This window comes from Gobius niger, assembly GCF_951799975.1.
Source record: "Gobius niger genome assembly, chromosome: 5".
Classification (NCBI taxonomy): domain Eukaryota; kingdom Metazoa; phylum Chordata; class Actinopteri; order Gobiiformes; family Gobiidae; genus Gobius; species Gobius niger.
Genome location: NC_136856.1, coordinates 24,229,228 through 24,369,226, shown reverse-complemented (window position 1 = coordinate 24,369,226; position 139,999 = coordinate 24,229,228). Strand labels below are relative to the sequence as shown.

At 41.4% G+C, this 139,999-nt stretch overlaps 12 protein-coding genes across 18 annotated transcripts; 5 read left to right on the top strand and 7 right to left on the bottom strand.

Annotated features, from left to right (window-relative positions):
- The first annotated feature begins 53,956 nt into the window (after window positions 1–53,956).
- Window positions 53,957–58,130, top strand: nkx1.2lb (NK1 transcription factor related 2-like,b). The gene is made up of 3 exons (XM_079557289.1): window positions 53,957–54,641; window positions 55,811–56,039; window positions 57,256–58,130. The coding sequence occupies exons 1-3, from the start codon at window positions 54,360–54,362 to the stop codon at window positions 57,987–57,989; spliced, it is 1,245 nt and encodes a 414-aa protein (XP_079413415.1). The 5' UTR covers window positions 53,957–54,359; the 3' UTR covers window positions 57,990–58,130.
- Window positions 58,131–59,061: 931 nt separating this feature from the next.
- uvssa (UV-stimulated scaffold protein A) lies at window positions 59,062–89,535 on the bottom strand. Of its 2 annotated transcripts, none has more exons than XM_079556463.1 (15): window positions 89,379–89,535; window positions 89,040–89,161; window positions 88,809–88,962; window positions 88,469–88,645; window positions 88,249–88,369; window positions 87,808–88,185; window positions 87,631–87,740; window positions 87,424–87,552; window positions 69,809–69,923; window positions 65,582–65,804; window positions 65,388–65,519; window positions 65,121–65,304; window positions 64,923–65,034; window positions 59,761–59,941; window positions 59,062–59,197 (listed from the first exon to the last, which is right to left on the bottom strand). In XM_079556463.1, exons 2-15 carry the CDS (start codon window positions 89,147–89,149, stop codon window positions 59,104–59,106), a joined length of 2,220 nt encoding a protein of 739 aa, XP_079412589.1. In that variant the 5' UTR covers window positions 89,150–89,161; window positions 89,379–89,535; the 3' UTR covers window positions 59,062–59,103. The 2 variants fall into 2 exon arrangements, with proteins under 2 accessions (XP_079412589.1, XP_079412590.1); XM_079556464.1 differs by having other exon boundaries at window positions 65,388–65,516.
- A 744-nt stretch (window positions 89,536–90,279) lies between these two features.
- sil1 (SIL1 nucleotide exchange factor) lies at window positions 90,280–94,196 on the bottom strand. The gene is made up of 11 exons (XM_079556425.1): window positions 94,106–94,196; window positions 93,882–93,973; window positions 93,361–93,508; window positions 93,161–93,266; window positions 92,820–93,081; window positions 92,619–92,711; window positions 92,424–92,545; window positions 92,228–92,324; window positions 91,980–92,144; window positions 91,626–91,790; window positions 90,280–90,538 (listed from the first exon to the last, which is right to left on the bottom strand). Exons 1-11 carry the CDS (start codon window positions 94,167–94,169, stop codon window positions 90,341–90,343), a joined length of 1,512 nt encoding a protein of 503 aa, XP_079412551.1. The 5' UTR covers window positions 94,170–94,196; the 3' UTR covers window positions 90,280–90,340.
- A 562-nt stretch (window positions 94,197–94,758) lies between these two features.
- spdl1 (spindle apparatus coiled-coil protein 1) lies at window positions 94,759–99,277 on the bottom strand. The gene is made up of 14 exons (XM_079557204.1): window positions 99,230–99,277; window positions 98,623–98,793; window positions 98,380–98,556; window positions 98,099–98,287; window positions 97,277–97,426; window positions 97,052–97,150; window positions 96,849–96,959; window positions 96,640–96,780; window positions 96,422–96,528; window positions 96,231–96,351; window positions 95,788–95,854; window positions 95,552–95,704; window positions 95,394–95,469; window positions 94,759–94,925 (listed from the first exon to the last, which is right to left on the bottom strand). Exons 2-14 carry the CDS (start codon window positions 98,791–98,793, stop codon window positions 94,805–94,807), a joined length of 1,683 nt encoding a protein of 560 aa, XP_079413330.1. The 5' UTR covers window positions 99,230–99,277; the 3' UTR covers window positions 94,759–94,804.
- Window positions 99,278–99,806: 529 nt separating this feature from the next.
- On the bottom strand, window positions 99,807–106,187 carry trappc11 (trafficking protein particle complex subunit 11). The gene is made up of 29 exons (XM_079557245.1): window positions 105,969–106,187; window positions 105,667–105,836; window positions 105,515–105,585; window positions 105,298–105,412; window positions 105,129–105,228; window positions 104,982–105,055; window positions 104,795–104,891; window positions 104,579–104,712; window positions 104,360–104,501; window positions 104,206–104,290; window positions 104,055–104,134; window positions 103,852–103,930; window positions 103,712–103,766; window positions 103,458–103,603; window positions 103,295–103,356; window positions 103,085–103,217; window positions 102,870–103,000; window positions 102,647–102,772; window positions 102,302–102,495; window positions 102,078–102,226; window positions 101,867–101,988; window positions 101,646–101,765; window positions 101,503–101,568; window positions 101,151–101,307; window positions 100,964–101,075; window positions 100,790–100,881; window positions 100,577–100,710; window positions 100,210–100,377; window positions 99,807–100,137 (listed from the first exon to the last, which is right to left on the bottom strand). Exons 1-29 carry the CDS (start codon window positions 106,170–106,172, stop codon window positions 100,093–100,095), a joined length of 3,363 nt encoding a protein of 1,120 aa, XP_079413371.1. The 5' UTR covers window positions 106,173–106,187; the 3' UTR covers window positions 99,807–100,092.
- Window positions 106,188–107,655: 1,468 nt separating this feature from the next.
- LOC306963347 (protein eva-1 homolog C) lies at window positions 107,656–110,528 on the bottom strand. The gene is made up of 7 exons (XM_079556893.1): window positions 110,335–110,528; window positions 109,251–109,453; window positions 108,862–108,985; window positions 108,564–108,716; window positions 108,287–108,430; window positions 108,150–108,221; window positions 107,656–108,042 (listed from the first exon to the last, which is right to left on the bottom strand). The coding sequence occupies exons 1-7, from the start codon at window positions 110,432–110,434 to the stop codon at window positions 107,669–107,671; spliced, it is 1,170 nt and encodes a 389-aa protein (XP_079413019.1). The 5' UTR covers window positions 110,435–110,528; the 3' UTR covers window positions 107,656–107,668.
- Window positions 110,529–113,108: 2,580 nt separating this feature from the next.
- Window positions 113,109–117,049, top strand: clic2 (chloride intracellular channel 2). Of its 2 annotated transcripts, XM_079556418.1 has the most exons (7): window positions 113,109–113,209; window positions 113,338–113,397; window positions 114,392–114,501; window positions 114,947–115,072; window positions 115,178–115,278; window positions 115,515–115,696; window positions 116,643–117,049. In XM_079556418.1, exons 2-7 carry the CDS (start codon window positions 113,344–113,346, stop codon window positions 116,799–116,801), a joined length of 732 nt encoding a protein of 243 aa, XP_079412544.1. In that variant the 5' UTR covers window positions 113,109–113,209; window positions 113,338–113,343; the 3' UTR covers window positions 116,802–117,049. The 2 variants fall into 2 exon arrangements, with proteins under 2 accessions (XP_079412544.1, XP_079412543.1); XM_079556417.1 differs by having other exon boundaries at window positions 113,111–113,397.
- A 110-nt stretch (window positions 117,050–117,159) lies between these two features.
- On the bottom strand, window positions 117,160–118,711 carry urp1 (urotensin-related peptide 1). Its single transcript, XM_079556419.1, has 5 exons — window positions 118,584–118,711; window positions 117,697–117,825; window positions 117,598–117,626; window positions 117,423–117,528; window positions 117,160–117,341 (listed from the first exon to the last, which is right to left on the bottom strand). The coding sequence occupies exons 1-5, from the start codon at window positions 118,684–118,686 to the stop codon at window positions 117,310–117,312; spliced, it is 399 nt and encodes a 132-aa protein (XP_079412545.1). The 5' UTR covers window positions 118,687–118,711; the 3' UTR covers window positions 117,160–117,309.
- A 2,149-nt stretch (window positions 118,712–120,860) lies between these two features.
- c1galt1c1 (C1GALT1-specific chaperone 1) lies at window positions 120,861–122,373 on the top strand. Of its 2 annotated transcripts, none has more exons than XM_079557197.1 (2): window positions 120,861–120,990; window positions 121,349–122,373. In XM_079557197.1, exon 2 carries the CDS (start codon window positions 121,363–121,365, stop codon window positions 122,311–122,313), a length of 951 nt encoding a protein of 316 aa, XP_079413323.1. In that variant the 5' UTR covers window positions 120,861–120,990; window positions 121,349–121,362; the 3' UTR covers window positions 122,314–122,373. The 2 variants fall into 2 exon arrangements, with proteins under 2 accessions (XP_079413323.1, XP_079413322.1); XM_079557196.1 differs by having other exon boundaries at window positions 120,861–121,120.
- A 782-nt stretch (window positions 122,374–123,155) lies between these two features.
- On the bottom strand, window positions 123,156–124,937 carry mcts1 (MCTS1 re-initiation and release factor). Its single transcript, XM_079556991.1, has 6 exons — window positions 124,767–124,937; window positions 124,340–124,492; window positions 124,124–124,221; window positions 123,919–124,052; window positions 123,494–123,561; window positions 123,156–123,418 (listed from the first exon to the last, which is right to left on the bottom strand). The coding sequence occupies exons 1-6, from the start codon at window positions 124,775–124,777 to the stop codon at window positions 123,337–123,339; spliced, it is 546 nt and encodes a 181-aa protein (XP_079413117.1). The 5' UTR covers window positions 124,778–124,937; the 3' UTR covers window positions 123,156–123,336.
- A 401-nt stretch (window positions 124,938–125,338) lies between these two features.
- Window positions 125,339–133,661, top strand: cul4b (cullin 4B). Of its 2 annotated transcripts, none has more exons than XM_079556904.1 (20): window positions 125,339–126,214; window positions 126,430–126,545; window positions 126,693–126,796; window positions 126,904–126,973; window positions 127,053–127,126; window positions 127,206–127,368; window positions 127,455–127,544; window positions 128,883–128,965; window positions 129,038–129,105; window positions 130,370–130,488; window positions 130,570–130,762; window positions 130,848–130,952; window positions 131,027–131,137; window positions 131,237–131,307; window positions 131,422–131,529; window positions 131,603–131,716; window positions 131,790–131,895; window positions 131,978–132,150; window positions 132,224–132,376; window positions 132,713–133,661. In XM_079556904.1, exons 1-20 carry the CDS (start codon window positions 125,782–125,784, stop codon window positions 132,806–132,808), a joined length of 2,550 nt encoding a protein of 849 aa, XP_079413030.1. In that variant the 5' UTR covers window positions 125,339–125,781; the 3' UTR covers window positions 132,809–133,661. The 2 variants fall into 2 exon arrangements, with proteins under 2 accessions (XP_079413030.1, XP_079413029.1); XM_079556903.1 differs by having other exon boundaries at window positions 131,237–131,322.
- Window positions 133,662–134,517: 856 nt separating this feature from the next.
- Window positions 134,518–139,745, top strand: lamp2 (lysosomal-associated membrane protein 2). Of its 3 annotated transcripts, none has more exons than XM_079556357.1 (6): window positions 134,518–134,662; window positions 135,816–136,363; window positions 136,442–136,564; window positions 136,684–136,738; window positions 136,829–136,999; window positions 139,097–139,482. In XM_079556357.1, the coding sequence occupies exons 1-6, from the start codon at window positions 134,617–134,619 to the stop codon at window positions 139,237–139,239; spliced, it is 1,086 nt and encodes a 361-aa protein (XP_079412483.1). In that variant the 5' UTR covers window positions 134,518–134,616; the 3' UTR covers window positions 139,240–139,482. The 3 variants fall into 3 exon arrangements, with proteins under 3 accessions (XP_079412483.1, XP_079412482.1, XP_079412484.1); XM_079556356.1 differs by lacking the exon at window positions 139,097–139,482 and adding an exon at window positions 139,489–139,745 and having other exon boundaries at window positions 134,521–134,662; XM_079556358.1 differs by lacking the exon at window positions 139,097–139,482 and adding an exon at window positions 137,158–139,066 and having other exon boundaries at window positions 134,521–134,662.
- The last annotated feature ends 254 nt before the right edge of the window (window positions 139,746–139,999 follow it).

The window sequence follows — 139,999 nt, the reverse complement described above, 5'->3', positions numbered from 1 at the left end:
GAGTGGACATGATGTGGGAGAACACAAGTTTTTATGAAGCAAGGTTCAAATGAGATGATAGCATTAAATGGATTTGTGTCATTTTTGGTGTCCCGAGGGTGGAAAGCAATTACTAATGGAGTTTTAGAAGGAGCAGGGAATTTGGAGACAGAAGCTGCTGAATGCAATTACAAATACAAGAACCCATGTTTTCAGTACATGTGTTCAGAATTAGGGCAATAGGAATGACTAATGAATTAAGTTGTTAGTTGCTGCCTGATGATGGTGCAGCAGTTTGCACTTCTACGTCACAGCAGGAAAGTCCTGCAAAGTGAAATGTAGAATGTGCATTTACACTTAAATTGATTTGAGTGTGGATCAGGTTTTACACTGTGGTCAAACCAACTCTACTTAGAGTACAGACAACTCTGGGTTCAGTGTTAAACAGAAATTACACACATTTTAGTTACACTACTTTAAACTTTAAAAAATAAAGTATAATACCAGTGTGTGTCTGACCTGTGTGTGGTATGAATGATTTGGGAGACATTCATGAGTTGTGCTCTTCAGTCCAACAGCTGGATTTAAGGCTGAGTGGGCTGCATGTTCTTAATACTTGACGGTCTGAAAGTACAACATAATATAACAACATTAAACATAAAATAACATTGTATGATATTATATTAATGAGGACTCCCTCATATACAGTATGTATACGTACTTATTCTTTAGTCTGTTAACTCTCAAGAATCATCTGTCACATCCTGTGACTATAACTTACAACAACGTAAAACAACATATTGCAAAGTTTTGATATTTACCTTATCTGCCTGCAGCAGCGTTTCAACTCAATTTAACTTGCAAATCGAAGACCCCCGTTTCTCTAAATAGAGGTTAACAGTGGCTGTTTTTTTTTTTTTTTTCAGCAACTAAATATTAAACTACATAGCATTTAATTTGTTTAATTTAAAATGTTCTAAAGTATGAATTTGTTCTCATCCCAAGCTCAAATGCATAATGAAGAAAAGACGACTGTCCAGTGTCCTGGGCGGAGCTACAGAGAACTCTCTGAGAGTCAAATGAACTCTGCATGAGTGACACAGCTGACTCTGTGTATGTGCAGATTTACTATGTTTATTTGACACTGTGCATTAACTCTGTTTATTAACACCAACACTGAGAGGGACTGAACACTGATAATGCTCTATTGGTTGAGTAGTCTCTGCATGCGAGATACTCACGTACCAAAAACATCTGCAATAGGATCCCCTCTGGGGCCATGTCTCCTCTGAAGATCAGATTTTGAAATCTCAGAGAGAAATAAAGGTTGAATAAAAGCAAAACGAAATAAAAATGTTGCCTATTTTCTCCCCTCACACATCGCCTTTTCGTGAAGTTTCTTCTTCTTCCCCCTGGAGCTGAGGAGTGCACCACATAAACACGTCTCCATCTTCTGTCATGAGAGATTGTGTCAGAGAGCACACAGTAGATCATAGCAGTTCATTGCACTTGTTTCTGAAGAAGGCCTTTTAAATTGGACTGAGGTGGGCTTTGGCTCTTGGAATGGCGCACCCCGAGCTTAACGGGTCATGAACCAGACTGTATGTGCCGGCCGCCTGATCCGAGGAGCACCGTTTAATCCCATCTTTTTTATCTGCCCCCCCTCTCACACACACACCGGGCTATAATTCCTGTATTAGAGTGGTATTAGCCAGAGTGGGGCAGGTACTTAACACTGAAAGAGCCAAAATCACTTCCCGGGGGAGCTTTTACAACAATGCGCGTGTGTATGAGTGCGCGCGCGGGCCAGATAGCTCTCATTGTGGGCTCCTGGCTTAAAGCTGGAGGAAGTGCGTCGCTGCGTGGCGGTGGTGGTGGGTGCCCAGGCCCCCCTCCACTCTACTCCACCCACCCTCCCGTTGATTTAATGTGGAGAATTGGCTGGGGCTGCATTGAATCCGACTCACGGGGGCCCATATTGTTCGGGTGCGGGGGATTACACGTTTAGCGGCGCGAGTGATCCAGCTTGGGTTATATACGTCGGCGGGAGGAGAAGCAGCTCTTATCTGGCGCTGGGAGGCCGCTGTGTGCCACATTCACAAGCCGGCAATACACTTTAATTGAATTTCTTTTTAGAGACAGAGCGGCTCAGACGGCTCACGGCATTCAATTTAGCCGCTCCCCTGTCAACGTTTAGATCCCTCGCACAAAAACGGCAGCGCCTCCTCTCGACAAAAGGGAACTTGCAAATGCTGTATTTATCTCTGTAGGCTCTCGCCGCCGCTCTCCTCCGCCGCGCAGCTATCCATGTCAGTTATTATATCATTTCAATGAATACTCGCCAGGAAATGGGCTTATCGCGCGGGCAAAATATCTATTTCTTTCAGGCCCTTGATTTAGTGTGTTTAAAGCTCGCGGCGAAGACAGACAGACTGTCAGAGCAAGAGCTGCGCTAAAGCAAACGATGGTATCAGAGGCAGGGCCCGAGCGGAAATACTGATGAATGGAGAGAGTCAGAGAGACCGGTGAGCAGAGGAGGGGATGAGGGGGTCCGAAGTGAGAGAAGAGCTGTGTCTTCACCTTTGTTGAGACAAATCTAGTGGTGGTTTTTGCTCAGGTCCTGGGTTCCATTGCCGGACCTTTGTGGGTCTCTCTGTGTGGAGCTTACATGATTCACCTGTGTCTGGGTGGCTTTACTGTAGGCCCGGATGCTCTGGTTTCCCCCATCAAATCAGAAGCATCCAGCCATGTTGCCCCAGTGGCATTGAAGGACGGATCAAATACAGAAGAAAATTTCACTCCAGGAAGCACAAGTGTTTTTAAAAGGAAATTGGGCAAATTGAGAAGTTCTTAAGTCATCACTCCACTGGTTACAATCAGTTCAGAATGAATCATCCCGTCTTCTCACTGGTTCATCCAGACACAGCCACATCACTCCCGTCCTTTCCTCCCTGCACTGACTTTCAAAATGTTAGTGTTTGTATTTAAAGCTCTCCGCGGTCTCACTCCGTTATATTCAACAGAGATTTTGACTCTACATAGCCTCAGCAGAGCTCACTGGTCCACTGATCAAACTGTTCTGGACGTGCCCAGGTCCCGGTGCAAACAGTGGGGCGATCGTTCCTTTGCGGTTGCCTAACCTGTGGAACAGCTGCCCCTCAGTCTGCGTGTTCTCACAAATCAGTCCCTTTTTAAATCCAGATTAAAGACTCATCTCTTCAAATTGGCTTTACATACCAAACACACTGAAATATATATGCATATGTCTAGGACGCAATAATGTTGTGTTTTTAAACAGTTTTATCGGGTCTTGTTGTGAAGTGATGCCTGCAAATATAAGCTACGGTATTCACACAGTCAGGCTTCAGGGGCATGTGTCTTTATCCAGCCGATCGGCGTCAAATTATTAGTGTGAAATGGCCTGATGTTGAGTGACTGGTTCCTCTTATACTCCTCGTTTGGTGTTGTGTCCACAGACAGAGCTTGTTGTTTGTGTCTTGTCCACACCGCTCTCCATCTCCATAATCAGCCGCTCCTCACATGTCAGCTGGAGAAATGCCTTCATTTGAAATAAGTGGCACACTCCACACAATTGTTGGCTGCGCGGGCAGCTGATTGACAGAGAGCCTCAGTGGCCAGAGCTCCGCACCAAACGCTCCCATAATAGATTTTCCCAGCAGCAATTAGAGGAGTGGCAAAAGAAATTTAGTTCCTAATCCCACAGGAAAGAGCCTGAATGTTATCTGTGCGCAGCTGCACGTCAGGATTTTACACTTGATGGATCTGAGACGAATCTCGGCCAGAAACTATTACGGACATAGAACTGATCATTGATTTCTCTGTGTTAGGACTCTTTTTGCGATGAAGGCCATTTCGTGTGAGATATGACACAACACCTTATAGTGATACATCAAAGATCTAAACATTCTTTACACACTTTTCTACATTTTTGCAACATGCTGTCACCCTCCAACACCACTGCAGCTGCCAGACCTCCTCAACCTGTAATGGCCTGAACTACAAGAAAAGCAAGTGTGTGAAAACTATGGTCGTCCTTTTATCTAATACATGCAAGGTTTGTGTCAGTCTGGTTATTCTTAGAGCTGATGTAAAGTGTGGGTCATGCTTAATTACTTTGTGTGCCAGATTAAAAGGCTGACATTTGCTCACCTCTGGATTTCGGCACAAAATGATACTTATTTTAGTCTAACGTCCATCATTAATGAACTAGAATTAGCAGCAAATCTTTGACGTATTTTACTTTTTAGCACCTGAGTTTATTTCCAAACTTGTTTTAGTGGCCAAATATCATTACTACCTGGGTGACGAGGAGCAACAACCACCAAAACACAGGAAGTCAGAGGTGAATACACAGGAAATGCTACTGATCAGTTGACGGCCGGTGCACTGCAAAAAGTAAATATCAAGCATTGGCCTAAATTACTTGAATTGAGGAAGTGTATCTTGTTTTGAGCGGTGTTCACTCATTTAGACGCTTTTCCTGATTGGACCAAGTTTACTTTGCTTGTTTGAGGACATTTCAGACCAGTTCTAATGTAAATCTCGCTTGAAATAAGAAAGTAAAATTGCCAATGAGATAAGACCAATTTTCTTACCCCATTGGCTAAGAAAATTACCTGAAATATGGATGAAGTGTATTGAAACGAGTCAGAAACATCTCAGAACAAGTGAAATAATCGAGGACAAATCCCCAACAACATCTTAACTCGTCAAAACAACACCATTTTTGATTATTATGCTCAAATTGAGATGTTTATACTAATCTAGTGCATTACTTTTTTCAGTGTGCGCACAGCCCATCCCCATCAAAAACACACTGCCACATATAGTAAATACAATTGAAAAAGGTTCATTTTCCCTTTGCAAAACATCAGACGGACTTTGTAAATAAAGCAATAAACCATTTCGGGAAACACACTGAGGCAGGCGACGAATCATTCGACCTTACTGTAACTTGTCGAGTTTTACAGTGTGCACACATGCAACAGTGAATCTGCTTTTTTGGTTTGGCTTAGGCGGGCGAGTACTGACCTCTCCGACCTGACGAGCCTGACGTGTAACATGCTCTACCTGTGTCAGAGTGTCAGGCGTGTGTGTGTGTGTGTGTGTGTGTGTGTGTGTGTGTGTGTGTGTGTGTGTGTGTGTGTGTGTGTGGGGGGGGGGGGGGGGGGTTATGAACTCTCTCACACCCACCACAAACACACACATATGCAGCAGCAGCCTTCTCATCGGAGCAGCGCCGTAATTCCATTTGTCTGGTCCAGCAGGCAGCGGGCTAACTCCTTGAATTATTACGATCCCATAAGGCATCACAGGGAAGGGGGGGCTTGCTGTGTGTGCCCCCCACTCCCATCCATACCACCAAAGTTAGCTACACACACACACACACACACACACACACACACACACCCTTCCTCTCCCTTATCACCGTATCTTCTATCTTCAAATAATGTTTTGTCTCTTTCCTTTGTGCTATCATGCTGCTACAAATGGAAAAACGGGCTCCCATTCCTCTCTCTGGGGTTTTTTAGCAGCTCATTTTTCCTGGGGGGGGTCACATGTGTGTGTGTGGGGTGTGTGTGTGTGTGCGTGTGTATACGGTGGCCGCGGGTGGCACAGTCGCAATGGCAGACAGATGGTCAAACCCCCCCCCCCCCCTTTACACTCTCCGCCGCTCCCTGACCATGTTGAACACTGCCTAGAAAGATCATCGGAGCAAAAAATGGATTTCATTTCGCTCTGTATTACAGGATTTAAAGTACAGCCGGCCCAATGTAATCTGAGAGCGCTTTGTATTATTCGCCGCTGATTGAAGTGGACTTTTTTGAAGTGGAGGGAGAGTTTTTTTTTCTTTCTTCTTCTTTTTTTAGATAGAGCCGGCGAGGCCGTACAAGAGGACTTTGTGTAAGTGAGAAGCAGCCTTGAGAGAGAGACGGAGGGGAGTTTTCAAATGAACTCGAGTGATTGCGCAGAGTTGTCTTGACAGAGAGAGCAGAGAGGAGCAGATATAGCGGTGTTCTCAGTCCATTGGGCCAACACTGTGGTTACAGCAGCGGGGATTGATTGGTCAAATGAAGCATTTACGGAGTGTGTCATTGTGCCGGGGGGCATGTTCACCGTGGAGGCCGGCAGGGTCCAATATGGGCTTGCAAGGGCCTTATTTTAGTGGGTAATATCACGACTTGAATTAAAATGATTCCCAATCTTCCTATCTATCGACGCTTTTTTTTTTAGCTTGATGCCAATATATCGCCATTTTACTAAATTCTAAACAACGTCGTCAATTACCAGTTAAAGAGGCCGCGGTGCCGCCTCGTGTTGGAATGACCTGGTTATTACCCATCCGCAGATTGTATAATAGGCATTCTGAGCCTGTTACCGCGGAAGGGAACATGCGCCCCACACATTCTTCATAGGCACTAATCTCAAATTGGATCTCCTGGCTGCGTTCTTTAATTATGCTGTGATCCATGAGAGAACTAGCGCGAGGTGAGGAGGGGACACCGGGCCGACCCATGGAGGCTACGCACACGGCTTTGATTGATTTTATGTTTTACAAAATGATTACCGAGAGCTTTGTCGTCGTACAGGTGTGTTGTTTTTTGGATATCTGTCTGTACTGCATGTTGTGGTCTTTTAGCAGAAGGCTGGACTCTTGACTTTTTTAGGATGGGTGAGTTTAACTTTGTCATAGGCTCCACCTATTTTCATCCTAAAAAAAAAAGCTGGTTCAATGGCTATTTTGTCCCTGGGCAACATCTATGTTTCTCCTCACTCGGTGACAGTGCCCTTGATGTCTTGTCTTGGTGTGGTCTTGACTTTTGTTACAGAAGGCTATAGTACAGGGCAAGTTATATCTTAAACATAAAAATTACCTCCTTAAAGTGCATATGACAGGTTTTAATGCTTAATATGACTTATTTAGAAGGATAACATCTGTTGCATAACTATAATTTCATTTCAGTGAAGCAGCAATTTTAATGGACAAATGTTGGGAAGAAAAGTTATTTCTATTTGATTTTTTACGCTGCTGACAGGAAGTGACATAGAAGAAGGTAACAATCAACCGAGTTAAACCAGGCTCATTTATACTTCATGGAAAACGTTTTGTAGCTGACGACAGTTCCATGGCGACAAGACAAAAGTGACTTCATTTTGTTCTGCAAGCTCAGGGTGCAAGAACAAGAGGTTCTTGCGTCTTGTGAAGTATGAATGAGCCTTGCCACGCCCCCCCAGGAATTCTGATTGGATGGCATTCCAAGGCAGCTTTTTCAGTTGGCTTTATTAAGCTAATATTGTCGTTTTAAAAATGTTTACGGTAAGGGTTACGTTTAGGGTTAGGAAGAAGGATTTGGTTAGAGTTGGAACAATGTGGGGGTGGGATCATGATGGGTTGGAAAGCAGAAAGACGCGACTCACTCATTTCCCATTGACTTAATATGGTTGCACAGGAACAGTTTAAAATCGTTTACCTTCATCTATGTCACTTCCTGTCTGTGTCCAATAAGGAAGTGAAACTATAAGCATCACAAAAATGACCAAACTAAAGAAAACTGGGTATAATCTGTAAAATCTTAGATATAATCATGTTAACTATAGTTTAGCAAAAATTGTGTCTAATGTGTCATATGCACTTTATCTCCTCTTCTAAACCATCTTTTCTCCTCGCCGTCATCAAAGGTGTGATCGCAGATGATGGCTTGAAAAAAAAATTCTCTACCACAACTCCCGTCCCAGTCTTTATACCAACCATGCAGTTCGCTCTTTAGTCATCGTGGTTAGTTATTCTGCTATAAGAGACTTTCCTACAACAGATCATTTTTCAAACTTGCGCATTAAGTAAAAGTTTAAAAGCTGCTGATTATGGCTAATGATATTGCTGATATGATCACGCATTACGGGGACCTTTAGAGGCTCATACAGTCTGAATGGAGCATTAACTGTTAAGTGAACTTAATAAGTCCACCTAAGCACTGCGTTAATGGGACGCCCCTTAACGACGAGGGAGTGAGGGAGGGAGAGATGGACAGAAATCAAAGCAAATGTACAGAGGAGCGTGGAACGGGCCGAGTGTGCGGATAACCATCGTTAAGTTTTTATATCATTAGAAGCTGCAAAGGCTATTTCCACATACACAGCACACGATTAAGCTCTGCGCCACAATTAAGGCCTAAAGGTAGTGAGAGCGTTAGATGGAGAGGACAGTTTAAGTTAAAGCTCCCAGCGTTTAACTGATAAGCGCTAATGGCGTGTTCAACTTGGGGGCGCAATCCTGAGGCGATAGTGCAGGCGCTACTGATGCTAATGCTAATGGTCACCTCACATTAGGTCACGCTTAAAATCTCGTCACGTGACGTTCATGACCGAGCGGCTCTTTTGAACGGCTCTTCAAGGTGAAAAGAGCCAGATCTTTTTTTTTTTTCAATCGATTTGACCCAGAACTTCCCCCGAACAAACACAAGTATCAGCCCAACAATGGAGCAACAGGCGAGTGAAGACTTTTTGCACTAAAGTAAGAGCTAAACGCACTGAGACTCTTTTAATTAATTTGTGACACAAGACTGTATTCACAAACACGTTTTTTCAAAGTGTAAATATCAGCTCCATTGTAATTTTAGATGATTTAAACAAAAAAGTGCACCTTTTATTGATCGTGCCTGGCTGGAGGTATAAAAATGTTGCATTAAAAAGTCTTTTGAAGTCTCTTTGAAATGAACGGATCCCAAAGACTCCCAGTAAAGAGGCATAAATCCCATCACTATTAAAACGATTAATTGTTTTTTTCTATAGTATTGGGAAAAAATTGTTTGTAACAGCACAGATTTGTTTGTTATAAATATATTAGAAATGTTAGGCATGAGTTTGGACTATTATATTGAACAATTTTAAGTTTTTCCTTTTACACACTTTTCACTTTTCACTGTAAAAAGAAAAAAAAAGTTATATTCAATGATATTGAAGTAACTTGCGATATGTGATCCCCCCGTGCAATATCGCGATAACATTATTGCGATTTTTCACTAAACCTTTTCAACACGACATGTTCCGTCCAGTTAAACTCAAGCAAGACTAAAATTGAACTAATTAAAACTTTAACCAGAACAATTTACACATTTATAACTTCTATTGGCTGAGTTTGCACAAAAATGTGTCGATACTCAGTCTGATGAAGACTTGAATGATCACCTAAAATCACGATGTACTGTGCAGCCGTCATTGTCAGCAAGATTTGCACTGATTGTAGATTTATTTAGAACTAAGTGAGGGCAATATTGGTTAATCAGTTCCATCAAATGAAACAATCAAGGGCCATTTTTGAATTTTGTAGAACTCCTCAGTAAAGGATCCCTGTTAAGTGTCAGATCAAAGTGAGATGCAGTCAAATATAAGAGGAGCTGTTTCATATTAAACACGTCCACATAAAGCTTTACTTTTTTTTGCTGTTTTCTAAATACCTGATCAGTCTTTTCCTCTCACACTTTTGTCTCCAACACTATTTTCTCCCTCATCTTTTCCTTCATTGTCCCTCTACATCTCCTTCCTCGCCCCCCCTTTCCTCCTAATGGCGCACTGACAGAGCTGGTGTTTCTAATCAGAGGTGAGGAGAGCCAATGAGCAGCCGTCCGATCCTCTCTGCTCTCTCATCAATCGGCTCTAACTGAATGGGAGCAAATCTCAGCCGGGGACAAAATTAATATGTAGGAGATCTGCGGCGGCGCTCGGCCTGGAATTGGAAATGGCTTTGGCGCTGGCTGACCCGTATCCGTCCGCGGTGCGTGTGCGGGGCTGGGAGTTCTTGTGCCGCAGATTATTGAAGAGACAATTGGCTGTACGGCAGTAATCAGGAGGACACTGAGGTGTGTCTATCTTATGACAAGCCTCCAGACACACACATACACACATATATGCCCCATCCAATTCAATCATGCAGTCCATCCGCCCTGCAGAGCAATGTGGCACTGCCCCCGTGCATGACAGTATCAATTCAATTACCCAGGAAATGGATCCATATTCAACCCATATAAACTCATACACGGGGCCAGGAGGGGCTGCCGCTGCTGCGAGACAAAGAAATGCGCATTTACCCTGTAATAACTTTCATTTGGACTGGCTTTGAAAACCATTCTCAGCCAGGCATTTGTCGCTGTCACATCGCGTTATCCACAAATCAGGTTTACAAAATATCAATTCAATTTCTGGCGTAGCGCGAAAGGCACGGCGAGGAGAGGAGAAACGCCGCGTGCTGAGGGGCCCCTTGTGGCTCGGCCCGATTTCCAGTCACAACTAATCAAAAGCAGAGCAGACCATGCTAATCTCTTCAATTTCATCCTTTAGACTGCTGTCTTTGCCCGGGCGTAAACACACACACACACACACACCCATACAGCGAGCGCAGAGTCCAGGAGGCAGCGCGGGTCAGATAAAAACATGGACACACAAGCAGAACATATATAAGGCAGACATGGAGCCATTCATAACAGGGACGTGCGGCGTACGGGCCGTATATATCATCCACACAGACACAGCGCCTGAGGCCGGTGTATCAGAGAGACTCATCTCTGTTCAGTCTGCGCACCGTCTGCAGGTGACCACTGCTCTGTCCACTGCATGTGCAGTAAACTATCATTTACCGCGGCTCACAGAGTGTGTTTGGTGCAATGGGAACAGATGTTACAGTTGTTTATGTGTACTGTACAGATCAGTTCAGGTTAGTGCAAGTACTGTGTTTTCTCTTTAACTGAAAGCTCTTGAGTTCAAACTATATTCATCAGGATTAACAATCTATATTTGGAATTCATTTAAAATTCATATGTTTGAAGATTCATCAAAATGTGAAGATTATCAAGATTTGTGAAAATGTATGTGAATCTTAACACGTGGTTTGAGTAAAACCGCCAACCCCAGGGAAGGAAACATTTGCAACACGCATTATACACAGCCAAAATAATGATTTTATACATTTTATTTGTCTATATACACACAGCTATTTACAAAAGAATTCATCTTTAAAATAATGCCATGGAATTTTCAAACACAATTATTAATGGCATGACCATAACGACGTGACACATTTGTCCGTAACAGTTACAGATCAAGTTCCCTCTAGTGGACAGGTGAGATACGGCACCAAGAATGTGTTGTGTTTTCTGGGGGCCGATTTTGTGCCTATGGATCAGATGTGGCATGAAAACCTCCCACACTGAGACGCCGGTGTGTTGGTGAAAGAGGAGTCTGGGGCAGAGCGCGGTGGAGCTGAGGTCGATTCCTAATGAAACGCTCTTTTCTCCGATAATCAGACACATGCAGCTTCCTTCATCTGGAAACTGTTAGCCGCCGTATGAAATTATCCACAGACACACTCCCATCCAGCACAGTAATTACAGAGCGGCGCGGAGCGGGCGCCTCAAAACGCTGTTTAACAAATCAATTTGAGAATGCTTACCTTGTAGAGCCGTGTGCCGGGGCGGTGTGTTCCCGCGCCTGTGTGCTTGTGTGCGGACACTTCCCCAGCTGATCCATTAAGTGTTAACAAAGCGCTGCTGCTGGAAATGTGTAATTGGAAGGATGGCTAAGGGCCGACACACACTAACACAGCTTATTGATCCAGTGCAGCTCCCGTACACAGCCCGGAGCGAACCCACGCGCTAACACAGCACGGGGCCGCATTCTGTTACCTTCACCGCCACTTCATCAAACAATCAATAGTCTTTTATTCTCTCATATCTTTAAATGGACGAATATCCTGAATATGATTTTTACAACAGCAGGGAAGAGATGTGGTGATGGAAAAGGGAGGAGGGGAGAGGCCATGGGGACAAAAGAGGAGGCTGAGTGGTTGGAAATCCTCTCTCACTAGAGGGTCCCAGGTTTGATTCCCAGGTGGGACTGTGTCTGTGTGGGATTTGCATGTTTTCCCCCAGTCTGAGTGGGTTATTTGTTTGTATTAGTACAGTAGAGAAATGTATCCATTGCATTTGACCCATGCTTCATCCTTTCGTTACCAGAGACCACACTTTCACCATCAATGTTAAAGTTTTGACATCTTTTAAAAGATAGTAACGATAAAAAGGTTTTACAAATTAATTTTTAGCATGGCATCAACGTAGTAGTAAAAACAAAGAAAGTGTCAACTTTCAATTGTTATTTGTTTGTTTTTATGGCACCCTGAAGTATTCAGGATTCAGTATAAGAGGAAAAGAACGTGTGTGCATAAAGCCTGTATATGCACATTACTGCAACCTTACACTGTTCTGCCCAAATCCGCCCATACTCCACTGATCACGTGACATAAGCCACCTGTATTTCTGAATACCTGAATACTGAATAATAGCCTTAAAATGTATTTTGTAATGTATTTTGTTACTTTGTCTAATCAGAGTAGTGTATTCTGAATACTTTTAGAATACTTTCACATTGATTGTCATCATATTTATGTATAAATATGGAGTATAATTACAAAAATGAAGAGTGTGACTGTTGGAACACCTGTTGTAAACTCAGTTACCATTAATGAGGAACTCTTTAACTCTCTTGGCAAATGCACAGGAACAGCAGATACAGCATCATGTGACACATGTGCAGTGTTTCTGAACTGTGGCATAAGGCATTTTAAATCTTAATTGTATTCTAAGAGGAAAAACAGGTCAACATTAAAAGTTCTTCCTTAATAGCTAAAATGTAATGATTGAGTACTGTGATGTTTTCCCTTGATATTTGGAAAGGAACTGTATTCCAAATACTTCATACGCCAAATGAAAGTGTAACTTTACCAGAATACAATTATTCAAAATGAGTATTCTAAATACAGTGAGTATTCAACATGAATTTAGTTACTGCCTAACACTGCATGAGAGTGACCCATCTCTGATCTTGGCATCATGGTCAGGACTATTTCCAGGTTCTATGTTTAGCCATATTCTTTAGCAAGGTCTTGCTTCGGTCCGGCTCAAGACCTGGAGTAGGAGTTGCACCATTGCTCCGGTGACATTCAAGGACTGGGTCAAAAGCAGAAGACATTTTTCCCCAATGGAAAACTTTAACCTCAAGAAACAAAAGAGCAACAAAAGTGAATGAGGAGGTGACATTATAGACAATCATGTGGAGGCACATGGACCCAGAGGTAACAGGTGGGACAGAACAGAAGGCGGTGGATATTGGACCACCGCCAGCGGGCAGGAAGCCGCTGCCTGACCCCAGCACCATTTGCATGTTAAGTGGTGTCAATCTGCATTGATTGTGGGCCAAATGAAATGCAGTGGCTTCAATAGAGCCTGTGCTTTACAAGGGCCTTGTAGCTGCTACATTCAGCCTATTGGATTCAGATTAACAGGCTCAGTACAGCTGCACACTGAGCAACTTATCTTTAATTAAAATCACTTCCTGCACAGCATCCCCCGGACTGGATCCGGCTGCACTGGACCGGACTGCTCTCACATAGGCTGGTTTATACAGGATGCATCACAATTTTATATTATTTATGACAACAGGCTATTCACTATATGGGTTAAAGATCATCTATAGTTCATTTATAGTAATGTCCTTGTCAAGACAGAGCAAATAATCTATTTTTGGTATTTTAAGAAAATATGCTTAGCGCTTTAGTTACATCCTTCATCTGAAAAGTACAGTTGTTAAACTTCTGAGTCAGCTGTGTTGCCGTTGCCCAGTTGTTAAAGAGTATTTTACCAGCTCTAATCTCACATAAATCCTTCAGTGTGGACATGTCCCTTTTCAATCACTAGAAATGGCAAGCTTCCATTGTCGGCTCCAAAATCCATTCACCTAAGGTGGTCTGTCAAAGCAACTTCTGCAAAGGTTTGACAAAACTCAAAGTTGTTGTTGGTTCTGCACAGAGCCATTTCGTCACGTTGGTTCCCTGTGTATTTTCAATGCTCTGTTGTAAATCAGCCTTAAAGGCCTGATTGTTGTGGTTGTTGCCTGTGACCAGGAGGTTAAACAGTAACTGAGATGAGAGAAAATCATTGCATGTATAAATACATTTGGCACATGAAATGGTTAACAGTCCCGTAGGATTCTAAAGCTGTACTTGGCTGTTCTTGTGATCCTTTTGACGGGACTTTCAAACAATAAATTGGAGTCCAAGATTAGGCACAGACATTGAACTTCCTTGACCTGGGTGATGTCTTGACAATTAATTGTCAGATGCAGTTCTTCCAGGGGATATAATCTGGAAGCAAAACAAACTGACACTGCTTTACTCACATTTAGTCCTGAGTTTTGAAACTATACTGACACTGATTTTTTTTTTCTTTTTGTAAGGTAAAATTATTTTTGCCCCATAAAAGTATGTTGTAAAAGCAGTAAATATGTGAAGAAAAGGGGTTTAACTTTTTCGGGTGAAAAATCGTGTTTTCAATAGTGACGCCGAAGGGCGGCCATGACAGCAAAAATACCCATTTCGTCACATTTTCGCAACAAAGGTTCAATATTAGGTATAGTCCCTTTAAGGTGTTGCTACAGCTGTGCAGTAAAGGTTTCAATACTTTTTCACTTACCAGCGCCCCAGACAGATGTCAGATAAATCATTAATGTACAGTGTAAAAAGGAGAAGCCAAAGTATTGACCCCTGTGGGACACCTGTGGGACTACAGTTATGTGGTTTATTTGGTATGGTTACAAATATTGACAAATAATAAAAAATAAAAAAAGATTTTAATAATTTAATTGGAACTGATCATGTAAATGTCATTGAATTCATCTGTGTTCATGTCAGGGCTGGACTGGCCTTTGGGAGTTTTCCCTGCAGGCCGAAGCACTTTGAGGATGTGAGGTCAGGCCCACTTTGAACCAAGAAAACCCAGAAAAAAAAGACAACACTACCTGTAGCAGCATAGATGATTATTTGGATGTAACTGCACCATATACCTCCACAGCCATCATCTGGCACATGTCTACACCCCTCTGTGCCTCCTTGAGTTATGGTTCCCAGATATTCCGTTTTAATGAGCAGTGGGGAGCATTCATAAATATATCTCTTGGATATGTTTATAAATCATTTGCCAATATAACAGAAAAAAAGTTCATTGTAGTACACGTCATGAAACAAAGAACCTCAGCCCTCTGTTCTGTGAGAAACTGAAGCTTTTGGTTTCCATTGAAAGGAAGGATTTCCACCTGCCATGGTCTATATTCTCACTCGTAACTGTGTGGTGAGTTTTGCCATTTCACAAATCAAATCTGCAGTGTGATCATTTGTCTGGTTTTGTGCAGATGCATGTGGAAGCTCCTTCACGGACCACAGTAGTGTCATGAGGCGTTAGCTTGAATTTGACAGAAATGTCATATCTCGTCCTGTATTGTTCACTGGCCTATTGTTCTTTTTTTTTGCTCCAAGGCTATTATTGCAATGTTAGTGACTGATGTTTTCTGGAATGATACAGAAGTACAGTAGTCCTAAAGCACTGATTTATGAAGGAATTAATGGTGGTATATTTCTAATCAAGCCACAGTGTTGTGTACAGGTTGCTCCATTCTAAAATACTGGGATAATACTAACAGCAGTATGTATTACTGTATTGAGTGTGCCTAGACGACTGAATGAGTTTGTAACATGTAGCACATACACACAGACGCACAGGGGCTGTCACTTGTGCGGTGGAGCATTAGACGATGTAATGAGCAGCATCTGATTACTGCCACTAATTAACAGCACATTTGCTTTGGACGGACTTTCAGCGTTCTGTCCTCACTGCAAAAGTCCATCATCCCAAAGGTTAATGGCTCCCCCCAAACCAAACTTCTCTTTAGGGAGTATTTCATGCACCACGTCAACACCCCAGTGACAGAAATGAGATGTCGACTTGAAAACCAGTAGCAACTTTGATGAGCCAAGACTCTTTACTGTCTAGTGCAATGAATGTTTATGCGGCTCCAGCAAGACGGTTATTAGCAGTGATGTGCAAATAGACACCAACAAATTGATGCTTTTGACACCAATGACTGCTTTTTCAGAATCAACATCGAACGGAAACTTTTTCATTTTCAGTTTGGGTGTTTTTTTTGTTTGTTTTTCTCCTGAACGGGCCTCCTGTAGGTGCTGTGAATTCCCAATCTTTGTCCATCATGCAGAATAGGTTAATCCCCCCGCTAGCCAAAGTCCTATAGATCAAGATCTGGTAGAAGAGTCCTCAGGCTACAAATCGGAATCGCCAGTGATTCTGACGGACGTTTCAAATTCAAAGGACACTTATATGTTTTGCATGTGTTGCTTTTGAAGTACATACTTAATTCCCTTACTTATGAATCAGTGGTTTATACACCATCTCTATCACCGTCTTCATCTGATTAGAGATATGCCACATGTGTCTGAAACATGTGAATTCACAAGTCCTATAGCTAATTTTTTGTCTGTATGAAAGAAACACAAACTCTATTAAATCCATTTACATATTATTGATTCCTTTACCTTTTAATAGCAGTATTTACATGTGTTTTTGCAGGACTGTGTATCGCCTCAGTGTGTGTGTGTGTGTGTGTGTGTGTGTATGTCCTCTCTATAATAGCCAGCCTGCTATCTGCCATAGGCTCTTGCAGCTAGTGGGGGGACAACCAATTCCCTTTATCAGCCCCCGATAACGGCTTTAGCTGTGCTCTGCCATCCCACATGTACACACTATCACACACAGCTACTAAATAACTAATTAGCTTCTCTCTGGGGGGGGGGGGGGGTTGACTAGAGTGGGGGGGGGGTGACCCAGTGCTCTGACAAAGGCATGCGGCGGTTTTAATGTAAAAAAAATGAAATCAATAAAGGCGTGGGGCGTCGGGCAACTAGCGCGCGGCCCCCTCTTAACATTAACAATTATAGTGATTAACAGTGATACCCGGAGCTCATTATTCAAAGGCCGCGCCACCGAGGAGGGAGATAAGCTTGTTTATTGGAGAGGGCCCTTTTCACGAGGTGCAGTCGTTCATCATTTGGCGCCAGAGCTGGATGGGTGTGGGCTGAGGGGGGGGGCGCGCGGAGGTTGAGGGGCACCACAATTAAAAACATGGCGTGACCTTGTGGCTGGAAGAAGGACCCGCGGAGGGAGCGGCGTTTCGGACGGGAGGAGCATCATCAAAGTGGAGGGTCCGGCGGCACGGGCCATTATCACACGGACAGAAGTTCTACCGTCCGCTGTGAAGAGGATCTCACTGCAAATGGGAGGATGTTGATCATTCAAGATGTTATGGAGGTGCTTGGTTTCTTCAGGCGGCAGGAGAGCAGTGATGTTTCTGTGGGATACATCTATGGTTCTCAACTGGTGGGTCGCAGAACCACTTTCAGGTTGTTTTAGACTTGGCTATGATAAAGTTTAAAACGTGAAAACATAGTTGTCTCAGAACAACATTGTGCAGCTCCATAGGATTGTGCCACAAACCTTCAGAGTTTGTGGCACAATCTCTTCTACCAAAAATTAAGCTCAAAGGTTGGATCAGAGTCAGAGAGATCTTTTCTGTGATGCAACAGCAAATAAATAAATATCATACGAGTCTCTTTTTCAGTCAGTCCAATTACACATAAAATGTCCTCGGAAAGTTGGCCTAGTCAATAAAGTTTTGACTTTGAATCATTCCTTTACATTAAAAATACATTTTCTAAACCGTGAAGTCAAATACAGTACAACTTGTCTTAACCTATAGTTCATATTTGTTTGTGTCTGGCTAGCAGTGTTACATTGCCAGTGCGTGAGTCGCTCCTTTAACTGGATAAATGTATCGTGCAGGCAGCAGATTTTTTATCCAGATGATAGAAAAACAAAGACCCCAAGAAACTACTGTTCCAAAAGTGAGAGACAAAAGTAACAGAATGAGAGTGCTCTGAATAAACAAGCCGAGGTCAGTGTGTGGTGGACAACAGTGTCATCAGAGGCTCGCCTCAGATCCTCGTCCTTTACACGACATCAACTGAGAGGATGTATGCCTGTTTTATTTTACTACAAAACTGTCTAAAATTATAGGGCTTGTATCAACAGAAAAATATCTTGTTTTGATAGTATAAGTATTAATATTGGGAGTTTTTCCCATGAAGACCAGCGAGGCATTGCCTCCCCTGACCACACGTTACTGATCAAGGCTGAGGTTTAAAGGGCCTCACCGGAGGAGAGTTGTGGAGACATTACGGAGACTGAGAGTCGCAGCAATGCCGGCAGCACATCGTTTGAATTATGAAATGTCGTCTTCTCAGTTGCAGAAATGTCTCCGTGGCTTCACTGCATCGTCACCGTTACGTCTCGTTGAGACTCTTTGGTATCCCACAAACATTGCAGGGACGTCACAGAAACGTCTCACATGTCGAGGACAACAAATAGAGTTTGCAACGTCGCCACAACTGCTTGAGACCACGCGGAGACTTGAACAATTCGTCATTTAGTCTCCACTGAAATCAAAATTGTTCGCTTTCACTGAGACAAACTCGCCTTATTTCCAGAAACATCTCCGTGACCAGCGGTGACTCTAAGGCAAGGTAAGGAACTGTATACTTTATTTGTCCTCTGCATTTGACCCATCCGTCGATGCCACTGGAGCAGATCACCAGATGTGGAGCTAGGTTGAATCACCTGGCTGGAGGATTCACCTATTGTACATGTTTTTAGTGGTAGGGGAAACCAGAGTACCCGGAGGAAACCTACGCAGACACGGGGAGAATATGCAAACTCCACATAGAAAGGCCCCGTCCAGGAATCGAACTCGGGATCTTCTTGCTGTGAGGCAGTTTCCAGGCTGGTGAGATAAACTCTTAAGTGTTTAAGAAAACTGACTAATGTGTAAGAACTTTTACAGAAACTTAAAGTAGAGCTTTATGTTTTCAAACCCCAGGTGAAAGAACTGTCCGCTCAGACTTCAAAGATGAGTTGGCCTATGGCTCACCTCCCTTGAGTCTTTGTCACTGTGCTGAATGTGGCCTGTGTGGCCTGCAGCCGTGTGCAGTGAGTGTGTTAATTGGTGTTAATCAGCTCCATCTTTTCATTAGTGTAAATACAGTATGTTCTCAGGAGGAGGTCTCACCTCCCTCAGACCCACTTCATATTTCTCCTGTGCTTTCATCAATCCTCCTCCTCCCCTCCGCTTTCCCTCCTCTCTGCAGCACTATAGAGGCTTAATGAGGCGTAAAATATAATTCAGAAATGATAGTGGCTCAAAGACACGCTGAGAGGGAGAGATGGAGAGATGGCAGGACAAAGACAGTTTAGTGTCAACACTTCTCTCATCGGGCGCCTTTCTCTGATTTTACTCTCACAGAAAAGACCCAGGACTGTTGTTTGGGCTAAAGTTTGATTTAGAATTGAAAGGTCTCCTGAATCCATTTAATTCAACGCTCATTCAAAATCCCCTCTGCACACATTCATACACAGTAGGGATGCACCGATACCACTTTTTCTAAAACCGATACGAGTACGAGTACTTTGATTTAAGTTCTCGCCGATACCGAATACCGATACGAGTACAAGGCATTTTCGTTCTCACTTTTTTCACAGCAGATTGGTTTGTAATTAGTAAATTTACTCATGTACATTTCCTTAAGTAAAGTAGGCGACACATTTAAGAGCAGTTATATTAGAATTGTGCTGATGCTATTTATTTATTTTATTTTCATTCAATATAATTTTTAATTTTTATTGCACTGTTTATCATAGACAGAAAAGCCCATGTCCCAAAGCTCCCCAATGCCTGTGCTTTATTCATTTATGTGTTTTCATTTAACAATAGTATTGAGATGTTACTTAAATGGTCTCTTTTCGTCTTTACTTCAACTTTGTAGATTTTCTCGTGTGTTTGTAGCAACTTAGCGAGAAGCTACAGCGTTTTCATTGTTCTGCTGCAGCTCATTTTCGCTCAATATAAACATGCTGTGTCTCTTTAATTTGGATTTTCTGAGGACTTTTTAGTCACTGGGTTAGTTTTTCAGATGAATAAACCCCTGGGCATAAAACGGCATCAGAATGGCCAAAACTGCGCTAGCCGCGAGTTAGCAACGTTAGCCTGTATGTTGTAAACCCTGCAGACGCTGCAGCACTAACAACATTAAGCTCTGGTTAAATCCAGCACAGACTCTGATTTAGAGAGCGCAGTCTGTAGTAAAGTCAGCTCTATGTGGGTCATTGTATTTCCACTAAAGAATTCTCCAGTTTGTTGCTATTTTCTCTCCTCAGCTGAGAGGTGCGCCTCGTACGTGCGCTGGCCGTACATCAAATGGTATTTGTTTCTGATATCGGGACCTCATGAATGAGTACGAGTATGAGTACAAGCATGTGGTATCGGCCCGATACCCGATACTGGTATCGGTGCATCCCTAACACACAGGCAAGGCAACAACAAAAAAACATACATGAAAGGCAGTGAGTACTCTCCTAAAGCCTTCTGTACCCATTCAGTGACCATTATTACATGTGTGCCTGTCAAACCCACGGCAGCACGCTGAATGTGTTGTAAACGTACTAAAGGATGGGCTTGTCCTGTCCTATTCTCTCTGCATAAGGTAGCCAGGATTATGCATGTGGTTTCTACAATCTACCATAATTCAATGAATAAAAAGAAGGAAGAAAAAGAAGACTTCATTAGTAAAAGCTCAGGATAAGAACGGTAGTCATTCAAATCAAAAGTTGGTGTTGAACCTCAACACTGCCCATCATGTGAAATTAAAAGAATCTCAGTTTACTTTCTGTATTTTTCATTATATTTATTTATTTTGGTCAGGACAGTTCATATGAATGAACACATACCACAGGCCATGCCAGATTAAAGCTTACTTTAGTGGTAAGAGAAAAACTATGCAGGCAGAGGGAGAACATGCAAACACAGAAAGCCCTCTGGGGATTGAGCCTGTGACCTTTTTCGCTGAGTGGCAAGAGTGCTCCGCTGTGCCGCAATGCCTACACGCAGAGCATGATCTTTTTCATTCTTTGCCAAACATCTCAGGATTAACACATGTAGTACAGACTTACCTGTATCCATCACACTTTAACGTGTGACAATGAGAGGTACACATCCACCGAAGGGACAAACGCAGAGACAAAGCCTGGCAGTTGTACTAATATCCCGATCTGCTCAGTGGCTCTCAATGGCTCACATTATGCAGCTTAATCCACTGATGTATTCTACACTTTAACTGCCTCGTTCTGACAATAGCGCGCCTTTTCTTCCCCCAGCTCCTATTGAAGCCTGGCCTTCATATACCAGTCAATGATGGGTGAAACCGATCTTATTACACTACGGCGGGAAGTCATACTTTAAATGTAGCGAGGCTGCGCTGGCTGCCCATTGTGTGAAGAGCACTTCAGGAGAAATGAAGAGCGTCTGGGTGGTGCTCTCAGTTGGGCTGTATAGCATAGAGAGGGTGGAGGGTTACAATCACACTTCCCTCTGGGTCACTGCACTCGGATAAAAGAGGCACTCGCTTCCTGAAAAATGTATTTAAAAACTATCATCTAAAAGAATCTATTGACACTGAAAGGCAACAGTAAAACTACCAAGAGCTTGCATTGCAAATGAAGAATGTTTCTGGTATGTGCTTTTGCCAGAAGGTTTGCCAGGACGTTTGGGATCAGCTTTCCTTCTCTAGCATTCGTCTCCATTTTGGGTATGTGTACTAGCAGCTGACCAGGTAACTGAACTCACTCCAACTCGCCTCAGAACTCAAGTTTGTTAACTGTATTATATATTATTGCAGACGATTGCTCCATGAAGAACAGTCAGGGGAGCATGTCTCCCTTTCTCCCCTCTCTGGTCGCTCCTATCTATCCTGGCGTGTGAAAGCCCGCTGCGAGCACAAAGGCCTGATGTGGTAGGTAGTTACCGAGCCCCATTGTCACACAGCCTCTCTCTATCTGCCCCATCTTAATAAGTGCAGTCATCATTGGGAGTCTAAGTCGCTCTCAGCCTCGGCGCTTTAATTATGACGTATCGATTGTCTCGTTAAGTCTAGTTTGGCTTAATGAAATCTATTGTTACCTCTAATTCTGTCTTCCATTGTCCCGCCCTGGAGCAGCGTGTGCGATGTGGAGCCGGGCTCTTTTGTGCTATCTAATCTGCCTGTGTGCGCCGCTTTATCGCACTTTGCTGTGTTCTTGCGCCTTTCTTTGTGTGCGCACGGCTGCGTATGTATGTGGCCTCCGAGCCGGTGTGTGTTTCTTAAAGCCGGGTGTTTGTGTGGCTCCCGCGCCGTCGATGGGTGCCCCGCTCTAAAAGGCGCTGCTGTCACCGTTTATCTGCAGCTTCCTGATTCCCTTCCATCGACTCTCAGCCAATCAATTCACTAAATGATGCAATTATCCGCCCTCCCTCTCCCCCCTACATTTAAAGTTGAGAGGTTTATTTTGGATCAATCCGGACCACTTTGTGTGCAAATTACACAATTGCATTGCCTTCAGATTTCTTAGGCAGCCCAATTGGAGCGGGGTCCTGGGTGTGAATGCTTAATGAGAGCGGCTGTCCTTCAGCGAGGGCCTGTCGAACACAGGCGCAGACAATTAGAGCAGCGGCGGCAACAGAAGCAGCCACAGACCATTCTGTGGAGAGGCCCGCTCACAGTATCGGATCGGCGGCTGCAGCTCCCATGACAAAATCCATTGGTTTAAACAGGCCGCCAAGTGCCTGTAGCCTGTACCGAATTACACCTACCAGAAGTCACCTATTAGGCACAATCTTTCTAAAGGACATTAATAAACTCCCACAGCATTCAAGTGTGTGCATGCAGGTAGGCTTAAATGGGAGAAGACAGGCTTTGGGTGAGCATACATATAAAAGACAAACAAAAAAACACAATTAGACTGCGGAGTGAAAACAGCACCAGATCAGAACAGAACAATGTACAGCCCTCCTGAGAATGGTTTACGTTATCCCACTGGGTTTCGATGTCTGGAAAAATCTTTTTCAAACATCAGCTACTGTATGTGGTCATGTTTGCACTTAAAGTAATAGTCCGTAAGTTTGCAAAGTGAGGAGAGAAATGTCACGTCTTTTGGTGTGAGTAAAATTAAACTTGGGAGTTGTGCAGCTGTGCGGATTTATTGCTGAAATTTTAAAGTAAACAATCAAATTCCTCCTCTATTTAAGCAGAAAGTCCTTCTCATGGTGCGTTCCACTGGTAAATTTACCACTTCTCGCTTGGAAAAATGCCTTGGAACGCCGCTCGAACTGGTAATTACAACTTGTAAACTCGGAAACCTCAAGACTGCAACGAGTTTGTATATAAGATGAAGACAGTAATGGCGGCCCCCAGTGGTGCCGCGTCGCTAAGGTCACAGCTTTCAACATAACGTTAAGTCGCATGTTTGTAATTATATCTGGTTTGAAGAAACGTTCATATAACATTAGCATCGTATGAGCTAACTGTTGTAGCATTAGCAGTTTTGTTTACATACATTCATTCACCTGGAACGCACTGAAGTCGTAACTGGTAAATTTCATGTGGGATAAATACCAGTTACCATTTGTCTGGACCATAAAAGTGAGCAGAGCCGGAACAGAGTTTTCAAAAGTAAATGATCAGGCTCCTCCCCCTCCTGATTGGACCTGGCAGGCTGGTTCACAGGAAAAGCTCATCTCATTGGTCAACGCATGAGCATACTAGACTAGTTTTTGAGATCCGGGAAGGTGGGACTACATAAAATTATATATTTATATTATTACTTACTTACTTAACATAAAAATGCAAGACCAGGTGGTTGAGTTTGCCCATTTTATAACATTTGTAAAACATTTATGCCCTGTCCACATGTACTCATAAACACAGATATGTGTCTGCGTTTGGGCCTTCTGGCCACGCGCATCCAGATGAATGACATCACTACTTATATATATTTGTAAAAAGTGCAAAGTGGAGACTTTTGTAAACGCTATATAAACGGAGATGTGTGGACAGAATATCTGGTGATTTATTTCTCCAACCTGCGCATATCCATGGCAACGTTATTAGCTTGACCAACAAATGAGCTTATTGAGATGGAACGTTGCGTCATCAGTTCTGCAAAAAAGTCTGCGTTTGTGGAGATGTACGTGTGGACATGTCCTTCCAAACTATCACTTTAATCAGCCAGGAACTGAAGGTCGATAACATGGGCTTTTGAGTCTTTTCAGAGGCTTCTTGAATTTGTTCATGTGATCACACTTTAACGCTGGTTCTTTAGCTCTCACACATATACTGTTCACAAAACATTGCATTAATCTGAACATTTATATCAAGATTGTCTGTATTACGTGTTTTAAGTGAATATTACAACTTTATTATAACTTTTAAACCTTTGATTGAGGACTATCTGCGACTCCAAGAATGGCTTAGTAATAATTAATAATTAATCAGAGGGTTGGCACTTACATTCACACTCAAATCTAATTATTATTGTTTGTGTGGCTGGTGTCTTTAGGTTTCTTTTCACTGGTCGCTTTCTTCTTCTCAAGGCAACCACCATGGAAGGAGCTTTAAGAAGTCACTCACCCTCATCCCTGTCTGCCTTGTGGCTTGTGTGCTCTCTCCTAGTTTAGGTTCTAGCACCGTTCAAGTAGAAAACCTTCTGATCCCTCCATGACCAAGTCCCCAGCGTGAGAGGGGTGGGGGCTGGACAAATCTCCCCCCATCTACACCGCAGCGGCCTGGGCACTCAGACATGGAGCTGACTGTAGGGATGATGGATGGAGGCGAGGTTAGCTCTGCATCATGTACTAGGCATAAGGAGTGCACTTGGCAGGCCGCGAAGTACACTGCTGCAGGTTCCGACTCCCCGAGGCCTCCAGAGGTGAGGAGGGAGCAAGTGACCCCGGGAATATAGGCCCAGGAACAAATAAGGTTGTGTAGGGAGCTCCCGCCGGACAGAAGGAAAGGGTGCAGGAGCATGCACTGGACAAATCCCACTGCACTCTGATACGCTGTGGGGCAGTAGATCATATCCCATATTTGTTTTAAAGAGTAAGGGAATTGAGAATTGAGAAGTTCTGGCTCACAATCCAGTCCAGTATGAAGTCAGTCTTATATATGGACATCTAAAGTGAGACTAGAAATGTGAAAATGGGTCATGCTATCCATTGAATGAGTATGGATGTGGTGAAACAAAAAGAAAAAGCAAAGAAAGAATCATTTGAATTATATATATATATTAAAAAAATATTATAATAATACAAAATAGAAAACTTTGTGAAGACATTTCTTGCAGTCTGATGAATAAGAAATCTTTATCTAAGAACATGGTTCGAAATGCTCAATGTAAACTGAATTAGCTATTAGTGAGTGATAAAAGTAGCCAGTCTCGACGGGGACATTCGCGGAGCCCGCCTGAGAGCGGCGGCGGCGGGGTAAGAGGAGGGTGGAAGGGGAGGAGGGGGCGGTAGGCCCAGTAAATCAGCCAGCCTCTTGTCAACACCTCCCAGCAGCTCCCCCCGAGGGCCCGCTCAAGCCACTGAGCTGAGAATAACAAATGGCCGTCATTGGCCAGGCAAAAAGCTGTGATTATAATTATCACATCCCACACTGACCTTGCATAAACCTTAATCCTTCTCCAATGGAGCATTTAAATAGGCTGCCAAAAGCGACAGAGATGAGGGGAGCGGGACCACAGGGAGGAGGGGGGCGAGAGGAGGGAGTGTGTTGGTGTGTGTGCGTGTGTGTGTAGAGGGGGGGGGGGCAAATGTAAAGAGCAGGAGGCCACAGAGAGGGAGAGAGAAGACAGAGAGGAAGAGGAGAGGATGGAGGGATGAAGAGGAAAAGCAGTCGTCTGGACATACAGCAAAAGTTCACTCATTTAACCAAACAGGGAACTATTACAGGGAAAACCGGAGTTACACAAAAAACAATTTGTTCCAATGGGATTTTGGTTCACACATCAATTAATTTATATATGATGAAGAACAAGAAGAACAAGAACAGGAAGGAAGAGGAGGAAGAACAACAACAAGAAAAAGACGAAAAAGAAGGAAAGAAGAAGAAAAAGAAAAGAGAAGAGGAAAAAGATGAAGAAGAAAAAAAAGATGAAGAAGAAAAAGAAGAAGAAGAAGACAAATACTGATGTTGAGTCCTGTAGGAGAGGAGGCCAGCAAAAGAATTTATGTTAAAAGTCCTAAGTTATACCTAAGAGCAATACCTCTTGTCATCACTAGATGGCCTTTACAGCGCCGGTGTACATATGTTTGTTTGTTTGAAAAGGTTGAGCTCCTCCACCGGACAGGCCGCCTCCTCTCCTCTGCCCCGATCGACTGGTGCTGGGAGAGCCGCGCAGAGGTCAGAGTTCAAGTGGTTTGACCCCGGGGTCAATTGAGTGGCGCTGCCCTCAGTCACACAGCGTTTTCCCCACACACACACACACACACACACACAAACATCGGGGGGAGCAGACACATCAGCGTAATAGGATATGAAGAGCTGAAAATGTGTGGAGCGGAGCAAAGAGGTCTAATCGACTCTCCATCAGCTGAGGACCCGGACGACAAAGATCACAGCGCACTGGAGAGGACTTTGTGCAACACTGAGCTAATAACTGACCGATCCCTGGTCAAATCTACTAAAACACATGCACTTCTACAATCACAAAATGTACTGCTGCCTCTGTTGTTTTGAGTCAAAGCGCTGGACGGGCCCGATGTACCCGAATAGTTTCACAGTGAAAATTGTTTTGTGCTTTGTCCATTTGTCCATTTTTGGGGACAAAGACCACTGTGTCCTGAGCAAAAAGAATTGTATCCATAGTGAACCATAGCTTTGCTCTCTGAAAGCTGTGGCAGGTGCAAAGTCCAAAACACATTTTAATCTCTTAACCCCCACCTGAACCGACCTACATTTTGGGCTGTTCGGCTGGCATTACCCAAATCTAAAAGTTTCTTGACTAGAGCTAGTTGAGTGCGATAGGCGAGTGTAACGTCTCATTTGAAAACTAAGGCCAACAAAACTGATCTAAACTGATCTTTTTCCTTGCGTCTGTGTGGTCACTTTTTTATGTGTTTCCGTTGCGCTTTCATCCTAATTTCCGTCTCGTTTTTTGTCACTATTTTGACGCTTTTTCTCAAAAATAATGGGTTATGACAAGCTGGAGCAAATGTGCTGGGTTCAAGTAAGGGTTAAGAGTAGGGGTGTAACAATGCACTGTGCCACGGTGTACCGGCGGTGCAAAAATCTGACGATATGAACCTTACGAAAGTGTCAGTGCAGGTTTGAGTAAGCGAGGTGGGGCCAGTCATGTGAGTATGCGCGCGCCTAATCACAGAGTACATGTGTGTCATCATCACTTACCGCTAAACTGAAGGCTGTAGACACTCCACACCTGTATTGTTACGTCCTCCAAAAACAAATCTGCGTGGCTTTGTTTTCTCCGAGTCCTGCAGATGACCAGGCTGCACGAGTGAAGATCCAGTGCCCCAGACAAATGCGAAAGATCCAATCTCGGTCCATAATCCGCCTCAAAAGCTTTGTTTCCAATAAAGTTCAAGTGTAATATTGTCCACGAACCTCCCAAACACGAGCCTCACATCAAATGCGCTGCTGTGAGTGTTTTAGCTGCGGTGTATGGAAAGCGAAACCGAAACTTATTACTTAACGAGCTTTTAACTGTGGCACACTACAGTTTTGTTTTCTATTTTGTTTTGTGAGCTTTAATTAAAAATCAGCTTTGAAACATTAGAAATCATTGCCTATTTTATTCTTTAATTTCAAACCAACTTTTTTTTAATATTGTACTTGCACCGTGATGCACCGAAAACCGTGGGTCCTGCACCGTGAACCGTATCCGAACCGTGAGACAGCTGAACCGTTACACCCCTAGTTAAGAGGTTAACCTCTTCACCCCGCCTTAAACAAGCGCATTTTCTCCAGTTAAACTTTACCCAAATCTAAAGGTTTACAGCCAATACACCAGTGTAGCGCCTCATTTGAAAGCTAACAACTGCAAAACTCATCTAAGATTTTTCCTTGAGTTGTCGTCACTTTTCGTTTTATTTTTTTGTGCTATTTTGTCACTTTTTTGTTGTTGTTTTTGGAGCCCTTTTGTAAATTGTGTTATTGTTCCTTCTCCGGCTCGTTTTCGTCACTCTTTTTTTGCGTTTTTGTCACTTTTTTGTTGCATTTTAATCCTCGTTTTTGTAGCTATTTTGATGCTTTTTTTTTTTTCAAGAAGCATTTAGATTTGGGTAAAGCCAAACTGGAAAAATTGCTGCTTGGTTCAGGTGGGGATTAAGAGGTTAGAGTATTAAATAACAAAGCATTTGGATCAACTTTTTATTTCTTTTAGATAGCCACAAAGCCCACCTCTTCTATCTAGTATGAAGTGAATCTATGCAGTCATAAACAAAAGCAACAACCTATTTGTATTTACTGTTTATTACCCATCGCCCTCATTGTAATCCCTCTCATTATTATTTGTTCCACGGCAGATAAAACAGTATGACCTTTTAATGAACATTCTTTATTGGCTGATCCCATAAACAATAAACCCAATTTGATATCACTTTCATTTGCAGTCGCGTGTAAACCTGCATGTAATTAACCCCATATCCCGCATTACACCCTCGCAACACAATAGACTCTCGATTACAAAGTGCTTGCGGTGTGGACGCACATGCATTATCCCATAAGCACCCCTTCACCACCCCAGCTCCCGGACCACCAGCTCTTACCAGCCCCCCCCCCCCTCCCCAATCCATAAATCATAATGTTTCAGCAAAAGCACAATTTCATTCCCCTGCCGGCTTCTTATCAGGCAGAAGCGCGGATATACAGCGCATCACCGTAGTCGTTTATTATCGCCGTGAATGGGGCTGTGGCAGGGATAAGGCTATAACCTGGCCACAGCAGCCACGGGACTGGATTAGACTATTAACTGGAATAGCGTATCAGGGCTAAGTCTATTACCTAAAGCGGCAGTATCGCGCTTCGCCACCGCTGATATTCCCTATCCCTATGCAGCCATCGCCGACGCCGGGGAAGTCCGTTTCATTTGCACCGTTATTATCTATTCTCTGCTATTGATTTGCACAGCTGAGTGGATGTGAAGGGGGAGACGGTGGCCCTGACCTGGAGATGTGCCTTGTTACTGTGCTACAGTATAACAGGCCGGACATGCTTCGGCAGACCAAGTCGAAGTGGCTATACACGCAAGGTCGCCCAATACAGGCTGCCGGCTACATGCCCTTAAGTTTAGCAGGAAGTTGGTCAGAGCGGAAATAACAGGCAGGTATTGTGTCTAGAATCCGGTACAAAAAGCATTATAGTTACTTTAAAGGGGCTGTACTTTTTGTGTGTGCCTGTGTGATCAATGACAAACACATTGAGGCGAGGAAAGCGCTTCTCTTTGGCCGTCAAGGCAGGGAGCTGACTTTGTGACGATACCGCCCCCTAGTGGCTACGGTAAACTCCAAAAGGCTCACTGTTATATGGAATCCTGTGGGGACTTTACACGTGTCAAAAACAACTTTAACCTCTTAACCCACACCTGAACCGAGCAGAGTTTTCTCCAGTTTGGTTTTACCCAAATCTAAAAGCGACAAAATAGCGACATAAACGAGGCAGACGCAACAAAAAAGCATTAAAGAGTGACCAAAAAAAGCAATGAAGGTGCAACTAAAATGTGAACCGAAAAAAGTAACTAAACTGTGGGAAAAATCGTGATGAAAGTGCAGCAAAAAAAGTAACAAAAAAGCCACAAAAGAGCAACAAAAGTTTCAAGTTTAAGTTAATTTAAAGTACAGGGTACCAAAAGCAATGAAAGAGTTCTCTCTGAACAAGAAACTAGTCTACATATAAAAACATCAATACCACACAACACAACACAACATCGAGCAATAAAATACATAGAAACCTCAGCTCTCCTTAAGGCTGATGTTCATGAGCCAAAATTCCAACAGAGCGACAGACTAAGTGACAAAAATGCAACAAAAAAGAGACAAAGGAGCAATAAAAGAGCTTTTAGATTTGGGTAAAACTGAACTGGAGAAAATGCGCTTGGTTAAAGGGGCTAGATGCAAGTTCAGATCATACATGTAACTGCAGCTTCTATATTAAGCTCGTGCAGGACGGCACTTCGGACCCGAATTAACACCTTTTTGAGTGACAGTCCATGATTTTAGAGGCAGTTGTGGTGAATATGTCTGGGCTTATTCTACACATTGGGACATGGCTGGAACATGTAGAGGGAGGAAAATACATTATTTTAACATTTTTAAACTCTGTATAGTCCCTTCAAAGGAACAGGCCACCGTTTTTCCATACTGAGATATGTTCTTACCTTAGCTTAGACGAGTTGATACGTAACTGTCTGGTCTTTGTGCGTGCCCGTGGAAGAGCGTGGTTGCTTCCAAGTTCACCCCCGTCTGGAGCTATAGAAATATGTTGGGAGAAGCCAAATGCTAACAACATCTTTGGTCGTTTCGCGTGACTGAGGGCTCACACAAAGACCAGACAGGTACGCATCAACTCGTCTAAGCTCAGGTAAGAACATATCTCAGTATGGAAAAGCTGAGGCCTGTTCCTTTAAGGCGGGGGTTAAGAGGTTAAAGGCCTGTCTCCTATAGTTGTATTGTTTCTAAAAATAGAACAGGGCAGTATCATATTTTTAACCACACTGCTTTCAAAGTTTTAGCTTAGGGCTTTGATCGACAGGCCCTGGAGAAGTGTGGAGGCTTGTTGCTGGTCTGTTTCCCACCGTTTTGCCCCTTTTTAGGGACATCACGGATTCTCTCTTGAATTATGTTATTAATATGAATGAGGAGGAGTGAAGAATGACCAGGAAAAAGTCGTTTATTTTCTGTTTTTTCTGAAAGATCTTGTACTAACCAGCTCTGGAGAAACCTATAAGTGTCACTTTAGCCTTTACAAATGAATGACGAGCACCAGCCAATTTATCCTTTTTAAATTACAGTTTGTGAAATACCAGTTCCCAAAATACTGAAAGTCACTTGATACTAAAAGTTCCAAAAACATCCAAAGGTATCCGTTGTTTTTTTCTGGTGGATGGACCCAGATACAAGGCACTTTACAAGCTGTTTAGAAACATGCTCAAACCACATTAGACATTCCAGACCGACCCTCTAAACAGTTTCACTCAGCGCTCGATCGAAAGCCGAGAGATTTCACAGTTTGAGTAAATCCCTGTGATAAATGGGCTACATTGACACAGTTAAAATAAATGCATGTTAAATCTCAAAGCACAACAGTCTCATTTCTTTATGGTTCTGTGTCGGGCAAACAGAATCGAGTGTTCAGCAAACATGCAAAATCTACAAATCAATTCTCCAAAGAGTCTGAAGATGCGCGGGGCGCCGGCGGACCACCTCCTGCCGCAATCGGCCACGCTGAAATGAATTAGAATCACAGCAATTTGTTAATCTCTCCCCGACCTGGGCGCCCGCTGAGTCAGACATTAGTTCAACATCAGAGTGTGGAGATGGAAGTCAGCGGGCAGCTAATGGCACATCTCACACACTTTACCTGCAAATCATAATTATTTTAGTCGTTTCTTCAATTTCTATTACGGCCAAAGCACAGAAAATACCCTCCTGACACGTGTGACATTCTTTCATTAGATTTTATTTCATACTGTCTGCTGTTTAACTGTGCTTTGATGGGAAATCCATATCATGCTGTAGGAGGTTTGGCAGTAAAAAGATTCATTTCAGCGTACTTTTCACCGCTGCTCCTTTTTATGTGTATGACTAAAATGTTATTGTGCGTTGGATTTCTGTTCAGCTCATGGTTTGTTTGTGAAATAGCAACTTCTTCCCTGTGTTTTCAAAACCTTCCAAATTCAAAGTACTTTTTCACTATAACCAATTGATAAGCAACAAAGCGGTTTAAGAACAATCGCTATTCTTGTTGTTCGTGTCACTTTTAGTCAGTGCATGCCTGTACTATTCTGGATGGGTTGCCACTTACGCTCTTGTGACCGTGCCTATATGATACAATTCACTTTTAAAGCAGTACTAAGTAACTTGTTTACCTTTATCTATTTTTGTAGTCCCTCTGGGGGTAATACAAGTGTTAATGGAATGATTGGGGGTCTTTCATCTCCCCCTGGTGTCTCTGGCCAGAAAATCACAATTGCAACTGCTGCCTATGGGTCCAAGTCACCAAAGAAGAAGCTAACAGGCTAATGGGCAAAGCTGGCTGCAGACTAGCATCGCTATAGCAGTATTTACAGCCAAGTTTGGGTGAAATAAATTATCTTCATTGTGTAATTGGACATACAATATCCCTCTCTCCCGTTGTCTTTTCTGTCAGGGCAGTATTTACTCTCACGGACAATTGAGTAAAAAAAAACGTAACATGCTACGACACCTGCAGTAGCGCTTATGGCCTCTAGGGGTATGAGTTACTTAGTACTGCTTTAACCTGTTACCTGCCATCCCCCCATGATTTGGGTTATGAACGGCAAATGTCATGTAAGATGTTTTTCACTCACGCATATTTTAAGAAACTAGAAGGTCTTGGCTTTCAAATGAGGTATCACACTGGCATATAGGCTGTAAGCTCCCCTGTCAATACACTTTGAGATTTGGATATGCATAATAGCTAACTCTAACCCTAGACCTAACCCTCACCCTAAGCTGGCAGATAACTGGTTAAACATGTTCCATTGGTAAAATAAAGGACTTTTGTTTGTTTTTTTGAGTCGCCTCCTATCCTTAGTTATTTTTAGTGGCCACCTGGTTATGGTCTGGTCTAGGTTCAACAACACCATGTGCCCAAAGAATGAGACCAGCTGACCTGAACATCCTGAATGACCAGGTTGTTCCATCAATGGATTTCCTCTTTCCTATTGGCACGAGCATATTCCAAGATGACACACCAGGACATCGGGCTTACATTGTGAGCATGACACATCATTTTCACACAGGGTCCTCATTTATTAAAGGCTTTGAGCAGTGGTCACACTCTCCCATCATCTATACAAGATCTTGGTGAAAAAAGAATGTGACACTGGACCTTTCGACATGGCAGAAGATTATTAAAACAATGCCACAGCGAATGTTCAGTAATCCAAGTTAAAGGCGATCCGACAAATTAGCATGATGGCATGAGTGTCAGATAGTGTAGTTGTAAGTAGCAGTTGTAATGTGCCCAGAAAGTTGTGGAGTACTGAAACATGCTTATTAACCTCTTAACCCCATGTGAACCTCCAGTTTATCTTTACTCAAATCTTAATGCTTCTTGAAGGAAAAAGTGTCAAAATAGCAACAAAAATGAGACAAAAACAAGGATGAAAATGCAACAAAAAAGACACAAAAGAGCAACGAAAATGTGAAAAAAAAACATCCGTTAAGATGAGTTTTGTAGCTGAATTGGAGAAAATGTACTTGGTTAAGGTGGAGGTTAAGAGGTTAATTCCTCCCTGTGAAAAAATGTGATGTTACAAGTGTTTTAGGAAACAGGGCGTTTACCTTTGGAATACTTTGTACACACATCAATTTTCTTATTGTCGCAATATGCTGAAGCAACCCAGCCCTGGTACTCTGGGCCTATGGTACAGCTCAAACAACGGTCAATTAGATGGACTAATATTCAACCTTCACGTTCAGCATACACTTTAGATTTATCATTGTGAGTTGTTCTGGGGAAATTCAAAATTCAATACATAATCAAAATCACTAAAAGATTAACATTGAGAAATTGGATTTGTCGAAGCAAAAGGCTTATAAATAAATGAAACCCCTGACACACGAGGTGGAATCCCAATTTATATTGTCATTAACTGTCCATCAGTTTCAAATTGATTTATGCAACTCACAGACACTGGCTATAAAACTCCTTTACAAATGAATGCCTGGCCAAAATATTAAACTGAATACCTCAACACAAATGTGGACAAAAATCCATGCGTCTATAGTCATTTCAAGCCTAAAATCAGTCGGGGCAGCTCCTAGTGTAATGATCAAAGCCCGGGGTCTGTATTCAAGAACTTAACTTCTCTGATCTATTTAGGTTTATGACTTCGCCAAGACCCTACAATGACATCACCCTAAATAGAGACCTTCTTCTACATTACCATATACAAACCCCATCTACACATTTTTATGACAGGTTGGCCCCTGAGCTTACGAGTGAGTAGCTCTTAAAGAGGAGGAGACATCTTCATCCCTGACAGCTGATTGGCCGTGGCTGGCTCCTGCGGACTCAGCCATGCGTTGGATTGGCTGCACGCCTCTCAGTCAAAGTGTCATTGAAGTAGACGGTGATAATGTCATCCCAGGTGGGTAATGTGTTTTGACGAGGCGGAGATAGCGCGGTTATTGGTGCACACATAATGAATCAGGACAATGAAGCCGTTCTTAAGGGAGATGATCAACTCTGACAACTCGCCGATGAATAACTGTTATTTTGGGGCCTAATTTAACACTTTAATGTGTCTCCTCTAATCTCACGGGGCTAAGCGGGCGGACGTTTAGAAGGAAGTTGTGATTCAGGGTGACAGCCGGGACCGGGTATCATCACAGACCATCACGGCAGCTGGAATTATGTCTTTATGATATGGAAAAGAGGCGTGATGGGCAATGTCATTGTGTCTTATTGAGGAAGGGTTTATGAAATAGTCTTTGTGAAGCAGATTATATTTACTGGGCTTTTGTTTCAATCACATGTGTTTAAGTGATCCTCCCTCTTTCGCGCTCAAAACGCCAGCCAGACGTGTATCGAAAACTCTCCGATACACGTCACACAGAGTTTTCCATGAAGTTTCTCTGAGGTTTTGAAGCCTAAACTCCTTCACCAAACTCTGTGTCCATCTACAGATTTGCTCGCGGTTTCAGTTTCTTCTCATTTTATCATCGCAGAGGGAGTGGGTTTTTGCGCACTCTTCTGGCAGTTTGTATGAAAACATTTTGTAGCATCAAAACTTTCAGGGGGATTTTCCTGACAACAAAATGTGAAGACTCAGGAGGCCTCAAGGAGATTCAAATTCTGATTAAGGAGCGACACTACAGGCAAAATTCTATTTGTCTCTTAACATATCAACTTTCAACTGGAAGCAAAAAACAAAACAAATCTTCAAAAAGGGCATGTTTAATTATTGCACTGATTCAATGTTTCTCCATTGATTTGTATGGAAAATTTCAAGAGCCATCTTCTCAAAATATACTTTCACCACATTGGTGCAACAAACCAACAAACTTTAAAGGAAAGACCTCAGTTTTTCCATGCTGAGATATGTTCTTAACTGAGTTTAGACAAGTTGAAGCGTACCTGTCTGGTCTTTGCGTGTGCGCTCAGTCCCACAAAAAGACCAAAGATGCTGTTAGCATTTAGCCTCTCCTCCTCTCCTCTTTGGGGCCAACAGGGGTGAAGTTAGAAGCGACCAAGCTCTTCCACGTTTTCCCTATTTAAATACAGTCACAACATCTTTGTGACTGAGGGCACGCAGAAAGACCAGACAGGTACCCTTCAACTCGTCTAAGCTCAGGTAAGAACATGTCTTAATATGGAAAAACGGTGACTGTTCCTTTAAACTTTACAGTCTTGGACAAAGCAATATTTGTTTTAAATGTCAAAAAACAAAAACATTTAGCTTTTTAGTCGCTTATTATATGTCTTGCCTAAACTCCTGATCAATACAATTGTCGCCAAAAATTCCTCATCTGTGATGACAAAGTAAAACCTCCTTGCTTCCCGTGTCAGATAAATCATATCAGGATAGTGTCATAATGTAACCCCCGGAGATCACCAGGTGAGTTTTCATTCCAGCAAAACCAGTTCCTCTCAAGACCTTGCAGCTCACTGTTTTCTGAAACTTGCTGCTCCGCTTATGTGCTGATTCAGTTGCAGACATTGTCCTCGCAGCCTCTTGCGTCTTGCGTGTGTGTGTTTTTCAGGGCCGTGCAAGTTCACCCCAACACCGTCCTCCCCATTGAGATGCAGATATTGCTAATTAATTCTCATGTTTAAGGGAATTAAACATTACCTCGTAAGAAAAGAGAAGCCTCGCTCGCAAACCCCATGCTTTCTAATGCGTCCCTTAGATAAAAGCCTATAGTTTATTCCTCTGACTTTTACATTTATTCACAAACCCCCCCCCCCCTCTTGCCCCAAACACCCAATTTCATTTCAATGTACAATGAGGAAGCGAGCGGCGGGTCGGCTAATAGAAAACAATGAGCGCTGTTTTATTCTCTGGAGGCTATTCTGCCGGTGTCAGCGCTTACGTGGCCGGCCGCGCGACACTCGTAGACAAAAGGGGGAGAGAAAGAGAGCGGGCGCAGGGGCCAAGTGCCTCTTCTGGGGAACACACTGCAGCTTATTAACCCCAACACAGCTCAGAGGGGGCCCCGGCGTACCCATATCGGCCCCTAATATATTGGGGTTATATGCGGCTTGTAATGGTGTTATTAAAGCAACAAGCTCGGGCTGAATAGAGAGAAAATCCTATTAAAATAATTATAGTGTGGAGATGTGTGTGTGGATGGCTGGGTTTTAAAGGGGGATTGGGTATACATATACAATAGTGCTCCCTTGTGTGTCCTTGGTGCACTAATGTGTGGTAATTGACTCTGCTAATAGTGATTGCCAGCTAATTTTATTGCCGCTTTTGGTCGGGCCCGCACTTAATTAGAATGTATTACGGCTACACTGGGGCTCGTGCCGGCGCCGCTTAAGAAATAATTATTGTTACATGTAATTATGCGCTTATATAATGGGCAAAAGGAGCGGTGTTTGAATAGAAAAAAGTCTTAAATAAGTGTATAATAAGGGTGGTTAATCCACGTAGTTATTTGATTGAAATTAAGATGAATAAAGGGGCGTAGAATTGAACGGTAAATGTTTGATCAAGTCAGGATTTACAAGTAAAAATAACTATATATCAGGACTCTGTGGATTTGATCTGTTCTTGTAAAATATATGACACCATATTGGTATAATTAGAAGCTTCTTATTCCAGCCAGATGGACTGATTAAACCTGTTAAAGCTGTTATCCCCATTATGTTTAACTAATACAATTTATGGCCTTGTTATTTGTGTCAACAAAAAAACAAACCTAAGTAAATCAATTACATTTATTGCTATTAAATTAATTTAAAACGCCACATTGTGAGTCTATCCTGATTAATTTCATGTAGTTTAGTTGAGAGCATGACATAAGTGTTCTGTTTTGTTGAAGCTGACAGTATCAATCTATTAGTTAAATCTCATGGGTTCTCAAATCCATTATACAATGTCATATCTATCTGCATGATGGTATTGTAGTACTGCACACTGGTACTTGCTTTACAACTATTGTCTTGTCCTAGCTCCAGAGAGTTGCCAAGAAGTTATGTCATTATTTTTGATTGCTTACAAAGACATTAAAGCAGTATTAGGTAACTTGTTTACCTTAATAAATCCTTTCCGCAGTCCCTCTGGGGGCAATACAAGTGTTAATGGGATGATTGGGGGGTCTTTCATCTTCCCTTGGTTTCTCGGGTCAGAAAACCACATTTGGAACTTTGCTGCCTCCAGATCGGAGCCACTAATACACACTAATGGAATCACAAAGAAGAGGCTAACAGGCAAAGCTAACTGTGGGCTAGCGCCACTTAAACAGTATTTACAGCCAAGTTTGAGTGACTAAAAATACTGTATCTCCACTGTGTAACTGAGTAGTGGCACAATGTATAATATCCCTCTCTCCCTTTGTCTTTTCTGTCAGCGTAGTATTTACTCTCAAGGACAATTAATGAGTAAAGAAAAATGCAACATGCTATGACACCTGCAGTGGCGTTTATGGCCTCTGTGGGCATGAGTTACAGCTTTGTGTACCTGACAATTGATTAGAATATATAAGATATTCATCAAATATACTCAAAAGGTTCTCAAACTGGTGCAGGTTACTATCTGAGGCAAATGTATCTATCAAATGAATCTAATCCAGCCCATATTGGCTTATTGAGCGGATTTAGTTTTATTTTAGCCTTGGCTTAAACCTGGTTTGTATTTAGGCTAAACCATTTAAACACTTCTTTTTATGGTGGTACAATGTTTGAGAATCACTCATCCTAAATGTAAATCTATTGCCACTGAAATACTGTACTTTCCATTATAGTATAGTCCAGCTTTGTTTTGCTTTGTTTTCTGCAGGACATTGTGATACTGTCGCACTCCATTTGGAAAGTTTGCCGTGTGGAAAAGACTAAATGCATTAAAGCGGTAATAATATAGGCGCGAGCACGGGTAATGGTTGCACGTGCACGCTGATAGACATCACAGGAGGCCAGATATGGCCGAAAGCTGGAGGCATTAAGAGGAGAGGAGCACATTAATCTAAAGAAAATTAAAATCTGGAGTGGTGCGTTTAGGATGGAGAGCGACCGCCAGTTCTGATAAGGAGAGCCCACATTTAGATAAACGGGGGAGAGAGAGGGGAGAAAGGTGAATGGAGGACTCGAAGATGGAGATGAAGATGTGAGAAGAACAAAACAATATGGAGCTCAGTATCCTGTTTGCTCCTTCACTGACTTTTCAAGATTTGTTACTTTTGTTCTCACCACTATGTGCCACTCTTCTAGATTAAAATAAGTAGTAATAGTAGTAATAGCAACCTTTATTACCTGCAATGAGTATACTAAACAAAAGCCCACGGTTTTATTGGTGAAAAGGTGGTGCTCTCTGACCTCCATGATATATTCATTTATTTACATATGGGTAGCACTTTGCATAATACGTGCACCTTTAAGAGTTGTCCTTTCAATTGGAGAATGAAGAGTGGACCCAAGATACAATGACCCTTCATGTTCCAATGACTATTCCGGCCTGTGGAGGACCAGTGTATGCAGCTCATGTAGATAGCAGCGCTCTGTGGTCCCATAGCATCAATAACATCGGGTTATCTGCGGCCTGGTCTCCACACTCACACACACTAACACACATATGTGCCGTGAGTGATAGTGGTGCCACAGAGGGGCCTGTCCTGGGTTAGCACAGCTCTGCTCCGCACCATTGAGGAGATTTAGGACTGCAGTCGGTGGACAAGAGGTGGAGCAGATTCAGCTACAGCCTCACACTGCACCACCGGGACTTTATACCAGCACTGTTTTTCCAAAGCTGACTTACTTACGTTCATCTGATTCATACATGTTAGGATTTTAAATAATGTCTACGTAAGAGACTGGGCAGGTCAGGATTCCAAATTGGATCACCAGTAGTAGTGGGAACAACATAATAAGACACTGAAAACAAGCTTTCACTTTCAGCTGGAAATGCTATCATCACAGTGCCAGCTGTAGAAGAAGTAAAAACCAGAGTGGAGGAAAAACTGACTTCAAATGACTTGAGCTTGTACATTTTTCCTTCTTATACAAAGATGTTTCACTTAAGCACCTTCCTTTGAGATCTCCTTGATCTCCTTGATCTCCCAGAGCCTCGGTACGTGGGCGCAGTCTTACGCAGCCTGTGATCCTCCGGAGGCTGATGGAGAGGCTGCAAGGGTTGAATGAGCGGCTTGACACCTCTTTAGCACACAGTGGATGTTTGGAGCATTGTATTGAGCAGGAAGCCCTCCATAATGTAGTGAGACATCAGTCAGGTGTGAATGCAGGGAGTGGACTGACAGCTCTAGCCCACACGTGCACGCTCGCTGAGGCAGCGCATGGACCGTCAATCACTCCACACAGAGCGCTGAGGCACAGTCAGGCCCGGCGGAGCATGAGAGCTTCAGGAGAATGAGCATTGAGCCGACTGTCAGAGCTGTAGAAACATGAGGGGAGGAGTGTGCACACTTCAGGACAAACAACAAGATACTCAGCACACTCAAGGTTAGCCACTGATCATCAGCTGTTCAGTCCAGTGTCTACAGGGGAGATAAAAGTTCAGTCCAGTGTCTACGGGTGAGAAAAATGTTCAGTCCAGTGTCTACAGGTGAGATAAATGTTCAGTCCAGTGTCTACTGGTGAGATGAATGTTCAGTCCAGTGTCTTCAGGTGAGATGAATGTTCAGTCCAATGTCTACGGGTGAGATAAATGTTCAGTCCAGTGTCTACGGGTGAGATGAATGTTCAGTCCAGTGTCTACGGGTGAGATGAATGTTCAGTCCAGTGTCTACTGGTGAGATGAATGTTCAGTCCAGTGTCTTCAGGTGAGATGAATGTTCAGTCCAATGTCTACAGGTGAGATGAATGTTCAGTTCAGTGTCTACAGGTGAGATAAATGTTCAGTCCAGTGTCTACAGGTGAGATAAATGTTCAGTCCAGTGTCTTCAGGTGAGATAAATGTTCAGTCCAGTGTCTACGGGTGAGATGAATGTTCAGTCCAGTGTCTACAGGTGAGATAAATGTTCAGTCCAGTGTCTACAGGTGAGATAAATGTTCAGTCCAGTGTCTACAGGTGAGATAAATGTTCAGTCCAGTGTCTACAGGTGAGATAAATGTTCAGTCCAGTGTCTACGGGTGAGATGAATGTTCAGTCCAGTGTCTACGGGTGAGATAAATGTTCAGTCCAGTGTCTACAGGTGAGATGAATGTTCAGTCCAATGTCTACAGGTGAGATAAATGTTCAGTCCAGTGTCTTCAGGTGAGATAAATGTTCAGTCCAGTGTCTACAGGTGAGATGAATGTTCAGTCCAGTGTCTACAGGTGAGATGAATGTTCAGTCCAGTGTCTACAGGTGAGATAAATGTTCAGTCCAGTGTCTACGGGTGAGATAAATGTTCAGTCCAGTGTCTACGGGTGAGATAAATGTTCAGTCCAGTGTCTACAGGTGAGATAAATGTTCAGTCCAATGTCTACGGGTGAGATAAATGTTCAGTCCAGTGTCTACGGGTGAGATAAATGTTCAGTCCAATGTCTACGGGTGAGATGAATGTTCAGTTCAGTGTCTACAGGTGAGATAAATGTTCAGTCCAATGTCTACAGGTGAGATAAATGTTCAGTCCAGTGTCTACGGGTGAGATAAAAGTTCAGTCCAGTGTCTACAGGTGAGATGAATGTTCAGTTCAGTGTCTACAGGTGAGATAAATGTTCAGTCCAGTGTCTACGGGTGAGATAAATGTTCAGTCCAGTGTCTACGGGTGAGATGAATGTTCAGTCCAGTGTCTACGGGTGAGATAAATGTTCAGTCCAGTGGTCTGATAAATGTTTACGGACATGGCTTCTTATTATTGATTGCTGCAAATGAAAAATCTGCTTTACAGTTACTTTTACTTTTTCTGGAACACTGTGGACGCCTCTTGAAAATCTCACCCAACATAAAATTTTAACATTGGTCTGTCCATTGGTTTGTTCAGACCTTCTTCTGGATCCTCCATCAAAGCAGCAAAGTGTGTCCAGCGAGCCATGGCCTGAGCAATGGATCTGAACTAGTGGCTTTGAGAGCCTTTACCAAAAATCACAGGGCTAAAATGAAAAAGAATCATATGTCAAAAACCAAGATTTTTTTTATTTCTGTCACAGCTCGTTGTGAAATGTGGAAGTCCCAAAGCTATAGCAGTTCAGAACTACTGTCCTATAGAGTTTCCCTAAGACCTCCTACATTGAGAGAAATGCCTGTAACACTTCACCCAAGATGCTTCTTCGTAGGTAGGTAGCATCCTGAACCTATGTGTGAGCCACAGGGTGTCTCTCAATGAGGAGCAGTGGCTCTACTCCAAGCTCCTCTTCGGGAATGCACAGCCACAACTTTTACATTTCACAGTCGACTCGAGTAAGTTTTGCTTTGCAGAAAGTTCAAAGAAGTTAGGACTGAGAGAGCTCGTAGGACAGATCGATGTCTCTGTCCTAGTCCTTTTTGTAAGGCGCCAAGCATAACCGTGTGCTTAGCCTCTGCCTGATGTGTGCGTGGGTGGGTGTGTTTGTGTGTGTGCAGGTGATCTCCAGTGATAGGGTTAAGGTTGGCTAGCTTTCCATTAGCCCAGACAGCGTTCAGTCACCTTCACTCTCACCCTTCCCCAGGCCATGCGTTAACACCAGCTCCATCTCCAGCCTGTCTGTCCGCTGGTATTTTGCTCTCCGAGTGTTTATGTCGGCCTGTCGGTGTCAGCCTATGTGTGAGGGGCTGTTAATCTCTCCCATATTGGCGCCATGAAATTGACATTTGACAGTAATTGTGTAGCGACAGCCGAGCGGTGTGTCCCCGGCTCTGATTGGACAAAAATATTACGCACAGACACTATGACCGGTCACACTTCCTACCACTTAATGGCACAAATAACTAAAGCAAATCCCTGGTATTTGGTTCAGGATGGAGGGATGGAGAGAAAGTGCGGGTTGGGACTGGCAATAGAAGAGCACAAGTAAGAGTGTAAGCAACTTTTTGTGGTGAACTCACTGTAAAGACTGTCGGTTTGGTGCCATATTAATCTTTGTATGAGAAGGGGTCTTGAACTCAGTGTTCACAGGCATAGTCACAAAGCACTTTTTACTTGGGACAATTTTATCTTCATTCCAAACTCTGTGGTGGTAAGCTTCCTTACTAGCCACAGCTGCCCTGGGGTGACTGACGGAAGCGAGGCTGCCAATCTGCCAAACCTACGCATTCACAGGAAGAACAATCAACTCCACACAGAAAGGCCCTGTACCACCTGGGATCACCCTGGGCCTTCTTGCTGTGAAGCACAAGGGCTAACAAACATTTGGCATTTCAAACACCGCATATTGTCATAATGTCAATGATTCTAACTTGAAATACTTACTGTGTTTGTAAAAGATTCGTCATCATCAAGGACCGTCTTGGTTTGAGTCGCAAAGTTTGGTTGGAGCGTCCACCACAGGCAGAAGCAATTAAACAGGCTAATAACAGAACACGAGCCTTCAACAAATCGTTGGCACCGTGACAAATGCAGATCCCGACCCCAATCCTAATCCATCACAGATCCTGGTGAACAGTGGCACCGGGGACGGTACCAGGGAACATTGGACAGACCTCAGTGTACACCACAATGCCAAACAGTAAGTATTGTGATCTATGCCTTCCTCTTCTGTGTGCCTGCATGTTTCCTTCCACCTCTAAGCACCTTGGACAGGACCTACAGCCATCCCGGCACTGATTAAACCTAATAATTAGCCCATCTGTGTGTCCACGTGTGTGTGTGAGTGTGATTTTTATCATAGTTTTGAGGACATCCTATTCTTCTCCAATCATCAGTCAGCTCCCTGTGGGCAGACACTAATTAAAATCAATAGTCTCCTCAGACTGACACTGCAGGCCTGGCCAGCATGAAGACATACAGCCCAGGAGATATCACCCATGCACTTCTCTGCACGGTCATAGTCAAAACTGGTGTTTGTTTGAGTGTATAGGGTTATTATAGCTTCATTTTGGGACACTTAGCGATAATATGTCAGATTGTATGACTAAAACAATGAGAAAAACAAGGATAAAGTTTAGGCTTTGAAAAGGTTGAATTAGCATTCCAGCCCTAATTTCAAACAAGGAAAAACATGTCTGTGAGCTATTAGTTATATAGTTAACAAAAAGTCATAGCGTAATATGAGCTCCTTAGAGGTGTTGTTGTAAAATGTGTGCTTAGCTGTCGGGAGGTGGGATGGGGGGGCAGAGGAGAGGGAGAAGGTCACAGGGTCCTTGCTGTCCTGTAGATCCACTCACAGATAAACAGCACAAGCCTTTGTATCCACACAACAGAGAGTCATGTGCTACAGCGCTCACTACTGTCTTCTGCACTATAATAGGAGCCATACTCCAGTGTGCGACATGGGCAAGGAGACATAGAGCCAGCTCACTTGGCATATTGTTAAGTCTTATTGGGCTCATGCACATTTTACTGCACAAGCAAACACCTTTTTTTTTTTGATAGAGAAGCAATGTAGCAGTTTTTGGAGGCACTGTATAGGCCTTCAAATTGAAGTTTGATGACAATGTTATACAATGATTTAACCATTTACATGTGTTGCACCAAGTGATTCGATACATCCAAAGCGACAAGCTAATTCATTGACTAGGTACTCCTGATTTTGCACAAAATTTGAGGGAGAAAGGTCCCTGGGCAGTGTAATGTGGTTTCACACTGTTCAGGATCAAGGGAAAAGTATATCCGTTTCCAGAGTGTAAATCACCTTCAAATGTCTTTTTGGCATCAAACTGAAATGTTTAAGATGAGATAATCATTGTAGATGATTGCGTGGGAGTTAAAGGTACATTAATGGCTTTGTCAGATATTTTGGACAAGGTCGAGTCAACAGGTTGGTAGACATTAATGTTGCGATAGACAAATCTTTTCTCTGCAGTGATCAAACCCAGGGACTTCACAGAAAAGTCAACCAGATCTTCAGCTAAAACTATAAAGTAACAACTGCAAAACTGGGAATTACATTGCAATTACACACATTACAAAGACATTACAAAGGCGTTACATCAGAGTGCAGTGGCCTTTGCACCGGGTTTGTATGGCTGATGTGCTAATAGTAGGATGGGTGTAGGTGATAGTGGCACAGCAGTGTTTAGACCCATCCCACATATTAGCAGCAGCTTTCTATCCATCCATCACACACAGGCGGCGTGCCCCAAACACTCCGGCAAATAGACACATTCATCAAAGCCTGGGAGGATGGCGACACACAAACTCAACTTCAGCGGGTTACAGTAACTGCCTCCATAGCACAGCACACGCGCGCAGACTCTAATAGCGCAGTGACTGACAGAGTTGTATGTGATGAATTGTATGTCTCTCCCAGACTTCTCAAAGTTAATTTTCTAAAGACTGCTGCCCACTGGAGGGGAGAAGAGATGATAGGAGATGGTCAGTGGCTAGTTCTTAACTCAGAATTCAGTCTGTGAGCCCCTGAACTAATGCTAATCAATGCTACAGTGTCCAAAGTTATTTGAAAAAGCCAGTAAAGTATAATAGTCGACCTTTAACAACGTATTTTTTCAGGCCATGGTTGAAATGGTTGTGTTTAGTTAAAAAAGGGGCTGGAGGCAATTCGGTCCTAATGCGCCGGAGCTTGATGAGATGTCGCTATCACTCAGACGGCGTTGTGCCTGAAGCCCAAAGCCCCGGGAAGTGGTTGTTTAGGAAAAGGGTTTGCTTTCATTTGCACCATTTGTGGTTGTCAAATGAATTAAGTGAATGTTTTAGCTCAGGTGGATGGGAGCCAGAGAAGTCATTTAGGGAAGCAGACTTTTTGCATTTCAGCTTTAGAGTAAACTCCAATGAAGGAGCTAAAAGAAGGGTGGGCATTTAAGTCCCTTATTTTCCATGCAGGTGGAAGTGTGCAATCAGGGAGGACATGCAAACTCAACACAGAGAGTCTGAGAATGGAATATCAGTATCCGCTGCTTGAATATCATAAAGGTTGGCAGCGGTTGCCAAATAATCTCACCAACATTTAGCTTCCCAAGAGCCACCAGGACTTGACCAAGACAAAACTGGATATAAACCATGACTAAACCATGACAAGCTCCAAGTTGTTATGAATTTCACATCCTCAACTCAAAACATATGAAGCTTTGAAGTGGCAAAAAGTGGTGGTTTCGTGTGGCTGTTTTGTGTGGCTCTATTGTGTTGGATTATTAAATCTCATGCTAAAATAATAATGCTTTTCTCGTTAGGTAGATGACAACCGACACTCACTACAATTAGGCGCGTGACAAAGTGTGGCCATTATCCCGCCGCTGACAAAAACCTCTCTCAGGGCAATTTCTAGAAATTATTTCAACAATGGAGAACGCCAAATGTCAGCGTTCACTAATTATGTTTATGCTAATTGTTAATTAGTGTTAATGGGATGATCTTAATTAACAAAAGGTTTGTGGCTGCGGCGGAGCAACAGGGCTGCCATAAAGGAGCTGTAATTGCTGCACACTCGCTGATGAACATGGATTTATTGGGCGTTTTACTCGCGCTGCTCCTCATTTAATTCTATGATGGATAGAACAAACTGAGGGAGCAAACGGAATGTGAAGTGAAAGCGGAGGCCTGTGGTGAATGTTTATGTGTCAAAGGCTATCTGCCGCGCTGCTTTACAACAGTATGATCATGAGAGTGAAGCGAGCCCGCGTGATTGACGAATAAGCATAGATTCTGCAGAGGGGATAGTCCAACAGCAGTAACTAGCTATGGCTTGACATGGACTAAGTGAAAACTAAACTTGGTGACTTCAGTATTCATATTCAGCTTCAGTTGACCCCCCCTTTTTTCTCCTAAAACTAAAGAAAGAGAATGAAGATAGCTCGAAGTTGGCTACGAGCATCACAACGTTATAGTAGTGGCATCTCAAGACTCTGCTTTATGTTTTAGCACCACTACGGGGACATGAATATCCACTCTCTCTCACACACACACATATATGATAAAATGTCTCTACTGTCAGAGCTTCAGGCGCAGTAATGTAGCGTGTGTGCAGTGGCAGAGGGGAGGGAAAAAAAAGCTAATAAAGCAAATAGTGTTATCAGTAATTTAACAGCAGGCTGATATGGCCTATTGATCTGTCCACTGGAATCTTTTATCTGCGGGACACAATGTATCCACTCTGGGCTGTTTATGACCCCCCCCTCCCCTCCATCCACCAACACGCAGTAAAAACACAAGCCACATGTCTGTCGCCCGGCAGACACTTTACAGTCGGAGAAAAGCAGGAAATCTAAATAAACATATGCCAGATTTAGTTAAAACGGTATAATCAAACTCTCACGATGTACAAAACCTTTCCACAAAGTTGTCTTTTAAGTTTTACACATGCCGTTTTGAAGTATATCGCAGCAGAGAGCAGGAGTGGAGCTGTAACAAACTGTCCTTGAGCGAGAGAGTTTTAAATCCTTGTTCAGCGCGCAACAATGCAGATGCCTATCAGTTTAATTCAAAGGCTCGTAGGTGCATCTCGTTTCTGCAGATAAACCTGGCATTTTATGGTTTTATTTACATCAATTAAAGGCGCTGCATACTGTTTTGAAACTATAGAAAGTGAATTTGCGGCGATGCCGTTTCAGCACCATGGACAGCACCCGCGTGGCAGACGCCAATTCAATGCACGCTTTGCTTGTTGAACTTTGAAATGTTTCGCATCTCTTTGGTAAAATGAGCATGTTGAATAGGGCTCGACTATGAAAGAGTGCTTCATGCAATCGATGTTCACTCTCCTGATTTGGCAGCTCTACTATTGCGATTTAATTGTCAGTGAATGTGACTTAATTATCCCGCCGCTCCTCGGAGTGGAACATCTTGTTCTAATTATGAGAAGAGGAAGTCTCCCTTCAGTGAAATGAGGAGTGACAGGGACAAGATCCGCAGTGACAACGAGGATGTGAAATCTCCAAAATTTGGGAACTTTTTGATGTTCAGCCAAATTGATCTAAAAATGTGTGCTTGTGTGCAGTTTGTCTATGTGTGGCGTCCAGATTGAGGATTTCAAGACTGGAAAATAATCACCCTTTTAAAAAAAAAACCTTAATGATGGTTCACCTAAGACCTTATGAATTGCTGTTTGGAAAATAGGTGCCCCTCAATCAGCGTTCATTCCCCTCAATTGTTCACTTCACTCTCTTTGTTGTCTCACATGTTGCAATATATTAAACTAGTGACCCGCTCTTCATTCCTTCTGGGACCTGAAATAGATAAATAAATAAATGTGATACTTGGATAACTTAGAGGGGCCTGAATTTGAGCTTGTACCAGAGCTGTGAGTGGATGAAAGAACAAACTTCCCCCCATAAATATGTCAAAGAAGTGTCTTCCCTGTACTCACGTTCAGCTAAAGGGCAGGAACTCCACTGGGCCCAGCACAGCGGACAGGATGCAGAGAGCGTTTCCCTCTTCACATGTCCTTATAAACGCTGTCAAGTGGCTACAGCAGTGACCTGATACACCGGCGTTATATGTGTGTGCAATGGTGCAGGCCTGAGTGTTTGTGTGTGGCCGGTCAGCAGTAAAGTGTGTTTTATTGGAGTTAACGCTAAGGTCAAATAAAGCAGATTTATTTCTACGGATTACTAGCACTCTGCCGGCCAGTCCATAAAACAGAAACCAATCACTGACACCCTCGCGCTCACCCGTTCCCATTGGGGGGCTGCGGACACGAGATATCGCGCCTATTGTGAAGTGATACAGGAGAATGAGCTCTTGTGTTTAACCGTTTTAGCCCCGAAGAGACGCCCGGATATGGAATTGGCTCACATTTTTAAAGGGGACAGTTGTCGATAGTGGTTTCATGGTGTTTTGTCGCAGCCTGTGGGATATTTGTAAATCTATCTGCCCCGTGAGGGTATTTACATGCCCTCCGTTTCATTCTAATGTCAAAATCCTGATTTACAAAGTGCATTTTAAAGGCTGTATTGTTTTGAAGACTGTGCTGTTGCCAGTCCATCACAGAACTCCGGCTTCTTTAGGTTCAGCTGTAGTTGCACAGTATCACGAGCACTTTATGTCAAAACCATGCCAGGTTAGACATTGCTACATCACAAGAACAAGTGAACCGAGAAACCCGAAACCAACCCAGCTACTCCGACATTGCTATTTGTCAAAAAGCATTAGGAAGAGAACCTCACACAATTATAGTGTACAGTCTCATGTTTGCGAGACGAGCGTGTGATGTTCTGTGACCAGCAAAGTTATGAGACAGGTCTGAAGAGGGGCAAGTTCGCCCACAGTAAAGACATGCTTGTTGTGGTCTTTTTCTCTAATAATAACACCCATAATAAAAGTGATGCTCTTTCTGATTGTGCACCATTGCAGATTAACTGATAAATCAATTAGTATTATCAAGTGTGATTTTAAAGATTGGGGTTTCGGTGATTAGCTGCAATAACAACCTGCTTTGCCTGGAGGATTATAGCTCATAAACATTGATATTCAATATTGGCATGTAGTATTAGTGCAGTAGCCTGTCAGAAGATTATTACAGAGATTAACAGGCATGGACGTGGCTTAATTCTTGCATGCAGTGGAATATTCAGATTCTTAATGTTCTTGTAGATCATTATTGAGAACAATCGAGAACTTCAAGGGCTTGGTTAATACTGTGTGTCATTTCCATTACTTTCTAAAGGGACACCAAAACTGAAATTGTTACAATTGTATGATAGGAGCCTGCCAGATGTCTTGGTCTGGTTTGTGAGTTAATATACAGTATCTCTGTTGCCACGGAGCCTATCCACATGAAACAAACACCAGCACGGACTTTAACATCTTCAAATCAATCACGGAGAATGAATTATCTCACAATACTATAAAAAAAAAAAAAAAAGCCCCTCCTGGAACCGCCACCTTAACGTGGTGGAGGGGTTTGAGCACCCGCATGATCCTGGAGCTCTGTTGTCGGGGTCTTAGTGCCCCTGGTAGGGTCTCCCAGGGCAAACAGGTCCTAGGTGACGGGTCAGTAAAAGAGCGGTTCAGAAGCCCCTTATGAGAGACCAACAGGCCCGGTCAGAACCATGAGGCCGTCCTTCTGTGGACCCACCACCTGCAGGAGGAGCCATAAGAGGCTGGTGCAATGTGATTTGGGCAACTTCAGCGACTGCCCCCACGACCCGGCAACGGACAAGTGGAAGAAAATGGATGGATGGATGGATGGATGGATGGATACTATGAAAAAAGCATATTGTCTCACAAATAAGATCATTGTTTCTTGAAAGGACTGCACACCATTTTATCATACACATTTTAAGGACTTTTCCATTTTGGAGAATTCTTTCAAAAATAGTAAAACGTTGCCTGGTCAGCCAGATGCCCCTCCTTTCTGTTCCGACTGGACAGCTGCTCACAGCCAATCATTTCCTGATTTTGCCAATATCGGACCAAAGAGGCGGGAGTTCATCCACCTAGACACTGAGGTCACTGCCCCTCTTCCAAAACATTAAAGATGGCGGTGCAGCGATTGATAAACTGTTTTCATCTGCTCTTTCGTCTGTTTTAAATCATTTGGATAATATATATAATCTCTAAAACCGGAGCAAGAAACGGCGTTGGAAGCCTTCCTTGTGAAAAAGAATATTTTTGAAAAGGCGTCCTGCCGCTGCGTCATATCCAGCGTTTCTCTAATTGGTTGATCCCGTCTGCCAATCACACCCACCAGGAAATCGTTGAGATCACGCTCGCTCCCAGACTACATGTCTTTGATAAAGCATGCAGTTTGGCAGGCCAGGCAACGTAAAACCCCCAGTAGAGTTGTATTGTATGTCCCTTGTCTTCTATCATCAAATTCTGGAACATGAGCACGACCTATCCATGGGTTTCTGACTTTTGCTCTAGTTTGTGTGTGACAAACTGTGCGTTTCTCTAAGTGTTTTTAGTGTGTGAACTGAGGGCTGGGGAACACACACACTGCCGATCACTCAGCCGTGACTTCCACCAATAAAAACTCATCAAGCCCCGCCGGCACTCCTTGACCTCAGGGTTACCACGGAGACTGCCATAAGGACCTCCAATCAGGTGCGGAGGCAGGAGGTGAAGTCACCTGCCTGTCAATCCACCACTGCCATCCATCCAGCTGAGATGTTCAGAGCAGAAAAATAAGAGAAAATGCTTAGGGAAATTGTATTGAAAAGGGAAAAAAATGCAGAAATGTTGGAGAAAAATAAAGACTGATGACTCTGGCTTGTGGGAATATGGGCTAATTTAGAGACAGAGCTAACTAGTGTTTAGGTTTTGTGTTGTTAAATATGTGGTTGCACTTTTTTTTAAGACGCTGCATAAATATTAGATGTTTTTATTTTATTATGTAGAAAATCAAATGATGAATGAAATGTTTCCCTTGAGTGCACCAAGACATATCAAACTTCAGTCTAATGTGGCTACCATACTAGCTTATCCCCATCAAGAATGAATGAATAATGACTGCAGTGTGGCGCTTTGAGAAACCGGGTAACACAGGTTTGAACAGTGCAATACAACTGTAAGCCATTATCATTACAATGACGGGAAATTCCTGGACGACTGAGAGTCTACACAAACCTCCATAATTCAGGGTGACAATCGAACAAAAGCAAAAACACAGGCTGACAGTATAAGCAAGCTCATGTGTTGAAACGTTCGTCCAAACATTCAAAGGTCGACAGTTACAATCCTGGCTGTGACTGATGCAGACTGTTGTTGTGTCCTTGGGCAAGGCACTTCTCCCGCCCCGCTTGGGTAAATGTTGTGCGTGAGTGGGTTGGTGGTGTCGATTGTAGAGGTTCAATGGCAGCTTTACCTCTCCAAGCTTCCCGGGGCAACTTTGACCATGGAGTGTGGCGTGAGGATGTATAATGAATAAAGCTCAGCACTCAGAGCTTGTCAAGCTTGTAAAGTGCAATACGAACGTAAGCTATTCTTGCTACTGTTAAAACGTTGCCCTATTCTAAGACATTTCAGCAAACTGGGCAACGTTTCCCCCCAGAAATAGGGCCTATACAAAAGCTATGTCCTATTTGTGGACTTCTGTACAGCCCATAGCAGTTTTTTTCTCCTTATTTTTTTAATCTTGAAAGTAAATAACACTCTACCCCTCCACACATTGGTTATGAGCATTGCATGCATGATGAATGTATTAAAAGTGAATGGGGGACAGTGGGACGGACAGACAGACAGTCCAGAGAAGACGGAGTGAGGCGGAGATGGGCCGACAGTAGAGTTTAATGATTCCAGATGAGCTGGGAGCCTGCGCTGACAACTGCAATGAACAGGAATCAATAGTGAGAGCGTCTGTCTGCGGCAGATAAGACACGCACACACAATGTTGACTATTAAAGACGACAGCTTGAGATATTACACTATTAGTTATGCTATTTTTAATCAGCTATCATATTTAATTAATTCTTCAGGTCAGATGCTATCTCCGCTGCGGGGATGTGTGTGCCGTGGGAGTGTGCGGGGTGGAGGAGGGGCTACACGGCTGCGGGATGGGAAAGGGGGAATATATAGAACCTGAAGGAAATAAAAGAAAAAACTGTTCCCCAAAAAGGCTCCACTTTCCTTGATCCTGGACATTTATAAGTAGAGTACAGCGTAGATGTTAGAATATGTGGGCCCCTATCCGTTTTTGTTTTGTTTTTTGTTAAAAATGTCTGATCTAGAGTTGATGAATTAAAAAAAGCTATTTAAATACAGCCATTGAACTTTTGGATCAGTCCCAAAATGTTGGTCTATAGAGCCCTGTCCGTGATCTGATTTTCAACACTTGTGGATGACTTTTGGGAGGCTGGTCTGGAAAGAAACCTGTTCAAAGTGACTCAAAAGAAATGTGTTTACAGTTGCAACATACAACAAAAACACAACACATTGGCAAATAATGGATAGAACATATTAATTTAGATTCAACTCTGGTTCAGGTTCATAGTTAAAAGAAAAGTCCAAAATGTTGACGCATGACATTTCATTCATCTGAAGGAAAATGCACGCTCCACAAAGACATGCACGTGCGCATATTGAACATACCACCACATCACATGCGTACATAAAGTAAACATGACCCAGTACAATAAATGTAGTGTGAACACGGCTCTCGTGTCTAAACACAGGCACTAAACAGGAGGTGAGTGTCTGTGTCATCACTTCCTCTGCGCAGCCACTGTGAGATCAGCGGCGCGGGCTGATAATTATAGTAATTATGATTCATTACAGGCTCGCGTTAATTTAATAAAGAGGAGGCTGCGCAGAGCTCATTAACCTTCATTACAATAATTACAGACACAAGACGCACCGCGCTCTCCGGGTCTTGCGCGCATGGTGGGAGAGAGTATCAGGCTACTACTGTGCACGCGCTCCTCTGAGACCGCGCTGCTGAGGGGACACACGCGACAAACAAGTGCGGCTAATTGTTCATTTGTTAATGAATTGTTTGTTTTGATAGAGTTGACATTATACCTTGCCATTTTCCCCAAAGCAAAATGTCCTTTTTTGTGTGTGCGCGCGTGTTTAAGTCACTTGATGCTGCTGTAGCGTTTCTAAATCCTCTAATACTTCTAATACAAATATTTCCGAAGGTGAAAGCTGCTGTGATGTTTAATAAAGTGAATATACGGCCTCGTTTAAAATAAAGCCATAAAGCCAAAGTCCCTTTTTAAAGCAGGAAGTAGATCAAAGGCCTTATAATGGCGGGGCGCTCTGATTGGCTAATCATGTCTCATTGTTTCAGTCATTATTTAGCTCAACTTTTAATTTCTTGCTCTTAAGGATCATTGAGCAAGCCAATTACACGGAGCTGACCTTGTGCGCGCGGGCTGGGAGGAGGACAGGAAGGATGCCCCCTCGCCTGCTTTTCTTTCTTTCTTTTCTTTCTTTTTTTTCTTTTTTTTTTTTTACATTTCTTCCACAACAATATAAAAGTATGGCGTCACGGGCTCCGTCTTCAGTCCCCTCTGCTCGCGCGCAAAATGAGAGTCAACGGAATATTAAGTCCCGGGCATTAGAATAAACACGTCGCGTGTTAAATCAAAATCCAATTCTGTGGTCTATTATTTTCTGGCATAGTAATGACTGCCACGGATTAGGAATCAATATTTCACTGCAGCGGGGACATTACAGACTTTATTCAGGCCGTAATTGAGTTTTGAGAAGGAGGCCCTGCTCTGGAATCTGCATTAAAGATAAGGGCTGTGTTCACGCGCACGGCCTGGTAAAGCGGGGCAACAACGCGCCGGCTACACATCAATTACGCACAGCAGTTAACCTTGTAACACGCGGACATCACACTGTAACAGGCGCAGACTTCGCTATTGAGGCAGGTTTTAGGCCCAATGCGGAGTGCAGGGTGGCCTAGCAGAGGAGGCTTCCTCTGTCTCTCTCTGTCCCGAGATAATAGACTATTAGCGCAAGTGGGATTAATTTGTATCCAATTATAAGCCGTTGGGTTGAATAGGAATGCATAAATAAAGAGGGACCCAGGCACACATAGGCTGCACACACACAGAGGGTCCCCAAGGGGCCGGCCCAAATCCAAAAAAGGTGCACAGCTGAGGGAGGGAGCGGTTTCACGCATCTAATCGGAATGAAGGAGCTGAGAGAGAGAGAGAGAGAGAGAGAGAGAGAGAGAGAGAGAGAGAGAGAGAGAGAGAGAGAGAGAGAGAGAGAGAGAGAGAGAGAGAGAGAGAGAGAGAGGCGCATGGAGGAGGGGGAGCGTGACTCTAACCATTAGAAGAGGTTTCACAGCGTCCCGCCTACAACTCCTGTCAGACACCAGAGCCCACACCGGCCAGGACCAGACAGAGCGTGTGAGGCTGGAGGAGGAGAGAGCCGTGTTTATGACAAACATCAGTGTCTGAGCGACACGCGCGGGACAGAGAATACAGGAGCGCAGCACTCAGGGGACGACAGAGCGCAGAGACGCATGAGTTTGTATGGACCGTGAACAGCCCAGGTAGTGCCCTCTTTGGCTGACTGCATGGGAAAGTTTAGTGCGCGGACATCATCACCTAAAACTGCCTTTTGATGGGACAGGACCAGGCTTTTTGAGACATGAGTCCCACACTCTCCTCCTAGACACTTTGAGCCGATTCCTTTTCATTTCAGTCGAGCGGCTTTCAAGGCGGATCGTAAATATATGGGACAATCACAGTGACATTATGAACCGGGACAGAGCAGCGCTAGGGCCCGTGGTGGACGAGGTCCAGCCCGGTGTTCACCGAGACAGAGTGGCACAAGTTGCCGGAGTGAGTCGGGATAGGGCGGTCGGGGACGGGCTCCAGACCGTGGTGGTTCCGGACGGTGCGGACGTGCTGGAGGCAGGCGCAGAGGCAGACAAGCGGCATGTCTCCAACGGACTGACCAATGGAAGAGATCCACAGGCCGGAGACAACCACTCAGAACCTGCGCCCACGAACCCCGCTCTCGCGCCGCCACAGCAGGTATAACAATGGAGAAAAGTTGACCGGCCACTGTGGCCTTTAGCGAAAAGTTGACAGGCTGCCGCCTATTACTGACGTGCATGTAACTCCTCTGTAGACTTCATACAACTGTAATTTCACCTCATGCTCGAATTTGTTCTTAAGACTGATTGTTTTAAGTTGTATTTCCCCTACATTTTGGTTCAAAAATTAAATCCTATGACGACGCGTAAAAGCAATGAAAGTGGTGCGTAAAACAGAGGCTTGGATTTGTGAAGTGGATAAATGCACTCAGGATTGGCTTTAACACGTGAACAATATTTGAGAATCTTTATTCAATATAAAAAACAACAATAGCCTATCTAGACTATAGCTTTTACCATTTGCTTGTTGGTTTGGTTGTTAAGATGTTGAAGAACCAAACAGGCCTTTGCGATGTGTAATTCTATAAACTCAAGTTTTATTTAAAAATGCAGCCCACACAGATCCATTTCTGAATGAAGAATATGCGTAAATGGAGTAAGTGCTTGTTGGCATATGTTGTATAGGCTCGTATCATCAGGTGTTAAACTGCTTTGCAGCTGAAGAAGCTGCGTCGAACTTCACTGACAACAGTTGGCCTAATGTAATAATAATAGTAATGATTAATAATAATAATAATAATAATAATAATAATAATAATAATAACAATAATAATAATAATAATAATAATAATAATAATAATAATAATACTTTTAACTTATTTTAACTCCAATAAAACCACGCCATTAAAATATAAACATGCTGTTAAATGAAATCTAACCTGTAGGCTTAAGATTTTATTATAGGCTAATGTTATTCGCCCCCTTATTATTATTATTATTATTATTATTATTATTATTATTATTATTATTATCATTATTATTATTATTATTATTATTATTATTATTATTAATAACCATAATAATAATATTAATAATAATAATAATAATAAGCTATTATTATTTACACGCTGTATTTAGATGTTAAGTGTATATTTTTCTTTGAGTTAAGCTTCAAGATTTCGATCACAAAATGTACCATTACAAACAGAGACAGCAGCACGTTTCTTACATTATACACATTGGAGTCACGCGCTATAAGTCAGAAGACGATTTAACAGCAGATGAAGCGCGTGCAGCGACTAACCGTCTCACTCTCCGTGTGTCCAGGGCCCCATGTCGCACCGCACCACCTCGTTTTCTGTGATTGACATTCTGGACCCCAACAAGTTCACGAGCAACCGCCGGTTATCGCAGCAACACGCGGGCGAGCGGCCCGAGCGCGAGCAGAGCGCATTCACCGTGGACAAGCGCCGCGCGACAGGGGAGCGCGAGCCCGGCCTGGAGCCCGGCCTGGAGCCGGCCAAGAGCTGCTACAGCGCGGAGGACTACCACAGCAGTGAGTGCAACATATCACTATATCATAGGGAACTAAAACTGTCTTCAGTCATAGGGCAACATGAACCATGCTCCTCAAGCACATGGTATTTTATTTATACCGCGATATTTACGCCTATTTTACTGTGGCCAACCAATATCGAAATAACTGTAAAGTGTAAGGTAGAATAAAATATTGGTTAAGCTTATAATGACATTGTAGAGACTTTAATATTTGAATATGTCATCTTTTGGTTTGATTTAAGATTCAGGGATCAACGAAAAGAATTGGCCTAATGTTGAAGCGTTTTATGCGCCTAATTGCCAACTTGACAACTCAAAGGCATTGGCTACAACTTGACACACACACCAAGACCGGGACCACTTTGTCCTATTCTTAATAGGCCTTGGAGGGTGCGCCAAATAGTAGGTTTCTGACTTAATAACTGAAAATTCCTGACTATTCCTGACGATTGCTTCCTGAGGATCGTTTTATTGTAATATAAGGTCACTGTTATTTAATCTAAACATCTTTTTGGTGAATTCAACATTTTTCGATTTTTATATTTAAAAAAAAGGTCAATGCTATTATTATTATTATTATTATTATTATTATTATTATTAATATTAATATTATTAATAATATTGACATGAAAATTATTATCATTATTATTATTATTATTAATATTATTATTATTATTATTATTATTATTATTATTATTATTATTATTATTAATAATAATAATAATAATAATAATAATAATAATAATAATAATAATAATAATAATACTAAAGGTTGTGAATGCTTTATTATTCTACAAATAATGAAAGTTATAATAACACAAGAATATAAAAAATGTGTTGTTGGGAGGTCCCGTAATTTGAGCATGTGCAAAACCAGAATCTACAAGAAATGAAGGCTACAAACCATTGTATAGTTTAAGTCTATTTTGATTTCGAACAAAAAATGATTTACTATCTAAATAAAGATAATACCAACTTTAGGATGCAAATTGGTCTTAAAATGTATTTTGTCTTGTGTCTTACACTTTAACATTTCTGTTCATAATTTGGCCTAACAAACTGGCCAATAGAACTATTTATTGAGGCGTTATTGAGGTTAGCGTGACATTTTGCCGAGTTGACAGTGACGCACATTCTGGTGCAGTGAGTGTGGTGGAGGTGGACACTCGACTACCCTATGTGAGGTTAATGAGTTGTCTGTGTGTCTTCTGCAGAGGACAGCTTTGTGTACCGCAGCCCAGAGGAGGAGGACTACCCTCGCTCAGGGACCCCAGACTCCGAGGCAGCTGATGGGGCATACAGCAGTGAGGAGAGCACCTCTGCCATGCCCTCCAGTGGAGAGCACGAGCTGGGCTCTCACAACCACCAAGAGCAGTCCAGAGACAAGAGTCCAGGAGGAGGCTCCACAGGACATGGGTCCAATGGTCAGACTAACGGGGGACACGGGGCCCAGGGCAAGACCAAAAGGAAGCGCTCAGGCTCGGACTCCAAGTCAGGGAAGCCCCGGAGAGCACGGACTGCCTTCACTTACGAGCAGCTGGTGGCTCTGGAGAACAAGTTCAAGTCCACACGATACCTATCTGTGTGTGAGCGCCTTAACCTGGCCCTGTCCCTGTCCCTCACTGAAACACAGGTCAAGATCTGGTTCCAGAACCGCCGCACGAAGTGGAAGAAACAGAACCCTGGGGCGGACACATCAGCCCCCACCGGGACAGGAGGGAGCTCAGGGGGTGGTGGGCCAGGAGGCCTGGGGAGCCTGAGTCCTCTCAGCCCCTCTCCTCCAGTCAGCGGACACCTGGCTATGCACACAGGCTATGGAGGCCACCATCACCCCGGCACAGGAGGCCTGGTGCAGCTGCCCTTCCTCACAGCCAGCCACGTCCTGTCCCCCTTCATGCTGGGGACGCAGAGCTACGCAACACCCGCCTTCTACAGCACACATCTGTAGACTCAAGGCACAAGCACAGCTACAGACAGTGTGAATGGAGCAGACTCCTTTTTACAAACAAGGTTTCATTTCAAGGAATTATTTTGATAGAATGTGGATATTTACCAGAACCTGTACATATTGTTCTAGCTCCTTATGAATGCTCTTTCCAACAAATTGTCAAAAAGTTTTTGTTCCTTTAAAAAGGTCAGAATATTGTATATTAAATGTTTATTTATGACTTTGGGAATGGCTTGATCTATTGTAAGTACTGTGTAACTACAGCTGTGACTGCACATTTTTACTTTTCTTTTATTAATGAATATGTTGACACTTTACATCCGACCCTCAGTTGTACAGAATCATCACCTCATCTTTGATATTAAAAGATTTACATTTATGGACCACAGGTTGCACTGCTGCACGTGTCTGTGTATTTGCACACATCGCATCACAGTCGACTCGTCAGTCATTCCAAACACAACATTCATTATAGATCAGTGTTTCTCAATCAGGGGTACAGGGACCTGGGGGTACTCAAGTATTTAGCAGGTGGTACGAGGAAAAATAATTTAAAAAAGGTAATAGAATTTCAATACTGCTTTCAGTTGATTTTCAGTAAAAAAAAAAGTTTATTTTTTTTAACATAGCACTCACCTAAACCTGAAATAATCTGAGTTGAGTTGATCACTTTGTAAACATTTTGGCAGGATTCTGAAGACAGGGAGCACTCAGATTATAAATGAATGTTGAAAGGGGTACGTCAGAAAAAAACGGTTGGGAACCACTGGCATAGTGCTATCTATGTGCAAACATTTAGTCCACTTTACATCTTGATCTTAATCCTCTGTCATTAAAATAGAAGGCACACCAAAGACTCAAATAAAGTGCAAGAAATGAGAGACGACAGGGCATGTTTGTGTAGATTCAGAAATGTAGAAAGTGTATTTAAAAGACAATTTCCATAGTAATATTTCATCCCTTACAAAATCATTCTCCACATCAATAAATAAAACAACACAAATAAAAAATACACGATTAATGGTAAATTACAGTAAAATGCAGGACACATAGAATTATTAGTCCCTTAAACTGGTTGGAAATCAGTTGAGAGCATAGTTAAACTGGTTGGAAATCAGTTAAGAGCATAGTTAAACTGGTTGGAGAACTTGTCATGTTTTCTTCTGTCAGCTTTGACCATCACCTCGGCCACTCTGCGCATGGCGCTCCTGGGAAGACAGACACAAACACAAACTATAGGTTGACGAAAACCATGAGAAGTTGAGAACTATGGGGGTTGATACTGAAAACACAGAAAAAGAGCTCATCAACAGACTGTTGCTAGATGAATGAGAGTCACAGCTCACTTATTTTTCATTATTTGTTCTGCGCTCTATGAGAACATCCTCGTGTGCACAAAGAGAAGGGGAAGACCAATCCTGACCAGCTGCAAACAGAGTCTGGAGTCACCGCTACAAAAGTGTGTATGGTGAACAGAGATGAATAGAGTGACAAAAAGATCACCAATAGATATCCGATGTAAGAACTCTGATGCAAATATCAGGGTTGGAAATGAGGTGGAAGAACCTTTCCAACATAGTCAAAGATTTGATGCTGGCAATTTTGTTTTCATTTTCACTGATAATTGGTGTGTTGTGATGCGCTTCATGATCTAGGTTTGAGAAAACATTATGCAAAACAACTTGAGCTGCAGCGCACAAAAGTTTGAGTGTCCTTTTCTTAATCTTTCCTCGGTTAGTGTTTGCTTTCATCACAAGTGGGAGATACTTACTTATTGAAAACTTTCTTCTCCAGCCTCGAGCGGGACGTATTGGCATTCTGCTTCAGGTCACTGAGGTTGGGGAACTTTTTCTTCTTCCCTTTGCCTTTCCCCTTCTTGCCCACTCGGTCTGAGCCAAGGTCTTGTCCGGTGGCTGCCTCAATATCACGCATCAGCTCTGGATCTCGCCAATCTGATTCCAAAACAATACAAAAAAAATAGAGCGTTTGTTCATACAGTGGACTCAGAAAGTACCTCGGTAGGTGGCACACGAGCAAAAACCTGCTCCGTGCTTCCTCGTCTGGCAAGTTCGCCCACGCTTTGAACACTTGGACAAAAAGTGATTTGGCTTTAATGAAGTAATTAGAACTGATAAACTAAATGAGCTCGTAAAGCCCACTTTTCCAGACCATAAGGGGTAAACAGTGTGTAGTTACAGGCCCACGGCTGGGATCCTATTGTGGCGCTAATGAAAAGTGTAACGTCATAATTCTCGGCGATAAAAGCAAAAGTGGTTGTAATGCAGAGTAATGACGGTCTAAACGAAGAGACACTCCTGGTTAATGACGTACCCCGGTGGAATTAGAGATAAAGCTGCCGTAATGCAAAGTAATTACGGCGTGATTGTGACGGGATTGAAGCCGGGGCCTCGCGCTCTGTCAAAACACAGAGCGAGGGGACGTTTTGACCCCGACTCTGGCTGGACCTTCAACTAGCCCTCATTACACACCCAGCTAAGGCCGTAATTGAGAAGCAGCTGGCGTATTTAGGAGACTGATTACTGCTAAAAGCGGAGCAGCTGTCTTTCTGGAGTCTGTTTGCATGTCCGTCTGAAGGATTTCTGTAACTTTGATCCCAGTTTGGACATTACAAACAAGACGGGATGCAAAAGGAAACTGACACGCCACAGGTAACAAAAGGTAGCTGGGTAACTAGTCGATCCATTTTGCAGAATTGTGATGAGAATTAACAAGTCGATTCCTAAAATGCTCTCGGCCAATGGTGGAACTGGGAAGCAAAGTGGTTTGTACTATTAGGTGCAGCGGAAGGAGTCAAGGCTGAGAAAGGAGTAAGTCAAAGCCATACTGTGGAATTACATTACAGGAAATGAGTTGGTACCACACAACTAAGCAACTGACTTTTAGGTATAGACCTTTGTATTCTGTGTAAACATTGTAGGAGGTGGGCAGTTCAATATCAGAGTAGCTAAAACCTTTACTCAAGTAAGAGTAACTTTACCTTGAAAGGATTTTACTCATGAAGAAGTAAAAAGTTAAACGGTACCTGGGGAAAATGCTACTTCAGTAATGTGAGTCACTGAGAATCTGTTTGAGCGTCTGATTTATGATTCAGTCGTGATGTGAGAAACAAAACATGACATGATGTAAAAATCCCAATATGTACAAATGAAATGCCACAAAAATATACAAAAGCAGTTTTTTTAAAGAAGAAAGTACATGAAACACAAACTACATATATTTTATTTGGAGTCTCTGTGTGTCCGTCTGAAGGATTTCTGTAACTTTTGCCTCCGAGTTTGGACATTACAAAACTAGATGCAAAAGCTTCACATGAAGCTTTTGCCACTAAAAGATTTACTTGCTGTGGCGCAAGTATTTTTTTTAAACTCATGTAAGAGTACATATATTTAATTATAATATTACTCAAGCAGAAATAAAAAGGACCATAATAAAAAAAACTCTAAGAAGTACAGTTACTTCAAAAAGTTACTTGTCGTAATCATCTTTCTTCTGATATCATTGATGTAGACGGGGATATTTTACAAGAAAGAAAACACAAAATACTTGAAAGTACACTGAAATACTTGTTTTATATTCATCTTCAATTTAAAAACGTTTGTTTTATGTCCACAAGTTACGGCATAGCAGATTACTGCTGTTCTTATACTATAAATATATAAGGTTTTATTTATGTATTTATTTGAAAAGTCAATGCTAAATAAACGGCAAATGGACTGAACTTATATAGTGCTTTCTACCTTTATCAGGCCCAAAGCACTTTACAGTAAGGAACCAGTCACCCATTCACTCTCTTATTCTGCACCAATGTGAGCAGACACTGAAAGGGTGAAGTGTGAAGTGTCTTGTCCAAGGACACAACGACAGTGTGCATTATGTGGGAGCTGGGAATCGAACCCACGACCGTCCGATCACGAGACGACCCGCTCTACCAACTGCGTCACCCTCGCCCCTTATGAATGTGACCGGAAGTGGGCGGGACTGCTGAGTGTCTAAACCTCATCCTCGGCTTCCTGTCGTCAAAGCAAAGCAGCAACACCTCCATGGAGACGAGCTGGTGATGTCCCGCCTCCACCAATGTTACGAGTCTGGTCTATTTTATAACGCATGATTTGCCCATGGGTGACAAGTGTAACCCAGTGGTGACATTGAACCAACATGCCCCTCGAGCACGATTCGAACATCACCCTTTTGCTCAATCCCACTGTCACCCAGGATTTGGGATATCTTGATCTTTTTTCTTATGTTTGAAATGTCACTGTTCACAACAACTTTGTATTGCAGTCATATTACGGGGCACAGAGAAGAAGAAAGTTTTTAACACCAATTGTTTGTTACCACGACATCTTGTGGACTTTGTGAAAGACAGGAAGTGGATCTTGTGCAGTACTTTAAACGAAAAGAAGGTAAAAGATTGGAAAATATAAAAAAGGTGAAAAGAAATCAGAGCAAAACGAGAGGAGAAATGAGAAAGGGCCACAGTCTTTTCAGTCTAATCAGTGTTGCAGCAGGGCTCTTTTCTCTGTCAACACCTCTTAGCCGCTCCAGCTGGGTCCCTGGATCTGAGAAAGAGAAAGATGCAGAGAGAAGGAGGGAGGGATAGAGGGCAGGGGCCAGGCCACACACACCAGGCATGTGGAGTCAGGCTTAGTTCAGATGTGTCCAGCTACGCACCGCTAAGCACACCGCCTATTGTCACTGTGGAGTGTGATATTTATATTGAGCTAATTCAACACTGAGGATTAAACAGCAGGTATGCAATTTGTTGTCATGAAGAATTTAAGGAAATGAGATATGGCATTATCTGACAGTATGACAAAAATGTTGATCCAACACACTGACAAATAAGAGACTGTGCGTTTGCACAAAAGAAGTTGGACTCGACTGGAATGATGATGACTTGTTTATCTACTGTAAATATCATTCAATTAATATAAAGCTGCTGATTACACTGAGTATTGCTGCACACTGCACTATTGGTAACGCATTTATGCAATGTTGTTTTATACATTTTCCACTGTGCATCCAAAGCAGAAGCTCTAATCATGTTAAAGCTGCATTATGGAACTTTTGATTTGAAAACATTTTTCTTTATTAGTGAGAATTTTAAACTTTAGTGACCCGGTGCTTAGCATGGTGCCTTTATTTTCCATCACTGTGGCCTCTATGACGCTCCAGGACCAATTGTTTTCAAGAGTTTCTGATAGGTTTTCACCGCTGACGGAGCTTCTTTCTAGAAAACATACAGAATAATTGACCCTGGAGCGTCGTAGAGACCACTGTGATGGAAAGTAAGGGTTCCGCGCTGACCACTCATACAGCCATTGGGTCACAAAAAGGTCAATTACGCACTTTTTCACAATGTTTCACATGAAAAGTTACATAATGCATCTTTAAATTAGTAAAGAGCAGTAAAGAGTTATGACCTCAGACACATTTGGTCCAGAATCTCTCAAATTCAATTCAAACCTATTTGATTGAAAAAGGTAAATGCAATGGAATCAGCTACATCACTTTTGGCAGTACAGGGCTTGTTAATGTAAACGTTTGATATGAAATACTTAGAAAACTTGACCAAAACAAACTAGTTTTCTTTTATCGTCAGTAGTATGCCCTGCTGCTCGCTTGGCCCGTACACCTGTGCACTGTATACCAGTCTGAAGAGGTAAGAGGGGTTGAGACCACTGGTTCATCGGTTCACTCAGGCCACTGCCCCCCTCCTACTGTGTGAGATTGATTTGTGTGTGTGTGTGTGTGTGTGCGTGTGTGCGTGTGTGTGTGTGTGTGTGTGGCTGGGTGTGAGATTGACTCTTGGATCGATAGTGTACTTGGTAACAAAAGATGCTATTTCACAACTCACTGGACTGCATGCCAGGGCTCCACAAACACTTTAGACAGTGACACTCAGACTGAGGCGGCGGTTAACAAGGCCCCGCTGGCAGCTGCTGGACATCCTGCGGGCTCTCGCTAACCCGCGCGCTCAACAAACGCTCAGGCGCCCAGACCTGCCGCATCACTGTAAAGAGGAGCACTGGGCAGAATCCAGATTTTGGTTTCTCATTTTCTTTCTTCTTTATTCACACTTCAAAGAAAAGTTCACATGGCGTAGTTTAAATGCGTTGAAAATAGCGCCCAGACGTTTTTGCTGTTGTCGTGCTATTGGCAGTATCCCTACTGCCAATCGGTACTTTAACGATACTTGGCTTTCCATACCGATACCTGAACGATACTTTATTTGATACCTATACTAAAATATTTGTCATATAGAACCATAAAACAGATGAATATTGTTGATTTCTTTTCTTTTCTTTTCTTTTCTTTTCTTTTCTTTTCTTTTCTTTTCTTTTCTTTTCTTTTCTTTTCTTTTCTTTTCTTTTCTTTTCTTTTCTTTTCTTTTCTTTTCTTTTCTTTTCTTTTCTTTTGCATTTTTATCATTTGTTTGAGGTGAAACAACCAACAAACATCCTTTAACGACAAAAGGGCAGAAAAAACACTTTTTTTTCAAGTTTTTTTCACGTTTCTCCCCAGATTTTCCTAATGTTTTCCACATTGTTTCCGAAAATGTCCTTACATTTTTCCCATTTTTTTTCTTATTTTTTTCCCCTAAATTTCCCGAATCTTTTTCAAATGTTTTTTTGACATGTTTCCCGAAATGTTCAAATTTCCCCCCAACTTTTTTCAAAAACGTTCACTTGTTTTCCCCGATTTTTTCCCCAATTGAAAAGATAAAAAAATCACCTTGTGTATCACTTTTTTTGCTTTTCAGTTGAATATGTGGATTGTATTTTTTTTTTTCGGTACCTGCTTCTGATACTTTTATATTTTCAATGCCAGTAGAACCTAAACCTTTCTCTCAATACAAGCATTGTTTAACGGTACCCAGCCCTAATTGGCAGCGGGTGAACCACATCTTACCAGGCTGCTCTTGTCTCCTCCTCAGCTCCTCCTGCTCCTCTCTCTTTCGGTCTTCTGGCTTGCAAGGTTTCCCAACCTGGTCTCGTGGAACGATCCGTCCATGGAAAGGACACTGGATAGCGCGATCACAAATAGAAAAATATATATATATCGTCTACATCTCTACTACAAATCCCATCCAAAGCTCTGTAACATTACCTTAACCCTGTCCTGTCTCTGGCACAGCTTGCCGTTTCCCAGCGGAGCTCTGCAGTAGTGGCTGACCGGAGTGAAGCGTCCCGGGAAGGTGATGTACCTGCTACTGCTTTCCGCGGCCAGCTCCTTGTTCTCCGCTTCCTCCTCTGTGTCAATGGGAACCCAGAACTGATGCTGGGACGCAGACCTAGAGGATATGCAACGGGGGGAAAAAATTAATAGATGCCTCATAGCGACGGTATTAGGACACAGATTTGTAGTTCCTGTTACCTGATGATCTTGCCAGCATTGGGTTGATCCTGGCCCCAGTAATAGATATCCAAACCAAAGGGAACCACGGGAGCATCCTTTGCTTTCTCATCTGAAGAAGCAGGCCGAGAAGTAGAGGGTCCTGCTGAGCTACTGGAAAGAAATGTCAAGGATTTACCTGATCAAATGTGAAGTTTGAAAAGTGAGTGGATTACCTGGACTCAGCTGGGAAAGGGAGTTTTTCCTTGAGTAGGCGTATGGTGGCAGCAGCAGAAGTCGGATCTTGCTCCTCTTCTCTGAGGCGCTTTAGCTTCCTGGAAGACGAGAAAGAGGTGGAGGCGGTGGCGGTGGCAGGCGCAGGGGCTGGAGCGACGGAGCGCTTGGCGGGGCACGGTTTCCTGGCTGGTTCTGCTGAGGTAGATGGTAGTGGATCCAAACCTGCAAAAAAGTGTTTTGACTTTTAAAAATAAACTTGATACTAAGCAACTCATTAAAGGCATAAATATTTGAGAAAAGACTGAAAAAATGATCCTAAACTGATACTGTATGTAGATTACCACGTTTGCAAAGTCTAATCTACTACGTAAGGATTAAACAACTCAGTTTTATTGCACAACGTGGAGGCAAAAACACATTCTATATCACTCAAAACTGATTAAAAAGTGAAATAACTCCTGCCCAGGACTTAAAAAAATAAGCAATCAGGCCCCTATGAACAGTTTCAATTCGCAGGACCATGGTATAAGTGGGATAATGCCTCGTCGTGCATTATCCCTTACATAACGCACAGAATTGAGTATTCACCCAGAGTAGACCATGGTAATAATGGCATAAGTAATAAGACCCCATTGAAACAAGGTATATATAAACTGTATTTAGATTTTTTGTTTCCAGAGATTACTATAGTATCAAAATAATTCCTGCCTTTGTGATTGCAAACATTAAAATGTGTGTGCGTGCGTGTGTGTGGTCATCCGAGGGTTGAGCTGGAAGTTCTGAGGGCTTAAAAGGAATTAGCCAAACTCCAACTGCAGGTGAGATCAGAGGAAAGGAGTAAAGTGAGACCTGCCAACACACTGATCGGAGAGATTATTAGAGCCATCAAAGACCTTGACATAACTAGTTAAGATAAGGCCTCATTTGACTTAAACAGACGCGAAAATAAAACAAGATTTGAAAGTATGGGGGGTCAGAGGTGTGTAAAACCTTATGGGAGTGGACAGACATTTTCACAAAACTAATGTTTTCTCAAATCGTTGCTTTCAGAGATTGCGATGCGATATTAATCATATGGCTTAAAGTCTTTTCAACTCACAACAACCAATTTGTGCTGACAGGAACACACTGCCACTTACGTTTTACACGGATAAATCTTGTAATTACTGAGATATAAACTTTAAACAAGGACAGATCATCTTTGTCTATCGTTAAGGGGCAATCCTACCACGGCCTTCACGACAATTTAAAACAATGGGACCTTTATTTTATGCCAATGCAACACACTGAGTACTTTCTATACATTTGTAGTACGTTGCAAACCGATTTGACAATAGCGTGAAGAACGACCTAATTATCCTTTACCTTATCTTGCAATGTTACAAATGTTAATAAATATAGATCGATGGCAGGAAATGTGGATAAAGCGCTATAAGCACCAGTGCGTTTAAAGCTGTGGGGGTGCTAAAAGGAGAAATTTGAGCGAAAAGAGCCAGAGGAAGAGGAGGCAGAAAGAGGTATTGATTTCTTGGGGTTAAGCAGGGCCTGTAATTAAAATGTTAATTTGAGAAGGAGAGAGATAGTGTCCTGACAGCAGAGAGGGGGATAAGAGGCCTGATAATGAGGATGACAGAACGGGACAGGGACGAGCGCAGTGAAAAGGATAGGAGTGGACAGAGAGCTGGGAGGAGAAGGAGCAGGAGAGAAATGAAGGGAATTTACCTTGCAATAATGATAAATACCACCCTGGTCTGAAGAATAGTGTTTCACAGATTGGGAATACTTTGCTTAACCTATTTGAAAATCGAGTCACAGATCTTAATCATTACCACATTGTGTAGTCTGGAATGTATTTAGCGACAAATCATTTTGTAGTGAAGCAACATATGGATTCAAATGTTCATATTTCTCTTATGTTATACAGCAAACAACCTACATTCAGAGACCAAATAAACTACTGCAGATCCATTCCAATGCCCTCAATCCATGTTTTACCTCTTAAACCCCTCCCTTTGTGTGAAATCCCATTGATTGGTCAGGACAAACCTTCGGTATATCACGATAAGCTGCGACCCAAATGAAAACATTCAACGTATGATAAAAATGATTTGTAGTTTAGCCCCATTTTAGTAAATTAAAACACAGTATTCCCTTACAGAGTCTGGGTGGTTCAAGCATTTACGAGACGGACTATTAGCCTCCGAAAGTGACAAAAGAGCAACCAAAATACGATGAAAGACCTACAAAAACGTGACGCAAACACAACAAAGAATAGCGATGAAAACAAGGGTGAAAACGTGTTATAAAAACACACAAAAAAGCATAAAAATTTGACAAAAACGCGACAAAAAAGAGATGAAAAAGCATAAAACATGTGATAAAAAAATAATGAAAAGCCACAAAAAGTGATGAAGATGTGACAAAAACGCAAGCCAGAAAAAAAAACATGACAAAAGTGTTGACAACATGGTGAGGAAAATCATCTGTTCAGATCACTTTTGCAGGTCTGAGTTTCCAAATGAGGCGTTACACTGACCTATAGGCTGTAAGATCTCCAGTCGAGAAGCTTTAAGATGTGGGTAAAGCCGAACTCAAAATGACATATTACAAAAGGTTCTAAGCCCGACTCCTTAACACTTTTCAGTTTTCAGTGCCGATTGCACGCGACTCTGCCCAGATTACTAAATGATAGAGCAGTGCGGTACAACATATTGGCTGCAACAAAGTGTGTAAAAAAGTGGGTGGTAAAAAACTCTGCGCGGGGCTAATAGCGGCTCATTAAAAAGGTTGCATTGTTAATTTGCTTTGGCCTCTGTAGATCATTACCTAACCCACTAATCACCCTGACATCACACACACAGCTGTTTTGGCCACATCAGATACTATCTAATTACTTTAGCGTCTAATTGATTAGTAATGGAGGGAGGGAGGACAGAGGAGCGGCCCCTTTGTAGGTAAAGACTGCGAGCATGTGCTGCTGGATGTAATGACTCAGGGAACCAGTGGGAGCGGGGGGGGGTTTACAGCTGAAGCCAGGTCAAAGATCACAGAGACACCACAACAGGGGAGCAACTGATGGGGAAAAAAAAAAAAAACAGCACTGTCCACAGCATGTTTGGGTTATGGCACCATTAACACAGACACAACAGAAGGAACATCAGATAAGCCATAAATGAATATATATGAGTGATGGAGTACCAATATGGCTGACGGAGCAACAGGGAGACAGCTTTAGTGTCGCCTCTGGCCTAGCGCCTCCATATAACCGCTCATAATGATATTAACAGCATTCAAATTCCAATGATTAAAAACAAAAAGAGATGTTGGTTTGCAGCTGACTGTGCAATACACCGTAAAGGTACTTTGTTTAATGACCTGAACATTTGACCTGTGACCTAGCGCGCTGCCCGCAAGCTAAACATGATCCATACAAGGGGGCAATACAATGCAGCCACGTCTCCCAGAAGAAACGGCGCTGCGACAGTCAATCATATGTAGCTATAGGAGAGAGTGGAGGTAAATGGATGTGTTGACAGCTCTGAATCCATCACAGATAGACAGAGTAAACACTCGGGGTAAAAAACTATTTGTCTCCATTACAGAGCTGGCATGCTTTCCCCAAATCAGCGGCAAACAAATATGTGAGCCAAACCCAGAATTGAAAATAACATTAAGGCTTCACTACGACGCCGGGGCTGCCTGATTCCAAGTATCACCCAAATTCAGCTAGTGAAAAACTGTCAATAAAGATGAGGATGGGGGGGAAATGACACCCCTTCAACCATAATAAAACTTTACTAATGATGTTCATTCTTCACCAGCAGACTTCTGCGTTAATAACTGCAAGTCTTTTAGCCTCGAAGCTAAAGGCTAACGTTAATTTGACACCAACAAATGGTAAAGGAGCATCGAAAATCGTTCTTATTCAAACATATATTTAAATTCTCCTCTCATCTCTCATCCTATGTCCTGTATTTTTTGTAACTGTCGTAAAACATGGACAGGTAGTCGCCGTTACCCTACACTAGCCAACAGTTAGCCTATTGGAAGCAGGTTGCGCTGAGTCTGCACAGCTGGCCAGTGTTTGAAGTGTCTGCAGCACGTGTGTTTATTTACTGAGAGCCTGTGTGAATCCAACAGGATCAGGGATGCAGCAGGTCTCCTTTTGTAGTTTAAACTCTTTATTTACCCACACGTCACACCAGCCTCAGTAAATGAAAACGTACCATACTCTGCTCGCAGGTGCTCTGGAATGTGCGGCTCATAGCCTTCCTTTTCTGGGACTTCATCAAAATCAGCGTCATCGTCGTCATCCTCATCCCCATCTGCAGACGCTTTCACCTGAAAACAGAAGGAAACAGGTGTGAAAGGTTGAAAAGGGTCGGATATCAAGATGCTGGTCCTTAGGATTATGACAAGGCCTGGTACATTTAATGGGTTGATAAAATATTTAAAGGCACACTGCGTAACATTTTGGACCATACTGTTGCCATCAGTACAAAACATGCTCTTAATGAGCAGCCCGACACAAACAATTTAATTACTGTAATGGGTAATCGAAGAATGGATTTGGATGAGAACCTAACCTGTTTAAATCTCAAATTCTGCCGACTTTAGTCACATCACCATGGAGACGAGCTGGAGACGTACCCACTCCTGGTAAAGTTACAGTCCTGTTTTAGGAGAGCTGAGCGCTCACAGCAAAAGCTCATGTTTGTTTGTACATTTATGAGGTATTTTTCAATGATGAAAATATCTGTAATAAAATAAACGCTTGTATTTCAATTTTATTTTTTGGGCAAAATTCGACACAGTGTGGCTTCAAGAAGGGCTACATGATGCTGGAAAAAAAACTATTTTTTTTTCTGACAAGTATTGCGATTAGATTTGCAAACATTTCAATTTCCGCCTGGGCCTGCAATTTGATGTAACTTAAAGCAGAACTAAGTAACATACCCCTAGAGGCCATAAGCGCCACTGCAGGTGTCGTAGCATGTTGCGTGTTTTTACTCATTAATTGTCTGTGAGAGTAAATACTGCGCTGACAAAAAAGACAAAGGGAGAGAGGAATATTGTCCATTTTCACTCAAACCTGGCTGTAAACACAGTTTAAGTGGCGCTAGCCCGCAGTTAGCTTTGCCCATTAGCCTGTTAGCTTCTTCTTGGTGATTCTATTAGCGTGTAATGCAACCCGGTGCAGGCAAAGTTGCAAGAGTGTTTTTCTGGCCAGAGACATATTACTTCTTTAAAGAGGGGGTATTATGCTTTTTTCAGCCACATAGCACCAGTCTATATCACACTACAATGATGACGAGACCGTCTGTTGGTCTGTAAATGCAGTGAATTAGAATAACTGCCTTGTATAAAATTGCTCTTTCAAAATGGTGGTAGCAAATGACTTGAAATAGGCCCCTGTCTCTTTAAGAACCTCTGACCCTTTGCGACACGCCCCCTCCACACGCTGTCTGGCATCACAACAAACACTACGCTCGTTGTCTCAACTGTATTGAAACTACGATCGGTGCATTTTAATTTTTATTGTTGGAAAGGAGCTACTGTTTATCACTTTGTGAACAATGGCCACACAGGATATTATTTGGAGACAAACCTTCCACACCGGACGCTTGGAAGGGGCTCTTGCCTGAAAAATAACTGCTGTTTGGAGGCTCTCTCTTTGCATCTGCCATGCCCTATGGATCTCTAACTATACCCCCATGGACGACACCAGGATCTGCAGGAGCCCATACCATTCAAAGACGGACATTATCTGTGCAGGTGGACAGTGGTTTTTCGAGGTTACCCCGTTAGCTTGTTATAATCGACTACAGCTCATTGTTGATGAAAAGTCTGCAATAAACCACAAATGTGTAAAGCCAGGCTCATTGTGTGATCATCGTAAAGGCTGCTTCGAGTAGTTGCTGCTTTATTGACGTTATTTGTGCATAATATGCTGCCTGTTTTCAATGAATGTTGTGAAGGTGAAGGTTGTTAGCTTGCCGCGGCTAATAGTGCCTTAGCTCCGGGAGAAACCACTCGGCTACGACTCACTGTAGATGAAATGTGAGCAATAAACTACACAATCAACAAGCCAGGCTCCGTGTGTGATCACCATAAAGGCTGCTTCAAGCAGTTGCCTGTTTTAGTGACGTTTTCAATGCATAATATGCTGCTTGTATTCAGTGAATTTTCCCGTTAGCTTGTCGCGGCTAGCTTGTTAGCTCCGGGAGAAAACCACTCGGCTATGACCCATTGTAGATGAAATGTGAGCAATAAACTTCCAAATCAACAAGCCAGGCTCCGTGTGTGATCATTGTTAAACGGTTCTTCATGTGTGTGGTGGTTTTATTGACTTTATGTGTGCATATTTCTCGTTTTCACGTGATGACTCGAGGTTTAGCTTAGCATTAGCTTTCTCCGGAGGCTCTGTGCATCATCAATGCCCTATATTCCCAGCGCAGAACCAGACACTGAAATAAGTGTTCTTGTCACCGGTTTTAATCCTGGGTGTTTAGGTAACAGAAACACTGATGTGTGTCTTTGTAAAAGTCTGCTGTGGCTCCGGTTCACAACACATGAAGCTAATCCTCCATGATGACTCTGTTTACATCTTAGGGCTACACACTGCGGCGAGGGGGTTCTGCTGAGGGGCAGTGGTTGGTTACTCGGCTGGTGACGAAAGGTCGGAGGCGTATCCTGGAGGTCGGAGGCGTTTCCTGAAGGAATCAGGCGTTTTATCCCTAAAATGGCTGCCATCGGAGTTTTTACAGATTACTCGAAAATACGTGAATGTGCTAAGGCAACACTTCAGGCATGTTTTTAATGAGGGAATGACTTAATAACATGATGTAAAGCTTGAAAAAGTCGATTTTGCATAATAGGCCCCCTTTAAGTAATATTAAGTGATATTATTATAGCAACGAATCAGAATCCCTGATGCCATAACTTTCACCAATGAACCTGGCTGTCACATGCAAAGGGAATAAGGGGTGGAATTCAGGTCCAACGAGGAGGGGATTGGAGGGAGCTTGATTGTTTACTTTCTCTCCCCTCATTTTGCAAACTTTTGAACAATCACTTTACCCATGTGACTGAAAACTTACATTAGAACTACAAACCGATTAGACACCAATTTATAGTTACTGATAGGTGTGTAGTCAGAGTCGTGTAGGTGGTGATTTGTTTAAATTATACTCCTTTTATTATAATCCTTTTCCTGATATAGAGTGATGTAAGCCTATACCAAAAATCTTGTTTGACATAACATTACGCCTTTGCTTTTACCTATTTTTTTTATTGTTTGTGATCAACACTCGACCACATCTAACCAATAAAGGTTGAAATCACATGAGGAAATAAGCAACGTTATCAATAACACTTAAATAATGATATTCTTTGACTTTGCAAATGGAGGTGGCGCGCTCCTCTTCACTCTTCACTGGACCACTCATTGACAGTGGTCTGTGTGTGAGAGGTGCTCTTATGAGCTGCTATCAGCACTAAGCAGGATTTATGGTTTTTAATTTCCCGCTGCGGTTGTTAGCCATTGGCTGGGCTACAATGCAGAACACAACAGTCCTATGCACCAGGGTCATTTCCATAACCCAAACGTGTGCGTGTGTGTGTGTGTGTGTGTGTGTGTGTGTGTGTGTGTGTGTGTGTGTGTGTGAGAGAGAGAGAGCTATGCCTTTAACAGCTCAAGACACACACCGCCGCCTCCAAGCACAATAATGGCAGTGATTAGCATTATGAGGAGCAATAAAAGCTAACGTTAAACTAACTTCCTATTCCCAAAGGCCTCTTTTTCATTAGCCTGTCTGCGTGTGTGTCGCCGCTGATAAAGCCCAAGAGAACGGTCGCATTCGTTTACAAATGATGAGTCCAGAGATGATTACGGAAACGCAGCCACTCGGGCATGCGCGCGTGAAGAGGGCACCGTAACCAAAGTGTAGGACAGGCGCAGCTAACCGTGCCCAAGTCCTGAACACACCTCCACCAGCGGCAATTAACACTTTAAGTTACAAGAACGCAATTGGTTAACAGCAAATCAACAATTAAAGCCTAATTAGATCCAATTAAAAAATGACGAAAGAACAAGAGGCATGGAAGAATGAAGAGTCGACAATTCAAAGGCAGTATTGTTCACTGATTATCATGCTTGTGCTTATGTTATATCAATGACATTTACCAGAATAAAAGCATTATTGTTTTTAGAAATGTGGCTTCCTCAGAGTAATCCCACCATCAACATGCACAACAGGCTACTCTCCACCTAGGTAATCCTGACCAAGAAGCGAATTGAGGTTATAGACATTAATTCTCAGCATGAACATTTTACATTATATAATTTGAAAAAATGTCCATGTAAGGATAAGGCAGCAATGACACAGAAGCTGGTCAGGTTTTTTGCCTGGAGCTCCCCCTGCTGCCAACAGTGGGAACACGGTTTTAGCATCAGCTCGCAGGTCGATGATGCCGTGATGAACACACCTCGAGGGCATATCGGCTCTGAACAAGTTCGGTGACGGATTATTGTGGAGGACTGTGATGTGTTTCAGCTGATGCAATATAATCCAGGAGACCCGAGCGCTTGAGCAAATGACCAAACAGGATTAATCAAGCAAAAATATCCAGGGATCTTTTTAATTAAGGAACAACATTACAATAGCTAAACAAGTTGATTTTGCATTGTATGACTTCTTTAAAGCAGTACTAAGTAACTCATGCCCCTAGAGGCCATGAGCGCCACTGCAGGTATCGTAGCATGCTACGTTTTTTTACTCATTAATTGTCCGTGAGAGTAAATACTATACTGACAGAAAAGAAAAAGAGAAGAGGGATATTGTAGATCCAATTACACAATGAAGATAATTGTTTTCACTCAAACTTGGCTGTAAATACTGTTGAAGTGGTGCTAGGCCGCAGTTAGCCTTGCCCATTAGCCTGTTAGCTTCTTCTTTGTGATTCTATTGCGTGTGTGTGTGTGCGAGTGTGTGTTGCGCAGGTAGGGAAGTTGCAAGGGTGGGTTTCTGGCCAGAGATATCAGGGGGAGATGAAAGACATTATCCCATCAAGACTTGTATTACACCCAGAGGGACTAAAGGAAATATTGCGGTTGTTCTCTCATCATAAACATACCTGGAGTTGTGTTTCCAGCCACTGACACTTCTGTGAGTATGAGTAATAATCTCTGGATCTTACGTGGCAGCTCCTCCATGTCCTACGTATCCAGGAAATGCTTTCCTTACCTCTCAATCCCTTGCAGCGTAAAACACTTGTCGTCGCTTCACTACAGCAACACAGGCCACTCGGGCCATTTTTTTCTGTGCTTTGTGTTTTTCTTTTTAGATGGATAAAGTTAACTACTTGTTTAGATCAATCCTTTTCAAACAAAGTGTAAGATAGTGACAAGATAATATGATAATATGGTGAACGTATGGTTTTCAACCATTGACATGCATTTATATGTAAAGGAACTTGGCAGTGGCAAACATCACTAAGGAATTAACTTAATATATATATATATATATATATATATATATATATATATATATATATATATATATATATACAAGATTCCCCCAGTATCACTTACCATTTTGGAATGCTTAGTCTATCTCCTACTTTTATTAAAAAATAAGTTACAAAGAAAAAGTCTGTGATAAACTACAGCATAAAGTAATAGACTCCAAAAGTCTAAAAAAGTTACCGCAAATGCTTCTGTAATCTATCGAAAAAGCAGTGCCCTGCAAAGATCCTTACTCTTGATCTTATTTATCCTTTGGAGACAGGATGCAGTTCCACAAGTGCCCCATTCTCACCACCGAGCCAAACTTTCGGCATTACTCTGTCCCGCTGCCTCACTCCCTCATCCGCTGCACAATGAAACACATCTATATACACACAGATATAGTCAGTGTTGGTTTTGTGCTTGTCGGCTGTAATCCAGCCTAGTTTATTCTGTTCTGATCAATGACCTACGACTAAGAAGTGATCGCCTGGCTGGGGGAAAAGCCTGCCCTAACATCATCCCTTTTCCCCACCGTTCTTTCTGCCTCTTTGTCTCTAATTCACCTTAATTTAACCGTGATAGCATCGGGTGCTGTCGGCCGCGCTGGCAGAGCTGTAAGTCTCGCAGCAGAATTAGCTTTCCACCAGAAACATTTTGCTGACGGGGAGCGTGGCTTAAAAATATGGCCTCTATTCCCCCGCACATGGCTACGCGAGGGGCTGCTTTGCATCTTAACAGAGATTTGGTTTATACACCAGAGCGCGCGCTGCAAGGCTGGGAGAAACTATATAAAATAAAAGGTAAGAGAAGATAGCTCAGAGGAGATAAAAGCAGTTTCTTTAACTGAAACTCAAGATTTAGCAGACAAATTAGAAGTGATGGTTTAGGTAAAGCAGGGCCATGAGTCACTGTAATAGGAAAAAGGCACAAAACAAATACTCGTAACTTTCACGGTAAAAACGCAGCACGACGGAAATAAAAATTGTTTCGGGAAGGAGCAGAATAAATAAAAAAAAGTTGTTTAAGTAAAGAAAGGTGATATGTTACTGTAAAGGTAAAGCTTACTCACAGTTAAAATAAAGAAGCGAGCTAAATGGGAAATAGAGGCTGAAAAAAAAAAATAATAGTTCGCTAAAAAGCAAATAAGGATCTAAAGAAGCAGTGGGGGCTTGATGGCAGGGCAATGCATTACAGCCACGGGTGCTACTTCAACCAACTACGGAGACAAATACTCTCTTGCCATTAAGACTGCAGGCAGTCATGAAGTGTCTAACTATGTGAGTGCAAGTAACCGCTTTGTTGTCCACTGCCATGCGTAATATGCTTCAATCTGGAATGTGATACATACAAAGTTGCTGACCACGGAGTCCTGAAGCAAATATTTCATTGCATTTGATTAAATTTAGGTAAAGTTCAATAAACATGGTTCTTTGAGTCCCGTAAGAACTGTGTAATAAAATGAAATCTTTATTCACTTTATTCACAACAACTTCAAGGACAATTATGTTTGGCAGTACAAGTTTGCACCAGTAACACAGTAGTTACAGTATATCGAGTATCCTACGTTCTGACTTAAGTCAATATCAAGACGACTTTTGTAAACGATTCTGAAAAAGTCCAGTAATTGGATTAAAAATTATGCCCCTACAGGTTTCCTCCTAACTCACGTTTTTAGAACATGTCTTACTGCATCCAATTTAAATAAGACTCTAATCCTTTAGAAAATGATGCGAGGGCACTGCCTCGGACAACTGCACCTCTGACTTCATTTGTCTCTTGGCAAGTTTGATGGTGCCGTGTTTAAAAACCCATTCAATCTTATAAACCAAAAATTAAATGTAGTCGACTGAGATGGGCACTCAGTGCATCTGCTATTTATATGCTAATGTACACTCAGGCTGCCAAGGTCTGGCAAATTATTACTGCGCAGCCATAAGTCAGGTGTACGGCCGACAGGGAGGGGCTGGCTAACCATCACAGAAACACACAGAGTATAAGGAGTCGCCCAATGAGAAGAGGAGGAGGAGGCGAGAGCAACTTTAGAGGCGCGTCTCCACTGACAACTTAATAGAACTCGCGCACACTGCTCCGCAAGAAGAGATTATTGCAGTCTGCATTTAGAGCTGAAATGGAAATGTCTTTGTAACAACGGCATAATCAACAAACATTTTATTTAAATGAAAGCAATGAGACGCAAATGAGAAGCACCGCTCAGCTCCCACATTATACACAACACATAAAACAAGGTCACATTCAGGCACTGCAAATGAGTTTAAGAGCACACCAAAGAACTTTACAATTAGTCCATGGGCCAAACCCCAAAATCTGGCATATCGGTACCGAAAAGGTGGCAAAGGCTATCATTGATTTTTAAGCAGGTCCATGTCTGAGGTTTATATTTTTGTATGATAGCCTTTTCAGAGTTACAGCTTTATCATAGTTTTCAGCTGTTGAAGCGAACCACCCCCTTGTCAAAAAAGTCGCTTTTGACACTGGTCCATATTTTGGTTTAGGCCATTTCCAGCCCATTAGATACTGATTTACACATTGTATTTGGTATCATTGTAAAGAAGACATTTTCATGTTTCATTTGAACCCAAATGTACTACTCTGTGACTATTACCGTGGTAACCATAGCTCCTCAAACACAAACCTGAGGACGTTTTTTCACCATTTTCACAAAAACAGTTTTACTATGTTTAACGCTGTTTCTTCAAGGAACATCACAGAGACAAATGGTTGATACTGGGAAACTCTCTAGACTCTGAGGATTCAGGAAATGTATAACATGTCAGTACTTTCTCAGCTTAAGGCCTCACAGTGAGCCACGAAGTAAAAGAATGTCCACCTCACATGAGCCTCTCCCATTGAAATAAGCCTAAATCTGCCATTCTAAGGTTGGAACAGCTGGTGAGACTTTCTGTCCAGGACAGGCCAATGCAACTTGAACATACATTTAGAAAAATTACAATTATTCTGTATAATACACTGCTCACAAAAACTTAGGGCACACTCAAAAAACACATCCTAGATGTCAATCAATTCAATTTTTTGGTTGAAAATCTTTATTCATAGTGTAGGGCAATGTGTTGAGAAAAAAATAACATAAGAATGATAAATGGAAATCAAATTCTCAGCCCCTGGAGGTCTGGATCCAAAATTATAGTCAAAATCAAAGTGACAAATCAGGTCACTGGTTGATCCAAATTCTGTAGAAATTCCTCCAAACGAGTCTGTATCATCCTCAGTAGTGTGTGTGGCCTCCACGTGCCTGAATGCACTCCCTACAACGCCTGGGCAGCTCCTGATGAGACCACGGATGTCCTCCTGAGGGATCTCCTCCCAGACCTGGATTAGAGCATCAGTCAGCTCCTGGACAGTCTGTGGTGCGACGTGGCGTTGATGGTCTTACAATAGGTCTGAGGATCTCATCCCGGTCCCCAATGCCGGTCAGGGAACCTCTGGCTCGCACATGGAGGGCTGTGCGGCCCTCCAATGAACTGCCTCCCCAGACCATCACTGACCCACCACCAAACTGGTCATGCTGGATGATGTTGCAGCAGCAGAACGTTCTCCAGGGCGTCTCCAGACTCTGTCACGTCTGTCACATGTGCTCAGAGTGAACCTGCTCTCATCCGTGAAGAGCCCAGGGCACCATTGACCAATCTGCCAATCGCTGTGTTCTCGGGCAAATGCCAATTGGGCTGCACGGTGTTGGGCAGTAAGCACCGGCCCAACGCCCTCATGGAGTCGGTTTCTGACCGTTTGAGGACCAACATGCACATTTGTGGCCCTCTGGAGGTCATTTTGTAGGGCTCGGGCAGTGCTTCTCCTGTTTCTCCGTGCACAAATGAGCAGATAGCGGTCCTGCTGCTGGGTTGTTGACCTTGGTCGGCCCCCCCCAGGTCTCCTGGTGTACTGGCCTGTCTCCTGGTATCTCCTCCAGGCTCTGGACACTGCGCTGGGAGACACAGCAAACCTTCTTGCCACAGCACGAATGGACTTGCCATTTTGGATGAGCATCACTCCCTGAGCAGCTTCTGTGGGTTGTAGATGCCTCCTCATGATGCCTCTAGTGGTGAGAACACTGGACAAATGCAAAAGTGTTCCAAAAATACAGTACAAAGGATGAAGACAGGGAAATGGTCTGTGGTCACCACCTGCAAAACAATTCCTCTTCTGGAGTGATCTTGCTAATTGCCTCTCATTTCCACCTGTGTCTGTTTAATTTCCACAACACCAAGTGAAACTGATTCACAATAAGCGTGGGTGGCTTCCTAACTGGACAGTCTGATATCCCAGAAATTTGACTGACTTGGAGTTACATTGTGTTTTTTGAGTGTGCCCTAAGTTTTTGTGAGCAGTGTATAAACTGTATCCTAAATTGTAAAAAAAATATCGATATTATGTAGCCTACACAATGCACTCACTGACAGTCTCATTTACTTTCACTCATTCACTACTGAAACCACATCATTTTACATTTGTATTTGGTAAATGAATAACATTTCTAGTGACACTCTAGCGACTTGCAGACACCATTGTCTTTTGCTTCTAGAGAGTTGTGCAGTCGAATAGCCCTCGGGACAAAGACAAAAGGGGTTTTACTATCGCTAGATTTTGAGTCCAAAGCTAGGTTAGAAGTACCAAGGTGTTCTACCGTACTAGAAATGGATTCTACAGAAAATTGACTCAGGGGACATGAAACGAAAAGAACAACATGCAAACTCTACACAGAAAGGTCTCACATGGCCTGGGATATCGAACCCAGGAACGTCTTGCTGTGAGGTGACAGCTAGACATTCAGTCACTCTTGAATCCCCTTGTACAAAAACCATGATGCTGATAGAAAAGGGCGAAGGGAATACCTTTATGTCCAAGAAGACACACAAACTGCAGTTGGTTAGACAGTTGGTTATCCAAGAACCAAGCTTTTCCTGCAACAGTTGACAATAGCAACTCGTGACCAATGGCAATGTTCTTCCAACCAGACTCCGCGACCGGGAAGGGTCGAGGGAGAAAGGTGGTGTAAGAGTGGGGGTGAATTACGGCTGAGTAAAACCTGGAAACATAGCAGGACCGGCTTTACATCTTTTTCTCTCAGATACGGACAGTGGTTAGCTCAAGTTTTTAGTTTGATCTGATAGAGCTTATAGAAGCCCATAACACTAAAGGAAGAACATGAGGCAGCACGATGTTACCTAGGAAAAGAATGTGGGTCTTGTCTTGTTTGGAGCAGCGCTGTCCTTGCGCCAGGTGGAAGATCTGGCCCAAAAAGTGTTGAATGCGCAGGAGAGATTGCATGCCCTCAGTGGTTAGTCTTAGTGCTTATCGTTCTCTTGCCTCTCAGCAGGAAGTTCAATTTAGGTGTTTTTGTGTGGAGTTTACATCCTCTGTCTGTGTCTGGACAGACTTTTTTGGGGTGCTTTGGTTTCTTCAATCAACGTAAAAGATGCACAGGAGGATAATCCTCTAACTTGGTGATTCTGAACATGAGCATGGCTGTCCACTGCTCCGGACATGTTCCAGGGGCTCCTGACATGTTCCAGGGGCAGATGGATGGGTTAAATGGTTAATTATTGCAAAGGGACAATAACGTACAGCTTCGATCTGTGGCTCCAATGCATTATCTGAATTACAGTTCACAAACAGTTGTAAAAGTTCGGAATATCCATAAATCTTCACTTTGTTGTCTTCTTCTGGACCTCGATCCGTTCTCTGTGCATGTCCAAATCTAGAATCAATCGGCCTCAGACCCTTGTTCTTCTGCATTGTCCTCACCCCTTCCCTATGCATACTTGCTGTTTTTCATCTCCTCATACAACATTCATGTGCAACTTGGTGAGTCCAGTCTGAGCATATGAAGTATCTTCAAAAACACAAATTTCAACAAAAGGACTCTTGTGATACATTCCTTGTGCTGGATAAAGTATTCTCATGCTACAATTTGCATGTTCTTTTTTCACTCTATACTTGTTGAGGTGTTGAGATAAAATGTGCACAAGAGGCAACAAGAGACTATCCCAAACAGGAATGGTTTCAGAGGTGGAGCCTGCCGAGCTTCCGAGAGACAGTTTTCTAGCTGCATTTGACTGGGCTCGATATAACTATTGTCAGCCTGAGGTGATACTGAACCCTGCAGAGGTGGCACAGTCCAGGATGACAACTCAATAAGTGCCATCGCCAAAAGATTTGTTTCCAGCATATTCTGAAGAGCATGAAGAAAAATTCAGGATATGGGCACAACTCTACATTTAAACCTCCACAATCATCAACAGGTTTGTTATCTGATAAGTTATGATGGGAAAAGCAGCGGCTCTATTCCAAGCTCCTCTTAGTTGACTGAGGAAACTCCTTTCAGCCGCCTGTATCTGCGATCTTGTCCTTTTGGTCATTACCCAGATCTTATGACCATAGGTGAGGGTAGAACATAGATCGATCAGTAAATCAGCTCCCTCTTCACCACAACAGTCACAGTAACAACGATCACTGCCGATGTCGCACTGATCCGTCTATCGATCTCACGCTCCATCCGTCCCTCACTCGTGAACACGACACTGAGATACTTGAACTCCTCCACTCCACTTGAGGCAAGGCCTCTCCATCGACCTGTAGAGGGGAAGCCACCCATGGCCTCGGATTTGGAGGTGCTGATACTCATCGCACTTCACACTCGGCTGCAAACCGCCCCAGGGCAGCTGAAGGTCCTGGTTTGATGAAGCCAACAGAACAACACCTGAGAAATAAAAATATGGACTGTTTTGCTTAGTCGACTGCCTCTGTGATTTAGTTCTGGATGAGGCTAAGCTATAGTTTTGTGTTGACTCTTCATGTCCTGGTTTTAACACCTCACACCTCACCATCTTTATACTACTATATTTGATTTATTAGTAATGAAATAAAACAACTTTACTAAAATGACCTTACATTTTTTTTTACTTTATTAATTGATTGTGATGTTCAAAAGTGTGGTTTATGGCAAATTCGGCTTCAGCTTCAGCTTCATAACCATGTGGTGTCTACAAAGACAAACCTTTGGAATTATCTTGGATTATTGAGACATTTTAGACAAATGTACAGGACTATGTATAGTAGTGAAAGAAACAGAATGCCATTGTGTGTATGGCATAGTATATGATAAATAGCTATAATATATATAATATATGAACAACTTTTTGGTGAAAATACTGAACTGTTCTTCTCCACAAATGTAATTTCAAGTTGCATTGGCCTGTCCTGGACAGAAAGTCTCACCAGCTGTTCCAACCTTAGAATGGCAGATATAGGCTTATTTCAATGGGAGAGGCTCATGTGAGGTGGACATTCTTTTACTTCGTGGCTCACTGTGAGGCCTTAAGTTGAGAAAGTACTGACATGTTATACATTTCCTGAATCCTCAGAGTCTAGAGAGTTTCCCAGTATCAACCATTTGTCTCTGTGATGTTCCTTGAAGAAACAGTGTTAAACATAGTAAAACTGTTTTTGTGAAAATGGTGAAAAAACGTCCTCAGGTTTGTGTTTGAGGAGCTTTGGTTACCATGGTAATAGTCACAGAGTAGTACATTTGGGCTCAAATGAAACATGAAAATGTCTTCTTTACAATGATACCAAATACAATGTGTAAATCAATATCTAATGGGCTGGAAATGGCCTAAACCAAAATATGGACCAGTGTCAAAAGCGACTTTTTTGACATGGCGTTGGTTCACTTCAACAGCTGAAAACTATGATAAAGCTGTAACTCTGAAAAGGCTATCATACAAAAATATAAACCTCAGACATGGACCTGCTTAAAAATCAACGATAGCCTTTGCCACCTTTTCGGTACCGATATTTGGTCTGGCCCATGGACTAAATACTATACCCATTACTCACAGGTCTGTCATTTATTAAATATATCAAGCACAAAGATGGAGATGAACCGGGACAAAAAACAGGTTTTAATTTAATTCATTTGGGAACAAGTCAACACTACAAAATCAAATAGTTTCGCTGAAGCTTCGATCATTAGTTGCTTAAAATTCAAATCTGTTCATTACGGAATAAAGCTGTCCTTAAACGCACTGGAAAATACGTCTTCTACTTAAAGTAACCGTCGCCACTGATAGACTTGAACATATTTACAAACTAATTATGCCGTAAGATTCCCACTCAAGTCTGACCTATTCACAAGTTAAGTGGCCGCAACACTGCGCATCTCTATTACCACCTTGCACTCCGTTTCATTACTACCTACAAAGGATCCCAAGGGGGCCAGTACTAATGAGAAAAAAAGCTCCCGTCTTTTTCTCTCCCTCTCCCTTACCTCTCCCCCTTCGGGCGCATCTCCACCTCTTCTGCCGCATTACCACGAAACGCCAAACGCACGCCTTTGTCTCCGGGGAGCAGTCAGCTTGTATGATGTATAAGGTGACATCTTTATTTCGCTAACCTAGGCTGGCAGGTCTATTAGCCAACCCAGAGCCTCCCAAACCTTCCCCTGTCAACGACCTTATTTCCAACTGTCTGCTTCAGTTCCCCATCCCGCCTTGTCTTAATCTGTGATCAAGAGAGTCATTATTGGCCTTTCTTTTTGAATCAAGTCATCATTGCTAAATTGCGACATTTTTCATTTTTCTGTACACACAGGTTTAACGCGATCAGACAATGAAAAAAGATGTGCATTGTATTGACCTAAAAAGATTCTTTAAAAATAATAGTAGTGCACCAATCCTCAAACACACGATCTTTCTCAGTGAATCTGTCACTTCCAATTTGAAAACTACATCTATTCATTTTATAAGACTCAAAATGAGACCAGGCTCGGACAATATGAGGGGAAAAGTGCAATACTCGAAACATGCCTTGAATATTATAGTTATTATAGTAGTTGTAGATTTCGGTCAGATGGAAGATGATTTTGTGATGTGGCGTGGCTTAATCATTTGTCGATTCTTCTAAGCACGAGAAGTTTCTGTTATATAAAAATAGTCAAAAGTTGCATAATGCATCTTTAAGCGGCTTTGTCAACGACTAATGAAGGAGTAGGGACAGGACGGGTTTACCTAGTTACTGGTACCACTCATCTTTACTAAAATACCAATAGAATAAAACAATCCGGTACAGATGATGGGTTTTGAACTTTTGTCTATGATGAAACTGAAATTGTTTTAGTCCAGAACACTGACGTAGCTCTCACTTAGGGCTTGTATTACATAGGCCGGTCACGATAACAAATTTGAAGTTCGATATATTGAGGCAGGAAAGTATCACGATAAACAATGTAACCATACTAGATACTGTCGACTTTTAGGCATAAAAATGACAGCAAACCTATGTTCTAAAAGTGCATAATCATATCCAAAAATAACACACGAGCTGCAATAAACATGAAATATAATGCATCTCAATTTGCTTCAGTTAGTAATCAAAGTTTTACAAAGAAAGAAATAGGGGGGGAATGCTAATAAATGTACATACAGTAAACATTAGGGCTCGAGCGATATATCAGCCAATATTAGGATATTTTCAATATCGGCCAATAAAAAGGCCGAGATCTCCGGGACCGAAAGTGATAGAGACTTCCCGTTATTAGCTCAGTCAGAGCTTTTTAAAATGAGCCCCCAACTTCCAAGGCCTCAGGGCAGCAGAGAAACATCGCGGCGAAAAGTGTTTGTACACCTATTTTACATATTTTATACTTGCGTATAATTTTGGAACCATAAGAGATAGAGATTTACCGCTTTTTGTTTTGGAATCTACTGATTTTTGTCTTTCACATGAGCTCCCTCTGAAGTACCTACTAAACATAATTATTCAGCGCCCCTGCTGTCATAGTTCAACACTGACACATTTAGAAACATCATGCACGGGATTAGACAACTCTAAAATTTTGCCAAAAATATCAGTGGTGCACACCGGCATCGGCCAATCAAAATACGAGCTAAAAATCGAGCTAAAACATGTATCGTTAATCTGTTATTTATTGAACGATAAGTCGATATAGTGACAGCCCTTGTATTACACATACTACCAGCATAGTATTAACTAATATTACTTCGATAGATCAAGCCACAAGAAACCCAAGCCAGTGCATCTACTGTGCTGATTCAGCTTCAAAACAAGAAATATTGAGCTGAGAAAAAGCATCATTACGCATTTACCAGGACAGGATGTTTTGGTTAAAATTAGTGCACTTCAACCATGATAACACATACTGTATCGACACATAATGTAAATCCAACTGAGTGGAAGAAGAGACAACAGGACAAAGAATGTACGAAGGAAAGGAGTGGTGGTCGTGGTGGAAGAGAGAAATAAAAGGATATTGTTTCTTTTGTTTATCTCGGAGCAGAAACAGGCGGCCACATCCATTGTGCAGTGATAAGATGGGTTATCAGCAGTAAACAAGGCCTTGGCCTGTATGAATGGAGCCTAGAGTGACTGAATACACTCTTAAAAACAGATATGTTCAAATAAGTCTGTGTGTCTTATCCGTTCCTTAACACAGCTCCATGTATTCATTGAGCCACACTCAACAGAAGCCTAAGAGATTGGTTTTAGACAAAATACTATACTATGACAAAGGCGTACGCAAGAAGACAATGAACTTTCTGACAGCAGTGGGAGCAGTTTAATTGTGTTCTAAAGGGCTAGACTCGGAGCTCTGGGGCAAATCCAGCCACAAACATTTTGGGTATTTCTCTTATCATTGGAGAGTTTAAAAACTTGCAGTGCAGAAGCGACCCTCAGACAGGACCTATAAATGCACACTATTTTCCACAGAATATACTTTTTGGATAAAGGATGCAATAAAACCGTTTACTTGATAGTTTGGTGTTTTCTAAAGAGTAAATTATGATCACTCATGAGTACTGACTAAGTTAAGTTACATTGTTCTGTTTATGACCCTTTGTTTAATGCCACTGGGGCGCCCTGTGAGGAGCAGTGAACCGAGGACCCATCTCCAGATCTTAATCTCATAGTAGGAATCTCAGGTGCAACAGAACAGATAATGCCATCTTCCAAACGGTTTATCCAATTTGTATAATTACTACCTGGTCGAAGATTCTATCTTTCTACAGTAATTATAAGAAGTCTCACAATATTTTGCAACCTACTGTAATCCTTTGCTTTCAGAGAGATGCAGCGTTTTATTATCTCACTGAATAAACAACCCTCTCTATCTGCATCCATAGCAGCCCGTTACCGTTTATTCGCTCTCTCCGAGTCGCCGTTATGGGACACTATATTGAAAGGCCCGTAGAGACAGAAACCAATCGTGTGGTGTGTCAGCGACCCGATAGAGAAGGACCCAGTAATGGAAGGCCTTTTAAGGCTAAAAAGGAAAAGCTAATTATGATAAAGGGGCTGTAAGTTGTGTGGTTATCGCGGCGCGGGGCCTGCTGGTGCAGCAGACTGGTCTCTGACAGTGATAACCAGGCAGAGCCAGAAGCCGAGCGCTCTGTCACTGTCACTTCGCGGCTCTGTTCAGCTAAAGATGGATTCACACGCTACAACTTTTATGCTGTTTTTTTCAAATGCATAAACCACTTTGCATTCATTTGTCCTCTTTAGCTGTGGCACTGTGGGCTGCAGACTTCTAAAGGCTTCCCTAACTCTCGGCCATTTATCACCACCTAAATAATCAAGCGTTACTTAGCACCAATTAAGAAGCAAACCGAATTCCCCAAAACACTGCTATCTAATAATAATCATAGAGCACAACAGGGCCGTTCTGGCCCATGCCTGGAACAACAGCACAGGATGATGCTGAGCTTTGATAGAGAGCCAGCAGATAGACATATCAGCTGTCAAGCCATGGGGCACATTAGTGCTGCTAAAGTGAATGAATGGGTACATCCTCCCCCTTGCTCCCCAATTTCGTGTCTGTGTCTCATTGCAATGCATTATGCATTAAGGCTTCTCTTGCTATCTCACCTTTCCCAAATGTCTTTACTGTGATATTTTTATGCTTCAGCTCTGTCTCAATCACGAGACTTCACAATAGATTCGCAAAAGGTAAAACCAGTAAAAGTCAGCCAGAAACAAAGCACTGTATAAGGAAAAACAAGCACCTGCCCTCTCAAAACTGTACATACAATGCAGCAGAAAAGAGAAAGGCATTTATCACAGTATTTTACAATAAAAAAGGATATATTTAGAACTTATTTTCAGATTATGTACGAGTGACTAAGAAAACAAAAAACAAAAACAAAACACAATGAGGTCGAAATGTTGACTTGACTGCCAAAACAAAAACATAATATCTATAGAAGTAAATGTTTCTGCTTCCATTTGTTGTCGACTGCTGCCATCTGCTGGTGATAACGAGCGATACAGTATGTGACTCACCACTCTGCGGACCCTGGTCTTGTAGTCAATGTGCAGTTCTTCGTGTTTCTGTAGAGCGGCTTCTAACGACTTCTTCAGATCCAACGCTCTTCTCAACAAACTCTGTTCTGCTCCCGACTTTGTGAAAAGCTGAACACAGGCAAACAATGCAATAGCTGTAACGATTTACCACATATTACACATATTACACCAAAAGTACTGACTGACCTGGACCCATCCCTGAACTGCCGGGAGATGTTTTGTTGTTATCAGTTTGTGGAGGTCCCTCACTGTCGATACAATGGCCTCATTGTCTTCGCTTTCTTTCACATGAAGCCCTATGACAACAGAAATTATGTAAAATTCCAAGTTTACACATAAACATAACCAGGAACGTGGACTCACCATTGCTCAAGTTCAAATCCAGACTGTACGAGTGTGAGATAAGTCCGGAGTTACGTATAAACGGGTCTTCATTGTGAGGCTCATCCTCCTCACTACTTTCATCACCTTCGTTTGGACTCGTGTCATTTTCTGGCATCTGCTCTTTCTCTCCTTCAGTGCTATGTTCACTCTTTGTTTCTTGTGTTTCTAACAACTCTTTTTGTTCATTTATGTCTGTACTACAACCAGGCTGCTCTTCATTTTCATTGGTCAACTGACAGTTTGGAGAGCTACAATGAGGCTTGTCCGCTTTGACGTCCGCAAGCTCAAAATCAGGAAAAAGCAGCTCCATACATGATTCCATCTCAGTCAGAGTTGCTTCAATTTCTTCGTGAGAATCTTAAAAAATACATGTAAAAGTAATTAATTGAAGAAATGCTGACAAACGGCCCTTGTATTTACCTTCCATGTCTCTGGAAGCCGCCTCTGCTTTATCCTTGTATATTCGCTCTAGTCTACTTCTTCTGTCATCCTCCCTTCGTCTCTCTGCCACTGTCCTGGCCTCGACATCCTGAAAGTCCACCTGAAAGTGATATGTACAGTAACTATAGTGTAATATTTGAACTTGAAATCCTACGTACACTGGACATTGACTTGATTGTGGGTATTATTTGCCTCTCACCTTTTTAACCTGTTTGAGGAAATGGTAGCCCAGTGCCAGTTTTTTATAGGCAGATCCATAAGCGGCCTGCCAGGACTGGACTGTCTTGATGGCCAAGGATTTCAACTTCTTTGCTACCTCTTTGGGAGGAGGCAGGGGCTGTTCAAGGTCCGTCTCTACTGTCAGCTCCAAGAATTCCTTTTATAAAAGTGGGGCACAAATAAATCAGAAGTTTGAAAGAGGATAAGACAGGTCATCAGATGTTAAATGGAGACTGACAAAGTTTGACATAAATATAAACTAAATGCAATATTTCTGTGTAGAAAACTAGTTGGGAATCAAAAGTTGAAATCAAAATTACCTGGAAATTATCCACCAGTAAAGTCCTAAAATGATGTGATCTATTGAACAGCTCGCTGGCTAGCTGAAAAGCAGAAAGGCGGATTTCGGCATGTTCCTGGTTGAGCTGGGACATGATGGAGTGGTAGACATGGTCTATGCAGTCATTAGACACCCTGAAAGCACAGGACCATAGGTTTACTGGACTTGTGTTAATATAATAGAGATGGCCTATTAGGCAGGTCGGACATACTTGCACAGCTTCTTCACTTCCTTCAACTTGTCCTGGTTTAGCTCGGGTTGTCCTGATGTGGTCAGCTCCTCCACGAGCTCTGAAAGTCTGTCTCTCTGAGACAACTCCATCACTGACCACAGCTTTAGCATGTCATACAACCAGACATAAACACCAGTGTCAGCAACAGTTCATACTGCGGTAGGAGCTTCCTGTTTGTGAGATCAACATCACTCTCTCTTTGACCTGATACTACATTATAATATAGACATATTAAAACTGAACCAGAGGTTGAGGTGAACTAGCTGTGCTAAAGCTAAAGGCTAACAAATGTAAACAACAACAAAGCTCAACACTTACCACACGCCTCCTTGTTACAGTCCCGTTGTGCGAGTATTATTATTTAAAACTGCAGATCTGATCAGTGATCCCTTCACTTTGCTATCATTTTTATGCCTTTGGATTATGCTTGTGCTTTATTTTATTGTTCAGCTGCCAGTGTCTCCTTCCTCTTCTGCGTTTGACTTGTTTCCTTTGACGCTCTGTCGCCGCCTGCTGGACACCGCTGATCACTACACTAATACTGTTGGTACGTTGGTGTACTATGAGTTAGTCGATGAACTCAGGACTTTGGAGAGGACTTGGTTTAAGAGCAGTTGCAAGATGCTCCAAATGCAATAAAACATTTTTCTCCAACTCAGTGACTCCTTCCCTCCGACTGTCAAACTCTTCTCGCAGCTCCTCACTAGTTTCCTCAGATTCATCGTCCATCTCTTGAGTTCTAAGTGACTATTATTTTGCAACCTATATCTCAAGTAAATTTTAGATTCAACAGCACAGATATTCGGTTTGTTTTTCTATTAGTTTTGTTCTCGACACATTACTTGCGCACACAGCAGCAAAATGAAAAAAGCTACATTTTTATTTTGTGCTTATGGGGGCAGAATATATTGTAAAGTAGTGTCAGTATCATACACTAATAAGAAAGCTTAGACAAATAAATGCATGTTCAGGAGCCTTTGAAGATATACTTTGGAGACCAGCCACATTCTTGTCATTTAATAATATTTAATAATATTGAATGCATTATTATTTTAAATTAAGATAATACCAATTTCTTTTAAATGCACAATACCTACATATCATGTGATTACCAAAAAATGTTTCTCTGGTATTGATTTTAAAAACTGTACTATGGCCCTTAGGAGCTGCACATGGAAGTGGAACAAACACGTATCATGTCTTATCAAATCAGAACAACAAGCCTCCGAATGGATTTTGCAACTTTTATTAGACCAGTAAATACATAAATTAATAAAATATTATCTAATTTTAATGTTAAGATTATCTACAAGTTCAACAATTTCTCCAAAGTATCCAGTGTCTTCACCTAAAGTCTGTTCTTTGCTGACCATGTCCTCGTAATGTGCTTTTAAATGAACCAGCGATGTCAACAGAGACCGGTCTGAGCGGTATTCTCCCAAACACATTGAAGTCATCACTAATAAAGCCCGGAGTGCCTGGAGTAGAGAAGAGAAACAAACTTCATTATTTCATTTACAGCAGACATGGTAACTTTCTTTCTTTCTTTCTTTATTAGGATCCCCATTAGCGCCCACAAGTGGTTGCTAGTCTTCCTGGGGTCCTGACACAATATAAAATTACAAAACAGTTAAAATAGAATACATGAATGTTGCACATTTCATATAATCATACAACCATATAGGGCACATATAACACACGGTGACTATGCTCACATGTATTGAGCTAATTGACCTTTTACTTTCAGCTTGAAGTGTGGTTTACTTTTAGTATTTCTGATGTTAAAAGGAAATGAGTTCCAGGCGTTTGCTCCTCTGTACAGAACAGTTCTTCTCATTGAGTTACTTTTGGGTCTGGGAACAACCAAAGAGTTTGTCGTCACTTGGCGAGTCACATATCTGTGACCAAACCCGCTGAATAAGAGTGTTGAACAAAAAACTGGGCTGTTTGTCCATCACAACTTTGTGCATGAACATGAGGAGACTGGCCTGTAGTTTGGCCTCAACCGTTAACCAAGACAGTCTCCTGTGCATCTCACGGACATTAGTGTGGAAAGGACAGTGAAGCACAAACTCGAGCTGCTTTGTTCTGAGCAATTTGAAGTCTCTGAAGATGCTTTTGTATAGCATTGGACCACACTATAGGGCAGTAATGAAGGTGAGACAATACTATGCTTTGGACAACAGTTTTCAGGACAGGAGTTGGGCAGTAAGCAGAACATTTCTTTGCCATAGCTATACCTTTGCCCATCATACCAACAGTATGGTTAATTTGATCGGACCAAGACAATGACTGATCCAGTCTGACACCCAACAGCTTTACTTTTGAGACCTGCTCCACTAGTGCTCCCCCTAGTGACAGATGAAGAGCATTGGCGTCTGATTGAACACACTTTTTGTTAAATACAATACATTTAGTTTTAGACGTGTTAAGTACCAATTTATTCGTTTTGACCCACTGAGGCTGGTATCAGGTTTATTGGTGGCTAAAATAATACTTACTTGCCTCCCCAATTGTCCCCAAAAGCTAGTTTTAACAACGTTCTGACAGTAAAGCTGTGCCCACCTTCTCTCTCGAGTCATGCTCAGAGGATTCAAGCAGCTGTGGGACAAGGCTGCACCAGTTTTTCTCTACAAGCTCTTCATCCAAGGACACTCTGGAGTACTGACGCAAACGGTCTTCCTGTGAGGGATCCAACACAGAGTCCTGGCTTGTCTTTGATATCAGCTCCTATTAAACACCACCGCATTGAATGAGGAACAAACGACAAGGTGGGTATTTTTGACTTATAAATAATAAACAGCTTGGAGATTTATAGCATCGAGAATAAAAAAAAAAAACTGTGACATATCGTATAATACATTCCCTGACATTGCAGAACCCTGTCACACAATCAAAGTCACTGAACGGACTCCTTACCTTTTCAGTGATCAGGTCATGAAGCAGCGTGACAATCCGTGTCCGCAAACTTCCATTTCCATCCCCTCGAAACACCTCCGACATCACTTGCAGGCCGCCACGTGACAGAAACTGTTCTTGTGCAAACGGGAAGTTCCTAAGAAGAGCGGCAACTGCAAAAAGAACCTTAAAAACAAAAAAAAACGACAAAATGAATGCTGCTTTTTTTCTGATCTGTTGAGGGAGTTAGAAATGGAAAGATAAGGCACCTTTTTCTGTACGGAGAAATGCTCTGTTGTGGCCAGTACGGTCAGTAATGTTTGAAGTGCCCCGCTTTCCACGGCTTTCACCTGAACTGTCGGGTTGCTGAAGATCAAAGCAGTAAATGTAATAAACATAAGATAATGGTGACGCTACAAATGAAAACTGTATCGATTAGACGGATGGAAAATCGCTTCCATTCACCTGGCCAAAGCCGATCCCAAGACGAATGCCGAGCTTTCTTGCAATCTTGAATCTGTGCTGTTCAAACCATCTAAAATGAAGACCAGGCCGCCCATGGAGCAAAGGGTTTGGGCGTTATCCACCTAAAACGTATAGGTTAAAATTACTTTGGAAATGTCTTTTTTCTTTATTATACAATATGATTTATCTTGTTACCTGATGCACCATGTACTCTAGCTCATGTAGGATGTTCACTCGCTCGTCTGTGGAGCGGGTGCTGTTCAACTGGTCCAACAGTCGCCTTAGTATCTGTTCATTACAGGTTCATCAATATAGTATCAATAGGAGCTTGTAAATAATCCCTCAGGGGAAGCGGGAATCCTTAAATTTCCTCTTGAGTCTGAAATACACATTTACCTGAACATCAGTTTCCACAAGAAGGTCCAACTGAGCCATGTCCTTCTTCAGCTCCTCTAAGGGCCGAAACCGAGATGATGCAGATTCCTGAATTATAAAACACACATTTGAGCAAGAGTTCAAAATAAAATTAGCTACAAACATATGCAATGTTGACGGCAATACTTGTTGCTCTTTGTTGATATTCAGGTCTTCCTTTATTTTTTTCATCGCTTTTTTCAGCTCATCGGGGTTCACAAAAGGTTGGTTGTCATCGCTCTTGCTTTTGTTCAGATGAAATAGTGTTTTTTTTATCAATAATAAATAACCAGCCTTTGCCTGTTTTCAGATGGATTTGCTACCTGTGTTGCTGTGTCCAGTATTTTAGCTGCTCCTCACCCAGTCGGACTTCCCTCTGTCCCGTTTGTAAATTCAATCTGACATGTGAGCCGGGTGGAACTGCTTGGCCTGTGCAGAAGCAAGAGTAATTAAGTGAAAATGAGGCATTTCTAGTTGCCTGCGTCTATCATCTCATCTTGACGTCATAGCACAATGCTTTTACCAGGTTTGAGAGTTTGCCATTGGTCTGTGGGCTGAACCACTTCAAAGTCTTCTTCTTCTTCATCTTGAACCCCAGCCTCACTTTCATTGTCACTGTGCAATCCACTGTCGTCTTCTGGGCTGTTGACCACTGTCAGGGCACCGTCTGACTATAAAAATAAATGTAAATTATATTTTCCATATAAATAAATTCTAATTTAAACAGGTCTGAATGGTTATTTGCTTGCTTAGTTAAAGAGACGAAAGATATTGCTTCACTCCTATAGTCAAAATGAATAGGTTTGTCTTAGGTGTGGACTTTCACTTTCATATCACTAAAAATCACTGATTATTTGCTTCAGGTTTAATATAGGCACTTCCTTCAATTGAAATTGCATTTGTGCTTATTTTCGTCATAGAACATAACAACTGGAATAATCTACAAATCTGAATTGGTAAATAATACTAACAGCAGCACCCAATAACCATTTAGGCTACACATAACTTGACTTTGTTTCAATGGACGAGGCAAAAAGACCTTACCCTTTGACAGGATGTGCAAGTCCAGTGTAACAGTAGGATGAAGATCAGGCAACTACATCTGAATGTTGTGAACAGTCTGTCGTACATGATCACTGGAAAACTGCATAAAACATATACAATTACACCGTTTTTCTAGCGTTACCCTCAAACAAACGCTCCACAGTCAACATATCTGTTCTAGCCGCTACATTAATATGTTAAAAACTGTTTAGACCAACTCTTACCAGCTTGACTCGTAGAAATAAAATATGAAACTCCACTGTTGACATGAAAGCCATGACGTAACATATTTCCTGACCGCCCATTGGTCCACGTGAGTGTGTTCTTCCTCTCCTCCACCACAGGAATATGAGCATCTAATATGAGCACCACTGCCACCATCGGCCAGGAAGGAGAATGCATCGATTTATTACTACCTGCAGCAAAGTGGTTGGTCGTTGTCAGTAACATCACCTTACAATTGCTTGACTATTTAAAGAAATGCACTAGATCAGTGTTATCACAAGTTACAGTCCCTTCAACATGAGCAATATTACAAAATATGCTAACACTCTGTGTGTGTGGGAGGTGCATGCCTATAGCATTTGTATATCTTGAACCTTAGGCCTTGTCTATTTGTTTTATTGTTTTATATTCACTGGAAAAAATTTATTGTTAACATTATTGGTTTAGTGTCAAATTATGTCAGGTAAGGCACAAGTCAGGATTTGTTTTGTTTTTTTGCAATGTTAGATACTGAAAACAATCGAGGAAAAGCTCACTGGTATATTCCATGGAGACGAGACATGTGAGGAACAAATCAAATTAGGTAAACATACATATTTTATTTCCATAGTACATATTTAATTCACCAAGTAAGAAATTACATCAGCACAAACTAAAAAAATACTTCCAAGTACATTGAGGTTACACGCAGCCGATTCCTATTGCTGGGCACATTGGTCTCCCGTGGGGTTACCAGATTTGACATAGATGACCTCCACTTTCTGCTTTTTTCTCCGCTCTTGGTTTTCTGTTTTCATGTTACACTCAGACAAACATGCGCTATAGGGGAGAGATATACAATTAATTAACACATAACATGAACAGTTTCAAAAAGACATGCGCTTAACATTTTCATCAATCAAACTTTCCAGGTGCCAAAGCCATTTATTTATTTAAAGCATCTTTATCTTATTTTAACTAGTTCCTAGTTGGGACATTGAATTTGTATGTTTTGGGACTCTGAACAGGACTGTTCCGCTCAAAAGGGACGCTGGACAGAACGATGTTCACCAATAAATGCAGCAGCCTTAAACACTAGACTTTTGACTACTTCAGTTTTTATTTTATTTTATTGTGTATTTGTGTCAATAAACTTAAAACTGACAATATCAACAGTTGATGTGATCAGCTGTGTATAATCGAGTTGTCTTGTGTACGAAATGCGCTGTTTAAATAAAGTTGCCTTGCCTAATCTTTGACAAAGCTCATGAAAATCTGACAAAGCAGAGGATAATGTTTAGCGCTTACCTGGGATTGGGGATAACATCGGGCTCCTCTGGACTAATCTTTACACTCCTTGTTGGTCGTTCTTCTATTTCAGCATCTACCAAAAAAGGCACTGTGGTAATTATTTGCATTCACAGTATAAATTCAGGTTCTATCAATGCTGAATGGAGTTTTTTCACCTTGTTTAGTATTGATTTCCTCAGTGTTTAAATCAGATTTTTCAACATCCATCATAACTTGGACAGGCTGCTCACTCTCCTCAAGCTTAACACCAGAAGGTGCAAAGACCAGCTTCTCTTTCTTCCTCTTTTGCAGAGGATTCTTTTTTGCTTCTAAGGATTAAAAGAATAAAACAAAAAAAACTTCACTTACTTTATTCATAAATCTAAAGACAGAAAAATGTGTTTCAAATTGCCTTTGGGTTCATATTTTTGCTGGAGCTCTTCTGTTCGCAGCTGCAATGTGATCTTGTCACTCTGAGCCTACGAGTTAACAGAAAAATGACAGATCCAAAAGATCACATTTACAATTAGCAATTAAAATAATTGCCAATTATCATTTCATTTCTATTATGTTTTAAAAGAAAATAAATTAAAAACAAAAACACTGTCACATTCTACAATACAATGGGTTGCGTTCACGACATTCTAGAACTGAATACAATATTAATTAATATAGAATTTTCTATTTATTGCTAACAAGTCACAACAAACTTCTAGTTATTCCTGAGGAACTCTGCGCTACTAAAAAACTTAAGATGTCATTTCTATTATTTAATCCTTGACATAAAGATTTGGTCAAAAATGTGATTGTTGTACAATAAGAACTGCATTTCATGTGATTGAAGTGTTTTCTTACCTGTTTGAGCAAGCGTTCAGCTGTAAAAAGTTTCCTCTCCAGCTCCAGAGCTCGCTGGCTCTCAGAAAAAGACTTCATCCTCTGCAGAGAAAGCTCATCTCCCAGACGCTCTGCATCTTTACTAAACACAGAGCGGAAATAATCAATGAGGCATGAAACAAAGCGGATGTTTCAGGAGCAAGTGACCCTACATTGAGTTGTTGAGCTTCATCTTAAGCAAGTCCGTGTAGTAAGTTTTGTCTCGACTATCCTCATTCTCTTCTGGAGCCGCGCTGGCTGCCTGCGCCTTTACCTTCATCTGCTCAATGAGAATACACATCAATAACATATACATTTGCAAAAACACAGTGGAGAGTTTCTTACACATTTCTGTTGCAACTATAGCACCACTGTTAAATTTGCTGCTCACCTCCACCTTCTCAAGCCTCTGCAGCTTCAACATCAGGTTTTGGATCTCTCCGTTCTTCTCCGAGACCATGGACTGCAGTCGTTCCAGCTGAGCAGGGTCAGCTCTGGAGGCCTGCATTTGCATTAGTGTTGCTATTTGCACCTGACCAACACAAACCATAACCGTTAAGTTAACAAAAGCTTTCACAACATCCAGAGCACGCGGAGTACCTTGAGCCGCTGCATCTGCGATTTGGTGAAGGCATATTGTTTCTGCAGCGACTGGTAATGGACCCTCACACCGATGAGCTGCTTCTCCATCTCAGCGCGCTTATCCTCCAGCTGGAATACACACAATAATGGTCCATATTTCTGTGTGGTTGATCCCCATAAAGGTCTGTGTGTGTGTGTGTGTGTGTGTGTGTTTTATCCACCTCAGCAAATAAAGAATTGCCTTTGCTGTTTGGATCCTGCGCTTGTTGAAGGACTTGATCCAATTGCACCTGAAGGTCTCTGTTGGCCTCACGAGATTTCTACATACAAACAGCATGTTCAGAAAGGACGTACGAACTTTCACTACAAAAATAAGTGAGGATTAGACGACTTTCAGCCTGAAGTAATGGACACTGTACTAGGTTGAATTCCTAACTGTAGCTTACTTCCAGTGCATTGAAACAGGAGACGGCTTCTTTCTCTCGCTCCTCCTTCTCCTCTGTAACTCGCTCCAACTGCCGCTGGAGGTTCCTGTTGTTCAGCTCCAGATGTTGTTCTTTGTACTGCAACTCCTGCAGTGCTTGCTCCAGTGCCACCTGACAGACAATTATCAAACTACCTTTAAACTGTTTAACAATACAATTAATTACATAATTCCTTTAACTCAATGTTATTTATCTCTAACGCTCAAAGTGTTAAAAATCATTTTGTCACTGTGGCTGAGCGATTAGTGTTTTAGGAAATGGAACAGACTCATCCGTCATGCAGTTGTAAAATATGATATTGTTTTAGAAGTCTGTACTGTATTGATCACAGTTTGTCATGATCCGAGTTTGCCGTTTGTCCCACCACTAATTAGAAAGAGATTCAGGTTTAAGAAAGTTATGTTATGTTTTGACATGATGATATGGTCCTCCCACTCCTGTGTGTGACATAACTCCAAATGTATGTTTTATGGTTCATAAACATAATTAATGGGGAACCAATAATTCATAAATTGTTTATCAAGCAAAATTTAATTTGACAGTTTTAAAATATTTGAAATTCCACCCCTTTGCGGCCCTAGTTAGAATAGATCCTTTTAGTCGCTGATACGAGGATCCAGTCCAATGTCATAGCGTGTGAATAAAAACAGTAACAAAGCCTGTGAGGCCCCAGGGCACATGTCTCATTAATGAGAGTGATTATTGGAGGCTTTAGTGTCTGAGGAAGTATTTGAGATGATGTGAGCTTTAGCCACGGCCCAGTGAATATAGTTTCATTTTCACCTTGTCGTCCTCCAGGTCGATTATCCTCGTCTCCAGCGTCTCAGATGTCATGGATGTATGAGCCTGATCACTCAGAGTTCTCAACTCCTCCAGCTTGTTGTTTAGTGCTTCAGTCTGTATCTCCAGCTTGTGTTTCAGTTGCTTTTCTGTTAGCTGAGATTCCTCCAGCGCAGACTGCAGCCTGTGAACCTGAAACAAAATATGTAAAGCTTAAGCAAAGCTGCTACAATTAATTCAACACGTTCAACTGCTCAACTCTTACAGTAATGATCATGTTTTACCTTGTTGTTGAGCTCTGTAAGTGTGACATTGTGCTTTCTCTCCAAAAGCTCTTCCTGCTCCAGCAGTTGCACTTTCTGTTGATTTGTTACACTCTCAAACTCAGACTGTAGAGATTCAAGCATCCTGGATTTCAGCTCAACATCTCTCTGCAGTGAGTAATTTTCTTGCTCACGGACCTACAACGCAATGCATGTGGTTGGTAACAGAATCTCTCTGACAAGAAGGTATACACCTCATATTACCTCGAGAGCCTTGGTCATCTCTATTCTCTGCTCATTCAGTTTCTCTTGTAGGTAAGTCTCCTGCTCGAGGAGGTCCAATCCGGCCTGGGCAGCCTTCTGCAGCTGCTCCTCTGTCTCCCTCAGCTGGCATTGCAGCCGCTGGATCTGCTCCTGAGCTGCCTGCTCACACATCTGAGGGGATGATGTCAAATTTAAATGACTTCAGGGTTTGTTTTTATAAGTAAGTGCAAAATTGGCATTCTAGTTTGACATAATGAAGCCAGTGCCCTCTTGACACACAGTTGCTTTAGTTTGGGCTCTCTTCCACAGGCAGCGTCTGAAGGAGATCTGTTGAAATGACCAGTCTACTAAAGACACTAAAGGCCTGATGACAGAACCAGCACAAACACAAGAGATACTAACTGCTTCACCTGATACTCTAGGAACCGAGAGTCGGACTGAGTCGGACTCAGTAGGGACACCAGATTTAATTCTTCTCTTTCTCCCCCTTTCCGGAGTTTAAAGGCATCTATCTAACAACCAGCACCCAGGAAAAGGGAATATTGTAAGCATGTCAAGGCATGTGGAAGTGCCAGCAATGGATAGAAACACATAAATCGAGATTTACCTTTGAGAAGATCTTCACAACAGCCGCCCGACCTGCAACCGCCACCGTTTGAATGTTCTCGCGAGATGTTTGCGCGAGAACTCCAACGTTAAGCGCTCGCAAACAGCGCCCTCTGCTGCTTCAGCTTTCACATTGAACTCTCGAATATGGCACTGTGCTGTAAACACGTAATTTTCTGCGTAGACATATTTTCTGTCATCTAATTTCCTCCAGTTTGGCTTTATCCAAGTCTTAAAGCTTAAAAAAAAAAGTGACAAAGACTCGACAACATAAGTGGCGGCAAAAACTCGCAAAAAAAGCTATGAAAACGCAACACAACGTGACACAAAAGTGACAAAAACGTGGCGGCGTGACAAAAGTTATGACCACTTTTGTATGTCTTAGCTTTCAAATAAGGCATTAGTTCAGGCGGGGAGTAAGAAAATAATTTTGCAAAGTAGAAGAATTCCTGAACTAAGGCCATTCCGTTGGTGAACCTACATAAATGCCCCAATGATTGCTCCTGTTTGTGACCGAGTCCGACAAACGAACTTGAACAGAATTAAGTTACAACACTTGTTTAATCCAGCTCTCATCACACTCAGTTTCATACAACACATGTTTAAATCACAGCCATTTTAAACCATGGAATGGACATTGGCGCATCACTTCATTTAATCTCACAAACCTCACATTGCATTCAAAGCAGTGAAGGGAATTGCATCACCTGATCAAGATGAGGTTTAAGAGCTCATCGTATGGAACAATATGAAACAGCTAGTGTTAATAAAATCCTCTGTGCACCGTTAAAGGAATTATCAGTCCAGTATAATCTATAAAACATTTCTTTATTCTCATATTTACAGTCGACCATGTGGTTCTTCTCATGCTGCTGTTATAGAGGCATCATCAAGCTGTCGGCCTTGAGGCTAGGGAAAAGGAGAATATATTCATTTATAAAATAATATTTCAAGAGGTTAATACTTAGGATGATGTGTTACCTTGACGAAAATGCGCTGGGGCAGGAAGCGCCTCAGACTCTGGGTGGATGTGGAAGGGCATCTGGGCAGGTTTATGCCGAGTTGTGGTAGTGTTTGGTAACCAGCCATCAGAGGGTAAAAATTATACAACACTTGATGCTCCGAGCCAGGGAGGATCCGAAGGCGAACCTGTAATGGTGCACAGAGGATAAGTGGAAAATCAGTGCATCTTCCATTGGCAAACAAAAGGGCAAGTGTGGGAAGTGTCTGATGCCGAAGTACATAATTATTGTGAGAAGAATTGTCTACGTTTGATTTGAAAACTGAGCTGAAATTGTAAGCGGAGCAAAGACTAGAACATGTACAGTATATCTGAATATTAGGGTACCTGTTTCAGTCCAGAAAACATAAAGGCATCAGACGGTTCAACAGCCATCTCCACCTCCTGCACCAGGGATGTCCGGTTTTCTATATGGTACCGAACTGGAAGAGACTCTCTCACTCTCCCAAATGAAGGCAGATCTATTGGGGTGATAAAACAAAGTAAAAAATATGTTTTCCTTTTTGATGAAACGCATCAAAAATCACAGAAATTACAGACCTGCATGAATATACAGAGGAACAGACTCCAACAGAATGTGAGGTAGAGTGACTGTTGTCTGGATGAGAGGACTGTCTGATGGAGAGGATTGCCTATAACAAATAATAATAATTAAAAAAGGTTTAAAAAGCAATTTTGCACAACTTTTGAAATGCAATTTGCTAATGTTACTACCTCCGCCATGATAGGCAGTACTGTCCAGTTGCCACAGCATTATTATTGTTGGTCAATGGCGGGCAACACAGGCAGAAACACTCGCTAGCGCCCTCCCCTGTCTCCAGAACAGCTGTGCAGACATGCCATTTTTAAATAATCTCTTCAATAAAACATTAAACATAGATGGGTTGCAACGAATACTTACTTTGCTCCAGCTGTGACTTCATATCCAGAGCTGTGCTGGTCAAACTGAGGAGCTCCAAAGAGGAGGATGCCAACATTATGGGCCATGGAGAAGATGAGAGGACGTCCGTCATGAGGAGGAACGGTATGTCTATAGAGACGCGCTCCAGAGGCTCCAACTGCCGGAAAAACAACAGATCTGTCAGGTATGTTTCCAACTTGCATTTCTAAAAGTGGATAGTTGATACTTCGAACATGGCCTATCGATACCCCGAGATCTTTGTTAAAATCAAATATTGTTGATGAATTTTTTCTTACTCTGGGAATTATTCAACAGTGAGATGTGCATGTACAGTTACTGGATCAATACTCACTTTAGTTGAAACAAACTTGACCGACACATCAAATGGGATCACCGTCTCTATTGCAACAGTTTCATCCTACATGAGAACAAAGAGCTCAATATTAGAATGTGACACAAACACACAAAAAACATAATATCATTATAGAACAGAACCTTGTGGCATTTGCAGACTATCTGTCTTCCTTCCACAGTCGTATCAATGCTGTAGGCCACATGAAACAAAAATACCCTGGGCCCTGTCGTCGAGCACCTTACAAATACGCTTTTGTCCAGCTGTAGATAATACAAACACACAAGAAAAAAGCTTAATAATCTAAACAGAATTGGGAAAGTAGAAACTTGGTCGTTGACATTATACTTTATTCATGCTTTACCTTCTCATTGGGATTCAAGTCTCCTAAAGGTATGTCAGGAATCAATGAAGCAGCCGAATCATCACAAATTGTTGAACCATCGAGAGTGACATGTGTGGTCTGACTGAGATTTGCATCCTGGCCTAGAGGATAAAAAGTCAAATGGAAAAACGTGACACAGTCCAAAGTTTGTAGAAAACAATGCAAAATGTAGGAAACTGTCTCCGTCTACCTGGTTTTAAGCCAGCAGTCAGTTTAAAATCTCTGGCCACACCTTCCTCTTGTGAGCGAATGGTGACATTGAGGCAGTACATTTCATTGTGGAGCGCTGGAGGCAGGTGGCTGAGCTGCACGGAGATTCTAGGAACTCTGGAAATGATCCTAAGCAAAACATGTCAATGGTGATTTGGTCCTAGTGTATTCATTTGTAAAAAAAATAATAAGAAAATTGCTTACATAGTACTATGCTGTATAGTAACAGTATCCCATTCCTGTTCCTGATTTGTATTAATATTCCGCCCCCATCGTCGTGACGACCGACTGGCCTGCAGAGCTTCATGTGTGGAAGCAATGTCTCCGCCTGCTCCTCTCCAGGTCAGAAAGACACAACGTCCTCGGTCACTTCCCAGCAACAGCTCTATGCCCGTCATCTAAAAAGACAAGGAAATTAGCATGTATACGTTTCTTAAAAAACAAAAAGATCATATGGTTAAAATTTGCTGAATTCCTTCACAGTTAAATAAGAAAAAAAAAGAGCTGTAAAGACAGCAGAAACCTTCTCACAGCACAAATAAAATATACCTCAATCTTTTTCCCGACATCTTCAGTTTTAGCGACAAAGCTAAAGTTGTAGCATTTTGTTTTCCCTGGCACAAGGGTCATAGTATTCTGACCTGAAGACTCTACAACACACCACTGGTTGTACTCCTGAGTGAACACATAAACAGAGATGAAGAAGGTGAAAGACATTCTAATAAGGGACAAAGTACTAGTGAGATTTCTTCTACTTGTATGTGTTAAGTACCTGGTTGCTCAGACTGACAGCCAATTTGCTAAATGAGATAGGATTGGGACCATCCGCTTTAAGGAACACCTGAAGCTGGATGGGTTGGTCGACATGGAAACTGGGAGACTGGAACTTTGCTTTGCACTGGACTGGAGTCAAAAACAAAATTAAAATGTGTCCAATACATATTTGTACTGATTATATACAGATTAAACTATTGCTAAACGACTGACTGAATGGAATGTAGTCTTGCACTTCTATTGTGAACTCATTAGATCCAGCTAAAGCCATGCGGTCGTTCCACAACGATTTGGCTGCACTGGCAGAAGAGGGGTCACACTCCAGCTCTGCTTCAGGAACCTCGTTCTGACGAAAAGACGACAACATTTGTACATGCAACAGCATCTGTTATTTTGCTTACGTGGTTCAAACGAATTATTTACCTTTAAAACTTTGGTAAGATTATTCTCAATCCGTAATTTCTGTTCCTCCTTCAAAGTGGATGCTAGAGAACAAAAAATAACATTTTGTGCTATAATAGTCCTATTATTATTATAAAATAACTAATGCTTTTTTGAAGTTTTGGAAAAACATGGGATTACTTACCTCTGCCCAGAAGTTCCATGCAGTAAATGATGTAGTCTTTAACACTGGCCATGAGATAAGCACATCGCAGAGCAGTCGTCAGGATGGCTGTCAACAGATCCCACCACCTCTCAGTGCGATAGTCGCACATGACATAGTCCAACAATCTAACAAACAAAACACATTTAAATATACACAGTTCATCCATATATTATACATTATCAACCAGTGCTATTGAGAGGGCATTACAACAGCTTATTGCTAGTGTGTCTTACTTAAGGGCTTTGGTGTAGTCTTTTGCATGATAGTACTCCTCTCCCATCTGAACCACTGAGAAACAGAGATTATTATTTTTATCTTTGTGAGAACCAAAAGAAATGTAAGAAAGTGCATTTTGATATAAATGCGTTCTTACTAAGATGACTCTTCATCCGAGGACACTTGTACTTCTTAAACTGGGCCACAGCATTGCTAAGAAGTGCTATTATCAGCTCCTGTAACAGCAAGATTAAAAGTGTTTGTGGTTTATCCTCATATTGATACAACCACCCATTTTTTACAAAACATTTCTGTTGCAATTCAACAAACGCAACTATAGATAAGACTGTGTTCACTCACCGAGTGAGGCACACCGCTTTCTTTGATCTGTAGAGCAAGTATCCCAGTCTTCTCCTTCTCTGCATCTGGAGGGTCAATGCCTGTAAATCACGTCAAAAGCATTATATCTAAAACATTAACTTATATTTCTATTGCTGGACAATTGCCTTACTCTGGTGGCCTTGTCTCCAGGGTCTTTGACCATAGAAGTCCAGTGCTCCACTCAAAGCTTCTGTAGAGGGATTGCTAACTCCAGTCTGTTTGCAAAAATGTGAAAAATAAATACATTTGTTCATATAAATAACAAACTATGTTCAATGCATTACCTGGCAGAGCTGGTGAGCCAGCTGCTTCCTGTCCTGACTGTAACAAGCAGCTTGTTGATAGTAGAAACCTGGGTTTTGTGTTTGGATGGCTGTCAGACCCAACTTAATGGCTTCATCAAACAACTCCCCGAATGACTGGAACCTGAAAAAAGAAATATGTAAAAAAAAACATATTTTTTTAACTCAATAATAAAATCTCATAACATCAGTAGATCTTACTGTTTTGACATCCATGCAGAATGCTCAAAGGCCAGCTCTGCACTCCCAATCTTTTTCTTACACAAGTCTATATGTTTCCTAAACTGTGCAATTGCATCAAGAGGAGTGTTGTGTTGGAAACACAGGCGGCAGATCTGGAAAGAAAAAAGCAACAATTCATTTTATTTGACACATTTTTGATATGACAAAACCATCATAACAAGATTCTCTTCTTACCTTATAGTTTATAAATCCAGCCATTGTTTTGATTTCCAACATATTGGTCTCATGTGCTCGGAGCTCGTGTATAAGACTGTAGGCAGTTCTATAATACCTACAAGACAGAGTAACATGTTATGAGATTCAAAACTAAAAAACTGAAACAGAAGACTAGGACAGATATAACATGTACATATCGACTCACTTGAGAGCATTCTGAGTGTCCTGCTTCAGTTCACTGAAGAAAGCGATTTTGAACTGGTGTCTGACAAACAACAGCTGAAACAACATAAATGTAAAGTAGTTAGTAGACTGTTACTGTTGTACTTTACAACAAAAAGAAAATGCATACCTGATGTGTGGTTTTATTGAGAAACTCTTTATGAGATTTGACGCGACGGATCTCAGTGTAGTAGTACGTCTGAGCATGTTCATAGAAGGCGTTCTCTAACCTACCATAAATCAGGAGAATGAGGCAATTAAAATAAATGTACAAAACATTAAACAGTGTATTTATTTACCTAATAATGTAGCCCACAAGGTGATCTGTGTGTGGTAACACGAACAAACTTTTGCCGGACAGATCACAAGCGTTGCAGAGAGCCGATGCCCTCTCCGATGCAACAAGGTCCTCCCCTAATAAACAACAATCAAACTGTTAGGAGCATAACATTGATAACATAACATTGAGGTGTTGTTTGAGCAGATTTAATATTTATATGAAGGAATAGATTTCACCTGGAGGAAGAGGGGTTTTCTTTTGAATAAGAACTACCGCAACTTTGGTATTTCTACCCTGGAGACTTGCCCTGCAGAACAATCAATTATTCATGAGGTTATTAGCCATGTATTAAAAACATTTCAAATATTATATAAAGTATGTGGCTCACCTGACAATCTCTACTTTAGTAGCACATTCTGATTGTTTCTCCTTCCATTGAGGATCATCCCAGTCCAATTCATAGAAAAGTACAACCAGAGCCGGTACCAAATTGAGATGTTTGTTCATCCAACCAGTTTTTAAGATGCCTTTGGGTATGTACCATTCGTAGGATGTTCGCTAGAAGAAAACAGAACATGTTGTAGTCTGTTTTTTGCATGGGATATCATAAAGTAATTGGGAGGTTTCGTCTAGCTTGCCTAACATTTTGTTTAAATTATTAAGCAGGAGAGCACCATCCTTACTGCTTACCTTGGTGCGACATTTGGGATACTCATGGTCTCCTGGGAGGACTTTGAAAGATATTGGAACTCTGTCTGCCCTTCGGTTAGCACAGAAGGCATCCCATATGGCTCTGTGGACTGCATTGTACACAACATCCAGGCCTGTGAGAGCCACAAAGGCCATGGGCCGACAGCAAAGCTCAGGAGGAAGTTCCCACTGAGTACCTGCCATCCTGTCAGTTCCCCTTCAGCACCTTTCACCTGAACAAGACAGCAGCAAAGCATTAACTAATTCATACAGTAAGAAATAACCCTGCAAGTTTACATTTCAACAGCTTGTGAATAACAAACTAATACGATCTGGTCACAGTGTTCACTATTTAAATCGTGGGTTATATTACACTTATGTCACTCAGAGTATTGCTGACCAGTCAATAGCTGGTCACAAGACCAGAGCAGTAGCTGTTTACATCCTTGAGCCGACGCAGATCAAGTTTATTCATACGATGGCAGATCAAACAGTATTTAAGCACATTCACATACACATACACTTGTGGCATTACGTGCTGTCAGAAGGAATATAGTAAGTATTACCAAAACCAGTCAAATTAAAGCGGAAGTGAGTTAAGCAGCTACATTTCGACGATTGCATCTACATCCAAAAACGTAGGGTTATTCCACGCAACCTCTATAATCCAAACGTATCTTTGTTACTCTGTGACTTGCAGAATGTGACTGTAGATGTAGCTTTAGCCTGTCAAGTTGGAGACGTCTTGGCTCAGGCTAATGAGCGGCTAATGAGAGCAGCCTGTGGGCGAGGTTATCTGGAGAACAACCTTTTGCATTGTTTAGAGATCCTGACCTTGAGTTATAGCCTGGAAATATTCGCCATCCAATCGACAGTTCTCGCTATGAATTCTGACAATAACGTAGCGCTACATATTACATTATTTTGACAGATATTCTTGAAGAAGGCGTATCGCTAGCTAGTGCCATCCGCTGTAACTTAACCTGATTTGTAACAACTTCCGGTTCAAGGTCTTCAAAATACATTAACCCTGTCATGCACATATTTACGGAGCGCTTTTGAATATTTGACTCACATAAAGTAATAGAGTTCGGGAATGTGATGTCATATCACTAATAATTATGGGACTAGCAGCAATTGTAAATTAATGGAGATTTTAAAAGTTACAATACTGGAGTTATTGTTCACATTAAAACACTTGTACACCACAGTGAGTTAGATACCAGCACTAACTCAGCAGCCAACGGTGTTGTTCCACGGCTTTTTTCGCCACTTTTTATGCTTTTTTCAGCTAATGTTAGTCAATGGAAATGTATGCTAACAGCTGCAAAGATGGCAGATCTCCATGGTAACTGTGGAATTTCGCTTTAACCGAATATTGAATAATACTTAAATTTCACAAAATAAATATGGGAAAATAATATACTACTACTATATAATACTAATACAATAATATAAACATGTACAAAACATTTTTCCTTTGTTTTTCTTTATATATTCTTTATATATTTTTTCGGCTAATATAATTTTCTTTAGTAATAGGTATAATTCAGAATACCCTGTTAAACATATGACTTGGAATAAATAATCTAAATAAAAATAAATTACAATATTTTGTTGTAACAAAATGTTTTTATTTACTTATTATTCACACAGTCAATTTTGTATACGTTTCACAATATAAAATTCAGAGAGCTCTATCATTTTGTCAGATATAACGCATTACTTATGGTTGACAGTGCTGGGCTGCAGTCTTGTAGTGGCCATTTGTCCCCACTGGGGTGTTCCCTATGCTGTGCCTCATGTTCATCCATCTGTAAGGTATAAATGGAAAGACTGTTCATGTCATTTGGGCTGTGGGATTTTGTAAGGCGGCAGAGGGATGAGTTGTCTGAGATTTCATAATCTAAGAAGCCACCCGTGCTATTATGGGATGTTTTTAGCTCAATTAAATCATTGACCAGTCGTTTTGCATCTTTGACCAATGTCCAGCGAAGACCAAAGATACAAAGTAGACATACCAGTCCAGCAGAGATGCCTGAGACAAAGTACAAGGCCACTTTGTCGGGATAATCTGGACAAATGACACAGTATAAATAATTCCTTATATCACCAATATTTTTTGAGAAAATATTGAGATGTGTTATTTTGTGTTTTTCATTGTGTTAATCAGCAGTTTACCTTGAGAATAGTCTGAAATCATAAACAGATCTGTTGACCCACGTTCCACACCTTGCAGGAGAAACCAGGGCACTAAAAAGAAAATTGGATATCATTGTGTAAAGCAGTCTTTTTAAAAGTTTATTTGACTTACTCACCACAAGTGAAGGACACCCGCAGATGCTTCCTGGTCCCGGGGAAACAGGGGTCCCCAAAGGTCACTACATCTGCCACTATTGAGCAGTTCTCTCTGCCATGGCATCTGCGTGACACTTTCCTCAAAGCAGCAGATGACAAGCACTCTGCAATAATACATTTTATACTTTAATAACATGGACTAAAATAATCCCAGACCCATTTCACAATAGGTCTGCAACTGAGAAGGCTGCCCTGCATGTATTTTAATGTTGGGCCACTAGATGTCCTGTCTCTGACCCATGTCTGTGTGAGATCCTGGCTCCTGGGGGCAGTTGGGGCTTCCATGCAGAAGGTGTCCGAAAATGGCTGAGTAGATGGCAAGAACTGTGCTGTTTTTACAGAGCAAGCGCAGGCGCTCATTTTCACACACCAGTCTTGTTTGATGGTGTTCTGAGCGAAAATGGAAAAAAAAGAAACACCACAGATAGCTTTAGGGACAGAGAGACAGCCTATGGTTTCAGTTTGAGTGGCCAAAATCATTATTTACATTGCAAATGAGGAAAAGATTTACAATAGGCGTGTGCATATAGCCTACCTGGCTGGCACTTGTATGAGACCTGGAGGTATTTGGTGGTGAGTGGGCAGGTGCCCTCACCAAAAACCTGGCTCAACACAGAGATATGACATGAGCGCCGATCTTGACATTCTGCTCGAACTTTCTGTGACAACAAATTCATAAAAGTAACTCTTTAAATAGGTCTTTTAATAGGTCTATAGCTTGCGTTCATTATCTATTGGGGAAAAGATCTACTCTCATAACTGTACAATTATGTATTAAAGAAATAATTGTTATTTACTAATTATACCAATGGAAGACCTTCTCAGTTGGTCTCCACTGTTATCGTACCATTTTCTTTCTTCTCTATTTTTTGTTTTTTGAGCATTGATGAAAGTGAAGGATGCACCGAGGTGTATAAGCTATACCTCAACAGCAACTGTAGAGGTGCACTTTGTGTCCCCGCCGAACTCTAAAGTGTTATTTGTGCTGGCAGAGGGGCAAAGATGTTGAGCGGGGCCGTAGAAGGCAGACAGGACAGCCACAGATGTCCTGGGTGGGCATGCAATGGTGAGGATGTCATTCTCACAGGCATGGGCTGTGTGGTTCTTCAGGATAGAGTGAAGGTGAACTGGGAGGAAGAAAAATAAAGGAATTATTATTATTAGTCATGAAAGAAGACAGGAAATTTTCACAACAAACCAAAAATGATAATTGAAAAAGATGGAATAGCAAACAGTGAGGTCCAAAACTGCATTATTATTGCTATAGTGGTGCATGTAGTCCCAAATTGTATTCATTTAATTTCTTATTTATTTATTCTCCAATCGTAAAGCAGCATAGATGTCAAAAATCAATTTCCCTCGTCCCACAATAAACCACAACAATATTGCACATTCACTTCACATCATGGTCCTATCAGGTATAAAAGATTGATGTTGATAACTTATTTATTATATGGCTTTGGGGCTGAATGAAGTTGACAGGGTGGTGGCCTGAATGGGTGCAGTTCTCCGAGACAATGTTTGGATTATGAGCGCACATGTGAGAGTGTCTACCCACCCATTTGTGTTTCCTGTTCTTTCCCTGACGACGTGTGTCTCTGAGTTACACTCCTCGGAGCGCAAACAAGGGGCAGTACCAGGCTCAAGCTTACAATGAGCTATTATTAGACCATTGAGAACATGCAGTCATATCTGTGTAAAATGTTGGACAGCGTTGGAGCAACAAAATGTGCAAATAATAAGCACAGTTTTTACACATAATACAAATCATAATAGGGGAAAATGAAAATAAAATAAACACCTTCCAAAAACTGTTTCGTTCTTTGTATTGCTTTGGGAAGTTCACGACATATTGGTCAATGGCCTTTTTAGCTGCATGGGGCCTCAGCTTGACTTGCACTAACTGTCTTACAGGAAGGATGTCACAAAAAACTGGGAAAGTACAAGACTATAGCAAATAAAGAAGTTGACCTTTCTCCCAATAATAATCATAAAAAAAAACACTTACATGAGGAGTCAGGGGCTGCTGTCATAATCTGCGTTTCCAGAGAAAGAAGAATGGAAAGAATAAAGACAGAGTGAGTCAGTTTCCAGGGAAGTGTCATCATGGTAAATCACAGTGTTGCAGTAAATGCTCTCTGGTTCGCACATGGAGTACGGTCAGTGGGTCAATGGTGCTATTGTGTTTACAAGAAGCAACACCCCATCGACAAAAACATTCAGTCGGGAAACCATGATGCTTTAGAGCAGGGGTATCCAAGGGCCCCCAATCTCCCAATTAAACGCCAGCATTATAGTACATCATATAAAGACCTAATGTGTTGTTTTGCATAAAAAACCTCCACATTGTCCATATTTTTAGAGTACTCTAACGGGTAATCTTTGATTTGTGAAATGATATTAAAATCATCTTGGGCCAGAGGTTCTATGATGAAGGGCTGCACTTTGCCCCTCGCGCCTGACATTGCCTAACATTGACTGGCTTAAGAGCAATGTTATACACGTGTATTTCATGAAATGTCGATTACTGAAAAAGAATGGCAAATGATTGTGATTTTCCACCTTGTAAGTCAAATTGAAGAGGTAACGTGTCAATCTTCAGCGAACGGAAACAAATAACAATAAATGGATCTGGAAAAGATATGGAAGATATTTTGTTTCATCAGATTTTGAATTTTAAATAAGTTTGAATATTTCAGTTTGAATTTTTTGACCATGAAAAAATACATTTGAATATTTAGACAAGTGATGTTATTTTGGCTCAAACTCATATTATTCAGCACAGTCAAAGTTTGCTTCTCTAAAAGGCCACCTTCTGCACATTAAGGCACACATTTAAGCATTTATAGAAAGAGATTTTGCCTCTTTGCTTGTTAAAGCACCAATATTTTATTATTGTTGTCATTTGTAGATTTTACTAGTTAATTATCCCTGTGAGAAATGTGTTCTCATTTGTTCTGGCCAGAGAATCAAACTCATGACCTTTGTGCTTTGTTGTAAGACTGCTATAGCCACTCAGTCAGGATTGTAGGTCTATTCTGCTTTTGCATATGCCCTAAACATTATGTAAAACCGGAGTAAACAAACAAACAAACAAATAAGTATTGATTGCGTATGTCCTGAGGTGGCAGGACTACTATCGACTGCATACGTTGAAAATCTTTCCCCGTGTGTTTGTGAGTGAAGGTCCTGTGTGTGGAGATAAGGTCCTCGTTTCCAGAGGGCCGCTTCCAGCTGCTGCCTGTGTCCAAAACAGATATGTGCAATCCACCTCCCTGTGTGGGGGCTTTCCTATTTTCTCTTTCAAATGGGAAGTGAGAGGTCACATGCAAGCTTTTCCAGAGCTGCCCTGCTTACAGGAATACTCGTCAGGAAATCTCCTCGACCCAATATCCTGCCACGCTGCCAATAAAAGCTGCGATATGAAGCCTATTTCTATCAAACCTGAGCCTTCCTGTTGTCATCAGACGTGGGTGACTAGCCAAACGTCATGCATAAACCTACACTCCTCATCCAAGTGTGACAAAGTCTAATTATTTCAAAGGAGAGGCTGCTTTAATCATGTTTGCAGATTGCTCTGGCACTCCCACCTCCTTTCTCCAGAGAAATTCCTCTCACTCCCCAAGAAAAGTCAATAAAGATCAGATGAGCTTTCTGGTTTGCAACATACTGGAGTAAAGTCAAGAGTCATGCTATAACATTTTAACCAAAACCTCTCGCCCTGAATACCAGAGCATCCAACAGTAAAATGTATTCAGCAAGCAAGTTCCGGGCAGGGTTCTGTGATTTATTGTCACTAATTCTATTTTGTAATGCCGAGTTCAACAGAAAAGGGGTGTTTTCATGTAATGAAATATGATTCATATGATTCATATGATTCTTTGGCCTATGGTAAATTCAACTTGCTTCTTCCACTTTCATTTCTCTTTCGCATTATTGAGCAATATAAAACTATATCAGGCTTTTAGGTCTCAGTATAAGAAGTACTTGTTTTCAAATATAACTTATTTTAAGGAGTTTTTGCTTAATTTTATTGTGTAAAATTTCACTTAGTTTTATGTTTTGTGTTATGTCACTAGTACTGAAACCTTAAACTTTAATGCTTAATCTAATAACAGCGTACTTCTTTACTCTTTCTTGAGTAATTATATGAGTTATACCTTCTTACAAAAGCAAAAATGATTTCTAAGCAATGTTTCTCTAACTTGAGTTCACATTTTTGGCAGCTGCAATGATGGTATATTGTGTAAGCCTAACAAGATGGACAAAACACTGTTTTTCACATACCACACACTCTTGCTTCTATATCAGCTCAGCCTGCAATCCTGACAGTTCAGTGCTTCTTGTATCATTTGTAACAGAACCCGTTTCACAAACAAGCAGCTTTTGGAGAAGTGCACTGAACAAGCAGTTTCCACAGATAAAGATTTCAGCACATGGTCCACTTTCTGTTTGAAGTGTAAACATGATTACTCATGAGAAATAATGCGCTCAAGGGGTTGTTGTTTTTTGGCTGTGTTTTTGCCAGTATGAGGTGTAGCCTATTACTTAAAGCACATTTTCACCGTGTCCAGCCACACAATTGGATTAGTGGTCATCCCTGTTCCATTAAAAGTGAGTAATTTCATCCACCCTCTTCCCTTTACACTTTACCGTACATCCTTTTAAGACATGTCTAACTTTGCTGAGCTGCTTACTACGTGCTCTGACTCTCAGGTCCTATTTTGAGCTTTTTCTGACTCCAGTATATAAGAGGTTAGTCCCCCCCTCCGCCCATTCTCTCTCAGTCATCTGGGTCCTCCCTCTTTTCCCTGACTTGTGAAGTATGCTCAGAGTGATAGTCTCCAAGGAGCTCTCGCATAAACCCAGCCACCAACAGAGAGGTGTGTAACTCCTGGAATACTGCCACACATAGACGCCCTTCAAACCACAGATCAGAGTAGTATTATTATTCAAGCAACAATTCATAATCAGGACTTTTTAATAATTGGGGGCAGATATTTCTTTCAAGGATACCATGGCACTGAGACAGAACTCTGACAAGGAGCCAACCATCGAACTCTTCATCAAGGTCAGTATTTTTATTCATCTTTTCAAGACAGTAGCTAAACAAGTGGCTCGCAATTACTTCAAAGTGTTCAATTTGCTTTTTTGCATTCGATGGCAATTCCGGCAGGTGTTGGAAATGTTTATGTCGCGCGTTCTTCGTTTATCAGTGAAGCGTAGCCACAGATGGCCCACCTTATCTGCCCACACTCAGAGGCAGTGCGGAGCTGTGGGGAGACTGGCCCCAAGTGGGACCAGGGCACACCCACTACAAGTGCTATACTTGTAAAACAGTACTTTAGCTTCTTGGGAACTTCTTTCTTTCTATTCTTTTCTTTTTTTTTGGTTTAGAGAATAATGACACTAAATCTTGTAGTTCATGGGTGTTTACTCTGTTCAGGTCATACAGTAAAATCTATCAAAAAGTAAATACAAACTAAATTCATCATCTTTTTTCCTTACTAGACACTTTTAATCACCGTTTAAGTCAGATAGGACTATTGCGATTGTTTAAAGGTGCATTATGTAACTTTTTATGGAAAAAAGTTGATATGTGTGCGTATTTTACCTTGTAGTGACACAGGTGCTGTATGTGTGGTCAGCATTGCGCCTTTACTTTCCATCACAGTGCTCTCTAGGACGCTCCGGGATCAATTTTTCGGAAGGTTTTCACTGATGACGGACCCTCTCACCAGAAAACCTACAAAACAAGTGATTCTGGAGCGTTGTAGAGACCACTGTGATCTAAAGGCGACATGCTGACCACTCATACAGCCGCTGGGTCACTACAAGGTCAAATGCGCACAAATATCAACTTTTTTTTCATATAAAAAGTTGCATAATGTAGCTTTAACTTTACGCAGCCTTTTATTCTTACTCTTGTAAGGCAAATGTCAAAACCTTTAGCGCAAAAAATATTCTTGGCATGCAAGGCTACGTGTGTCTTTATCAGCAAATGGGAGACAGTTTTGACTTGAGCGATGTCTGAAGTTCAAACCCCTTTCCTCTGTGTGCCGTAGGCTGGACATGACGGTGAAAACGTGGGGAACTGCCCCTTCTGCCAGCGCCTCTTCATGGTTCTGTGGCTCAAAGGGGTCAAGTTTACAGTGACCACCGTTGACATGAGGAAGTGAGTAACCGCACCCCCCCACACACACATCTCTCCCCCTCCACGGACCAAAACACACACACTTCCTGAGCATCTGGTGGCAGGGGCTTTCACACTAAACTCCATTAATAAAAACATAGAGATTTTCTTTCTTGTAACTCAAAGCCACTTCTAAAAGGTGCCCGCTCTTCGTTTACCTCAACTCTGACAGGGGGGGGGCAGTTATTTCGCCTTGTACAAAGAATCCTGTGTTCCTCACAAACAAACAGCGTCTTATACCAAACGTTTATTGTGTGGACCTGTCAGGCTCATTAGCGATAAGCAAATAGGTTCAGGGACTTTCAAAGGAGGTAGATATAACAGAATGATTCAGAAGGCGCACGGCCACTCCCACAGCAGTGTTTTCGTATACTGAGGCTATTGACATTTTGAAACGTGTTGAAGATATTTGTGTACCCTCCAACAGAAAACCAGCAGAACTGAAAGACTTGGCCCCTGGGACAAACCCGCCGTTCCTCCTCTACAACGGCACTCTCAAGACAGACTTCATCAAAATCGAAGAATTCCTTGAGCAAACTCTCGCCCCACCCAGGTATTAAGATTGGCGCAATCTTGTATGAATATGAACACAAGGAGGTTTTGAAGTGGACAAAGGTTCTCCAAATATATATAAACAGCATGTGTTTGTTCTCCACAGATATCCACATCTCAGTCCCGTAAACAAAGAATCATTTGATGTGGGAGCAGATATTTTTGCAAAGTTCTCAGCTTTTATCAAGAACAGTCCTAATAATGCATGTAAGTAAGCTGATTGCTCTCCAGTAAAAACACATGCAGGATGTGGTTATACGACGAAGTTATAAGGACTTACACTTTACTGAGCTCTGTATATGAATGAGAATCTGTTCACTAATCTGAGCAGAGAGAATGATTTGTACAACAATGGATTTTAGCAGGAATGAGGGAGGTACCAAGGCTGAGGGACATCTTTTCTGTTCAAAAGCTAAAAGTGAGAAAAATGTTTGTGTTGATAGTCCAGCAGAAAAACCTTCTCCGTGAGTTCAAGCGCCTGAATGACTACCTGAACTGCCCGCTGCCAGAGGAGATTGACCACAACTCCACGGGAGCGATCACTGTCTCCAAAAGGAAGTTTCTGGATGGAGACCGGCTGACGTTAGCGGACTGCAACCTCCTGCCTAAGCTGCACGTGATCAGGGTCAGATGTCCATCAGTCTCATTTTATTCTATACAAGCAGTATTGTTGAATCTCTCACTCCCCGCCTGAGTGCATTTTTTCCAGTTCGGTATTACCCAAATTTAAAGGCTTCTCGACTGGACGGCAACAGTGTAATGCCTCATTTGAAAGCTAAGGCCTACAAAAGGGATCGTAACTTTGTTGCCACATTGTCACCGTATTTATGTCACATTTTTGAAGCGTTTTTGTCGGTTTTGTTACTTTGGTAACACTTTATATTAAGGTGTACTCGTTAAAAGGGGTAGATGCAAGTTAGCCATTTTATACTCACTACTGCCACCTCGGGTCTTACATGAAACTATAATAATACTTAATTTTAACATTTTTAAACTCCGTATAGTCCCTTTAAGTATTAATAATATGCCTTTAAAGTATTAACACACTGCTTATTGTACTTTTATCTGTTAACATACTAATAGGCCATTAATAATACACTTATTCATAGCCAACCCATAACCCTTACCCTAACCTTAACCTTTACCCTAACCTTAAAATGATTATTAATGCTTATTAATACTTACCTTACACCTTAATCTAAAGCGATACTGTTACTTTTTCCTTGTTTTTTGTTGCGTTTTTGTCATGTTTTTGTGTCACTTTTTTTTTTTTTTGCTTTTCATTGCTTTTTTTCATTGATTTCTTGTCACGTTTTTGCTGTGTTTTTATCCTTGTTTTCGTTGCTATTTTGATGCCTTTTTTTAAAGATTTTGTTAAAGCCAAACTGGAGAAAATGTGCTAGGTTCAGGTGGGGTTAATACCATTTACACCTATGCAGCATTATGTACATCTGTTACTTTAAAGTTACCTCTGGAGTTCAGTCACTGTGCTTTAACGACTGGAGGCTGTGCTAGCACTTCTTTTGGGAGAGAGCTCTTTATGTTCACAAATAATCCTCTCTTTATTTCAGGTTGCTGCCAAAAAATACTGCGACTTTGAGATCCCGGCTGAGTTCACGGGGGTGTGGCGGTACCTGCAGAATGCCTACGAAAGAGAAGAGTTCAAACAGACATGTCCTGCTGACATTGAGATAGAAAAAGCTTACCTTACTGTGGCTAAAAGAAAATAGGCCTGGTACTTCCAATATTTATGCCTTTGTTTGATTACACAATGCAAGTGCTGAAAGCAACAGCATGGGGGAGCTGCTTCTCACAGCACAGCAATAAGACTAAATATTCTTATGCAACACTGCTGAGGCCAACTGTACAATTGACTGTCTACATATTTCAGTTTGCTTAATTCTGTTGTTTATATTGTAAATACTTCTATGTTTTTTAATGATTGCTTAGCTCTAGGATCGTGTTGTGCTGCAGGATTGGCAGAAATCTTCAAACAGTTATTTCTTTTGTTCTTTATATTTTATTGTCACTTTAATAAACAATGTTAACTTTGATAACCGTGTGCACAAGAGTTACATTCATTCATAACATTCAACTTTATTCCACAATAAAATTCAACTGTACAACTTCAAAAATATATTTTCTGTTGATCAGTTAAGGAAGATAAATCATTAAAAATGGCAAAGTAAGACAGTGTTTTGAAAAAGGCTGTGTAGAAATCATATCTTGATGGTGCTTTTAGTTGGTCACACAGTATTTCCAGAAACAGGCTGTGGAAACACATATTATAACATATTATAATTGTGTATATAGAATAGTTTGAAAGACAGATGAAGGTAATAGAATTGCACCTCTCTTGCTTGTCTTTGGCAGGCTCTGCACTGATCTTACAAAACCCTGAGAGCGAAGCTTATCAGCTGCAGCCATCTTTAAAATGACTTCTTTCAGGTCGTCAACCTAAAAACAATCACATTACATAAATACAGTCTAAAACACAGCTGCCTGATATTTTGCATTGATTTTTACCATGTTGTCATATTTTTCCTCTTTGGCTCCTTGAAACAAATTAAAATGAATTATTTATCAATGCGTGTCATTTGATGATGGTGCATGCAGAGTGATCACCTTTAGTCCAGGGGTCTCTCTCACTGGTGTGTTGCATCAGGAGAGGATAGAGATCGCTTCTCTCTCTCTGGTCCATTTCTCCGGTGTTGGCTCCGTCCTCCACCTCTGTTACCAGCTTCTGAATGAGTTCTGTTTGAATCAAGCACAAAGTGATTCTATGAGATGTTCTGTGAGATTCTATACATTTATCAATTTATGGATCATTCATTTTCAAAGAAACAAGTAAAATCTGCGAGGAAAAGGAAAAACCAAGGCACCTTTTTATGCATCAAAATTCACTTGGCTGTTCCTGATCAATCAATCAATCAATCAAACTTTATTTGTATAGCGCTTTACAACAGCACCCGCTGAACCAAAGTGCTTTCCATAAGTGCAATATAATAAAAACAATTTTAGCATAAAATATTTAAGAAAATACATATACATTACACATGTGCAATTAGCAGTCAAAAGCGGCTTTAAACAAGTGTGTTTTCAGCCTAGCCTTAAACAGTGTCAGGTCAGTGATGGCTCGTAACTCAACAGGCAGAGAGTTCCAGAGCCTCGGACCAGCCACTGAGAAGGAACGATCACCCCACTGCTTACTTTTGGTCCTGGGGACCTCCAGCAGGTGTTGTCCTGATGGGATAAAGAAGCCAGCAGGCAATTGTTTAAAGACTTTTCAAATTAATTAGCCTCTTGACAGAAATGAAAAAGGATTTTAGAGAAAATATAAATAAAGGATTTTGATGCAGGAAGGTAGACAAAATTAAAGTATCAAATAGCACATTCATTACAGCACAATTATTTGTTCTGTTATAACATGTCCATAAAATGTTAATGATTAAAAAAAAAACACAATAGACTAACGAAAAGAAAAATGAAACAAACAAAAAATGATATCCTACCTGCCTGTGGCTCCAAGCCTGCGTCTGAGTACAGGGGAACAGCCTGTGTCCATCTCGCTGAACAAAGCACAGCTACGAGGTAAAGCAGAGCCGCAGAAATCATGATGCTTCTGTCTGAGGTGACAACAACTGGACGACAGCCTGACCCAGCCAGGCCGTGCACTTATATATCCTGAGAGGTCATCCATCACTGAATGATCAATACATTATCATCACAGCCAGTCTCCTTCATAATGGTTTTGACGCGATGGACCAGGCGTCAGAAACCCAATTTAGGAGACGCTGTCAATTGAGCACAGAGCTATCTGTGCTTGTTCAGAGAGCCCTACCAAATGTTTACTTTGCTGCAGCAATCAGCAGCTGACCCGCAAAGGACTAATGCTTTATGTCTGACACTGTTGGCCTCAATGATCACTGATATCACACCTTTATGTCACAATACTTATTAGTCAAGAGAAGAAGGGGTTCTCTAACACCACTCACAGACATAGTTTAGCCCAATTCAGGTCTATTTCAGACTCGGTTTCATACCCGAGTTCATCTTGTCTTTGTATTTCTTTTTTTTTTTTTTTTTTCACAATAACAGATATAAAAAGACAAACTTAAACACTCCACAAACAAGAATGAAAAAATGACAATGGACAACATAGGGAGGGAAAGGGGGTCTTTTTTATATCTTTATATTTCATTTAATGTTGATTTTGATTTGACAAATGTTGTTGTAAACTTTGATTAGTGGATTGATTGATTTAGGATGGAGGTACTTGTTATGACTCTGTTATTAATGTCCAACTTCTTCTATGCATTGCCTTCAACATATTATATTAGATCAAATTAGATATATTATTGTTTTGTCTTTGTTTTTATGCTACGAGCATTTACAGTATATTGTGGATTTAGTATTTCCTGCACTGATGAGCCACGGTTTGCATTCACTTTTGACAGCAATTTATTCATACTTGCAGCAAAGAAATTGAGGTGATAGAACCATTGTCTACGTAGTTCCTCTGCTGTTTCAGCATACTGTGGCAACAAAATAATTTGAGGTAAAATATTTCGACAATTTGATATTTTGGCAGCCCATAATATTATTGTAAGAAGATTATGTCCATTCACAGATATTCATCCACAGTTAATGCTGCCTGAAGCTTAGGAAAACATTGATAAAGACAATTTTATAAAGCTTAAATTGACTTGAGTTTACAATATTTGTTGGCTTGATTTTGGACAGGGTTTACAATCCAACCACAGTGACTATATGTCTTACCGAATCCTTACTTGAGCTTTTTGTCAAACTGATAGGTCAATAGCGTTGCTCAGATGAGATGTCTCTCGTGATGTATGTGTTTGTCACAACGATGTCTGGAATGACTCTGAAAAAGAAAACCAAACACTAACTTTTGACATTTCATGATGAACAAATGGGTCAACAGACAAAGTGCAAATTTACAGATTTCCAGTGTTTTGATGTATCCAATTCCCGCCGTCTGAGTGATACAAAAACCGCTTCTCTTAGCACGGAGCAGGCCTATATTCTTAATCAATTACAATTAGGCCTATATCAATATTTGATTTGTTGTGTAATCCGACATAGTCCTATAGTCAAAAGCTTTAAGACTAAAGTGACTCCTTAAATTTATCTACCCTTGTGCTTATCTGTACTCGCCACCAACCTTCAACTTTTACAAGGCTATCTCATAAAACACCAGTTATCTTAATACTTAAATTCTATATGAAATTCTATAAGTGATTAGCAGCAGCCCATAAACCAATGTGACTTATATAGGCTTATTATTGAGTAGTTTGAATTAGTCTGATTATAGGCTTGGATACTTTCAGTAGCATTTCCAAACTGAGTGCTGAGTGTTTTTTATTATTTTTTATTATTTTTATTGAAAAGTATATGAATATACAGAGTATGCCAGGGGGTAACAGAATTGTACAATACAATTATTCAGTTACAAATATATTGTATTTTGAGCAAATACTGATAGTTTTTAGAGCCTTTTTGTTATCAGAACCTTCCAAAAATCTTGATATATGAGAGAGTATCACTAAAAAAATGTGTAAAGTTGGGTTTCTGTTTAGAATATTTACATTAGTGAATATAAAATTTGGATAAAAGGATAAGAAAATTAATAACAAAATAGATGTCTTCATTAACTGAGTGCAGGCTACTTAATAAATCTCAACAAACCCAAGTCAGAAGCGACTAAATCACGTGACCACCACACAATGCGGAAGTAGCAGTTGCTTTTGTACATGGATGTATATAGCTGCCACAGGAGCAGTAAAACCTGATAGAAATATGCTTTACTTTGCTGTAATGACATTCGGCTGACGACGGAAATCCTACCAAACAGGATATCTGGGAGTGACGACGAAGCAGACACAGCAATATCCGACAGTGAGTCTGAACGCATAAAACTAACTAACGCTACATTTATTCAACACATGATCCTGTTTAGCCAGCAGTTAGCTTGCTAATCGTAGACATTTGGACCTCAGTGGTTTCAGAGTGACATTACTGCAAGCGGGTGAGTTTTTGCTGTTCTGTGATCGACACGACCTAATGAGCTAGTGCAATATCTAAACGTAGTAGCCTATGTAGTGAATATACGGATTACGTTTAATACATATATTTTTAGCTTTAAGATATTAGTACTTGATCTATAAAATGTTTAGATGCGAAGTTTCTTGATCAGTTTTATAACGTACCTATCAAAATCTCACATGTGTTTGTTTCTTGGTCTTCCCTTCCTCAGTTCCCTCCATCAAAATGCTGTCTGAAGGAGGCTCATTCATAAAGGGGATGGTGCTGGGGGCTGTCTTCTGTGTGGTCGTCTCGCTTCTCGCCAATATCACTACTGAGACTAAATCTGATGAACACCATCATCACCATCATGTTAAAGCTCCCAGCAAAGATGATCTGAAACGTCTGACAGATGATGAGATCAAAGAGTTAAGCAATCAAGTGCGAGTCTCTTGTGTCATCATGGTTCATCCAAAAATCCTGGCTTACTGGGCTACTGCTATGGACACCTGGAGCAAACACTGTGACAAAGCTGTCTTCTACACCTCCGAAGCATCAAAAGCCCTTGAGGCCATAGACCTGAATGAAAAGGATGACTGGGCAAGGCTGCGGAAAGCTCTGAAGCATGCTTATGATAACGCCGGAGACCTGCAGTGGTTTTTTATTGCGCAGCCGACAACATTTGCTATCATTGAGAACCTCAAGTATCTGATACTCACTAAGGATCCCAAAGAACCTTTCTATTTAGGCCATGCCATGAAATCAGGAGAGCTCGAGTATGTCTCTTATGACAGTGGGATTGTTCTCAGTTATGAAGCTTTGAAAAGACTGGTGGATGTTTTTGAGGATGAGGACAAATGTCCCGACAGAGGGCGTGCACTCTGGAAGTTGAGTGAGGACAAGCAGTTGGCTGTATGCCTTAAATACAAGGGTGTGTTTGCAGAAAATGGAGAAGATGCACATGGGAAGGGCCTTTTCAACAGCAAAAGTATTGACAGCCTAATATCTACTAGCCTGAAAGATAATCCCTCAAATGTTGTGGAGGGATGCTGCTCAGATATAGCCGTCACATTTGGTGGGATGTCACCAAATCAAATGCAGGTCATGATGTTTGGAGTCTACAGATTACGTCCCTATGGACATGATTTTCATGACTTGTTAGAGTTTCATCCGCCGGGAGGTTCTGACAATGACTAAGTTATTTGGACTGATATATTTTGCTTCTGTGATGGCAAAAGGGTACATTTTAGTCTACTGTGATCAGTCCTCACACTATTTTTTTCTTTTTGGGGGGATAGGATATTTGTGATTTTGTCAATACAACAATTTATAAGTATAGCCACACATCTTATAAAGTTAGGCTGCACATTGTTGCAAAAACTGCACTATCGGTCAAATGAAACTGAAATCTGTCTAGTGCTGGTCATGTGACTCCAATCTTGACCTATCAATACACACAATTGATCCAGCGTTGTGTAGTTGTGTTGTGTTCCATATATACGTCCCATTGCGAGCGTCCGGAATGGCGGCCCCCAGTCGCCGAATGTGACGCAAATTTTGAGTAAAATTGTGTCAAAACAAGATTTGAAAAACCCTAAATAAGACACAAAAAACAACTTTAAAAAAAATTTGTTTTACACTAACTTTGCAAAAATGTGTTTCAGCCAGATGCTGATACAGATATTCATCACCTAATAGATATTTTTTGCAATATATTGTGCAGGCCTATAATAAAGTGGATCTTTTGTCTTCATATGAAGGTCTATCCAGTTAATGTTCTTCTCACTGAGAAGACATTGGTATTTTATTTTTAAGCATAGGTAGTAATTTATTTAAATCAAGAAAAATGTTAATGATCATTTGGTGGCAGTAAATGACTTTCTGTGAAAATCAGTGATGGTCTGTAACTCTTTTTGTTGAAAATAAATGATTGCTTTTATAATGTCCCACTGTCATTCCAAAGACTTTCAGATGTGTGACTCTGCAAGTTATGTCATGATCTTTTACATGTATGATTTTGTAAAGTAATAGGCAACAACTTTGGCAGCTCCAAATTTAATTAAAACTGCAACTTTAAACTGATTTTTGTTTTTAGTTGTCCACAAGAGTTCATAACTCCAACAAGTTTCTGAGCAAGTCCATAGTTGTAAACAGTTGACGGGCACCGAGTGCCAGTTAAAACCTCCATATTTTCTGGGTCAGCGTCACAGCTCCAAATCCTTATTTATAGGTCTTCATGTGCCATAATCCATCATTCAAATAATGGACATTCTCGATTCCAATTCCCTTGTTCACTTTTTCTCTGTAAGAAATAAGAAAGAAAAATATTAAATAGTGACGATACACAAGCAAAAAAAACAAATGTATAAATTCATACATGTTTTCAGCAGACATCTTCATAACGCCGACACAGAGAGCATGTTGTTTACCTTCTGCCATTATAGCCTACATAATTCATTAAGGAAAAAATGGTTTTAAACAGGGATCGCTGACATGTTTTACTCTGTGATCTACTTTATACTTCAAAGATATTAGTATAACAACTTGGTAGCTTAGGTGGAGTTCACTTTGGAGAGTCAGTAGTCACAATTATATTTGAACTGAAAGAAAATTGAGTTTCCCCTATAGCCTACCATGCATATCCCTGAGGCTTGTGTTCGAACAAACAAATGGAAAATGCATCTAAAATGTGACTCGTCAAGTTTACGCAGAAAATCTTATGAGAGCTAAATGAAAAAGGCTGGAGTGTAAAGCCACCGGTTGGAGATCGCAATAAAAAGTGGTGTCCAATTGAAAGGATACAACTACTGTGTCGGCATCGGCTGGATAAAGTTTGGCGCCTGGTGACGTTAGTCCTGGACACATGATGTTAGCTCCACTCAAGACAAATTTGATTGCCCCTTTGTCTACTTGCTGATGTGGAAGAATGAAAGGATCTGCAAAAAGACAATGATAAAGAGCAGACCACAATATATCCACTATATTAGTAACAGCACACAAATCTTACATTTATGCAGCAGTCGCAGAGTAGGGTAGAATGGCCCTTCTCTTTGTCTGAAGAAAAGTAATTCTCCATTCACAGTCAGGATTTCAATGTGTTCGTGACTGCAGGGTGGAAAGAAACATTAACATAAAAGGGGTTTATTTTAAGCACTGCTGAGGAGAAATGTTATCTAGAAATGTCTTAGTTGAATGATGCTTATATTATTTAAAATGTGTATACCATCTCACTATTTTGACAGGATCCTTTTTTGGCATAATGTGATTGAGCCATGATTCAATGTCTGGAAATTGTTCCAAAAGCTGGTTTTTGATTCCTTTGATCACTGATGTTTTCAACTGGATGCAGTTGGATACATTTTCCTTCTCATCAAATCTAGAGACAAAAAAAGGAAGACACATAATGCATATTAGGGCTTGTGAATTAGCACAGATCACAACCAGTATGAATGAATAAAGCGCTAATCATTCGCGTTTTCCTTTTGAAGGTAACCAACGAGAACACAAGTAATAATTGCGTAGTCTTCAAATTATAATAACCTTATCACAATGACTTTTTTTTTCTTCATATATCCACATAATTCAAAAGCATGATGATAGCGTCACAGCTAGCAGTATGAAGCTAGGCAAACAAAATGGAAAACACGTACTTTTTGAACATTGTCGTCGGTCAGGTGAGGTTGACTTGAGTTCCGAAAGGTTGAGGACACACCAAACGTTAGTAAGTTAAACACTCGCAAAAATACAATACATTGAACTTATTATAAAGTATTTATAAGCAATCCACGCTCCCTCACCAGAGGAAGTCAAGACACGTATCTTCCGCCTTTACGTCATGGCACGTTAGGGTACATACGTTTGTATTTGCTTTGATCGAAAAATAACCCATCAACTTTAGTATTTTATTTATTTATTTTTCCCCATGACGATGAGTGGAAAAATAGGCCATATTATAACTGAGTAAAGTTAAAAAAAAGATAAATTAAAATAAATAAAATTAAAATAACTTTTCTTTTTTTTTTTCATTCTCTAAGTTTAGTTTCACAATGTAGGCAAACAGCCGCCAATATTCTGGACATTTTGAGTATGATAATAAATATAAAGCAAGGAAAAAAACAAAACGGCTAACGTTGAATGTCAAAATTATTGTAACAGCGCCATCGTGTGGGCGAAACGAGGCAGGTTTCTCCTGCACGACCCAAAAAAAACGTGTGTGCAAGAATCGCTTTTGTACAAAGTACTTCCGGTGGGGTCACCAACCAGCTTTTACAAGTGAAATCACCCTGTATCAACCGGCGGACGACTTAACTATGATAAAAGGCAATTGTTTTGTCTTATGATTTTCTTTTGGCGAGGTATCGTTAGCCGGACGCGCTCGTAATCGTTTTTAACAGAGGAGAAACAGCGCGGTTTCACGCAAAAGAGGAAGCAATAGCCAACCATCTTTTTTCTACCAGCAAAAACAAGAAAGAGGCAAGGCTAGGTTCAAGTGGAGCACTGTTGTAGTTAGTTTATTGTCTGTTTCATACCTGAATACAGCACTTTGCCGACGCGCAGTTGCTATAACCTCGGCAAACGCTCTGGGACATTCAGTTCCTTCTGGACATACCTGGAAGTTTGGGATCAAGAAGACTGACTGTGAAGAATTAGTATTCCCGTTTTTTCATGTTTCCAACAGGTTTATCTTCCCCTAATCCCCCACCACCGCCAACCCAGGAGGCAAGAGCAGCGGCTACTGATGTCAAAAACGACAGCGGGAACATTACATCTCCGAAAAAGAGGAAAATAAACTGCTCCGAGAGGGAAGACAGTGCTGACACAATCTCCCATTCGCCTCCCATATCCAGCTCCTGCTCTCCCACCCCCCTGCACATTCAGAAGAAGTTAAGGTTTGAGGATTCACTTGATTTCATTGGACTGGATGTTAAGATGGCTGAGGAATCCGCTGCTGCTTCGTGCTCGAACAACAAAAGCAAAGTGTTCTTGCCCGGTGGCGTGGGGCATCATGCTAACGGACTGACCAAAGGGACAGGCTCCACTACCTTCTCCAACAGTAAACCTGGAGCTGCCAAGAAACTAGTCATCAAGAACTTTAAAGGTAGATCCCACACCCTGCACATCACTTGCTTTAAAAGTTGCCCAACTGTCCCTAATGACTTGAGATGCCTCTGACGTGTTTTGATGAGGATAAGGTTCCATCTGGCCCCTTATTTTAGCCTCTAATGTACCTTTTGTCTGATCTTCAACGCTTTATCCTTCTTTATTGATGTTGTGTTAGCAAAGTCTTTCATGTATGCTTTTATATTTTCACAGAAAAGCCCAAATTGCCGGAAAACTACACGCAGGAGACATGGCAGAAACTGAAGGAGGCAGTGGAGGCTATACAGAACAGCACTTCAATCAAATACAACCTAGAGGAGCTCTACCAGGTGCCATAATTACGTTAATGTGCTTGGTTTACACAGACAGGCCTTATTGTTTGCCGCATGAACAGCCTCATTATGTCCTATGTTGTGCTGAAAGGAATAAAATACATCGCAATCTGCTGATAACCCTTGTATTTTGTGTCTCCGTAGGCTGTGGAGAATCTGTGCTCCCATAAGATTTCGGCCAAGCTTTACAAGCAGCTACGGGCGGTTTGTGAAGACCACATTAAGGCACAGATTGATCAGTTCAGAGAATATCCTTTTTAGTGCTATGTCCTTTATTGATATTACTGTAGATGTTCTCTATTTTTTTTATTATTCCATTGTGAATTGTAGAAACGCCTTAACCTCTTTTTTTCACGGATGCCTTAGATAGTGTGCTTTTTTTAAAGAAAATTGACAAATGTTGGCAAGATCATTGCAGACAAATGGTGTGTTCTTCCTTTTCGATTAATTGATGTCCCTCTGCTTCCATTTGCTGTTTAATAACTACGCATCCTTCTCTCATAGATCATGATTAGGAGTATATTTTTGTTTTTGGACCGTACTTATGTTTTACAAAACTCAATGTTGCCATCGATCTGGTAAGTTTTGGGCATCACTTTGTAGAGAGGGGATTCTTGAAAGTGTGAGAAATGATTCGGCTCCTCTTGTTTCGAAAAGGGATATGGGGCTGGAGCTGTTTAGGTTCTACATCATCAGTGACGTGAAAGTCCAAAGTAAGACCATAGACGGGATTCTCCTTCTCATCGAGAGGGAGCGCAACGGTGAGGCCATTGACCGCTGTCTTCTCAGGAGCTTGTTGAGCATGCTCTCTGACCTGCAGGTACGTGGACATGGGTGGTTCGAAAGCCATGAAAAGACCTAATATAAACGCCGTACGTGCTGATGAAATATCTGTCATTCTCGCAGATTTATCAAGACTCGTTTGAGCAGCGCTTCTTGGAGGAGACAAACCGCCTGTATGCTGCAGAAGGACAGAGGTTAATGCAGGAGCGAGAGGTGAGCTTTACATTCATTTGATTCTATGCTAGTGGTTCTCAAGCTTTTCACACCACAGCAACATCTCATCACATTATTTGATCCTCCAAGTTCCACCAGGCCTTGGTCACGATCAAATCAAGACTGAACGGGTCTAAAAATGCTCCAGAACATCTAAATGTGACTAAACTGTAAACAACAAGGCTGGGACCAGTGTTAATTTTGACAACATATTTTAGTTTAGTTTTAGTCTTAGTCTTTTGACTATAATGTAATTCAATTTTAGTCGACTTTGCATTGATAATATTCATTATAATCATATTTAATCAAGGTCCTCGACTTAATGGAGCTTCTCCCACATGAATAAAGCTCAGAGCTGATCCTTTGGCAGAGAATTTACATGATCTGAGGCTCTTTCAGACGGTCAATAGAAGTTTGGATGATTTTAGTCTCTCCTTTTCATTTTTATTTAGTCTTATTTTAGTCGACTAAAATATCTGGACATTTTAGTCATAGTTTTAGTCTCATGAAAAACTTTTAATTTAGTTTTAGTCCAATTTTAGTCGTCCAAAAATATCACTTTGACTAAAATTAAAACTAAATATTTTAGTCGACGAAATTAACACTGGCTGGGACGATACACTTTTGTCACGATTCGTTATGTATCACGATACTCGGGGGCCGACTCGATACGTATTGTGATACAGTAAGTTATTATGAGAAGTCTGTTTACCTTTTTAAATATGTAAAAAGGATGAAAAGTGCATGAAAACAAAATGTTACAACGTGCTGTGTAAGGAGCGCATGATCAAAATGCCTCAACACAAGTAGTAGTATCGATACTTGCAGCTTAAAGTATTGCAAACAGATATTTTGTCCCAGCCCTAGTAAACTTCATCTAAACCAGAAAAAAAAAATACGACAAGCATGCCTAAAAACTAAAGTATAAGTTAAATGGTCGCTGAGTACTCCCTGGACAGGCCAAAAGTGGTACATGGACCACAGTTTGAGAACCACTGGTAGTGTTCTTGGCAGTAGGATAATAAACTACACAGGTTTTATAAAAGTACTTTGGTAATGGTAAACGTAGCAGATTTTTCTTGGAAATTGCCAAAATGAGAAGAAGATGTCTCTTTAATGTTATGTTTGAGTTCCACCTCACCTGTTCCACCTGAAGAAATAGTATAAGAGCCTTTAATTATGTAAAGATCCTGTGGTCACAAAAAAACCAAGCCTTTATCGCTACTGGATTAAGACAAATATGAAGACCAATTTTAATGCTAATTTCTTTGCGATTGATAAGTGTGTATACAGGGAAAGATTATTGAAACTGCAAGCGTTTGTATGTTTTATGTGTAGGTACCAGAATACCTTCATCATGTGAATAAACGTTTGGAGGAGGAAGCAGACCGAGTGATTACATATTTAGACCAGAGCACACAGTAAGTATCAGTTGTACGTGAGGTTGTTCTGAGCAATACCTTCACCTGTAACTTCTTTCCCTCCCCCATCAGAAAACCACTTATCGCCACTGTGGAGAAGCAGCTACTTGGGGAACATCTCACGGCTACACTACAGAAGGGTATGTAATGGTTCATGCTGAGCACACATGTAAAGTAAACATGCTGTGTACCAGTCTCCCCATACGTCATTCTTTAAATAGCAGTGACAGTGGCTACGGTTTCATGGCCACGAAATCAGACAACTGGAGTAATCAGATTATCCAATCGCATGCACTTACAAGCTATCAGGAGGTGTAGACTATTTCTAAATCAGAAATAATCTCCAATTAAAATTAGGGCTGGGCGATACATCAAATTATTCAATTAATTCATACTTTTAAAAACAGACGATGTGGAAAATGGCTAAATCCTAAAATCGTGTCCGCCTGACGAGCGCCGTGCTGCCGATTTAGCAGTGTTTCAAACGCTCCACAGGGACTGTTTTAGAAAACGACACCAGTGGAACCCAGCGTCTTTCTAACGATCTCTGCTGTGTTTGTGTTTTCGCTGTGCGCGATGGAGTTTTCTCCGCTTAAACAAAGTTTGCCCCGGTCTGCTTCTCTCACCTTTTCCCACGCTTAACCATGCTCTGAGCTGCTGCCGCCGGTGCTGCTGCATTTAACTCCGCCCCTTTCCCCTTGAGTCTCCATGGAGACGGTTGTCAATCACAGCTGAGCTCGAGGGTGATAAAACTAAAGGCTTATTAAGAAGTTTTACTTTTGAGAGCAGACAAAGAATATTTAGAACCGAAATAACCATTTTTAATGGGCCTTATGAGAGGGATCCGTGTCGTCATGTCCGAGGCACTGGTGGGCAATGCAAATGTATTAAATAGATGGTGGGTCAAAACCAATAAAAATAGATTAAAATTGTAATCCTTAAAGTAAAAAAAATCAAGATTTTATTTTTCAGCCATATCGCCCAGCCCTAATTAAAATAAAGAAAATCACAAGCCACAGTTTGAGAACCACTGGTCTAGTGGAAAAAAGTGGAAAAAGTTAAAACATAAAATAAACGAATAGGTAGAAAATAATGCAAATACTAATAATACAAGTACTTTTAGGCTAATGAATTCTGTGAAACATTTAAAAATAATATATATTTTTTTTTTTTATATCTTTGTTTGCATTTTGGCTGTATGTTTCTGCACAGATGCGAAAGATCAGAAAGGGATCTGATTACATCTATACCAGATAATGCATATCATGTTATACTGTCAACATGTCACCTCAATAGTCTGAAGACTTTAAAAATGTGATGAATAGCACATATTGGTGCATGTAAACCTAGGCAAGGTGAACTGAGGCATGTTTGTGCCTTTCATGTTGTTGTTCAAATCTTCAGGGCTGACTCACCTACTGGATGAAAACAGAATCCAGGATCTGTCCCTCCTCTATCAGCTTTTCAGTCGAGTGCGTGGTGGTGTTCAGGTGCTCCTGCAACACTGGATAGAGTATATAAAGGTATTTTCATCTTATTCATTCTTGACTAATAAAGGTTTGCATTCACATAATAATTTTCCATGATCTCTACTCCACACAAAGGCTTTTGGGAGCACAATTGTTATCAATCCTGAAAAAGACAAGACAATGGTGCAAGAACTGCTAGACTTTAAGGACAAGGTGGACCACATCATAGACGTGTGTTTCTTGAAGAATGAGAAGTTTGTCAATGCCATGAAAGAAGCCTTTGAAACATTTATCAACAAACGTCCCAACAAGCCTGCTGAACTTATTGGTTTGTACCAGAAAATCTTTTACTTGAATCAATGCAACACTAAACATTGTTTTTATTGTTTTTAATGCATTTCCTTCTTTTCCAGCAAAACATGTGGATTCAAAACTCAGAGCAGGAAACAAAGAGGCCACTGATGAGGAGCTTGAGAAAATGTTGGATAAGATTATGATAATCTTTAGATTCATTTATGGTAGGTGAATTACTTTTTATAGTTCTACGTTTCAGCATTAACAACTGTTAAAAGCATGTGTGTATGTTTTATAGGAAAAGATGTTTTTGAAGCCTTTTACAAAAAGGATTTAGCAAAGAGGTTATTAGTTGGAAAAAGTGCCTCTGTGGATGCTGAGAAATCAATGTTGTCAAAACTGAAACATGGTTAGTACGCTTCATACGATTTTTATTTTCATTTTGTAATAAGTATAAAATAAGTGGATTTTCTGGAAAGTAACTTTGTCTTTTGTTTGATGCTTTAAGAATGTGGAGCAGCTTTCACAAGCAAACTGGAAGGAATGTTTAAAGATATGGAGTTGTCCAAAGACATTATGGTGCAGTTCAAACAGGTGTCATTGTGTATTGTGATTGATTTAAAAACGTGTGATTTATTTACAAACTGTAGACTGTAAATGCACTAAGCAAAGTACATTTTCTTGTTTCTGTAGCACATGCAGTGCCAAAATATTCCTGGCAACATTGAACTTACAGTGAACATCCTCACCATGGGTTACTGGCCTACGTATGTTCCCATGGAAGTGCACCTTCCCCCTGAGGTCAGTGGTTAGCCATGAACTGACATTTAGTTTATAACCTGCTGCTGTAAACGTTATCGTTTCCCTCATCCAGATGGTTAGATTGCAAGAGATATTTAAAACCTTCTATTTGGGTAAACACAGCGGCCGGAAGCTTCAGTGGCAATCCACCCTCGGGCATTGTGTCCTGAAAGCTGAATTTAAAGAGGTGAGATCAAAAAGCTAATTTGAACCCAATTTTAAAGTGAATTACAATGGATCTTTACATTCATGATCTTTAGGGAAAGAAAGAGCTACAGGTGTCACTTTTCCAAACACTCGTACTTCTGATGTTTAACGAGGGGGAGGAATTCACGTTGGAAGAGATCAAACTGGCAACAGGAATAGGTGGGTAACAACATTCATGCTTTTGGAATGATCTTAATGAAGCACACTCATGATTATTTTTTGCACCTTTGTGTAAACTCAGAGGACAGTGAGCTACGTCGGACTCTTCAATCACTTGCGTGTGGAAAAGCCCGTGTCCTCACTAAAATCCCAAAGAGCAAAGATGTGGAGGACGGAGACAAGTTTTCCTGCAACGATGACTTCAGACACAAACTGTTCAGGATAAAAATAAACCAGATTCAGATGAAAGAAACCGTACGTGATGCCTTTATTTCATCTCTGTTGAGCAGTGAACTGTTTAATACCTACATGTTGTGTCGTCTTGTAGGTGGAGGAGCAGGCTAGTACAACGGAGAGAGTGTTCCAGGATCGGCAGTATCAGATTGATGCAGCCATTGTGCGAATCATGAAAATGCGCAAGACTTTGAGCCATAATCTCTTAATGTCTGAGGTCTATAACCAACTCAAGTTCCCTGTCAAGGTGATTGAACTGTTGTTATGGGGACAATTCTATTATTATCTTAATTATGAAAAATTATCAATTGCAAAAAAATCTAAAGTTTGATGGTTCGATTCCTGCTCCTGACTGGGCATACCCTAATCACCAAGGCACTTAGTAAGCACCATTGCTGTATGAGTCTAGCTCAAGGCAGCTGTGGCTACAACAAAAGCTTACCATTGCCAAGTGTGGGGAGTGAATGAATAATGCTATGGGAACCACATTGGCTATATCGGAAGATGAAATGTACATAATGTATAACTATTGTGTTCAGCATTTGAGATCTACCTGTTGACAGATATGTTTCTGTTTCCTCAGCCTGCTGATTTAAAGAAGAGGATAGAGTCTCTAATTGATAGAGATTATATGGAACGTGACAAGGAAAACTCCAACCAGTACAACTATGTGGCATAGACAATATGACAGAAAACAGATACATTTGGCCCTTACAGCCTAAAGCTGCTCTCAAAGATCGGTCTCGGAATCTTTTGCTTCAAGCGGATATTACTGTTCAACAATGAGACCGCCATCTGAATGGATACAGCTTTTTGTCAGGATTTTAGTCATCCTGCAGACTGCATGCCCACTGAAAAGTGAATAGTGTCCACACTTGCCTCTGAGAGAAACCATGGACAGACAGTGGAGACCGTCAGAAGTTGTTTCGTTTGTTTGTTTTTTAAGGAGGGGAAAAATATTTATTTTGAACCTTAGCTCCATATATTCATTGTATGCTCTTTGGTCACTTTTTATTTTGGTCAAGACAATGTTGACACTCAGTAAGTTTCTCTTACTGTCCCTCTCTTTCAAAATTTAATTGTTACTTGAGTCTTTTGTTGGGAGATAACATACAACAATTGGGTTAAATATTTGCAAAATCTTGTCACTTTGCATTTACTCAAATACCATGGTCATTTGAGACCAGTGATTAGAAACACCCAAACTATGTGCCAACTAGATGTTTTTCACTTGTACATGCATTTAATTTCTTTAAATGTTTTGTGCGGTGCTTGATTGTCATTTTAATTGATGCTATATTTTTTTTTTCCTTTAAAGGATTTATAAGCACAAGAACAAGTGTCCCTTTTTTTGCCATATTGCTCCAGTGTCACAACAGAAACTTTGCACCGCAGCTTTTGAAAGTCAGGTTCGCCAATCTTGTTCAAAGTGGACAGATGAGTGTCGATGGGTCTTGAACAGTGGATTACAATATTCCCATGTTTGTATGAGCAGTAGGTTTATTGTTTCAGATTAAAATAACTTGACTCAATTTGTTTGTTTATCTTATTTTGGTTGTTGCTGCTTTTAATTACACATTAAAACACATCAGAAAATAGAGGCCAATACATAAGCTTACATTTATAAATATTTCAATACATTTCTAGTGTAAGCAGTGTTAATTTTGACAACATATTTCATTTTAGTTTTAGTCTTTTGACTAAAATGTAATTTAATTGTAGTCAAGATTTAGTCCAAAAAAAGTTTCAATTTTAGTCTAGTTTTAGTCGACTAAAATTGCATGTCAATTTAGTCGACTAAAATGAAGACTAATTTAGTCGACTTTGCATTTATAATCATAATCATATTTAATCGTGGTCCTCGACTTTATGGAGCTGCTTCCACATGATAAAGCTCAGAGCTGTTCATTTGGCAGAGAATTTAAATGATCTGAGGCTTTTTCAGACTGTCAATAGAAGTTCGGATGATTTTAGTCTCTCCTTTTCATTTTTATTTAGTCTTATTTTAGTCGACTAAAATATCTGGACATTTTAGTCATAGTTTTAGTCTCATGAGAAAGTTTTAATTTAGTTTAAGTCCTATTTTAGTCGTCAAAAATATCACTTTGACTAAAATTAAGACTAAATGTTTTAGTCGACGAAATTAACACTGAGTGTAAGCATATAATTTGGGGCTTTTCCCCTGCAATGGTAGTTACAAAACCTTGATGTGATCTGTAAGTACACAGCTATTGTCCTCTGATGATTAAATTAAGCTGTAAACTTGTCGTTTGATCACGTTACATTGATATGCTTCCCGTTAAGGTCAAACCAAGTCTCTCCAGGTGTTAATTTCCTCTTTAATCAGGCTGCAGCTCACACCCCTTTGCTTTGACACATTGCCCTCCTGTCATATGACTCCCATCTATTTCCTGGTCCGTCGCCGCTGTTTTAAAGCAGGTCTCAACTCTTCTTCAGGATAGATCGCTGCAAAACCAACAACCAGCCATGTCGCGATACTCTGCATTTCTCTTATTTTTAGTCGTCGTCCCTTGTAAGTACACGCACACTATTGCTTTGTGTTTGGAGGCCGAGTTTAAATTGGGGAATTGATGCGATGAAACTTTTGAGGAAATAGGCCGTGGCGTTTTCGGGTCATTTTTGTCATGTTCGTACTCCGTAGTTCAAGGGCCGAACGCCGCACATAAATCAATACATTATACAGATAAGTTTTGTTACCGATATTTCATGTACGTTATCTAAATGTATTTCCTCGTCACTTTGATTCTGCCATTTAGCTTCCCTGCTAATTGCTTCATGCGTCAACAACACAAAATTACAATAGGTGAGGCTTTTGTTATGACTTTTAGGGATTTTCAGTCCAGTATCTGCTATGTATTGCATATCATAAAGTAAGTGACCCTGAATGACACGGTAGACCGGCTGTAACGTGAATTGTTGCAGATTGTTGAACTAGCAGCTAATGCTAGTTCCTATTGCTAGTCGAATTGTACAGTCACTGTTAATTTTAACGTCTGTTTTGCTTGTTTTTTTTTTGTTCAAGATCACCACACTCAATTTACGAATCCGCAGCCCAAACAAATGGTGCCTTTGGAGTTAAAAATATAATGTTACACAACGCACGACATTAGCTAGCTAAGGGGCTAGCTTAGCGGTTAGCTTTCCCCACACTTCGCAGTTTACAGTAACTGGTCACGTGACAGGCGTCGTACAGGCTCAAGCATGTTATATGTACATAGACAAAACCCTATCTTATCTGGCCTGTTTTGTGTCTGGACTTATTTTACGAATAAGTTCGACGAACCATTTGAACAAGTGGAATTTTTAAGTGTCACTTGTAATGGTTATCGCTGCATAGTTGTTTTATCACTTGGTTTTGTGGTGTTTTGCCGTTGTGCAAATCCTCATTGGCAAATCTCCATCCTGTGTAGATGTTAATATTTAGCTTGGCTGAGCAATGTGGTTTTTCTAAGGAAGTTACTGCCTTTGACCGTGTTTCAGGACATGTTAATTTGTCTTGTCTAAAGACCCCCTCGAAAACAAGATGATTTAAGAGGCTATTCCTCTTGAAATAACAAAAAATGTCAAATAAGCAGTCACGTAAAGAAAACAATCATTGTTTTACTGAAGTTAAGTAAAAATTGTGTTGCACATGTGTATAACGATTTTGATGTTTTTCTTTACAGGGATATGTTGCGCAGTTGATCCTGCTGATTATCCTGAAGAATATGATCACACTGAGGCACCTGCTGATGCCACAACTACTTCAACCACCGCTGCCACCACCACCACCACCGCGGCTCCAACAAAAACAACCACCACCGCGGCTCCAACAAAAACAACCACCACCGCGGCTCCAACCACCACCACCGCGGCTCCAACCACCACCACCACCACCGCGGCTCCAACCACCACCACCACCACTGCGGCTCCAACAACCACCACCACCACCACTGCGGCTCCAACAACCACCACCACCACCACTGCGGCTCCAACCACCACCACCACCACTGCGGCTCCAACAACCACCACCACCACTGCGGCACCAACAACCACCACCAGTTCTCCAAACACCACCTCTATTGCACCAAATACCACCACTACCGCACCTACTCCCACCACCACCCCTGCGCCCCCTCTCCCTAAACCGACTGCTCACCTGTACCAAGTCAAAAAAAGCAATAGCAGCTGTCTGATGGTGAACTTTGGTCTTCGCATTGGATTCCAAGGAGCTGTATGTTCACAGATTATTCTTTTTATGTTTTCATTGTTGTATGTTTGTTTCACCACTTCTTTCTTGTGTTTGTTTTAGAAATATGAAGAGATGAACTTCGAGTATTCCAACAAAACAGTGGTTAGTGGGACTTGTGAAGAAGACAACAGTACGCTTGTGATACAGGATGACATGTTGACCCTCACCTTAACCTTCCACAATGTAAGTCCTCGTAACCATTGATTTATTGTATAACACAGGTGTTGACAGGAATGGGCAAAGTTGCCAAAGTGTGTGCATAAGATGAGTAAAATTGACCTGCTGTACATTTTTTGTTTTAGGACACAAAGAAGTTCAGCCTTCATGCTCTGAATGCCACTGGAAAGTTTAACTCTGGTAATTTTAAATTTTGTGCCACCTCCCAGTACCTTTCACTGTTTTGCGCATTGTGCTGTTGTGACATTGTTTTTGTTTCGTATTTTGTAGGCGTGCCTTTCTCAGAAACCAACAGCACTTTGACTCTTTGGCAAGCGTCTCTCGGCAGCTCCTACATGTGCAACAAGGAGCAGAGCTACAACATCACCCAAAATCTGAAAGTCTTCACCTTTGACCTTCAAGTGCAACCTTTTGGAGTCAAGACGGATTCGTTTAGTACGGGTAGGTCTATGGTTTTACTATAAAACATACTGGATAAGCTTCACATGTTATGTTTGTTTATTTACCCCAAAGTATAAATTAGAGCCAGAGGGACAAAAGTGTCTGTCCTTCCCGAACTGTATGTTGCATCTTGTGACTCATATTCTTTTTATCTGCAGCCCAGGAATGTTCTATGGATGACACCAGCATCTTAATCCCAATCGTTGTTGGCGCAGCCCTGGCTGGCTTGATTCTCATTGTAGTGATCGCTTACGTGATTGGTCGAAGAAAAACTTATGTCGGATATCAAACTCTTTAATCCCAGTTGTAATTAGTCAGTGTCAGGGTTCCCAAGCATGGTCCTTTGCTTTTCAAAAGTTAAATACATGATCATCTAATATTTCAAACATAGAAACACTTTTGACTGCAGGAGAATTCTTCAGCTCTAAAACCAGGACTGTACATTGATCTGACATTACTATCTGGGACCAGTCTTGTCTACCCTGTTTTCTCATTTTCACTACTCTGTTTTTTCTTTTTGTTTTTTTTGTGTGTGTGTGTTTTTTGTGTGCGTCTTTTTTGTTTGGCTTTTTGAGAGAGTGTATGATCTTTAACTTGTAACCTGAACAAAAGATAGCTTAAATGTTGTCAGCTTGTAACAATTTTCCATACCATTGAGACTGCACAGATGTGCACAGTAATTCGGGATCATACGCTTTCTCACATACATTCCCCCCTTTTTTTTATTTTACTCTTTTACGCCCTCTGTGTTGAAGCTTAACAAAAAAAACGTTCATTTAATTTCACTTTAATGTTGTGGAGAATATTAGCAAATGTGATGGTAGAAGGCATTAGCCAATGATTTGTTTCCTGCAGAGCAGGTGGAAAGTGCTATGTATAGGTTTATACAATTTGTTCTGAATGGGGAAAGTAATAAAATCGACTTTTTTTTATAGACTAGACCGGACAAGTTGAGGAAAACGGTACCGACTCATTTGTAGTTTTCCGTTTAAGTCGGTTAAAAAGTTAATTACACTTGCACAAGCTGAGTCATCATTCAGTTCAGCTGTTTTATTTGCTAGCGTTGTACTTTTGGCATTACGAGAATCAAAAAGGGATTGTTTATTGTGTGCATAATCACTCTCAATTTTATTGCACTAAGTCTGTTTTTGTGTTGACAATACAGAATGCCATAGTGTTTTCACTTCGTGTGATAGGGTTTCAAGGACATGCATATAATAGATTAGATTAAGGAAGCTATATTTTATCTTTGTAAAATAATAGGAAATAACTCAATCAGGTTTTCCAGTTATTAAGGCAGCAATTTTGTTGCAGAGTTCAGGAATGTCAGGGAAAAGTCCAGCCTCCTACAATTTTCTTATGGTAGTAAGACTATGCAGCATGTGATTGCTGATTTAACGACTCGCACAAAGTGTTGTGTACTGTCACCCCTAGTGCTTTGAGTCTGGAGCAGGGCTGAGTCTCATGAACAGTACATGAGAGCAGGGCTGAGTCTCATGAACAGTACATGAGAACAATAGAAATGTATGCCTTTTGATGTTGCGTGAGATGCTGAGCAAAGCTTTTTGTGTTTAAATAATGATTGAAAGATGATTTTGCTTTGTCTGTTGCTGTATCTGCCTGAATTACACTTTATAGATGGTTTTGCAGCACAAAGAAGAGACTTGTATGATCATAACATCAGTCATACAGTTGTTTTTTTGTTCTAGCCTGCAATGCAAAGATATTCATATTGTAAGAAAATATTTCTGATGTTAAAGTCTGCTGAATTTGTCTAAAAGCATGTAAAGGGAATTATTGTGCAGCAAGACCATCTTAATATCAGTATAATGACTGGTTTCATCTCCAATCTGACTACAATAAACTACATTGGTGAACCACTTGAAATTGCATCATTTATTTGCAATTGTTAAAATAAAACGATTGTCCTCGATGTTCATGTTACATGTTTACCTCCTTCAACAGATCCAGTCTCTTCCCTGTCTTTAAACTTTATTTAACAGCAGGTTTTCTTCTATTTTGGGCTCCTCTTCCTCCAGTATTTACCCCATGGATTAACCTTCTGAGAAACTCACTCTTGTGCTTTCTTTACCCTAGCTGAGGACTGCATGGCTGATGGGGAGAGCTTCATTGTCCCCATAGCTGTCGGAGTTGCCCTGCTTGTTCTCATTCTTATCGTTCTGGTGGCCTATTTCATCGGGAGAAAGAGAAACATGGCCAGCGGCTATGAGTCCTTTTAGTTAAAATGAATTTGATTTGCTGCCTTCCAATTGATCACGACCACTGTGGTGTTCATGTGTAGCCCTGTGCCATTGTTGAATTTACTTTTCTTTGATGTTGCTTAAGTTTGTAATGAATGCGTCTCCTTCCTGTGACTTTTACCCCTGAATGCCCCACTGGCTGCTTGTTAATGTGTAGGTAACCCCTTTTGTAACTCTTGTCTTGCGCTTTTTCCACTAATACTCTGTCTTTGTCTCCTTGTCTGTCAGCTGAGGAATGCTTCCTGGACTCTGATTTGAGCTTTTTGGTCCCCATTGCGGTGGGCGTGGCACTCAGCTTCCTAATCATCCTTGTGCTAATTTCTTATCTGATTGGCCGGAGGAAGAGCCGCACCGGTTACCAGTCCGTATAATAATCCCTCCTTTGCCCTTCCCCACACTTTACCAAGAAATGTTAAAAACAAACAAAAAAAACAGCCTTCCCCTTTCTTCTGTTTAATGAATCTGATGCACCAGAATCTAATCTCTTCTCCTGTCTGTTGCACAAACCCCCCCCCCGTCCCCTTTTGTTTTTAATATTCAGCTTTGTTGCCAATTACTAAATCAAGCTTATGATGACTGATGCTTGGTAATAGACTGCATGTTTACAATAATGTTTGGCTCACCTCTTTCCCTGATAAATCTAACTTTGATTTCTGTGCTGTATAATAGTTTGTGTATATAAATCTTGTGTAGAATGAATGAGAAAGACTTTTGATGAGATGAATGTATGGGCAAGCTT

Excerpts from the sequence above, each read along its gene's own strand:
- nkx1.2lb (XM_079557289.1), top strand. The coding sequence starts at position 54,360 with ATGAACCGGGACAGAGCAGCGCTAGGGCCCGTGGTGGACGAGGTCCAG. Across the intron at positions 54,642-55,810 it reads CTCTCGCGCCGCCACAGCAG|GGCCCCATGTCGCACCGCAC; the intron begins GTATAACAATGG and ends CCGTGTGTCCAG. Across the intron at positions 56,040-57,255 it reads CGCGGAGGACTACCACAGCA|AGGACAGCTTTGTGTACCGC; the intron begins GTGAGTGCAACA and ends TGTCTTCTGCAG.
- uvssa (XM_079556463.1), bottom strand. The coding sequence starts at position 89,149 with ATGGAGTTGTCTCAGAGAGACAGACTTTCAGAGCTCGTGGAGGAGCTG. Across the intron at positions 69,924-87,423 it reads AGACCAGGGTCCGCAGAGTG|GTGAAAGCGTCTGCAGATGG; the intron begins GTGAGTCACATA and ends TTCTGTTTTCAG. Across the intron at positions 59,198-59,760 it reads GAGAAGAAAGTTTTCAATAA|GAGCGCCATGCGCAGAGTGG; the intron begins GTAAGTATCTCC and ends CTGTCTTCCCAG.
- sil1 (XM_079556425.1), bottom strand. The coding sequence starts at position 94,169 with ATGTTACGTCATGGCTTTCATGTCAACAGTGGAGTTTCATATTTTATT. Across the intron at positions 93,509-93,881 it reads CTTGCACATCCTGTCAAAGG|TCAGACGGTGCCCTGACAGT; the intron begins GTAAGGTCTTTT and ends TTATTTTTATAG. Across the intron at positions 92,325-92,423 it reads TTGGGATCGGCTTTGGCCAG|CAACCCGACAGTTCAGGTGA; the intron begins GTGAATGGAAGC and ends TTTGATCTTCAG.
- spdl1 (XM_079557204.1), bottom strand. The coding sequence starts at position 98,793 with ATGTGTGAGCAGGCAGCTCAGGAGCAGATCCAGCGGCTGCAATGCCAG. Across the intron at positions 96,960-97,051 it reads GCAATTCTTTATTTGCTGAG|CTGGAGGATAAGCGCGCTGA; the intron begins GTGGATAAAACA and ends TGTGTATTCCAG. Across the intron at positions 95,855-96,230 it reads CTGAACGCTTGCTCAAACAG|GCTCAGAGTGACAAGATCAC; the intron begins GTAAGAAAACAC and ends GTTAACTCGTAG.
- trappc11 (XM_079557245.1), bottom strand. The coding sequence starts at position 106,172 with ATGGCAGGTACTCAGTGGGAACTTCCTCCTGAGCTTTGCTGTCGGCCC. Across the intron at positions 104,713-104,794 it reads CTGGATTTATAAACTATAAG|ATCTGCCGCCTGTGTTTCCA; the intron begins GTAAGAAGAGAA and ends TTTTCTTTCCAG. Across the intron at positions 103,931-104,054 it reads AAAGCGGTGTGCCTCACTCG|GAGCTGATAATAGCACTTCT; the intron begins GTGAGTGAACAC and ends TTGCTGTTACAG.
- LOC306963347 (XM_079556893.1), bottom strand. The coding sequence starts at position 110,434 with ATGATGACACTTCCCTGGAAACTGACTCACTCTGTCTTTATTCTTTCC. Across the intron at positions 109,454-110,334 it reads AGCAGCCCCTGACTCCTCAT|TTCACCTTCACTCTATCCTG; the intron begins GTAAGTGTTTTT and ends TCTTCCTCCCAG. Across the intron at positions 108,717-108,861 it reads CTCATACAAGTGCCAGCCAG|AACACCATCAAACAAGACTG; the intron begins GTAGGCTATATG and ends ATTTTCGCTCAG.
- clic2 (XM_079556418.1), top strand. The coding sequence starts at position 113,344 with ATGGCACTGAGACAGAACTCTGACAAGGAGCCAACCATCGAACTCTTC. Across the intron at positions 115,279-115,514 it reads GAACAGTCCTAATAATGCAT|TCCAGCAGAAAAACCTTCTC; the intron begins GTAAGTAAGCTG and ends TTGTGTTGATAG. Across the intron at positions 115,697-116,642 it reads CTAAGCTGCACGTGATCAGG|GTTGCTGCCAAAAAATACTG; the intron begins GTCAGATGTCCA and ends TCTTTATTTCAG.
- urp1 (XM_079556419.1), bottom strand. The coding sequence starts at position 118,686 with ATGATTTCTGCGGCTCTGCTTTACCTCGTAGCTGTGCTTTGTTCAGCG. Across the intron at positions 117,826-118,583 it reads AGGCTTGGAGCCACAGGCAG|AACTCATTCAGAAGCTGGTA; the intron begins GTAGGATATCAT and ends TGATTCAAACAG. Across the intron at positions 117,627-117,696 it reads GAGAGACCCCTGGACTAAAG|GAGCCAAAGAGGAAAAATAT; the intron begins GTGATCACTCTG and ends ATTTGTTTCAAG.
- c1galt1c1 (XM_079557197.1), top strand. The coding sequence starts at position 121,363 with ATGCTGTCTGAAGGAGGCTCATTCATAAAGGGGATGGTGCTGGGGGCT.
- mcts1 (XM_079556991.1), bottom strand. Across the intron at positions 124,053-124,123 it reads TCTGCGACTGCTGCATAAAT|ATCCTTTCATTCTTCCACAT; the intron begins GTAAGATTTGTG and ends GTCTTTTTGCAG. Across the intron at positions 123,562-123,918 it reads CCGATGCCGACACAGTAGTT|GCTATAATGGCAGAAGGTAA; the intron begins GTATCCTTTCAA and ends TGAATTATGTAG.
- cul4b (XM_079556903.1), top strand. The coding sequence starts at position 125,782 with ATGTTTCCAACAGGTTTATCTTCCCCTAATCCCCCACCACCGCCAACC. Across the intron at positions 130,763-130,847 it reads CAAGCCTGCTGAACTTATTG|CAAAACATGTGGATTCAAAA; the intron begins GTTTGTACCAGA and ends CTTCTTTTCCAG. Across the intron at positions 131,323-131,421 it reads TTATGGTGCAGTTCAAACAG|CACATGCAGTGCCAAAATAT; the intron begins GTGTCATTGTGT and ends TTGTTTCTGTAG.
- lamp2 (XM_079556356.1), top strand. The coding sequence starts at position 134,617 with ATGTCGCGATACTCTGCATTTCTCTTATTTTTAGTCGTCGTCCCTT. Across the intron at positions 134,663-135,815 it reads ATTTTTAGTCGTCGTCCCTT|GGATATGTTGCGCAGTTGAT; the intron begins GTAAGTACACGC and ends TTTTCTTTACAG. Across the intron at positions 136,364-136,441 it reads GCATTGGATTCCAAGGAGCT|AAATATGAAGAGATGAACTT; the intron begins GTATGTTCACAG and ends TGTTTGTTTTAG.